General features: G+C 34.2%; 4 protein-coding genes, 6 long non-coding RNA genes and 2 other non-coding genes across 16 annotated transcripts; 10 read left to right on the top strand and 2 right to left on the bottom strand.

Annotated features, from left to right (window-relative positions):
• The first annotated feature begins 4395 nt into the window (after positions 1-4395).
• LOC128286928 (uncharacterized) lies at positions 4396-5204 on the top strand. The gene is made up of 2 exons (XR_008277617.1): positions 4396-4752; positions 4923-5204. It is a non-coding gene; the product is annotated as an uncharacterized LOC128286928 (long non-coding RNA).
• Positions 5205-6447: 1243 nt separating this feature from the next.
• Positions 6448-7326, top strand: LOC108462571 (uncharacterized). The gene is made up of 2 exons (XM_017762502.1): positions 6448-6779; positions 6936-7326. The coding sequence occupies exons 1-2, from the start codon at positions 6448-6450 to the stop codon at positions 7324-7326; spliced, it is 723 nt and encodes a 240-aa protein (XP_017617991.1).
• A 4659-nt stretch (positions 7327-11985) lies between these two features.
• On the bottom strand, positions 11986-12576 carry LOC128286632 (uncharacterized). Its single transcript, XR_008277251.1, has 3 exons — positions 12449-12576; positions 12270-12371; positions 11986-12109 (listed from the first exon to the last, which is right to left on the bottom strand). It is a non-coding gene; the product is annotated as an uncharacterized LOC128286632 (long non-coding RNA).
• A 27021-nt stretch (positions 12577-39597) lies between these two features.
• Positions 39598-123340, bottom strand: LOC128286906 (uncharacterized). The gene is made up of 3 exons (XR_008277595.1): positions 123233-123340; positions 122274-122315; positions 39598-39798 (listed from the first exon to the last, which is right to left on the bottom strand). It is a non-coding gene; the product is annotated as an uncharacterized LOC128286906 (long non-coding RNA).
• On the top strand, positions 51865-53239 carry LOC128286907 (uncharacterized). The gene is made up of 2 exons (XR_008277596.1): positions 51865-51989; positions 52907-53239. It is a non-coding gene; the product is annotated as an uncharacterized LOC128286907 (long non-coding RNA).
• LOC108461909 (probable protein phosphatase 2C 73) lies at positions 89748-92745 on the top strand. 4 transcript variants are annotated; one of them, XM_017761888.2, is made up of 6 exons: positions 89748-90013; positions 91045-91348; positions 91438-91746; positions 91835-91952; positions 92036-92259; positions 92341-92745. In XM_017761888.2, exons 2-6 carry the CDS (start codon positions 91103-91105, stop codon positions 92521-92523), a joined length of 1080 nt encoding a protein of 359 aa, XP_017617377.1. In that variant the 5' UTR covers positions 89748-90013; positions 91045-91102; the 3' UTR covers positions 92524-92745. The 4 variants fall into 4 exon arrangements, with proteins under 4 accessions (XP_017617377.1, XP_017617379.1, XP_017617378.1 ...); XM_017761890.2 differs by lacking the exon at positions 89748-90013 and adding an exon at positions 90040-90295; XM_017761889.2 differs by lacking the exon at positions 89748-90013 and adding an exon at positions 90345-90813.
• LOC108463479 (uncharacterized) lies at positions 94025-95309 on the top strand. The gene is made up of 2 exons (XR_008277594.1): positions 94025-94434; positions 95059-95309. It is a non-coding gene; the product is annotated as an uncharacterized LOC108463479 (long non-coding RNA).
• A 9852-nt stretch (positions 123341-133192) lies between the features above and the next one.
• On the top strand, positions 133193-134910 carry LOC108463319 (F-box protein PP2-B15-like). Of its 2 annotated transcripts, none has more exons than XM_017763272.2 (3): positions 133193-133506; positions 134071-134171; positions 134256-134910. In XM_017763272.2, the coding sequence occupies exons 1-3, from the start codon at positions 133252-133254 to the stop codon at positions 134746-134748; spliced, it is 849 nt and encodes a 282-aa protein (XP_017618761.1). In that variant the 5' UTR covers positions 133193-133251; the 3' UTR covers positions 134749-134910. The 2 variants fall into 2 exon arrangements, with proteins under 2 accessions (XP_017618761.1, XP_017618760.1); XM_017763271.2 differs by having other exon boundaries at positions 134053-134171.
• Positions 134911-136485: 1575 nt separating this feature from the next.
• LOC128287276 (small nucleolar RNA snoR69Y) lies at positions 136486-136583 on the top strand. Its single transcript, XR_008277973.1, has one exon. It is a non-coding gene; the product is annotated as a small nucleolar RNA snoR69Y (small nucleolar RNA).
• Positions 136584-136647: 64 nt separating this feature from the next.
• LOC128287284 (small nucleolar RNA snoR53Y) lies at positions 136648-136734 on the top strand. Its single transcript, XR_008277982.1, has one exon. It is a non-coding gene; the product is annotated as a small nucleolar RNA snoR53Y (small nucleolar RNA).
• Positions 136735-138108: 1374 nt separating this feature from the next.
• Positions 138109-139335, top strand: LOC128286441 (uncharacterized). Its single transcript, XR_008276999.1, has 2 exons — positions 138109-138706; positions 139055-139335. It is a non-coding gene; the product is annotated as an uncharacterized LOC128286441 (long non-coding RNA).
• Positions 139336-140595: 1260 nt separating this feature from the next.
• On the top strand, positions 140596-142646 carry LOC108463122 (putative pectinesterase/pectinesterase inhibitor 22). Its single transcript, XM_017763072.2, has 2 exons — positions 140596-141589; positions 141814-142646. The coding sequence occupies exons 1-2, from the start codon at positions 140659-140661 to the stop codon at positions 142482-142484; spliced, it is 1602 nt and encodes a 533-aa protein (XP_017618561.1). The 5' UTR covers positions 140596-140658; the 3' UTR covers positions 142485-142646.
• Positions 142647-144179: the final 1533 nt, after the last annotated feature.

Genomic DNA, 144179 nt, shown 5'->3' with positions numbered 1-144179 from the left:
TATTTTAACATTTTGTTTCTTAAAAAAAAATATTTTGTTTAGGGTAAATTACACCAACAATAACTCAACTTTGATGCAACTGATAGAACAGTCACTCTGATTTCAATTCAGTCACTCAACTTTTGAAAAATGACGAATCAGTAACTAACGTTATCGAAAAGTGACAAATCAGTCACCCATTAACATTTTCCGTTACAGATAACGGGACAGGTGCTTTGGCAAGTTAATGAGATGACGTGGCCAGTTAACTAGCCACGTTGGATATGTCCATGGTGGAAACCCACCCAATTCAAGAAGAAATTGAAAAAAAAACCCTAATAACAGAAGAAGAAAAAGAAGAAGAAGAAGAGAAGACCAACTTCAAAGATCACGGAAGCGATAATTGCACTGAGAATTACCATCGAAGTTGTGTTAGTAAGTGACACTAATGAATTCGCTGGCAATAATGGCCTCAAAACTGAATCAACAGTGAAAAAGCAACCAACAATGACGACATTGAAACCTGAAGATACATATAGAAAAAAGTAAATTAATTAAAGAGATTCATTTCCAAAAGAATTAGTCTAAAATTTCAAAAACGAACTAGATGAGATTCCAGCAACCAAAAGGGAGAGCTTGGTATGAGAATTTTTATCTAAAAGAGAATGGATTTCTTTAGCAATGGAGAAACCAATCTCGACGCTTGGACCTTCAGGTCCTAAGGAATTACCAGTCTCGAGCGTGACACAAGCCGCTAAAGCTTTCAAAATAGAACCCAACATAGTTTTGACATTATAACTAACTTTCGAAACGACGTCCCTAAGAGCGTTCAAGATGCTAACGATTAAAACCATCGCAAGTAGGCACAAAAATGACATGTACCCAAACGGAGTCGAGAGGCTCCTCTCGCAACCAGGAAGCACCTCTATAAGGAATCTTGTCCTAGAAAAAGTCATGAATCTTATGCACGCCGTTGTTGAACAAAATGATGATGATTCCCGTAAAAACACCACCCAAACAAGCCAAATGATGACCCCAAGATCATTGAAATCATCTTTGGAGATGACGATTTGTTCGTCAGCGAAGTCAGGTAGGAAGTAATGGCGAAAGAGGAACGTTGTTTTAAAATGGAAAAGGTGGAAGAGGAGAAATGATTGTTGTTGAAAGGAAAATGGGGATTTTTTTTTCTTTATTCTTCTTCTTCTACTACTGCAAGTTAACCGAGATGGTGTAAAGGCCGTCGTTTCCACGCGGGATGCCAACATGGCAAGTTAACAGGCCACCTCAGCTTTCTACTATGTCTGTAACGATAGTGACCAATTTGTCATTTTTTAAAAGTTGAGTGACGAAATTGAAATCAAAGTTATTATTTTATCAACTACATCAAAATTGAGTGGATGTTAGTGTATTTTACCATTTTGTTTATCATTCCATTTTTCTTGCGTGTAATATATAAATATATATGTATATTTCTAAAATATAATGTATCTTGAAAAGATGAGCAAATTACAAATTTTAATTAGTTTTGTTATATCACAACTTCAACTTAATTCCAATTGAATTCTCTACCCAAAATTCATCAAGTAGTATAATTAGTAATATATAAATACTCCAAGAGTCACTCAAAATTTCTAATACATTTATCTTAATAAGTGGTTGATGGTTCGATTTTCTATAGAATAATTTTAAAACTCGGTATCACTCCAATAAATACATTGTGAAAAAAAATTCTAATACATAAACCCTTCTACTACTTCTGCCTGAGTGCTCTAGGTTTTAAAGTGGATGAACTGGCTTTCTTTGACATTGTCCCCTTTTCTCTTTCTCCATCTCTGTTAATGTTGTGTATCCTTGCTTGGAAGAAGATTTTCTTAGAGCAGGAAGACGAGGGTGTTCCTAGCGAAATCTCTCTTGAAGGAAATGCAACATGGAAATATCGTCAGGTTGCAAGATGTAGTGCACAGTGAGAAGCGTTTATATTTGGTATTTGAATATGTAGACTTGGATTTAAAGCACATGTCCAGAATTTGGGAAAGGTCCACGAATGATAAAAACATTCCTTTATTAATTTCTCCCTAGGATTGCTTATTGTCATTCTCATAGGCTTCTTCACCAAGATCTGAAACCTCAAAATTTGCTGATAGATCGTCGTACCAATGCACTAAAGCTTGCTGATTTTGGTATTCCTGTCAGAACATTTACACCTGAGAAAAAAAAGAATAAAAAATAAAAAATGATGCGAAGTCATAATCAACATACGAAACAATTATTGTGTATTATTTACGGGCATTTGGCGCTAGTCCTAAATCTCCTCCGACGCTGGTGCCGACTAAGATATGGATGATCCAACAGTACAATTAACAATTGCCGGAATGCTTCCTTGCAAGCCAACATTGGTTGGAAAGGTAATATTTCTTTGACAAAATGATTAGACGTTTTTGATAAAATGGCAGTACGTGGTATTCCATTTTGTATAAAAAAGAGTGTTAGAAAATTGTGTTACTTTCAGCAAAATTGGGCATGGTGGAGTTGTTCAATTAAATGCCTGAAAGGGGTGTCGTCATTAGCCATTAAGGAATATTGTATCTGCTTTTGGGCTTCTTAGTTTGATGTCAAAACGAAATTGCAACCGTAGAGTGTATGAAATTATAATTCTACATTATTCTAATTTTCTTCCAATTAAAGAATGATTAATTAAATTTTAAATTCAATTAAAAATACTAAAAATTAGGATAAAAAATCTAATTTATCATTCTATTATTGTAAGGGGTGATGTGAAATCACAAATTGATACACCTTTTCTTCCATACCTATTTGAAGGATTGTGCAGAGCTAACCGACCTTATAAGGCAGTGCTTCTTCTCGGAAGCAATGGCTTATCGCCTAACCGCGTGAGTTATAATGTTTTAATTAATGAGTTGTGCAGAGAAGGCCATTTTAACATGGCTTACTCTTACGTCCCATTGAAATTTTAACTCCATAACGGCCTAAAATCCTCTCCGTTGTGAAAGTATGATTCAGGTCAGCAAAAAAATGGGTCTTCAATCTCATACAACTGAAAATGGTGGATTCAGGGCAGTCCCGTCTCAAAGAGCTTTGCTACAAACAGGAGGTCAAGCGTGATTTATTGGTGTTTTCAAATTTTGCGTTTTGGTTTTGCATCATATCAATGCTCACTGGTATCACCACTCTCGACAACAAAACCAATCTCTTTGGTTTGTAGTTGGTTTATAGCTGGTGGATTCACCATATTTATTGGGTTATCAATGGTGAATCTGTTCCTCTTACCCAACTTCTGGTGGGGCCTTTATCATTGGGGTGCTAGGCTTGTTGGCCGAAATTGGGCACCCTTTACCTCTTGGCTCATTAGCTGGTAATTGCGGGTTTATTATTATGTATCTCTAGTACACAGATGCTATTATTTGTATGCTAGATTCACATCGTGTAAGTCCAATTGTTGAGTTTTAACAGTAGAGAAGGAAAACAGAAGCAAGTAATCCGGATGAAATATGAAGCTCTGTCCGAAAATAAAGCAACAAGATAATAAATCCCGATGAAGAATGAAAGAAGTTTGAACTTCAAAGACTTGAGACTTGCAGAAAAAAACTACCAACAAAACAGAAATTTTTGAAAGAAATGAATTTTTCTTACTTTCTATTTCATCCGGCTAAAGTATATGTGATACAATAGAATAAAACAGTTGCCTAATGGCTAACCTACCACTAATACATGACTTAAGCTTAGCTAAAATTACACTCAAAAGAAGCTGACATATCAGCTATTACATCAAACATAAATGAACAAAAACAACTCTTACTAACTTGAAGTCACATTACAAAGAAACTAAATCAAGTTACAAATGAACAAAAAATTGTTGTTGCATTGGTTAGGCTTGGATGCTGGTTTCTTGTTGCATTGCAGGCCAAAAATTTAACACCAATCACCACAAGCATCTTTATAGTGCATAAGCAAATTTCTCATGCCGCTTTAACTTAACTTTTGGCCATTTACTTTCTTTTCTCTTTTTTACTCTACTTGAAAGTAATTGCTGCTACTAGTGATATTAAATTATAATCACTCTTTATCCAAATATTAGTTTCCAGACTCTTGGGCTAGTGAATACTTGTCATCAAGCAATGGGTATCTTTTCGATGCTACCTCTTGGGCATGCCACTTCCCGTTGTTATGATCCAAATATGGTGAATGAAATTTGTCGCTAATATGTGTTAACTAGTTGATAGACTTCCAGATGTACTTAGGAAAGTAATCAAATAAAACAGTATGATCCCAAATCTTTTTTATTTCTCCCCTTATTGTGCTATATTCTTTACTGCTGGGTTTGCTTTGCATATATTCAGTCTTTTCTTTTAGCTAACCATATTATACCTTTCTTAATTTGATATTTGAATACTTTCTTAAGCTTTATGAGTGTTGGGATTCGTTCTTTTGATAGAGAGTTATAATTGCTTGAGTTAACTTCAATTCTGTGGTTCTAATCATTGATACATTTCTTAATTGTTGTTGGCCAATGAGCAACTGCTGGTTTTTGTCCCTTGTTGAATTAACTAATGAAGCATGAACACAATGAGTGCTTGTTGATATGTATGCAGAATATAGGCCATTGATGAAGCTCGAGCGCTGTTTGATAATATGCCAAAGAAGGGTACTCGGGGGCACAAGCTTATTGCACCCAAATTTGAGCAAATTTGATTAGAGAGAAATTGTTCAATCTAATGCGGGTTCAAAAACTTGCAGCAAGGAACGCTATGGATTGTAAGTTGAATTTTTGTTCTGGTGTTTCTTATATCAAGAAAATGCTGATAAATAAGGTAGATTTTGATAATATAACTTTAAATACGTCGCTCCATGCTTCCTTTGAGATAATGACGTTGATTTTTGTAGAGAATTACGTTAATTTTGTTTCCTATTCCATGTTGCTGCAGGTTATAATGTCATATTCAGAACATAATTGCAATTATGGATGGGATTGAATTCTATCGCGGTTTGTTCCTTGATGGTTGGTATGGACACAGGCTACTCTGTCTTGTTATTCTTTCTCCATGAAGGAACCATTGTGTTATGCTAGTAATTGGGCAAGCTTGCACTAGACTGTAACTATAATTAAGTTACATGCATCTATCACGTCTCTTGACTTGTCTTTTTTCCCTTTGTTTTCATTGGTCATTTATTTTCTCCACAAAACTCAATCGGGTATTCTTAGTCAAGTTCTTTGATTGCAATAGTTGCATGCATTCAAAAGGCATATTATGTATGCCTGAAACGTGAAAAGTTTTATCTCTGACATTACCCCCAATGACTAAATTCATGAACTTTAACAAGTGCACCACTCAAGTATATACATTTTTATATTGTCGAGCCATGGGTAATAATTACCCGCTAAATCATAAAGTGAAATTTATACGAACTAACCACAAATTGAAACACTATCCACCAACGCATTATTAAGGGTACAAATGAATTTTAATAGCCTTGCAAGGCATCGAATATTTCCTAGACATCTGACCAATAAATTGTACCCTCCACCTTGCAAATGGTCTTGAGGCATGGTCGTTTTATGATCACTTTATAACTTACCTCTCGAATATCTCTACCTCACATTGGACTCAGTTGGGCCCTTCATTGGGCCGCTCATGACCCACTTAGTAGCATAATTGGGTAACAACTAACAACCCTTGCTTACCTATAAATACACCAAGGAGCAACATATATAGTAGAGTCATTTTCACTCAAAAACCCTAATACACTAAGCCTTCTATCACCTCTTGTTAGTATCTCAAGGCTGCAACTATTTTTAAAATAATAAGACTAAGTCTTAGGGGGATTTATTAGCTTGTTAGTAGGAGGAGGAGTTGTTAGCTTGTTAGTAGCAATTTGAATTTATTTCTTGTTGAGGTTGTTATTTGGGACTTGTATATAAGGGCTGCTTTGTTAATCAATTAAATCATCCCTTCATTCATATTTTGTTCTATACTTCAATTAGTTCTTTGCAAATGGTCTTGAGTGGTATTGAGAGCCATTTTTCTTGAGGGACTTGTGAGAAAAGTTTTGTGAGAGTTCTGAGAAAAAAAATTTGAGAGATACACTTGTGAGGTTTTATTTTTGAGAAAAATGGAATCGGGATCGAGTAACCTGTCCATCTTAGCCCCACCTATGTTTGATGGAGAGAATTATCAAGCATGGGTCGTGAAAATGCAAGCATACATGGAGGGTTGTGATTATTGGGAAGCTATCAAGGAAGACTATGAGGTGACTCCACTTTCTAATAATCCAACTATGAATCAGATCAAAACGCACAATGAGAGAACCACCAGGAAGGCTAAGGCAAGGTCTTGTCTTTATGCTTCGGTTTTGCCAGCCATATTTAATAGAATTATGGCTTTTGGATCAGCGAAGGAAATATGAGACTACCTCAAAGCTGAGTGTCAAGGAGATGAGAGGATCAAGAGCATGAAGGTGTTGAACTTGATCAGAGAATTCGAGAGGCTACAAATGAAGGAGTCTGAGTCAATCAAAGAATACTCAGACAAGCTGATAGATATTGCCAACAAGGTAAGAGTTCTTGGGGATGATCTCTCTGATTCTAGACTGGTGCAGAAGATACTTATCTCCGTGCCTGAGAAATATGAAGCAACTATTGCCTCTTTTGAGAACACTAAGGACTTGACTCAATTGAGAGTAGTGGAGTTGATCAGTGCTTTACAAGCACAAGAGCAGTGGAGGCTAATGAGGCAGGAAGGAAGCATAGAAAGAAGTATAGAAGGAGCATTGAAGGCTAAGATGTAGCTAGGCGAAAAAGAAGAGGAACGAAAGTGGAATGGGAAGAAGAGTGATTGTAATAGTGGTTCAAAAACTGTTGCAAAAGGTAATAGTACTGAAAATTATAATAAGTATTCTTCATGTAAGTATTGTGAAAAACAGAATCATCCCCATTTTAGGTGTTGGAGAAGGCCAGATGTGAAATGCAGAAGGTGTAACTTGAAGGGGCACATTGAGAGGTTTTGCAAGGAATCGAGAAATCAACAGCAGGGTGAAGTACATGCTGTAGTTGAAGAAGAAGAGGATCATTTGTTTGTCGTCTCTTGTTTCTCATCAAGCATTTTATGTGACAATTGGTTTGTTGATAGTGGTTGTACCAATCACATGACTTATGATGAGAAGCTGTTTAAAGACCTTGACAGGTCATTGAAGTCGAAAGTCAGGATAGGAAATGGAGAATACCTAGAAGTGAAGGGAAGGGGCACAGTAGCAATAGAGAGCTGTGCTGGAACTAAGTTGATTTCAGATGTTCTGTCAATTGGTAGAGAAGAGATTCAAGGTTATGTTTGAAGAGGGAATGTGTCTGATCCTTGACTCTAGTGGCAATGAATTGTTTAAGATCAAAATGGAGAAGAAGAGGTTCTCATTGAATCCATTTGAGGAGGAGCAAGTGGCATCCAAGTATCAAGAAGATAATCCTATCGTGCAAGAACAACTGCAAATCAAGTGTTTTGAGAATGAGGAGTTGCATCCAAAGGTAACTCTCTTGGAGTAGCAGGTGACATCTCTCTCTGATAAATTATCATTTTTTGCACATGAAATATATAAAGAACATGCTGAGGAGCCACGGAAAAAGAATCTATCTCAGGAGATCAAGAGTAATGTGCAACTTTTAGAAGAGAATAGTGGGTTATGTTTCCAAAATCAAAAGCCGACTGAAGAAGTTTCATATGCCAAAGAATTGACATCTATAGATGTTGTTGAGTTTAAGAATTTAGTTGGTAAGGTGATTAAGCTTTCAATGCAAAATACAAAATTGAAAAAGGAATTATTAGTTGCGAGAAGATTGGTTAATCAAACTATAAATCGTATTAATCGCAAGTATAGTGACAACACAAGATCTTGGAAGAAGGGAAAGCACTCTGGGCATTCTTATGACTTTTCTAGAGCAACTTGTGATGATTTTGAATTATGGAATTTTGATTTAGATGGCATTGCATGCTAGGAAACAATTAGAGGCAACTCTTGAAGCTACACTAGTCGAAAAGGAATTCATAGAAGGCGAATATTGAAGAAACTGGTTTTCAGAGATCAGATGACGGATATTTTACTACATTTTTCATGCTAGTCATTTTGAGTTTCTTAAGAATAAATTTGGTGTCTGCAGCACTTGAGTTAGGAGGAGAATGTTAGTATTTCAAGGCTGCAGCTATTTTTAAAATAATAAGACTAAGTCTTAGGGGGATTTGTTAGCTTGATAGTAGGAGAAGGAGTTGTTAGTTTGTTAGTAGCAATTTGAATTTATTTCTTGTTGAGGTTGTTACTTGGGACTTGTATACAAGGGCTGCTTTGTTAATCAATTAAATCATCCCTTCATTCATATTTTGTTCTATACTTCAATTAGTTCTTTGCTAAATCAACACCTCTGCCTAAGTCTTACTTTTTTTAACTTTCAACCTTAGAGTGGGTGAGCTGGCTTTCTTTGACACCGCCCCCTTTCCTCCTCCATCTTCGTTGATATTATGTATTAACAAATTTCATTTGATTTTTGCATAGATGGTACATCATTGATGAAATGGATTAACTGTTGAGACTTAAGAGCAACCTTATTTTTTAAATGTGAGGAAATTAATATTGTAAATCAAAATAATAGTAATTCTGCCTTATGTATCTTTTCTTTTTCTTTTTTAAGTTTCAATTTATATGGGAAAGTAATTTCCTGCAAATTATCTAGAGAATTGTTTTCAATTGTTTGTGAGAAAGTAATTCACAAAAGAATGTTACATTGTAAAAAAAAAAGTAAATATAAGTTTTTGTATACCAAACTTTGGAATCATATTAAATTCCTTAAAAGATTAAAATTTCAATTATAACAGACGTTTCGGTAGTATCATAACAAATATATATATATATATTGGATAACTTGCATTCTAAGAAAGCACAACAATCATCCAGTAACAAGTTGAAATTGTGGAATTGTTTGGAATAGATTATTATGTTAGTCTCAACTTGAGTGATATCTTCATGTCATCGTGATTTATCCAAATTTAAAAATGGAAGATGTGGAACTGAAAGTTTATCCTAGGTTGCAAGAGTATTCCGAGGAGAAATACCATCCTAGCACATGAGGGAACTTAGCATCCGACTTGGCTCCATCTTCCAATTATTTGAAACGTGAATGTGATAGAGAATATGTTGGACATGAGTATATCAAATGCTTACTAAGTTTCTTCATATGATCATATCTGATTCGGGTTGAATGCTCTTAAACAAGCACAGCTACCATGATATGATGATGATTGATACAATGGTTTAATTCTGCGTAAATACAGAAATATTGTTTTCTGTCAACTTGATTAAATGTTACTATCAAAGGAGCATTTGAGTTGACAATTTACCAGTGTGACTTCCACTTCTCTTGACCTTAGCTAGAAGGAAATTTTAATTCAGGTTTACTACATGCATGGTGAGAAATGAAGGATAGGAATTTGGTTGCATTGCCTAAGAATTTGATCGTCCCTTTGGCACTGTCCAATTGGGAGATTTGACTTGCATAGTGGGTAGTAGGGAAAAAATGTGTTTCCGCTGTGGACCATTGCCTTGATATTGGGCTGTAGACAAAGGCGATTTCATGGGTCGACTTACTGGTTGAATTATTACTAACAAAGATGGTTTTCATAGCTAAAACTAGTTAGTTGAATACGTATGATTGATTTCTACTGAATCATGGGTTGTGTAACTTGATTACTATCTTCTTAAAAAGCGGAAAGTAAAAGAAAAGAAGGAGATGATGAATTATGAGAATGTGGTCTTAGAAACAACCTTGATAATACTAAACAAGGGGCTTTGGAGTTATTAGTGGAGATTGTTGTACAAATTGGTCACCTTTTGTTGCCAACTAAAATAAATAAATAATATTTTATTGAATTAAGCAATAAAGAATTCATCTTTTTAAGTATTTGAATTTTGTTTTTTTTTTTATCTTAAAATACCACATCATTTCATTTTGAATTTAATTATACCTGATCTAACTACCAAATACTTTTATTTTTTTATTTATTTCCAAATGCCCTTAATTTGGTCCACACCTACCCATCAGGTAGAAAAAGGAGGAAATGAGTGGAATGTAAGGCCTAAGGTTTCCATGTCGCTATCCACACTGCACCGCCCCACATGTGATTGTTGAGAGGATTACGTGTCAGCTTAGGATTTGTAGACCGTTTGATCTTGTGGCCCCAATGCAATCTATGATCAAGTAGCCTTTTCAACAGCTTCATCACGCGATCTTACTACAGTGGAATCTCTCTTATGGATTTTTATTAATCATGAAAAATAATGGTTTATTCTACTTAGCATAATTATTAGAATGATTGTCTTCCGATTGCGATTGATTTTAATAGCTTAAAGTTAGATCTTAGAATGTGTTGTGTAAGGCTTTCAAAACAAGCTTTTCCACTATGTTTTTACCTCATTATATTTTCACTATCTGCACTACATTTTAATTGCATATTTATTATTTAATTATATTTTAGGCCCTAAAAAATATGTAACTTAGACATCTACATTACATAGTCAATCATTTTAGTCACTTACGTTGAAATTTTAAACACTAATCTTATGTGACATTTTGCTTTTAAATTTTAATTTTAATTTTGATTTTAATTTTAATTTTAATTTTCGTGTAATTAAAGTAAAATCGATGTCATTATTATTCATAAAAATAATTACCATTTTAGTTCCCAAATTTTTAATTTAATTTAATTTGAATCACTCAACCAACACCTAAACCAAAATGTCATCAACCGACCATCATCAACTCCTCAACCGGCCCCCTCCAATTGCCGTTACGAAAGTAATTAGTATTTTTGGCTAGTAATTATTCCAAAGACTATCAATTCTGCAACAAAACCACTCATGCCTGGTAATGCAAGAGAAGCCATGATAAGATACTGAACATCGTAAATATTTTGGGAATCGAAACGGCCATTCTGCCCATTTCGTCGAGATAAACAAGAGGCATTCTATCATAACTCGTTCATGCCAAAAAAAAAAGTGTAGCACCGATAAAGCCATGAGATATTATTTTTAAAATAGCTCCATTTCAGCTTTCTTCTAATTCTCACCTCCATTCACGCATACCGTCTCCGCCACACTATCCTACTACTTTAATTCATTCCACCATTTTTCACCACACTACAAGAAAATAGATTTTTAGCGGCGCTTTTTTTAGCCTTTAGCGGCGCTTTTGAAAACGCTGCAAAAAACGCAGCTATAGGTAACGCCGCAAAAATTGGTGGCGTTTATTTAAAAAAAACGCCGCTAAAAGTCATGACTTTTAGTGGCGTTTGAAAAAAAAGTGCCGCTAAAAGTAATGACTTTTTCCCACAAACGCCGCTAATTTTGGCAGATTTGCAATGCATTTTTTTCACCAATATCCAGCCTTCCTACATTAAAATCCAACCAAATACAACAAATATAGCATAAAATGCAGCCAAAAACAGCAAATTTAGCATAAAAAATACAACCAAAAACATTAATTCTAAATGATACTTCAAATTTAACAAATGATATATGATGTAATTAATAAATAAAGTATGATTTAAAACATTCTTACAATAATGTTAAACGTGACAAAGTTAAAAACATTTTTACAACGAGAAAACTAATATCTAAGATGGCGGCTTTTGCGACTACTGAAACATCTGCATCATCTGCTGAAGCTATAGCTGGAGGTCATCGTACTTTTTGCTCTGCTCTGCTGCCATCACTGCTGCCTCTGCCTCCTTCGCTGCTGCCACTGCCTCCCTCGCTCCGCTCTAAGTTGTTGCTGGAGTTCTTCATATTTTCGTTGAACCTTGGCAATTTGCTCAACCGTGTTCGCTTGCATCTGAGCTATCTAGTCTCTTAACCTCTAAACTTCAGCTTGAGCTTGACTTCTGGAAGGCATGTATTGTTGGGAGCCGGATCCAAAATATTGGGTTGGGGTAACACCAGATCCTTGAAATCGAACCTGACCGTACCTTTCAGGACCCAAAACTTCAATGATAATTCTATTATCAATGTTCTCAAGATTAACAGAACTATCAGTCGAAGCAATCGCTTCATATTCTGCCTTCTTCTCCTTTAGTTTCTCCTAAAAAATCAATTAAAGAGTTAGAAACGAAATATATAATAAAAAGGAATGCAACATAACTTAACATTATTTAAAACTACTAATGATGAATTGAATTAAACAATTATAATTAAACATTTTAAATATTTAGAATAAATCAAATATTATTAAGTAAATATACCATAATTTCTCCAGCTTCGGATGTCATAGGAGATCCATCTTTCTTCCTATGCGTAATCTCAAAAAGCTGAAGGTGTCCAACCTTTTGTCCAGATTTGACTTCCTACAATATAGTAGTAAAAATATTATTTAATAGTAGAAAGTTATTAATATTTGAAAAAATTAATAAATTCATAATACCTCGGCCTCAGCTACAGAAGCAAAACTTCTCGACCCTGCCGTGTGCGTGAATTTTTATTTTTGCCTGCTGCTTGTTCGAACTTGCTCACGATCCTACATAATGAAATTATTATTACGTATATAGTAAACACTATATATAAGAGTTTGGAAATACGTAATACCTCTCCTTTCTTTGAATTCCAAAATCTAACCGCATCTTCCCATTGGTACCTCAGCATTCCCGGCGGGACATTTCTCAATTTTTCCTCGAGGCTTATGTCTTTCTTAAAATATTGTTTTTTTGAAGTGCTTTTATTGTCTTTTCATTTTTTACGCAATGCCTTCTTGATATAATCATCGGAGACCTCTAAAGCAAGTCTCTCCTAAAAAAAACACAAGTTTAGAATGTAAATATAAATGAAACTTAAACCAAAGTATTATAAATTACATTCACATTTTGTTACCTTAATATTAGCGAGAGCCTGATTTTTGTTGCTATAGGCCTGTGAAACTATGATTCATAGTTGATGGGCAACATATTGGCATTTCGTGCTAAAATGTCCAAATAGCCTGCTAAAAGTTGAGCTTCAGATCCAACAGGCTGACCATGAGTATTTCTACTTACTTTGACACGCTCGACAAGATCTAAGTCGTATAAATCTCTAAGCAGCGTACGTCCTCGAACTCTGCGCGTCCCACCACTTTCAGCAGAAAAATGATATACTATATTATAATAAAACTGACAAATAAATCAATAATAAAAGTCAACACATGTAAAATGAACTTAACATTACTTTGAAATTCTTCAGGCTCATCAAGTGTCTCTGGCACATTCGAAGATCCAACAACTGTCTGCTGTTCACTATTTGCTTCTTCCGAGTTTGGAGTATTCTGGACAATACTTAAATCTCGTAATCTTCTTCTATGCATTTTTCCTGCAATACACATAAAATAGTTAAAATTTTAATAACAAATTACAACAATAATAGTACATATAAAATAGTTAAATTATATAACATGACCAAGATTAAAATTATAATATTACATATAATTAAAAAATCATAAAATCTTACTACATCATTATTCGTAAATATCTTCATCCACATCATGTCGAACCCATTGATGTTGTGTACTAGTACTAGGGATATTTTCATCTAAGTTTTGTTCTAGAAAAGGTAATGTTTCTGATCTTTCGACGATGTCATCTCTACTTCCATTACCCATGTCATACAAGTCTCTAGGGGTGTTCCGGAGTACAACATACCAACCCTCATCAGTTGGATCTTTCGAATAAAAAACTTATTTCACTTGAGAGGAAAATACATATGGCTCGTCCATCAATTGTTGTCCAGTGTGAATCAAGCGAGAGAAATTCACCATTGTAAAACCAAATTGATCTTTTTTAATTCTTCGAGCAGTATTAACATCAGCCCAATCACACCGAAATAAGACAACTTTCCATTTGCCATAGTAATCCAACTCAATAATGTCGGTAAGAAGTTCGTAATACTCCACATTACCCTTAACCGGATTACTGTCCCTAGCAGTAGCATAACTTGTAATTGAAGAATTAACAACAACTCCACAATTTTGAGTTCTCCTCATTCTCTCGCGATACTTTGTATGAAATCTGTATCCATTGATGAGGAAGGCACTATATCTTTTTAGTACTCTATTCGGACCTTGGGAAAGCCATTTAACTTCGTCATTGATGTCCTTCCCACTCCAAACCTATTGAATCGAAAGTAAATTTAATAATTATAAATGTATTATGTAAAAACATTCTTATTTGATTAACTAAATTTCACGATTATATGTAACTTTTTAACTTTAGTTACATACCGTTTGGCTTAACCATTCATGAAAAGATTCTGTGAATAACTTATTAATCTCTCGATGTTGTAATCTTCAAGAGCGTGTACGAGATCTTAAAATTTGTTTGTACTCACTATGTTAAAAACAAGTTTAATTAGTTAGAAGATAAACAAATCAAAACAACGAATATGTGAGGAAATTTTAGAACTTACTTGCGTAACGGTTCAACTAAATCGTGGTGAAAAAGTACATATTGATGTGCTTGTATCCACTATATATCATCTAATTCTACAATTTCAACTTTCCTGATTGGTTCTCCATAACTTTGGAATAAATAAGTTTCAGCCAAGTTATGATCATTGAGCCCAGCATTTCTAGTTGGTCTATTCAATCGTGTCTTAACAGCTTCTAAATATCTAGAACAGAAGGTCATGCACTCCTCTGCCAAGTAGCCTTCAGCAATTGATCGTTCTGGATAACGCTTATTGCGACAATAAGATTTCAATTTGCTTAGGAACCTAAACATGATATACAATATTTATCAAAAGTTGTAACTAAATGTATAGAGGCGAATGAATAAATACTTGACAAATAAACTAGCACCTTTCTATAGGATACATCCATCGATAAAAAACCGGTCCACCAAGTATTACTTCGTGAGGGAGATGGATTACCAAGTGCACCATAATAGTGAAGAAGGAAGGTGGAAAGATCTTCTCCAAATTGCATAAAGTCAAAGTAGCTCGATCCTATACTTTCTTAAGTTCTTCAACATCCAAAACTTTGCCACAAATAGCTTTCATTATATTGGATAGTTCAATTATACAGGACGTCACATTTTTTGACATGCAGCACCGTAAAGCAATTGGGAGTAAATCTTGCATCAAGATGTGGTAATCATGTGATTTTAATGAATATAATCTTCGATCTTTAAGACTCACACATCGAGATATATTTGACGCATCCGCATCTGGGACCTTTATATCCTTCAACACCATGCAAAACTCCTCTTTCTCTTTCTTTGACATTGAAAAAATAGAAGGCGGCAACCGATATTTCCCATTCGAAAGTACTTGAGGATGAAGATCACGTTGAATTCTCATGTCAACTAAATCAAGTCAACTCTGAAGATTGTCTTTTGATTTTCCATCGACATTTAAAATTGTCCCAATTATGTTCTCGCAGACATTCTTCTCAATATGCATGACATCAAGATTGTGGCGTAAAATGTTGTGCTCCCAATAAGGCAACTAAAAAAAAATACTCATTATTTCCACAAGTCCGCCTCATTAGGATCATCCTCTTCGTCAGATTCATCATCAAATTCATCCCTCTATCTTCTCCTTGTTTGCGTGATAGGTGGTTGATTCATCTTCTCGTAACTAAAGTTGATATCTTTTAACATAAACAAGATTTCAGATCCAACGGTCTGCTCAAGAGCTCCTCTGTACTTTTCAGTACCGTCAAATAGAGTCCTCTGAAATCTAAATTTATGAGTTCTATCTAACCACCGACGATGGCCCATGTAAGAGAAATTCTTCCCATTATACAACCACTTCGAACAAGTTTGCGCAGCACAACAAGGACAGGCATAACGTCCTTTAGTACTTCAACCCGATAAATTAGCATAAGTAGGGAAATCATTAATTGTCCACAATAAAGCTGCACGTAAATTAAAGTTCTCCTTTCCTAATACATCATATGTCTCAACACCCGGCCATAACTGTTTTAATTCTTCAATAAGTGGCTGCAAATAGATGTCAATATCATTTCCGGGACCTTTCTCTTCAGGGATAATCATTGATAAAATAAATGAAGATTGTTTCATGCAAATCCATGGAGGCAAACTGTAAGGAACAAGCACTACAGGCCAAGTACTGTACGAAGTACTCATGATTTTAAAAGGATTAAAGCCATCAGCTGCTAGCCCAAGCCTCACATTCCGAGGATCACTTGCAAAGCTTGGAAATTTACTGTCAAACGATTTCCAAGCTAAAGAATCAGCAGATGCCTTAATAATCCATTATCGGTTCGTTGATCATTATGCCACCTCATAGAATCGGCCGTCTTTGATGACATGAAAAGCCTTTGAAGTCTTGGTATTAGGGGAAAATATCACATAACCTTGACTGGCTTCTTTCTTAAATGTGCCCCACCTTCATCCCCATTCACATTTTCTGTATTCCCATTCATCCAACGAGACTTACCGCAAACATGACAAGACTATTGGTTCTTCTGATCACCCCAATACAACATACAGTCATTTGGGCAACTATGAATTTTATCGTACCCAAGGCCCAAATCTTTTATTAGTCTCTTCATATTTTGACAAGACTGGGGGATTTTTGCAAACGGAAACATCTCTCTCAGAAACTCTAGCAGTATTGTAAAAGAGTTTCTGGTCCACCCTCCCAAACATTTTAAGTGAAATAGACGAATACAGAAAGACAATTTTGAATATTTTAATCCCTCGTAAAGTTCTTCGTTCATTTCGTTAAGTAAATTGTAGAGCTTCGCCGCTTCTTCATTTGGCTCCTCATCAGGTGCACTTGTTCCCGTTTCATAAAAAACATTTCCACCAATATTACAATCGTCGGATGCAATAAAGTTAGGTGAAAACGATTGCTCACCATAATTGTGCATATTAAATGCATCCCGCAACATACCTTCCATGTCATCTTGTCTAACATACTGGTGGTAATCAGTATCAGGATAAGTCGGATTAATCGTTGAAGAAGTTCCACTAGATGTACACTCTCCATGGAAAATCCATTTTTTATACCCCCGAATAAAGCCATCAACAATTAGATGCTCGTAGACAACTTCACGAAAATGCCAATTGATGTTGTCACACTTACACGGGCAAAGAATCATATTCTCTTGGCTTGCATTTTGAAATGCAAAATTTAGAAAAGTTTGTACTCCATTTCGATAGGCATTGCTTACCCTTGACAATTTCATCCAACTCCTATCCATTTCGTAGTTGTTGAAATCTAAAGTTGACAATAAATTGCGTTTACTAAAATAGATAATATATATCAAGTATAAATTATCTAATAGGTGTAAACTAATTCAGGCAGGGGGATTTTAAAGTGTATATTTATGTATTACGTAAGTTAAGTAAGCTTTGTAAGTTATGTAAGTTATGTTATGATATACATTTATGTAAGGTATGTAAGTTATGTAACTTATGATATGATACATATTTATGATATATATTTATGTATTATGTGGGTTAAGTAATTTTATTGTTAATTTTATAAGTGATGAGTTTATATTAGAAAATAGTTTAGTAAATTAATAAATATGAGTAAAACATATAATTATGTTGTTTGATAAAAGTAAATATTGATTTTAAAATTAATTATTTTTAATTTTAATTTTATTAATATAACATTTTATATTATTTTGAATAATTTTGAATAAAAGATACATATGATAATTTGAATATCTTATTTTCAAAAAAAGAATAATTTATTTTAATGTTTTAATAAATAAAATCGATTTACTATGTTCTACATTAAATGATAAGTAATCAATATTTTTAAAATTTTGAATTAAATAAAATTTATTATAATTATCAAACTCATTTTAAAAAATTAAATATTGAACTTTTAATGAAATGAAAATTAATACTCGAATCAACAAACAATAATAATAATAATAATAATAATAATAATAGTTCGAATTGGATGTTTGGAATTTAACATGCATGATGTATATAAATTTCAATGGTTAGATTATTAAATTATTAATTATATAAATAGTTATAAAAGTGTACTAAATTATTTTAATTTTTATAAGGGTTTTTCCTATATATACTATCTAATTTTAGTGATTTTTTTAAAAATAAAGAGTATTTTTAAAGATTATAGGTAAGAATAAGTATTATATTAAAATAAATATCAAATAAAAACATTTTTATTATATCTTTAAATAAATTAAAGAAACTTAATTCATGTTAATTCCAAAAGGTAACAATTAAAATACATTTAACTTTGGCATTATATTTATTTTTCATGTAATTTGTGTAAAATGTTAACATAACGTATAAATATTACGAGCTAAATTTGTTAAATTATGACTAAATTGATAGAATATATAAATATTACGATTTAATTTGTTAAATCAAGATCAAATTGATAGAATATATAAACTTAAGATCTATTTGTTTTGTGTAAACTATTTATGGAAAATAATTTAGGAAAAATATATTGATTTTATGAAAAATATATTTGACCATATAGAGACATGTTAAAAGCAAAGGAATTCTAAAGTTAATAACACACATTGGATCGGCAGCAAAATTATTATCAACAATAACTACTTCAAAAAAAAAAAAAAAACAAAACAATCATAGTAAACCAAAAAAGACTAGTTTCCCAAATATCTTAAACAACGAACTAAGAACCTTCCAGACATCTCAACAACAGTTTTTCTTTCAATTTTCTAAATGAAATTCAAGAACGAGGAGTTGTTAATATAATAAATAAATAAATAAATAAAAGTGGTAATCCTCATATTAGTGTTCAACTTTTGACCTTTATTTGATATAACGAATGGGGTTTGGACTTCTAGCCCAAGTTCTAATGTATGAATAAAGAGATCACAAAGGGATTTGACAGATACCAAGAAACTAAATGTAAAGACATCATAAATTGATAAAAGGTAAGCATTTCATGGTAATGTCTACCAGAATTGCTTGAGACTGCTTTGAAGAGCTGGCTTTGGGCAACATTCATTAAAGTTCATTTCCTTTTACATTTCAACGTTTTCTTTAAATAATATCATTTTAAAGTATAAACTAGCTTTATTTTTTTAGCGTGCAATTTGCTGATAAAATTTTCAATATTTAATATAAGATAAATCTATTCTACTTAAAAGAGTTGAATGGACCTACTGTGCCATAAATAGCATGGTGGAATATATGCATGGATATGATGATAATATTTCTGCTACAATGGGGACAAGAGAAACAGTTTTGTAAATATACATACCTCTTAAAAATTGTAATTTGGATGGTAGAGTCGATTAAATTGAATGGCAATTTAAATTACACCTGCAAACAATGAACAGGTACAAAATTGAAAAATAATCTAAGGATAAACAAGAATAGTAATTTAAAAAATGAAAAAAAAAAGAAAATAAAAGATTAACTAACCTTTTCGCTATCTAGGCTTTCTGTGTATTGCTTTAGTGTATGAAAAGAGTAGCAAATGCAGGTCCTGATAATTTGATGCCAAACTACTAGAAAAGAGCCACTCAAATGGGTTTTCTATGCCTGCCCTTGAATCACCTACAACACTAAGGAAACAGAATTGTAAAAATTAGGGTTTGTTTAAACAAAAATGTGGGGTTAAAAAGATCCAAATAAATCAAGCTAGATAGACTATATATACAATCAGATAAGCAACAAGGATTCAAACCAAAAGGAAAATGAAGTAGATTTTTTAGGAGTAAAACTCAAATGAAGACCACCGGATTACTTTCTGACCAAAGTGTAAACTTATTAATATTTCAGTGACCATGAGTGCAATTCACCCAAATTATTATAAATAAAATTATTTACCACCGACATCAGATAATAGGTAAATACAAAACGAGTTGTAAAAGGAAAATCAAATAATTTGCTAGTTATTGACAGTGCAAATTTCATATAGGCGGTATTCAAGTTTTGTACATGTTCAGATTTTGCATGTATATTATAGTTTGAGTGAGCTTCCATTCGAAAACACTGTTGCAAATAGCAGGAAACTTAATGCAGCAATAATAAATTCAGCTAGGTCCCTCCTTTTTTGGAACTTATATATCAGAAAATTATTAACAACCCTTTACAATATCTAATAAAGATACATGCATATACGACATTACATGGAAAGATATAATGTCTTGTTCCAATGTGAACCGGTTTACTCTTCTGGTCAAGTATTGTGACAGAACGCGCAGTTATTGAAGCCTCGTAGAAGCTTACCGTAACAATGAAATTAGTTTAAAACAATAAACGCGAAGGGCCCAAATTGATTAAACTACTAAACCAACATCATCTATTATAAAATTTACAAGTGGAAGGAAGGTTGAGTGCTGAGCATTAACAATAGATATCTGCATTCCCTGGATTTCTATTAAAATAAACAACAGAAAGTGTCAAAAGAGGAGAGACATTTACCGATTGATTGTAATAATGGAGACCGACGACGACGCAGCAGAGGGTTAGCCGAGGGCGATGAAGCAGTGGTAGGGTCAGCTTCTTCACCAGCGGATCGGTTGGGATTTAGACTTAGGGAAAATTTAGGGATTTGGGGGGAATAGCCTGAATTGGGGAAATTTTGCTAAGGGAAAAAACAAGAAGTATCGGAGGAGTGAAATGGGGTAAAACGAATGAAACCAAAATGACACAGTTTTGGGTATCAAGAAAATGACATTTGCGGCGTTTATAAAGAAGCGCCAGTAATTCAGTTTTTTTGTGACTTTTCTAGGATAGCGCCACTAATTCCTAAACTGAGCCATATAAAACGACGTAGTTTTCATCCGGTTTCTCATATTCTTAGTGGTGTTTATACGATAGCGCCACTAATTCCTAAACTGCGCCACATAAAACGACGTAGTTTTCATTCGATTTCTCATATTTTTAGTGGCGTTTATAAGATAGCACCACTAAATCTACTACCCGCGGAATAAAACGACGACGTTTCAATACAATTTCTCATACTTTTAGCGGCATTTATGACCTAGCGCCACTAACTCCACTGTCCCTCTAAGTAGAACGACGCCATTTTCATTCTTTTAATCATATTTTTGTGGCATTTTTTAATAAGCGCCACTAACCGTGCCACTTAAAACGGCTGCATTTTTATTCAATTTCCCATATGTAAAACCAATACGGCGCCGCTTTGTTTAAATTTAAATGTTTTTTGTGGCGTTTTAGACTAAACGCCGCTAATGCCTTTGATTTAAACACAAATTTTAATAAGTATAATTAAGCCCAAAACCAATACACTAAACCCCAATACCCTAAACCCTATAGACTAAACCCTAAACAAAATACCCAATACCTTAAACCCTATAGATTAAACCCTAGACCCTAAACCCAATACCCTAAACCTTATAAACTAAATTCTAAACGCAATACCCTAAGCCTTGAACTTAAATTTTAAACCTTAACCCCTAATTCCATGCACCTTAAATTCGTAACCATAAACGTCAAGATTCTTATTGCTTGTTTAAACCTTAAAATCATTTGATTTTTTCTCATTTTTATCAATACTCCTAATTACCTTAAAACCATAATACTCTAATAGTCCCTAATAACTAAACCCACTAATAGTAAAAAAGAAAATCACTATTTTTCAACTTTTTGCTAACCATAATTTAAGTGAGATAATTATTAATTTCGAAAAAATAATTTTCATAAACATAAACATAATCTTCAAATATATGTTGGATTGATATTCCATTTGCCAAATGCATCATTTTGCCATTTCACTTTTTTTCCCTCTTTCATTGTTTGTGTTTTGTTTTTAATTTGCTTTTATATTAATATCTATATACACATTAATATTATATTAAAATTTATTTTTAAGATTTTAGGGTTTATGATTTAAGAGTTTAGGGTTTATAGTTTAAGGTTTGAGATTTAAGGCCTATAGTTTATGGGTTTAAGGGTTAAAGGTTAGGAGTCAGGGTTAATGGGTTAGAATTTATGGGTTAGGGTCTAGTGTTTAGAGTTTTAAGGGTTTAAAGGTTTAGTGATTTAAGGTTTTAGTGCATTAGGGTCTAGATAAAATCATAACATTGATTTTAACAAACTTGGTAACTTAAGTTATCAAATTGTAATTTTCATAATTAAGTAACTAAAATGAAATTAACTTTCCCATAACTAAGTGAACGATTGTAGTTAATTTATATTGTTAATTTATAAATTAGTCGGTTTTAGATATGATCAAATTAAATAAAAGCGAAATCAAAATAGAAATAAGACCTTATTTAATTTGTTATAATTTGGTCCTATCTAAAATAGGTAGTTACCTATTCTTATCAATCATTACTTTTTTTATTTATTTTTCAATAAACAATTAATTTGTTATATTTTAATATATTAAAATTAATATTATCTCTTTACAACTATATAAGAGATTATTTTGATATAAATTAAAAATACTAATTAATCTAAACCATAAATCCTTAACTATAATCTCCAAAACCCTAAATCATAAAATATAAACCATCAATCCTAAACCAAAACCATTAATCCCTAAAACTTAAAATAGTTATCGAGCTTTAGTGGCGTTTATCAAAAAGCGCCGCTAATACTCAATCTATTGCGGCTTTTTTTACAAAGCGCCGCTAATGCCACTATTAGCGGCGCTTTTTGAAAAACGCTGCTAATGCCACTAAATCTCAAAGTAAAATGACCTCGTTTGGCTTAATCTTTTAGCGGCGCTTAATCAAAAATGCCGCAAAAAGATTGAGTTTTAGCGGCACTTTTTGAAAAAAGCCACTAAAGATCAATCTTTTGCGGCGTTTCTGATTAAGCGCCACTAATGCTCAATCTAAACGACGTCGTTCGGATTAATATTTTAGCAGTATTTTTTCGTAAATGCCGCTAATACTCTATCTATTCGCTTTTTAGTGGCGTTTTCTACTAAAGCGCCGCTAAAAATACCGCTAAAAACTTGTTTCTTGTAGTGCCACCTCATCCAAACCCTCAATTCCACCACCCTCAACCACTTTTTCCTTTATCACAATAAACCTTACCCATTAATCGAACTAAACATTGACCTAAATCAATCATAGCCTCACCCCACACACCGACAACCATCAAACAACAAATCGAAAAGAGCAAATAAAAAATAAAAATGCCTCAAACCTAAACTTGCAACAGTCCCAGTATTTATTTCGGCATTGGAGCTCTGTTCAACAATCTAAATGGTGAAAGTAGAGAAGGGGTTGAATAGAACAAAATATTTCAGGCTTTCAATGATCCAATGGTGGATGCCAATCTAAATGGTGAAAGTAGAGAAGGGGTTGAATAGAACAAAATATTTCAGGCTTTCAATGATCCAATGGTGGATGCCTACGAATCAGGGTTATGACACATCACACCTATCTCGGTTGCCGAATCTGAATGCGTGATGTCACATTATGTTGCCAAAGCAACTAAAACTACTATAACACAAATACATTCAATTCAATCATCAAAATAATTCATATGCATGCATTTATTCACTCGAGGTTTTCAAATTCATCAATTTACGGGGTTACACAAGTTAATTTCAGAGTTAGGAGTCGAACCCAAACTCAAATGTCAAATTTTAAATTTATGTCTTAAGACAAGGGTCTCTATGTCTCGAGACAAGTCATAAATTAATTTGTGATTTTCAGCTTCAAAGTCAACATGTCTCAAGACACTACATGATGTGTCTCGAACCAGAGTCATTTATGTCTCAAGACTAGATTTATAGACCATCCTCCTCTGTTTTCCTAATTTTTTTTATGCTTGAATGTCTCGAGACTTGCAGCAGGGCAAAATCTATTTAGCTTTGATGCTCTTCTATCTCGAGACTAAGATGCAATTTTCTCGAGACTATCAAGTATGTCTTAAGACCACAGGCTTTTGAATGCAAAATTTAAGTGAAATTTGTTCTAACGATCTCGAGACATGTTCTTTCTGACTTGAGACTTGATGACCAAATGGTCAAAATCCTGCACTTTTAAGTATCCAATGCCTTAATCATATGAACCTAAACATACTTGATAGGAGCTAAAAGTAACATGTTTTAGTTTCATTCTTAATGCATTTTTGGGTGATTATTCAATGTTAATGGTGAATTTTATGCTCCTAATCCTTTAAATTCATGTTTTTATACTTAAAAGAGCATTTGGAAGCAAAAGGAGGAAAAAACAAGTGAAAACTGAAAATAGGAGCGAGTTACAAGAGCCACACGAGTTGGACCATTCCCTAAGACCTAGACACACGGCTGTGTAAGCCACACGATCATGTGGTAGGTCGTGTCAATTTTGCAAATTTGGACCCTAAACTACAGGAAAACATGATTTTTAGGTTTCTTGGGCATTCTAAAACCTATATATGGCAAAAATAAGAAGATAGGAGGGAGTCGTCATAGAATATTCAAGAAAACTACTTGAAAAACACCATTGAAGTCGATCCTGAAGCCGATTTCTGTCAACATTGAAGATTCCTTTTTGATCTCTTTGGAGATTATTATGAGTTTATTTGTTTCTTACAGTTATACTGTCTCTAGATATTTTCAAGTATGAACTAATTTTCTAAATACCTAAGGAGATGAACCCTATGATGAATTTTATTGTTTAATTTTTATTTTACACATTAAAGACTTAGATATTGTTCTCAATTTTGTGTGTTTAATTATTAGTTTGATATTTCTAAATTATTGATCCATGTTTGATGTGCTTAAATCAGAGGAGGAATAGACCCTGTTTAAAAGTAGATCTAGTGTAATTGAGTGGAGTTGCATGTAATCCTAGAAATAAGATGACAGATCTACCGGATTAGAGTCAACCCTAATAGGAGAATTCATAAATCGAGTTAATGAGATAATAAGGGTTTTAATTAGAAAGAAATATCAATTAATCAACCTAGAGTCAATTACTCTTATTCTTGAAGAGAGATATTAGCATAATTTAAGGATTTCTACGGATTAAGATACTAAGTGAAGAAATTGCATAATTTAGATTGATAGTGACAGATGAAGTCTAGGTGAATTCTTTCCTAAGTATTGTTTCACTTATTGGTTGCTTACTCAATTATTTTCCTGATTTGTTCTTTGTTGGGTTTGTAGTTAATTAATTTAATTAACTTTAGTTGTAATCAATCACTCGAATTTATCGGTTAAATAATAGAAAGACGGTAATTACTAGTACTTTTAGTCTTTATGAGAACGATATCTTTGCTCACCGTAGCTATACTATTAATTGATAGGTGCACTTACCTTAGTTGTATTTTTAGTTGGTTTTGTAGACATCAAAACCTAAAATGTATCACAAAACATATTCATCCAATTAACCTATCTAAACATATTCAAACATTACCAAATTATAACCTTCAATATATCATTACTAAACCAACCAAGTTGCACATTCAAACTCACATAATCAAGCATAATTAACTAGTAATCAAAAGATAAAATAAAACTAAGATAACATTATAAGTCACTTACCAATAGAGCCGAAACTAACTTAAGTTACAAGCCAACCAACCTAGGTACATGCCATATGATCTCAAAACATATAAATACAAAATAGAACTGTAATAACTTTCGAGCTGAGCTTGAGAGTTTGATGCTTGACCGCGAATTTTTTTAGCTTTATTTGGAACCTATACACACACAAAAAAAATTGTATGCTAAGTAATGGTTACTCAGTGGTGCTAACATAATTAAAATTCAATTATAATAACAAAACTAAATAAACATAAGTAACATGATAATTCAAGCTATCCAATTAACCATTTCACAATAATATCAAAGATATGTATATACTAATAGATTATTTTTCCTTTCATCTTATTAACATAAATGGTTTATTCTATCTTATCGATATAATTTCTTATGCACCCTTAAGGTATTCGCATCTAACTTAACATATAAAAATCATAAATCGAATTTGTTGGATCTGGTGTCCTAAGTGTAGTATTTTTGTCTAAGTGTACTTGTAATTTTTTCTAGCAAATTGGTTAATAATTATTCATGAATTACATTAATACTTTAAAAATTATCCTCATATGGTTTTTGCATGCAAAGCAAAATGGAAGCAAATATTGCTCACTAATTGTCTAATGTTTAACTAATATTAAGTGGTATTACGTGGTCAGATTACAATACAGAAAGACAACTTATATTAGTAAACAAACCTAAACATATCCTTAGTCTAATTGGAAATGATCAAACTGTAACACCTCGTACCCGAGACCATTTTCGGAGTCGAACACGAGGTGTTAACGGACTTAATTCATTACTTAAACAGCTCATACAATTCATTTTAAAATTTCCAGACAAGCTGGCTAACTGCATCACATTCGCTTTAAAAATCATATCTCGAGTTTCGAAACTCAAAATCCAATTCCGTAAATTTTTCATGAAACTAGACTCATATATCTATCTACTAATTTTTTTTCTAGAATTTTTTCTCAGGCCAATTAGTACAGTTTATTAGTTAAAATCTCCCCTATTTCAGGGTTCGACTACTCTGACCTCTGTGTATTACGAATCAGATATCTCCCTGTACTGATCTTCAATGACTATGCTGTTTGTCTCTAATAACACTAGAATCAATAAGGAATCTTTACATATAAATTATGAATTCTAATTATCTTTTTAAAATTTATGGTGAATTTCCAAAGTCAGAACAGGGGATCCAAAAATAGCTCTGGCCCTGTTTCACAAAAATTTAAACATCTCATAAAATATAGCTCATATACCTGTTTTGCTTCTTCCATATGAAAATAGACTCATCAAGCTTCGATTCCATAACTTATTCATTATTTAATTCCATTTCTACTATTTTTAGTGATTTTTCAAATTCACGTCACTACTGCTGCCTGAATCTATTTTATGGTAAATTTTACCTATTTCATGGTTTCCATGGATTAGCTAGCAATTTGACATACATAACACCAAATATGATCATGATTAGCCATTCCAATGGCTAATCATTACCAAGCATTTCCATACCACTCAATAACCATATCATAAGACCATATATACAAAATGATTATAATGCTATACATGCCATACTCAAAATATACAAGCCATTATGCCAAGATGGTATACGGATAGTGTGAGCGAGCCTCCGACCGTTCCCGATTTCCGAGCTGGCTTGTCAAAACTACAAGGAATGAAAATGAGGAAGTAAGCATAAATGCTTAGTAAGCTCACATGCAAATAGCAAGTAACACAACAATATAAGCAAACATAAAACATCATTTGCATAATCATCACCTAGACATTCATATCACATTTTCATTTATCATCTTACCATATTGTTGTTATATCGAGTTTTCAACCCGAGGGTTAAGTACATACCTGTTCAAAGTATTCATTTCACAACACTTACCAATATGTCCCTTTCATCTTGAGTATTCCTCCATTTGAGTAGAACTTTACCGTTGAACACATGAATATAATTCGGATACATGGAAAGTTTGCACATAAGTGCCACATATGTAGCCAAGCTACTATGTAACCCGCCCATAAGCGAACTCAGACTCAACTCAACGAGCTCGGGCGTTCGCATCCATGAGTGAACTCGGACTCAACTCAACGAGTTCGGATGCCTAGTTACATCTCACGAACTCGGACTCAACTCAACGAGTTCGGACATTTGCATCCATAAGTGAACTCGGACTCAACTCAACGAGTTCGGATGCCCAAATATCCTAGTGACATGTCACTTGTATCCTAATCTATTCCTAAGGTTCAAACGGGATTTTCCTCGAACACATCTCCATGCCATCTTCCGTAAAATACCGAAACCAATACTCGGTAGCACTTTATATTTAACAAATAATTCACATAATTTGCATTTTATTCGAAAATAACCACAAAGCATATATTTCATGATAAAAATCAGCATATCATATAATTAACATCAATAACTTAAAAATAACAATTATACTACATTATTTACACATGAACTTACCTCGTATGCGAAAATGGCTACTTTTACCATTTCGTCCACAACTTGGTATTTTCCCCATTTTAGCCCGAATTTTAGTTTTCCTTGCTCTATCATTTAAAATATAGTCTAATTAGGACTCACATTATTCAAATTGACCCAAACTCATATTTTGGAAAAATTACAGTTTTGCCCCTAAACTTTCACATATTTACACTTTTGCCCCAAAGCTCGTAAATTGAACTTCAGCCTATTTTCTTATGTTTTATGACATGATGATCATTTTTCCCTTCTATGGCAACATCAAATTCTCACTGTAACATGTACTTATGACTATTAGGTATTTTTACCGATTAAGCCCTTTTGCTCGTTTTCGCTTAAAACCGAGTAGTACAAGTTGTCTAACATAATTTAAAACCTCATATTATATCATAAAACACCAAAATACACAAATTTAACCTATGGGTATTTTTCCAAATATGAACCCTAGGTTGAATTATTGCTAGCATAAGCTTAATCGAGCTACGGGACTCCAAAAGCGTAAAATCATTAAAACGAGGCTAGAACGGACTTACAATCGAGCTTGGAAGCTTGAAAACCCTAGCCATGGTTTCTCCTTGCTATATTCGGCCATGGGGTTGAAGATAAGCAAAATTGGCTTTAATTTTGTATTTTAATTCATTTTACCCCTAAATGACCAAAATGCCCTAATTACTAAACTTTCCAAAATTCCATCCATGTCCAATTTTGTCCATAGACTTAGAAATTGGTAAAATTTCTATTTAAGACCTCCTAATTAATATTTCAAAACAATTTCATACTAGAAACTTCTAGAATGTAAGTTTTGCAAATTATTCGATTTAGTCCCTAATTTCAATTTAAGTACTTTATGCATAAAATTTCTTCACGAAATTTTCACACAATCATGCAATCATATCATAGACCTTAAAATAATCATAAAATAATTATTTCTATCTCAGATTTTGTGGTCACGAAACCACTATTCCGACTAGGCCCAAAATCAGGATATTACACAAACTGACTGAAAGACTAATATTTTGTCTATCAAGTCCAATTGGGAAGATGCTTTGTAACACCCCCTACCCATATCCATTGCCGGAATAGGTACGAGGCATTACCGGAGTTTATTAAACATTTTCAGATAATTCTGAGTCATTTATTATTCATATTTTGAAAATAATCATAACGTCTCTCTATTAGGCCCTTGAAGCCCCAAAAATACATTAAAAACCAACAGGAATTAAATCGGGATCATAAAAAATTTCATAAAATCTTAAATATTTTCATCTAAGTACTTACCATTTCAATGCTTCTTATAATTAAACATGTTACCATTCAATCAATAGCTTGACACTTGTATAAGCGTCAAACAACATCATTGTTAGTATACTTGCACATATTTCATATAAATTCAACATTGATATACTTATTTTCTCGACATGTCACGCTTGAGTTTAATAATTGTCTTTACTTACATAATTTCCTTGTATCAACATATCAAAGATAATCATATATGTACATGTCATGAAACATATAATTCTCTTACCGTTTCTTCATAAGTATATATCAATCATTTCATTATATCAATATTTCATGCTCCATCATTTCCATTTATTTTATGTATATTTAATTCGGTAAAGTTTATATCAAACTTAACATAAATTATATTCCATGTACTTATTCTTATTTCGTTTATCTATCTTCATAATTATTTCATACAACTATTTTGTACATACATTTCCATATGACCAGTTCTTGTAAACATTTCACACAACCATTTCATAACCATTCGTCATCTGATACATATTACCTGAATATCAATTATTCAATAGATGTCATCATGTCTCCCATCCACGGTCTTATTTATCTTTGACGAGATGCCATAGTGTTTTTCAACTATGGTCTTACTCATTTTCTGTCAGGTTGCCATGGTATCTTTCAACCATGGTCTTGTTCATTTCATGTTACATTGCCATGGTATCTTTCAACCATGGTCTTATTCATTCCCGTCATGTTGCCATGGTATCTTTCAACCATGGTCTTACACATTTTATATCCTGTTGCCATGGTATCTTTCAACTATGGTCTTACACATTTCATATCATGTTGCCATGGTATCTTTCAACCATGGTCTTACACATTTGATATCCTGTTGCCATGGTATCTTTCAACCATGGTCTTACACATTTGATATCATGTTGCCATGGTATCTTTCAACCATGGTCTTACACATTTTATATCCTGTTGCCATGGTATCTTTCAACCATGTTCTTGCACATTTCATATCATTTTTCCATGGTGTCTTTCAATCATGGTCTTACACATTTCATATCATGTTGTCATGGTGTCCTTCAACCATGGTCTTACACATTTCATATCATGTTGCCATGGTGTCTTTCAACCATGGTCTTACACATTTCTTATCACGTTGCCATGGTATCTTTCAACCATGGTCTTACACATTTCATTTCAGAAAGCACACTCCCACGAACCTCATCCTTACAGCGAGATTACCAGTCCAGGCTAAATCCCCTGTAATATAAACTCATAGAGTATTGTCGGGATTACCAGTCCAGGCTAAATCCCCTGCAACGACAATTACTCTAATGAGCTTGGATCTGAATTACCAGTCCAGGCTAAATTCAGACCCTAATTCGGATTACCCATCCGTGCTAAATCCATTTTACACGTATTCTTCGGGAGGGCTATATCAGAATAGGATCACCCGTCCGGGCCAGATCCTTTTTACCGTCAATTCCTTTTCCAATGATCCATCGAATTCCATTCCATTCAACCGGGATTTATTTTCAATTTATATCGAGTATTATCAATATTTCATCAATTATCATGAATTGAACATTCAAATCATATTTTCATCACATAACCACATATTTCAAGTATTTAAAAATATAATTCAAGTTACACAAACTTACCTCATTGCTTGTTGTGTTTATAATTTCATTAATCCGATATCTTTTCTTTTCCACGATCAAGTTTCGTATTTGAGTCTTCCGGATCTTTATAAATAAATTTGATCATCATTTTCATTCATTTCATATTCTAATGCATTTAATTAATGCTCTAGGCAAAATTACCATTTTGCCCCTAAACTTTTAATTAATGATGATTTCATCCTTAGGGTCAGGAAAATAAAATTCTTGCAATTTAATCCTTATTTCCAGCTATTATTCTCATACATATTGATAACAGCCCATGAATTCTATAAAATATCAGAATTTTCCATAATTTCAACTCTTTTCAATTTAATCCCTAAAACATGTTTTCCCCCAATCTTGAACTAAATTAATAATTTCATTTAATTTTATAATTTAAAATAATAAAATAATCCATTTCATGCAATTTGGTCATTTCTGACATTTTTACAAAATTACCCATAAAGTTTTACTTTTATTCAATTTAGTCCTTGAGCCTAAAATATGCAAATTAGCCATGCTAGATGAATATTCATACATATTTTTCCTCCTCCTCCTCTCCATTCCACATCCTTAATGTATATACACACTTGTAAGTAACATTATCTATAATTTTTATTATTTACTTTTATGAATATTCAAGCTGTCTATCTGCATCATAATCACTAAATTATTTATATCTGGAGATATAGAACTCCAAATTAAGATCTGATAATTTTCCCTGAAATTAGACTCATATATATTATTTCCATAAAATTTCCAGAATTTTTGGTTTAGCCAATAAGTACAGTTTATTCTTTAAAGTCACCCTTATTCTGCTGTCTGACAGTTGTGACCCTTCTTCACTAAAAATTAATTATCTCCTCATACAGAATTCGAATGATGTTTCCGTTTGTTTATATTGAAAATAGACTCATTCAGGATTCTAAATATATAAATTTAAGCCCATAATTATTTTATCCAATTTTTTATGATTTTACAAAGTCAGAACAGGGGAACCCGAAATCATTCTGACCTTGTCTCACAAAATTTATCATATCTCATGATTTACAATTCCATTGCTTACATCATTTATTATATAAGAAACTAGACTTAATAATATTTAATTTAATTTTTTATTCATCCTATAATTAGATTTTTACAATTTTTGATGATTTTTCAAAGTTAGACTACTGCTACTGTCCAAAACTGTTTTAGTGCAAGATATTAATTACCATGTTATAACACCCTTATTTTCTTTTTCTACACCTTTTCTCTTCACTAACATATCAAGAATATAGGACCTTATGTAAGAAAACTCTACTATTACATTATTTCCATGCTTTGTCAATAATAACAAACTTAAAAACATATTGAAATCTTGATGTACTTAACTTGTTCTATTGATACTAATCTTTAACTTGATTTTCTCTCTCCTCCAGCTTCAATTTCTTGAATCCAACTTGATATTCTAACTCCTCATGGTCTCCTTAACATTTTTCTCTCTTAGTAGCTATGGAAATTCTTTTGATTTCTAGGTGAAAATGGTGAATTTTTTGTGGAAGGACCAAATTATAAAGAAAGAAAACTTCTTTTCTTCTTCCTCTCTCTCACTTTGGTTTGCATGGGAAAGAAAAGATGATGATTCCTCATCTTTCTTTCTTTATATATCCTAAATAAAATAATAATAAAATAATAAAATATCATTTAAAAATCAATTTAAAGTATTAATAAACTAATATTTTTTATTTAATTTATCTAAAATATCTCCAACATCATCATTGTCTCTAGATTTCTCTCTCTTCAAATTGACCATTTGGCCCTTAGTGATCTTTTAAAATTCCATTCTTGAGTCATCACTTAATTTGGTAAAATTGCAATTTAGTCCCTCATAATTCTTCACCTATTCAATTTGGTCCTAGCTCATCAATTTTCATTGGTTTCTAGATCATTCCACCCTTAAAATATTTGCACTATTAGTCCTTCAACTTTTCATATTTATATTTTAATCCCTCAAATTTTGAGTATTTACTCTTGGGCCACAAAACTTTTCTCACTTTTACAATTTAGTCCTGTCTTAAATCAGTATATCATAATATACTTCCCAGTGACATAACTCAAATTTTCTTCTTCTTGTCACTTTATTTCCTTATTTTACTATATTAAGGATAATATCTTACTGTAGAAATTTTCAGGGTGTTACATGCTGTCTTGGGTATTGGAGGGAATTACTCCCAAAAGATAGAGACATAGATGTGACTGACTAGACTAACAGTATATCAAACTGGACCTATGAAAAATAGATCTTGAATTCATTTATAGATTTATTCACTTATGACATTCATAGTGTGACATACCTAAATCTTAAGTGAATGACAAACTATTTATGCGTGAGTCGTACATTTTTTTGTAAGTAAAAATCTGAGCTCGAATAGATAAGGAACCGAAAGCTGGGGCGTTGGGTGTATGACTTCTGTTGTACGTTGCGTCATTCACAACAGTGGAATTTATAGCCTGAGACATAGGTAAATGATATCCTTTCATTAGGATTACATGATTGATGAAAGTAAACGTGGTCACGGGTCATTCATTTATATGATGAATGACTTGATTACAATTTGATAGTAATTGACTTTTTATGAAGGAAGATGTAATGATTATCATGAGATAAAAGAGGATCATATTAGGAGGGCGAATATTATCCCAAAGAGATTAAGGATATCCTATGAGGGTAACATACGTATAACAAAGTCATTGGACGAGCACTTAGTGGATGCTTTCGTAATGGTAAGTCGTTAAAGATAACTCCATCACGATACTATAATGAAATGACTTCGTGACTAATTGAGTTTATAATTAACAGGATAAAAATCAGAACTTAATTATAAATCATTTGAGACCTAATTACATATCACCAATCGGTCCCTCTTCTAGCTCATTGAGACCGTAAATGAATTGCGTGTTTGAATCAAAATGAACAGAATGAATAGAAACAGAGAAATAGAAAACATTCAGAAATGATTATAATTTTCTCCGAAATAGAGAAATGAAATCATTTGGAAATGAATATGGGTTTCAAAAAAATGAAAATGAAAATGAGAAATGAGAAATGAGAAATGAGAAATGATCTATTTGCAAATATATATGGATTACTTAAAAATGATTGGAAGAATAAATTTATGTTTTTAAGCAGTTTTTAAGCCCGAAAATAAAAATAAATCATTTAGTCACAGTGAACAAGTTTAGTTGTGAAATATTGAATATATTTTCTTGGAAAATTTACCAATGGTAAAATCATCATAATTTTATTAGGGGTAAATTTGGGATGTGAAATTTATTTAATTGGAAAATTAATGTTTATTTTGGAAAATATAAAAATATGTATTGGGTTGGATTAAATTATAAAGTGTTGAGTTAAAAGTCCAGAAAGCACATATAATTGTGCCTAATACAATGAAAGGCCCAAATCTTCATCATAATACATATAAGGGGAAGCACACTCTATCAATTGTGCCCAATACAATGAGAGACCCGAATCCTCATCATAATACATATGAGAGGAATCACACCCTATTAGCCCTTCTCCCTCTCCTAATTGAACTAGCAAGTTTTTTTTCTATTTGAAATGAACTTCTACAATTTAATAAGGGTTTTACCTTCTTTCCCTATAAATAGATAGCACCGGTAGAGATATTTACAGAACTTGGAGAGATTGTTACTCTGCCAAAAAATAGAGAGAACTTATTCTTAACTATTAAATATATTTTTCTAAAATAACAATTCTACTTATTTCTATTAAAGAGAGAATTTTTGTTTTCACCCTAAAGATAAAAGAAAACTTTTTCTAGTTCTGTGTTTTGATTCAATTGGTTTGAGCCCACACTCGAAGCAGTTCGCTGTATGAGAATAGCGGATAAGATCGTTTGGTTGAAAGTTAGAACATGTCAAGGATCCACTTATCCAAAAAACACAAATATGATTTTGGTTCAAGGTTTAATGCTATAAATATCACAAATTGGGTCGGTTTTCAAAATTTTAGTTTTTCGCTGTGTAAGAAAATCGTTTTCAAAATGGATACAAGAATGGATACATGAATCAATCCACCAACACACCAAATACGCACCGAAGTGCTAATCAGACTTAAATGCACTGATCCCACCAACCACACCAAAATATGTATGTAACCCCAGGGTATTTGAGCTGGTGATAAGTTCTCAACCCATTGGGTATTAGAGAACTATCACAATATGTACACACATGGCGCTGAATCTCTCACCTATCAATATGGACCCTATGGCATGTCAACTATACTTGTGACTCTATCTGACTACGTTAATAGTACAAATTTCATAATTAATCATCGTTTAATATTAAGTCAGCACAAACATATACAAATCACATACCAATGACCACAATTACAAAAACATGTATATATGTAGCTTTCAAATATAACCATATCAATATATTACTATTTTTGATCATTTGAAAATTCAAGCATATATATTTAATTATTTAACGAACTCTAATTATAAGAGTACAAACCAAATTAGCTATTTGTTGGTTGTTTTGCCTTTCCTTTTACTTTTGACATGTCGGCGTCGTCTTTAGCTACGTACTATAAATTTGGATATATGAAATCCATTAATCACACAATTCAAATGCAAATCAATACATTATAAACATGAATGCATTTTAGTCAATTTAGTCTTTGTATACCCTAATATTTGAAACACTCATTTCTCACAATGTACTAGACTGAATTTAAACCGACTTAATAAATATAGTACATGGACCTCTTACAACCATTATTCATTTTCAACAAAGTTTTATTATTTACAAATAAGTCTTTAATTACACAAAATTTAACTATTTAACTATGCTTAATTCTAGCCTAATTCCATACTTTTCACTAAAATTTCATCATAAATAACAATAACCTTAACTACTATTAACATGCATGAATTGAATATTAAACTTCTAACTTCTTCAAGTTTTTCATTAATGGAATTTCATATTAAACTCACTAATTTAATAATTTAAGTAACAAGTCCTTAATACTATTATATTTTAACTAAAATTTAACCAAAATTTGATGATAAAATCACCCATTTTCCTTTATCTAGGTTCAACAATCGTAGAATAAAAGGAAGAAATGATTTTCTTCTTATTTGGTGGATGGTGGAAAAGATGAAGGAAGATGATGTTTTTCTTTTCAATAATTAGTAATTTAATTAATCTAATTAGTTGTTAATATAATACCTTAATGAACTAGTTTAAGCAATTCATGTCTCATATACCAAGTTTATACATTAATTCATTTGACAATTTCATATGAACATACCATGTCATACTTTCTAACAATAAGTTACATTCATTTCCATGTCATAATATGCCTGTCGAAACCATTTATTTTGAAAAAAAATGAGAATCGACTTTTAAAACCGAATGTGTGATTGGGTCACCTACTAAAACATTTTGTTCCATTTAAATCCATTTTTGGTCCACGTAAAAAGATGGGTTCGGGAGTCGGTTACGTATGAGGATGGGTTAACACCCTCATTATGCCCAAAAACTGATACCAGATTGATTAAGTGCTGCCTTTATGTCTAGATTTTAAAAAAAGAGTTTTTGAAATGTGGTTCTTATTCAAACACTTAAGTGGTTCAAGTTGGTCGTCAAAATTCTCTCGTTTCAAAAGAATGTAGCATCACATCCAGCACGATTGGGCGCGATTCTTCATACCTTTGAAAATATGATTGATATTTGACTTCCAAAACCTTTTAGGTTAAAAATTATAAAAGGATATTTAGATATTTAGTCCAACGAAAAATCGTACCCAGCACGGTAGGGCACGTTTTTCCGAATTTCTAAATATTGAATATTGCCTTGTTTTTAACAAAGAAGTTTAAATAAATGGTTGTAAATTATCTCAAAATGCATTTATTTAGTTCGCTTGGGATATAAAAGAACAAAACAATTAAAAATCGGGCCCAAATACGTGGGAGACAAAAACATGGTATCAAGCATAGCACAAATATATGTGAATTCAACATAACATTACACTATTGAATAACAAAGATAACAATGCGAAAATCCAATCTGACATATACAATAATGATATTCCATCTTTTCATATTGAAGCGATATTAGCAATCAAAGCCCGATGAACTTCTTTTTGAAAATATATATATTTTATAACATTTACATGGCAAATTAATAAAATGTAAAACAAATTTTGAAGGATAATAAAAAATTTAAAATAAATGAACAAAAGAAACTTTGAAACCAATACATGTATATAATTTTAAACTAAATTATATGTACAAAAATTTTAAAAATAGGCAACATATGAGAGAATTGAAATAAAGTTTGAAATCAATGAAATACAAAACAATTTGAATTAAAATTGATAACACAAATAAAATGCAAAACTTAATAGAATTAATATATATATATATATATATGTATAAAAATAATAGATGAAAGTGTTGAAAAATATATATATATATATAATAAAATAGGCTTTTTAAAAGAGCTAGTTTTTGTATAAATATATAAAAATATATGTATGTGAATAAATTCAAGAAGTGATATATACATAAAATAATATAAAATTAACAATATATAAATAATAATGTATAATATAAATTTTAAAATAATATATAATGTATAATGTATAAATTTTGAAAATAAAAATACATGTATAAAGAAAATTTTAAAATAGAAATTTTAAATAATAGAACAATTTAAAGAAACAATTATACAAATGAATGAAATAACAAATTAAAGCAATATTTGAAAAACTATGTTAAGATAATTTTAGAAAACAAATAATAAAATCTTAAATAAAAGCGAATAAAAACATAAATTAAAAAACTTGATTGAAATGAAAATAAGATTAAGAGGACAATCTATAAACAAATAAAATCAATAAAACCAAAGATTAGACTAAGATGAAACATGCACCAATGGTTAGGGATTTAAAATACAAATATCCCAAGCTTCGAAACGCGGCATTTAAACAAGGACCAAATCGCAGCAATGCGTAAATCACAGGGAAAATGTAAAAATAAGTAAATAGAATCAAGGCCGAAAAACAGATCAATGCAGGATAGGAGGGACTCGTCGCAAAAATTGACCTTTCAGGGTGAAAAGGCGCAAATCCGGGCCTCCAAACGGGTCAACGCACAGATCCTTGTTTTACCAAACGACGCCATTTTTGGACATATATATGAATAAAAACAAAAGCCCTAATAACCTCAGACCGATTATTCTTCTCAAAACAGTTTCCAAAACCCTTTTCTTTCAAAATTTTTGAACCTCTTCTCCCCCCTCTCAGTCGACCGAACCAAAAGGTTCTTTACCCTTCATCTCCATGTCGTCAAATCGGACCCCCCCGAATCCTCATCAAAGCTTCGATTTCAATGAAGTAAACAAGGATTCGAAGGCTTCTTCCATCAGATAAGTGCTTACGCCCTTATTTATTTTGTATTTCACACACAATAATGAAAATCAAAGAAAAAAAATAGAAACCAAAATCGAAAGAAAAAAGTAAACTCTAAAATCACCTCTTGAAAACTCTCTTTGAACTGATTTCTATTCTTTTCATATATGTGTGTATTCGACTATTATTCTCTTCGTAAAAAGAAGGGGAAAAAAAGATCCCTATACATTTCATTCTATCCAGTTTTAATAACCGAAAAATAAATAAAAATAAAAGGAAAAAGAAATAGATTTTGTTGCTGTAATTTGATGTAATCTGCTGTCAACTTGCTGCTTTCTCTTTTTGTTTGTTAATCTGTTGCAAGTGTGGAGGCCGTGGTGCTGCTGACATGGCGAGGCCGTTCGTGGGGTGTGACGCGAAGTCTTCCAGAAGCTTCACTGTTTGGGGCTACTGATGGTGTTTGCGGTGCATAAGAAAGGCGGCTTGGTGGCCTAAGGTTTCCAATTTCTGAAAATAGTTAATGGGCTAAGTTTTGGGTTAGGTTCTTGGGCTGTGTAATGGGTTAGGATTAGGTCTAATTTCATGGGTTTTGGTTTTATTAATTCGGGCTTATTTGGACTTGTTTAATGGACTGTAAATTTGGACTTTATTTATTATTTTTTGTTATTTTTATTCTGTTTTGGTTTTGATGTGGGCCCGGGCCAAATGGGCCTATTACAATGCCAATTATTCATTTCATATCTTATTTCTTTCTTGAATCTATTGATTCATTTCGTTTCCACATCGACCTTCGAGGCTCATATAAATCGATTCACATGATCTTTCAGATGCTGACATTTTCCACATTTTATATTAATATGGATACACGGCACAGACTCAAGAGGGATACATGAATCATCCAACTGTAACACCCCAAACCCGGCCTAGACGTTATGATCGGATCCGACATGCCACATCGAAGCGTTCAAAACATTTTATTTTGTTGATCCAGAAAAACTTACTTAGTGTTTTAAAAGATAATTTCATTATAGGTTAAAGTGAATGGAAGCTGTGCACTAGGTAGGAAATTGGAAAAGAGGTGGTGAGTCCATCGGACTGCTTAAGTACCAAGCTCCCTTCGGATCCAATCCTAGACATGCATACCGCCATTGCCACACCTTAACGTCATGGATATTTCTAGGAAACCGATTTGATTAAGTCAATTTTAGGAAAAGTGATTAATCTTGGAAAATACTTTCATTGCGGAAGCTTTACTTGTTGTCGTGTTATTTTGAAATCAATTGTTGTTTTTGAAAACACGCTCTAAAGCTATCCAATTTCAACAGTTAAATATAAGTAATACTTATCTTAGTAATACATATTAAAAACCATCAAAAATAAATAAGCGGCCTTATTACATTTAAAAGCCCAAAACCTCAAACGTAATTAAAAGGATGTCTAGTTCACCAGAAGAAAATCAAACTTTCAGAACGGGTGGCCACTCCGAATTCCCTCACAGCTCCAAGCCCACTATGGTTGGGGATTTCCTGTGTGGATGAAAATAAAAGGGGTGAGTTTGGGGAAACTCGTGTGTAAGGAAAACCCATTCAAAGCCCAAGTCAGCTCAAGCCTATTGGGCCTAAGCCCATTCAGATAATAAGTGGTCTGGACGAGCCCTTTTCAGATTACAATAAACTGGGCCTTAGCCCCTTATTCAGATAACAGTATGGCCCATAAGCCCATTTCAAAATACATGCAACATCAATAAACATATGCAAGCCCATTTGGGGAGACTACTCAACCCACCAACCACTACACTCCACCCGTACCAGCCATACACTCCATGTGGGAATAGCTCAACCCACCCAAATTTAACACTCCACATTTGCGGCCTTTCGCTCGATTATCGATAAATTGAGGCAAAGCCTCCAAGACGTGGACAAGCCACTTTCAGTACTTCCTCCGTCAATATCCCAATCCCATGCATCAGATAAGAACAACATGGCATGCAGTAAATAACAACAGTCAAACATGCATTTAGGTCAATTTAACCCTAGGGGTATTTCGGTAATTTTGTACCTAGGGGTATAACAGTAATTTTCCATACATAGGGGTATTATAGTAATTTAGCTGTTTTTAGGGTTTTTCATGCATATTCCTACTTTTCACGTACTAACAGACTCACGTACCGAGGGTTCTTACCGAATTGGGCCCGTTGGCCCATCATTCCAATTTTGGCCCATTAAGCCCAAAAATATCGAGGGCACAGAAATCATGCACTTTGCAGTCTAAATTTTGCAGCTTACCAAAAACATTAATCGATTTACCTCACGAGCATTCGCTTTTCTCGCAAATCTACAAAATACCGGTTTTCGGCATTTCGCTTTTCGACTTTTGCCGATCCAGACTAAGAAAGAGGGTGTTAGTTACACACATTTGCGACGATATCTTGCCGAGATCCACACACGAACGCCTACAATTGGATTACTAAGACGTTAATCTAACTATTCAAATACGAACTACGATTAACCCCTTACAATATTCGCCAACCACACCTACAGATCATAGTAAGCTTATAAGAAATCAATAAGCAACTCATTAACAAATTTTTGTCAATGTTTACCATATAATCATAATTTCACTGCAAGCTGTCTTCCTGAGCAACAGTCACTAAATCATTTATAACTGGAGCTACGAAACTCCAAATCAAGTGCCGTTAATTTTCCCTAAAAATAGACTCATATATCTTCTATCCATAAAATTTTCAGAATTTTTGGTATGGCCAATCAATACCAGATTTTTCTTAAAGTTTCCCATGTTTCACTGTTTGACTAATCTGACCACTCTTCATTACGAATCAAATTTCTCATTGTACAGAATTCAAAATATGTTCTCGTTTATTCCATTTGAAACTAGACTCATTAAGCTTTAATTACATAATTTATGCAGCTTCTAACTCATCTCCCACAATCTATGGTGATTTTCCAAAAATCACGTTACTACTGCTGCCCCAAGCAGATTTATTACCAAATCACTCTTTCACACCTAACTTGCATGCTTGTTATTTAAACATGTATATCACCAATCAATCATCACATATCTATGATTTTCCTTAAGTATAATCTCCATTTCATCATTTTAAAGCACAACATGTTAGCCGATTTTTCCCCTTAGCATCTAAGGCACATGCATGCTCATTTGTTTGGCTCAACTTCACCTATCTTCCATTTTTCATCAAAAGAACATGAAACAACAACCATTTCCTTCATTTTAATTCATGACTAAATGCTCACAACACAACTAAAACCAAAATATGCTTCAAGAGTTAAGGTAGAATCAAAAAGAACTCATGAACATCAAGATAGAAGCAAACTACCATGAACTTACCTTCAATTTTCTTCCCCAAGTGACCGAACATTCAAGAGCTTTCTCCTCTCCTTTCTCTTCTCTAACTTTAGGCTATGATGAACAAAGATGGACAAAACTTTGTTCTTTTCACCCCTTTTTCTTTTAATAAAATTTCATATTTCATCCATTTAATTCCTTAATACAAAAGACATGAAATGCCCATCATGGAACATTTACCTAAACCATTATCATGGAACATTTACCTAACCCATTATCATGGAATATTTACCTAATCCATTATCATGTAACATTTACCTAACCCATTATCAATTTGTACCATGAATTATGGATATCAAGTGCTCATATTGTCTACAACAACATGATGGCTGGCCACTTCATGTAAAATGGGAGGTTTGTCATGCAAATCCTCCTATTTTGCACTCCTATTTATTTGGTCACTTCAATTTAGCCTATAGCATTTTCAAACATTTTCATATAGGTTCTATTTTATAATTTCACCACTTTTTTCTTATGGAACAAAAATTAACTAAAATTGTCGGGTTTTATCTTAAGCTTGGGCCTTCTAGAGGCCCACTAACATAATTAAACCTATGCCAACATTCACAGAATTCCTGAAAATTGGGGCGTTACACCAACCATCACACCAATACGGCACATAGTACCTCATTAGAATGTTCAAAGTATTAATTGTGCTTCGCACCTCATCGGTATAGCCGAAGTAAAATGTACTCCGCACCTCATTGGACATTCGAAGGAAATATGCACTCTGCACCTCATAGGTAAAATCGAACCATAAACTCGTACACAAATATAATTCTACGGCATGTCGAATATATCCAACTTTGTCAAAATAGTTAATAGGGTAACCAATGTTCCAATTATACATCATTTACATATTCACATATCAAAGTTTCATACCATTTTTAGATCACATATCATATATCACAATTTCATTTTATGCTTGGATATGTTATGTTCATTTCAACTCAATTCATAACATTTCATCTTACTTCATATAAATCGACTCATGAGACAAATAGAACATTTACCACATATAAACCAATTCGTAACATCCATGTATGTATATGTGTATATATATTGAACTCGAATCATAAAAGTACAAACTGAATTTTTGTCTCTCGTCTTTCCTACAAACTAAATTTTTGTCTCTCGTCTTTCCCTTCTCTTAAGATGGACCAGTGTCGTATTTAGCTATGTCCCGACATCATCTTTAGCTACATTCGATAATTTAATTATAAAACAATGTCAGTTCACATCCAAATCACATTAAAATACACAACCAACATATTTTTCATTTTATTCATTTTAGTCTTTATAACTGAAATGCTCACATTCTTCTATATCTAACATCAGATCAAAATATGATTTCACATTATTTCATAAGGGACCTTATAATTTTCATTTATAGCTTAATTTATTGAAATTTTCAATTTATTCAATTTAGTCCCTAATATCACAAAGTTATCTAAAAAGCTTAATTTAATTTCTAACTTAATCCTTAACATAATCTAAGTTCACTATCTAACAATCTCTTCAATTTCAAGCTTAATTTCATCAATTATGCTTTAATGGCAACTTGATAAACTAATTGAAAGAATGACCACATGGGCTAGATCAAGCTCCCATGATTCATATTCTAGAAAATTTCCAAAGATTTAGCTTAATTACCTTAGAAAATTGAATGGTTGAAAGTTGAATAGATGAAATAGGTTTTTTATTTTCTTTCTTCAACTTGGACAACATAAATGAGAAAAGATGATAATGGCTTTAATTTTTCCACTATAACCTAATATATACTAGGATTAGTTAATTAATTAGGGTTAATGTAACACCCCTAACCCGTATCCATCGCCGGAATAGAGTTACGGAGCATTACTAGGAACTTTTAACTTAAAACATTCGATTACAACCATTTATAAAACACATTATATTCCATTCAAATGTATGCATAACATCCTTTTTTCGAGCCCTCGAGGCCTTAGAAACACTTTAGAAATGATTCGGGACTAAACTGAAAATATTTAGAACTTCATGGAAAAAGATAGAAAAATTCATGCTACAGGGGTTACACAGCCGTGTGACTTACACGGCTGAGACACATGCCTGTGTCTCAAGCTATGTGGGCATTCAAAGTAGGGACACACGGCTGTGTCCCAGCCCGTGTAACTTTCTGACTTAGGTCACACGGCCAAGTCACACGCCCGTGTGCCAGGCCGTGTAACTCTCGAAATAAAACCTTTAAAAACGTACAGGGGACACACGGTCGTGTCGCGTGGCTGTATGTCACACAAGGCTGAGACACATGCCCGTGTCTTAGGATGTGTGGACAAGAAATAGGCCAAATTCAAGCCATTTCTTTCACCCAATTCAAGCACACCCTTACAAGTCATTTGCACCTATATTCAAGCGTTCAAAATGTACCTAACATATGCATATTCAAGCTAGATCATCATAGTATTTGATCATACAACCAATATGACCAAAAGGCACCTCAATCACAACAATCAAACATGATTATACATTTGTTAAGTTTAACCACAAATCAACTAACCTTTATAACTAATTTTATGCCAAAATTTACCATGATATTCACATACCAATATCATACTCAAAAACATCAATTTGACTATTCAACACCTATCATCACTGCTTTAGAAAACTTGACCATATGTCAACACATCCAAGCACACCAAACTAGCCATTTATTAACTCAATGTTCACTATCAATTTCCATACCTCAATGATCACATTCAAGCATATCAAAATAACATTTCATAGCATGCATTTTATATATCATTCCAATGCCCAACCTTTAACTACCAACATGCCAAAATATCAACCATTATAAGACCACATATGCATGCCAACATAACAACTAATGCATCATCCAGAATACCATAATTACAAGCCAAACACAATGGCTATATCAACAAGCACAAAACACCTATACATGTGCATATTTAACCATTTTTCTGTTAACTTGTTTCCATATCGAACATATCAAAATGACCTTACCATTGGGACTACTTCTCACATGCATCAAAACCATTTAAATGTCACCATTCTAACCAATTTCAAATGGTTCCAATAACCAACATATATACATACCAAATTATGTCCAAATGGTCATAATTCAAACAAATAGACTTGACTAAATTTCATATCAAACATGCCCTAAATGATCACTTTGCAAACATGCCAACTCTTACCACTTTGGCCATAAAACAATACATCAGTTTAATCTTATAAAGACCAACCTTTAAACATCAAAATGCCAAAAGCACACCAATCATTAAGGCATCAAATATCATAAGTTTCACAAATTCAAAGCAACATTACATGTCGATATCATTAACTAAACATTAGACATACGCCCACCTATACATGCCATTATAACCACGACCAAAGCATCAAAATCTACCAATAAACTTGATGAATAGTATGATGGATCCCTGACTAGCTTCTAACCCAATCGAACTTTTGATAATCTACAAGGTAAAGGAAAATAACTATGTAAGCTATGTATGGTTAGTAAGCTTATATAAACTTTAAGCATAAAATTCCATTTCTATAATAAACTTATTAGAATAGACATAACGCTATTCCAATGCCAAAATTAATAAATCTATATGATCATCAACTCACAAATGAGCAAATTCATTAATGTCAAATATGTTTGTAATTCATAACATGAAAGAATTTTATGGGACATAATGTATAACCATCAATCTTTTTATAAGATTATACACTTTTCAATTTAGTTACTTTCCATTCCATTCCATTCCCAATGCTTATGATAAGCTTTAACAACATTATTAATTCTTAACTCAGTGAATTTTTCCATAATATTGGTAGATTCAACCATAGCATAAGCAGTTTACTCACATATAAGTACATCATTTATTAGATTAAAACCTTTTATAACATAATAATACATCTCAATTATGTACTTACCGTTTCATTCCCTTTTCTTACCTGTTTCATATGCATGGTACAAGCATAATCGTAAACATCAATCATATTCACAGACTTGGCATAAGCCTAAGTACATCAACAACACATGTTAGTTCATTTAGACATGATTCAGTTCATTTAGACATGATTCATATAAATTTGACATGAATAACCATTGTACTTGAGCATAATTCAATTGGATCTATCATCCATCTTAACATAACAACATATTTTCCATGTAATTCAACATTTCGAAGTCTTTCATACATACATGTCTTGGTTCATATAGAACACTTACCATATCCTTGTAAATTTATGCCCGTTGAACCAAATAGAATACCGTTGGATATGCGGGATAGCTCATACGAAGTGTGTGAATCATATAATCGTAGCCTATCCTTTCCTGTACATATATGCTCACACGAGCTGTGAAATGGGCTTGCTCACACGAGCTACGAAATGGGTCTGCTCACACGAGTTGTGGAGTATCCCCAACACATACCGAAACTCAGCCACCAGTAGGACATTTAAGACCAGAATCCTAAATATTTAAACCCTAATGACACGTCATTTGTATCCTATGTATTCTTAAGGTTCAAACGGGGCTCGATAGTCGTCGTACGTCGTTGGATTTACGTCATCTCACAACATGATAACTTGTATAATAACATATGTATATCGATTCATTTTCAATAAAATCATATATTAAAATTCAATTTAATCAACATTCTACATAATATAGTTCATACAAACTTACTTGGCAAAATTGCAGAAATGTCAAAGTACAAGGATATTTTGGTAATTTTCCATTCTCCTCGATTTTCCACCCAATCTTAATCTAAATTAAAAATTTCATTCAATCCATTAATTTAGATAGTTAAAAATGTATTTTATGCAATTTAGTCATTTTTGATATTTTTACAAAATTTCCCTTAAAGTTTTATTTTTATTCAATTTAGTCATTAAGCCTAAAACATGCAAATTAACCATTTTTACGCAAAATTGAGCCTAGCAAAATACTTATGGCATCCAATACAGCCCATTATTGCAACAATGTCACATCAAATCCTTGTACTTTTACTATTTCAATAATTTAGTCCCTAATCGATAAATTCATCAAAAATCACTTAATAAAATACTTTTAAATAACAACTAATATCTCAAATTCATCAATTAACATCTAAAATCACAAGGTTCATTAATGACAACATTCAAAATCTTTAACAGTTTCAAAATTGAAGTTACGGGCTAGCTAGACCTAGTTGCAACGATCTTAAAAATATAAAAATCATTAAAAACGAGGCTAAAATAACATGCCATGCTAGCTTGTCAAGTTGCCGAAATTCCAAGGTTAACAATGGATTCTTTCTCCATTTACAATCCGTGAAAAAGAAACTGTAAAAGATGAATAAAACATTTTGGTTTTATTTATTTTAATTTAATTTATCAAATTACCATTTTAGCCTTGGTTAATAAATAAATAAAACATCAATTTCATGCACATAATTGTCCACTAACTCCTTGAATGGTATAATTACCAATTAAGTCATTTTTCCTTTATTTAATTAACCATTTAATCACTCAAATTAAATAGTGATCAAATTTTACATCTATTACGATTTAGTCCTTTTTAATTAATTAAATATTGAACCATTAAAATTTTTCAACGAAACTTTAATACCGCCTTCATGAAACGAAGTCAATTTATAGAAACGAGGTCTCGATACCTCATTTCCTAAAACCACTTGACCTTAGGGTCTTGCCACTTAAACTTAATAAATCACTTAAATAACATAAATTACCCAATCAAAAACCTTTTTAAAATCACATTTGACTTAATATTTATGAACTTACTCGTCGAATTTGGTGGCTCCAAAATCACTGTTTCAGACACCACTGAAAAACGGTCTGTTGCACTTAATTAATCATTATTAATTTATTTAATTAAGACATAATTATACATTTTAATTATAATATTAAAACTAAGTGGGAAACACCATCATCTTCCACTATCTCATGATAAAAATGGTTAAATAATCATTTTAGTGCTTTGAATAATTGCAAATTAAGTCCTGAAGAATTTTTAAACTAAAATTCAATAGTAATTGGTATTTTACATTTTAGTCCCTAAGCTTTAATTAAAAAATTTCTTAGTTGAATTACTTAATCGATCTTTAATATATTTTCATATTAACTCCGTATATCATCCTGTTTTATCTTTACAAACTTGGTTTACAAAAATGAGGTTTCAAAATCATATTTTCCAACATTGCCTAAATTCGGGTCGTAACATGTTAAGTTTTTAGAAAAAAATAGTTCCGCCAGCGACCTCTAAGCGATGATTCAATAATTGGTACAATGGATCAATACCCATCGATGAGTACAAGAACATACCTTAGATCTAAGTTGATTTGATAATCAATGTTGGAGATTGGAGAAAAATATGTTTGAGTTTTGATCTGTAGATTCATGATGTCCACAGTTGTTTCATGAAAAAAAATGAACTATAAAAGAGAAGGGGTAAAAGAGCTTGCAATTGGTAAAGGTATTGTGAATGGAGAAAGTCATATGACATTAGTTTTAATAATCCAATGATTTAAATAAAAACTTTTGCATAGTTCAATGACCAAATTGTAACTTTTGAATAGCTTATATTTTATGTAATTTATCACATTGATTTAATTTTTTTTAAAATGTTCAAATTATATTTTTACAATGATGATGCTTAATATCTAATTTTATGATACATTTATGCATCAATGTCATTTGTTTTGCAATTATTTTCCATATTAGTTAATTATGGTAGCAAAATATTTCATTTGGAAATTGGTAAGGTGGTATGAGTTAGTAATATAAATTAAGTGGAGTGGGAATATTTATAGGGATTGAAAATGAAAGTTCCTATGAAGTTGGAGAACATTCTCTAACATCATACATTAAACACAGCTCCATTGCAGTTAACCTAAACCAACTGCTTTCAGGAAATTATAACTTAACATCAAGTGTTGGCCAAAGATTAGCTATTTTTGTTGCTGCATTGTGTTTGCCCCACCTGTGTCCACAACTCTTCCAACTTTTATCACACTAATTTGGTATAATTATACACATAAAATCCTAATAAATACAAAATAATATTTTATCAATAATTGTGTTAATAATTTACAATAATTAAATCAAATCAAAATTTCATATATAAAATTATATAAAATCAAAATTCATGTATACAATTGCACATTAAATCATAGTTCGTGTATGGTTATGGTATTTATCCCTTTTATTTTCATAATTAATCTTTCTAACATACTTACAACTTATAATAATACTCAATGTCAAATTTAGCTCTCAATGTTTACATCTTTTGTTAATTTGGTTCTTTTTTTTTTGTCAAATTTAACCCTCAACTTTTCAGAAAAAGAGTTAGATTGCTTTTTTTAACGGAAATGCTGGCTAAAATATTAATTTTTTAAATAATGTTGGTGTGGCAACTTGCATGACAATTCACATGTACTTTTATGTTGCCATGGTACTATTTCTCGTATAAGCCATTGTCAACAAATAATTTTTTTAAAATAAAATATTAAAATTCAAAAAAATTAAAATTTCATAAAATTAAAAATAAAATTAACATGAAATATAAGTGAATTGTCATTCGAGTTACTATGTTTAAAAATTAATATTTTAGTCAGTATTTTCGTTTAAAACAACAAATTAACTTTTGTTTTTGAAAAGTTGATAGTCAAATTCGACTTTTTTAAAAGATTGAGAACCAAATTTAACTAAAAAGGTAAAGATTAAATTGAAAAAAAAATAAACATTGAAGATTAAAATTGAAGATTGTACCTATACTCAATCAATCATTATAAATGTTGAATTAATAATTAATTCAATTGAAAATAAATTTAAATCAAATTGATATATAATAAAATTCAAAACTTCTAACGTCCCTTCTTTAAATCGAGGTTGCACTAGCAATAAGATTAGATGCTTATTATTTTTGTTAAAAGAAATACAGTAGTTTTAAATGTTAAGGTAAACTATAAAAATAGTCACTTTTGTTTGACACAGATTACATTTTAGTTACTTAAGTTTAAAATGTTATGTTTTAGTCACTTACATTATCGTTCTGTTATGAAATGGCCACTCTACCGTTAAGCTCTATTACCTCCATAACGGCGGTCCTACATGGCAGCCCAAATGGATTTTAAATGCCAACTTGGATGTCCTATGTGGTAGTCTAATGAGATCTACAGCATGAATCAAGAAAAGTGAAACTGATTAACTAAAGAAGATGAGTTATAGAGTACAAAGCACAACATTTATAACACAAAGTATTAACAGTTAACTAACTATAACTACTATAACTACCAAGCTCTAACTACTAACTACTATAATTGTTTCCATTCCTTAACATACCTCCATCTGCTTCACTTCTACTGAGTCAACAAATTTTCGTAACTACTTCTAGACACGATCTGAATTTTGTGAATAAGGGGATTGACAAGGGTTTGGTGAAGACATCTGCAACTTGTTCCTGTGCTGGAATATGCCCCACACTAAGCTTTTCAGTTGCAATCTTTTCTCAAACAAAGAAGATGTCTAACTCAATGTGGTTAAACTTTAAGTGCAACACCGAATTTGCAGAAACAGCAACGGCACTTAAGTTATCACACCACATTTTCGTTTTTCTTGAGGTTGAAACATGTAGTTCTAACAAAAGAGACTCAAGCCAAAATACTTTTGTAACTGTAAGGGCTAGTCTTCTATATTCAGCTTTTGTTGTTGCCCTGGAGACAATCTGTTGCTTTTTCAATCCTCAGGCTACAGGGTTGCCCCCAAGGAACACACAAAAACCTGTAATAGACCTTCAATCATCTATATCTGTTCCCCAATTTGCATCTGAGTAGCCAACCAAATCTATGTTGGCAGTTTTAGTAATGTGAAGACCATAGTTCATAGTATTTTGGAGATACTGAAGGATGCGTTTGTGTAACACCCGTTAAGCCCAACCCATCGCTAAAATAGGGTTACGAGGCATTATCGAAATTAGACGCTAATAACAAACAACACCGAGTCATAAATCTATATTTCAATTTAAAATTTTTCAAATTCTACCTTTAAGTCCCTAATATGGACCTACAAGGCAAAAAAAATACTTAGGAAGTGTTTTGGGATTAAATCGGGAACTTTGGAAACTTTTCCTTGAGAATAGGGGCACACGCCCGTGCGGCCTGGGACATGCCCGTATGGCCTGCCCGTGGGGCTCCCATGGCCATGGGGCCAGCCCATGGGCAGATCTGTCTTGCTCACACGGCAGTAGGACTAACCTGTGGGCAATTATGACTTTGCCACACGGCCTGGGCATACACCCATGTGACTTGGCCCTGTAAAAACATGATTTTTCACCATTTTTGAGCTACTTTCACATATTAAACACACCTAATTCATACCCAAAACATTGACTTATAAATCTTGATCAAATAACATTCATTTATTTATTTCAAATACTTCTTAAAAGTTACAAATTACCTTACACCCAAAACATAAAATATATTTAAGTGACTAAAACAAAACCTAATACATGCCACATTTCCAAAATACAGATTCATCACCAGAAACGAAGATGAGGTCGGGATTGACTTAGATGCTATACTGAACTTCAACTTTACCTAGCCTGCACACGGAAACAAACCGTACGCTGAGTATTGGAAATACTCAGTGGTATTACCATAATTCAAATTAAAGCAAATATAAAATATCATAAACATGCATAGATAATTAACAAATCATACATATAATGTAACGCCCCAATTTTCGGGAATTCTGTGAATGTTGGCATAGGTTTAATTATGTTAGTGGGCCTCTAGAAGGCCCAAGCTTAAGATAGAACCCGGCAATTTTAGTTAATTTTTGTTCCATAAGAAAAAGGGGGTGAAATTATGAAATAGGACCTATGTGAAAATGTTTGAAAATGCTATAGGCTAAATTGAAGTGGCCAAATAAATAGGAGTGCAAAATAGGAGGATTTGTATGACAAACCTCCCATTTTACATGTAGTGGCTGGTCATCATGTTGTTGTAGACAAAATGTGCACTTGATATCCATAATTTATGGTACAAATTGATACAAATTGATAATGGGTTAGGTAAATGTTCCATGATAATGGGTTAGGTAAATGTTTCATGATAATGGGTTAGGTAAATGTTCCATGATGGGAATTTCATGTCTTTTGTATTAAAGAATTAAATGGATGAAATATGAAATTTTATTAAAAAAAAAGGGGGGTGAAAAGAACAAAGTTTTGTCCATCTTTGTTCATCATAGCCTAAAGTTAGAGAAGAGAAAGGAGAGGAGAAAGCTCTTGAATGTTCGGTCACTTGGGGAAGAAAAATTGAAGGTAAGTTCATGGTAGTTTGCTTTTATTTTGAGGTTCATGAGTTCTTTTTAATTCTACCTTAACTCTTGAAGCATATTTTGGTTTTTAGTTGTGTTGTGAGCATTTAGTCATGAATTAAAATGAAGGAAATGGTTTTTGTTTCATGTTCTTTTGATGAAAAATGGAAGATAGGTGAAGTTGAGCCAAACAAATGAGCATGCATGTGCCTTAGATGCTAAGGGGAAAAATCGGCTAACATGGTGTGCTTTAAAATGATGAAATGGAGATTATACTTAAGTAAAATCATAGATATGTGATGATTGATTGGTGATATACATGTTTAAATAACATGCATGCAAGTTATGTGTGAATGAGTGAATTTGGTAATAAATCTGCTTGGGACAGCAGCAGTAACGTGACTTTGGAAAATCACCATAAATTGTGGGAGATGAATTAGAAGCTGAATAAATTATGTAATTAAATATTTTTGAGTCTAGTTTCAAATGAAATAAACGAGAACATATTTTGAATTCTGTACAATGAGAAATTTGATTCGTAATGAAGAGTGGTCAGATTAGTCAAACAGTGAAACATGCGAAACTTTGAGAAAAATCTGGTATTGATTGGCCAAACCAAAAATTCTGAAAATTTTATGGATATAATATATATGAGTCTATTTTTATGGAAAATTAACGGCACTTGATTTGGAGTTTCGTAGCTCGAGTTATAAATGATTTAGTGACTGTTGCTCAGGAAGACAGCTTGCAGTGAAATTATGATTATGTGGTAAACATTGACAAAAATTTGTTAATGAGTTGCTTATTGATTTCTTATAAGCTTACTATGATCTGTAGGTATGGTTGGCCGAATATTGTAAGGGGTTAATACGTAGTTTGTTTTTGAATAGTTAGATTAACGTGTTAGTAATCCAATTGTAGGTGGTTCGTGTGTGGATCTCGTCAGCATATCGTCGCAAACAGGTGTGTAACTAACACCCTCTTTCTTAATCTGGATCAGCAAAAGTCGAAAAGCCAAAATGCCGAAAACCGGTATTTTGTAGATTTGCGAGTGTGCGAATGCTCGTGAGGTAAATCGATTAATGTTTTTGGTAAGCTGCAAAATTTGGACTGCAAAGTGCATGATTTCTGTGCCCTCGATATGTTTGGGCTTAATGGGCCAAAATTGGAATGATAGGCCAACGGGCCCAATTCAGTAAGAACCCTTGGTACGTGATTCTGTTAGTACGTGAAAAGTAGGAATATGCATGAAAACCCTAAAATAGATAAATTACAGAAATACCTTTAAAAGTAGAAAATTTACAGTTTTACCCCTAGTAGATAAATTACCGAAATACCCCTAGGGTTAAATTGACCTAAATGCATGTTTGACTATTGTTATTTACTGCATGCTATGTTGTTATTATTGATGCATGGGATTGGGATATTGACGGAGGAAGTATTGAAAGTGGCTTGTCCATGTACTGGAGGCTTTGCCTCAATTTATGATAAGCGAGCAGCAAAGGTGCAAGCTGTGGAGTGTTAAATTTGGGTGGGTTGAGCTATTCCCCACATGGAGTGTAGGGTGAATACGGGTGGAGTGTAGTGGTTGGTGGGTTGAGTACTCTCCCAAATGGGCTTGCATATGTTATTAATATTGCATGTATTTTGAAATGGGCCTGTGAGCCATACTGTTATCTGAATAAGAGGTTAAGGCCCAGTTTATTGTAATCTGAAAAGGGCTCTGGTCTAGTACCACTGTTACCTGAATGGGCTTAGGCCAATAGGCTTGAGCTGACTTGGGCTTTGAATGGGTTTTCCTTACACACCGAGTTTCCCAAACTCACCCTTTTATTTTCATCCACGCAGAAATCCCCAACCATAGTGGGCTTAGAGTCGTGAGGGAATTGAGTGGCCACCCGCTTAAAGTTTGATTTTCTTCTGGTGAACTGGACATCCTTTTATTTACGTTTGAAGTTTTGGGTTTTTAAACGTAGTAAGGCTGCTTAATTATTTTTGATAGTTTTAATATGTATTACTAAGATAGGTATTACTTATTTTAACTGTTGAAATTGGATAGCTTTAGGGCACGTTTTTAAAAAAAAAAACAACAATTGATTTCAAAATAACACGACAACAAGCAAAGCTTCCGCAATGAAAGTATTTTCCAAAATTAATCACTTTTCCTAAAATGACTTAATCAAATCGGTTTCCTAGAAATATACATGATGTTAAGGTGTGGCAATGGCGGTGTGCATGTCTAGGATTGGATCCGAAGGAGCTTGGTATAGCGGTCAGATGGACTCACCACCTCTTTTCCGGTTTCCTACGGTGCATGACTTCCATTCACTTTATCCTATAATGAAATTATCTTTTAAAACACTAAGTAAGTTTTTCAGGATCAACAATATAAAATGTTTTGAACGCTTCGATGTGGCATGTCAGATCCGGTCACAACGTCTGGGCCGGGTTTGGGGTGTTACATATAATTCATACCAAGTTATCATATTTCCATTGTATCATTTTCATTATTTGATTCAATATTTCTTCAATAAGATTACCAACTATTCATGAACCTTTGGTTCATCTCTCAATCACATATAAATATCCAATTCACATTCAAATATGAATAATTCATGAACCTTGGTTTTATGCCTTCAATCTCATAGCACAAATTGCATTTCTCAATTCATCTTACAATATCACTTTCTCATTTCATTCAATAATTCAATTTATCAATTTCATTTGATTTTTCTCTTCACATATATTTCCCTTATTAACATAACTCGGACTTTGGAGGATACACGGATCCAACCAAACACACCAGAGTTGCGGCCAACGCCTCATCGGATAGTTCGAAGCAAATAAGTGACAACCAACTTCTCATTGGCTAAGTCGAAGCAAAGTGGCGACCAACGCCTCATCGAATCTATCTGAAGCAAATATGACACACCAAGTGTCTCATCGACTTAAGGTCGAAAAATCCCTGAACTCTTCCTATCCTATGGCATGCCAACTATATCCACCCTAGCCCGACTAGTTAATAGGGTATCGGAATCACATATTCATATCACTTTCACTTTCAGTTGATCATAATCATTCTAATTCAAATCCATCGCAATAACAATTCAATCACAATTTCAAATTCACCACAAATCATTATACAATTCAATTTCACACATGTATACATTCATCAATCAAATCCAATTCTCATTCAATTCAAATATCACTACTTACCTTAATTTCATTTTTCATGCACATATATTGAAATTAAACATTTAATAATAAATAACTTGAATTAAGGTAATACAAACTGATATTTTCTCGAGCTACTCCTCGATCACTTTTTCCTTTCCCTTCGCATTCAATGTCTCGGTTTCCTTGTTTGCTACGAAAATTAGCTTAATTACAATTAATTAATAACACACTTATTTTATAGAAAATAATAACTTTCCATGCAACTTTAACCTAAATCCCAAATTTGTCCTAACTATTTTCATCTTCTTCCTTTTTATAATTCATATTATTTCCTTATTCAATTTCCATCAAAACTTTAATCTAACCATCAAACTTTTGTCATTTTTCCATAATTTTGAATTTCTATCAATTTAGTCCGTACAACACAAAACTTATGACCTTGTTTACAATTCAATCCTTTAATCAATTTAAATCAAAATTTCTATCAATTAAACTCTTAATTTCATCATTAGTTCAACATAAACCCTACTTAAAAGTCTATCATCTTTCAATATTTTGACACAAATTCAAAAGTATTCAACTTTAGAACTTCAACAACATCAAAATCACTAAGAAAGGGACTTAATTGACTTACCAATTTAACTTCCAAGCTTTCAAACCCTAATTTCTCCTTTTTCTTTTCTTTTCTTCTTTCTTTCTTTCTATCTCGTTTCTTCTTTGTTTCTTTTTCTTGTTTTTCTTTCTTTTATTTATTCTTTATTTCATTTTATTTCTTTTATTTACTAAATTAATAATTAATTATAAAATATCTAATTAATACAAATAAAATACTACATGTGTATTCATACACACATGTACACATGTAATATTTCATCACCATACATTTTCATTATCTCAATTAATTGATAAAATATAATAATAATAATAATAATAATAATAATAATAATAATAATAATAAGTAAATATCTTTTACTTAATTTATAAGTAAATTTATATATTATATACACTTGTACTAATAATTTAAATACACATGTATTTATTTTCTAACTTACACATGTCACTAATTTAGTTTAATTACTAATTTAATCCTTTATCCTTTCTCTATTCTATGATTAAGCTTTTATGCTCTATTTAATTTAATCCTTTCTACTAATTACTTCTAATTAAAAATAAATTCACCTAATTAAAATCTAATTCAACTCACAACTAACTTCGTAAATATTTTTTTTATAAATATTTACGAACTCATTTTCCTAAGATGGAAGCCCTAAACTCACTTTTCCGGTGCCCGTGAAATATGGGTCGTTACAGTTTGACAGCCTTGAAATGTTGATCAACAGGTCGATGCATGAACTGACAGACTTTGTTCACAGCAAAAGTGATATCTGATCTAGTGATGACCAGTGAACCGTTAGAAACCGGGGTATAAATAACATACTATAGGGCTCCCACAATGCTTCGATACTCAAACTCGTTTTCAATCGCACAACCATTATGCTGAGACAAGTTGGAAGAAGTGACCATGGGTGTAAGAGAGCCATTTGTCTGATCCATTCGAGCTTTTCTTAGAAGATCAAGAACATATTTGCTCTGGCTCAAAAACAATCCATCAACAGTGGAAGTTACTTCAATACCAAGAAAGTAACTGAGAGGCCCCAAATCCTTCAAGGAAAACTGAGTATCCAAGGTTGAAACAAAGCTATCGATGTTGGCTTAATGATTTCCAGTGACAATTATGTCATCGACATATACTAGAACATACAAAAGTACCCCATTAGTCTTCCTAATAAAGAGAGAACCATCTGACTTAGCCAAAACAAAGTGTGAATAGAGCAAAAAATCACGCAGCTTGCAGAACCAGGCCTTGGGAACCTGTTTAAGACCATACAGTGCTTTCTTCAACCTGCACACCAACAATCGATCACCATGGTTCTGCTCAAAGCTAGGAGGTTGAACCATATAAATCTCCTCAGACAAGTCACCATTGAGGAATGCATTATTAATATCCACCTGCCTTAGTTGCCAGCCAAACTTGACAGCCAATGCCAAAACAACTCGAATTGTTGTTAGCTTTACAATTGGACTGAAAATGTCTTGAATATAACACCCTCTAACCCTTATCCGTCACCGTAACAGGGTTACGAAGCATTATCAGACTTTTTAGATTATCTATGAACATTATATAACCATTTAGCATACACATTATAATTTAATTATATTTTCCCTTTTTTGAGCCCTCGAGGCTTAAAATATGTGTTAAAAAAATCGGGACTAAATCAGGTACTTCGGGAATTTTTCGCTAAATTTTAAAAATTTTCCTAAGTGTAGGGGACACATTCCCGTGTGGCCATGGGACACACCCGTATCTCAGGCCGTGTCTAACCCCATGTAACTCTCTGACTTGGATCACACGACCAGTCACATGCCCGTGTGTTAGGTCGTGTGTCACACACAATTGAGACACACGCCTCTATCTCTGCCCGTGTGAAAATACCTGAGCATTCTGTTTCGAAATTCTAGGGTTGCAGGGAACACACGGCCAAATCACACGCTCGTGTGTTAGCCGTGTGTCTGACACGGTCCAGTAACACGGCCGTGTGTCTGGCCGTGTGGACTCAAAATGAACCTTAAACATCAAGTTTACCATACCCTATAGACTTGAACACTAAGCAACTCAAAAACCATTTATTCAACCAATCCAACATAATCAAATATGTTTAAAACATGTCAAAACAATCAACTTTGATACTTATCCACTATTTATATTATCAAAACATTCCAATAAGGTACCATTCAAGTCATTTCAAAATCATACCAAATTTTAAATCCAATTTGCTTATACCATATTCACTTATACCCTAACTTAACATATCATATCATAACTTCATCATAACACATATGTTCTTATACATACTCAACCAATATCAACTTATAAACCATTTGCAATCATTCCACAAAATTATAAACACTTAGACATCCTAAGTACATGCCGATACAAAAAGAAGTATACATCACCACGTTTTGAGTTCGGGATCGTTGTAGATGCTAAATCGACGTTCAACTTTTAAATACCTAACCTGCGCATAGAAAACAAACCGTACGCTGAGTATGAACTCAGTGGTATTTCTGTAATCTGAATGCTTAAAGGTAAAATATTTAATCATGTATATATATAATCATAAAATAACTATAGCCATTCAACTATTCAATTCATAAATAAACTAATTATAACAAATTCAAATCCCAAGATTTACAATCTCAACAACTGATCACAATATGATACACAAATCATATCATTCTCAATTCACATTTTTTGCTATATAATAGCTTTTACAATTTGATCCACAATCCAATCACTTATTCATTCCATACCCAAATCATGAGTACATAACTCATGTTTCACATTTCAGATTTTTCATACATTATCATTCAATATTAATCAAAGTACTTTTATTATTTAATTACCCCTATTAACACGACTCGGACTCTGACGGATACACGGATCCAACCAAACACACCAGTTTGGCACCCAGTACCTTATCAGATAATTCAAAGCAGTAAACTGACACCCAGTGTCTCATCGGCTTAACCGAAGTAAATTGGTACTCAATACCTCATCGACTCAAAGTCGAAGTAATCCCTAAACCCTTCCAACCTTATGGCATGTCGTTTATATCCGAATCAGCTCGATACAGTTAATAGGGTTTCAATTCATTTTTCAAGGACAACATATATTCAATATTCAATTTCCACATCAGTCACATATACATATAAATTTAATATCAAAATACTAATACTCACCTTAATTACTTACCATAAACATTTAATTTAAAATACAACAATTAATAATTACTAGATTCGGATTATAAAAATACAAACTAGGATTTTCGAGCTACTCCTCGTCGACTTTATATTTTCCTTTCTTAGCCAAGGTTTCCAATACAACATTAGCTATGGAATTGAAACAATTGAAATTCATCAATACAATACAATTTCACATTGAATATTTCAATTTTTATTCAACTTTTGCCCAAATTCCAATTTAGTCCCTAAACCGAGACTAACTTTATTTCTTTAAAACTAATTCTTTTCATTCAATTTCCACTGTAGCGACGTAAAAATTTAGCTTGGTCGCTAATTGTGGTGATTTCTTGCAAATTTGAAAACTGACTTTCGATTTTATAAAAAAAGGAGTCGCCACCGATCCCTTTTCTTTAGGTGTGATCAGACACCTAATAAATCATCTTTTTGAAAAGAAAATTTATTATCGAACAAAAATGAAGGCTAAATTTAGGTCTACATGAAAACCAAAGTAAAGTAGGGTTCGGGAGTCGATTACGCGCGAGGAAGGTATTAGCATCCTCGCAACGCCCAAAATTGGTATCTTGTAAAACATGCGTTGTCTTAATTCTCAAAAATATGAGTTCAATTTAAATCTTAATCATGATCCGACCAAAACACGAGAAACTTTTTATAATTTCGATTTCTTTTGAGAAGGACGTTCCTTTTTAACACGAGCCGATGATATCCACCCAACATAGCGATGAAATCAAGGACTTAATGTTAAATCGACACATTGCCTTATTTATTGAAATTAATTAAAAGAATGAATAAAAATCTTTAAAGTAATGAACAGCAAAATGATATAAAAGGGGCGAGAAACAAAAATAAAGAGTTATAAATACATCAAAGCAAATAATAAATATGACAATAACATTAAAACGAGAACAATGTATGCGATATTAAACAGGATAACAATAGTATTAAACACAAAATAGAGATGAGCGTATATACAAACATATGGTAACGAGCAAAGTGCCGTAAGCGTAATATTAAAAATACTAATAATGTTACCTACATACCTACGTATATATTTAAAATATGAATATAATAATAGTATTACAAATTATATACATAGTATAAAAACATATTCATAGTATAACGTTAAAAATACATACATAACATATAGTTATAAAAATAATATGTTAGAAAAAAATGATGTAGTAATGTATACACGATATATAAAACACAATATTAACAAGGTATATGTATACGTAATCTAGAAAATGCATATATAATATAATATTAAAATATTTACATAACATATACATAAATAATAATAATGTTGAAAACACATACTAATGTTAATAACAATATTAATATTACATAAAGATATACCTATATAATAAAGTATATGAATAATATGATGTTTTAAAAAATATATACATAATATATGAAAATATAATAAAATAATAATAATAATAATAATAATAATAATAATAATAATATACATAATATAAGAATGTTAAAATAATAAATAAAAATAATGAAGAAATGAGTAAAATGATATACATAATAATACAGAAGAAAATTATATATTTATAATAAGTACTTAAAAACATCTATGTATATACGCATAATAAAAATAATAGTGAAAATAATAAATATAATAATAAATATGATAATAGAAATGATAATACTATATACAAATTATATATATATACATACATAATAAAATATATGTACTAATATTAATAATGAACATAATAGGGATAGAAATAAATGAAATAATATATACATAGTATTAGTATTTAAATATGTATAATATAATATTTAAGGAAAAGCAGTATATAATATATGCGTACTTAATATAGCATTTAAAATATATATATGATAATATAAGAATATAACTAACAATATTTAAGAATATACACATAATATAGTATAAATACATATGTACGTAATATAGAATTTAAAAATACTTAATATAACTAAAGAATATACACATAATATAGAGTTAAGAAAAATAATAATAATAATAATAATAGATAAAAGAAAACTATTAATAATACTATATAATATATGTATATATGTAAGTATTAAGTGAAAATAATACTAATGCTAATAAATAATAAACATAATAATGATAGTAATAAAATATAATAGTATATAGTATTAAAATTAAAATAAAATAATGAGAAAAAGTAAAAAAAAAGAGAGGATAAAATTGAATTAAGAATGAAGTTTTTGAGGCGAATTCGAAATAAAAAGGAAAAGGAGGACCACAGTGGAACACGCCAAGAAAGTAGAGGGATCCCATGCGCAAATAGACCATTTGGTCAAAATGCGTGGATCCTCCACGGGCTCGGGTCGGGTCACTCGGGTTAGAGGTCCAAAACGACGTCGTTTTGGCCTCTGAGCCCTAATCATCTAAGCGACTCTGTTTTGCCTCTATTACCTAAACCAAAACCCTTTTTTTTCCACTTTCAGCCTCTGTTTTAGAGAAAAAATCAGAGAGCCACTCTGCTCTCCCTCCCTTCTCATTTCTCTCCTTGGTCTTCCCCATGGCCGACCCTTGGCTTTCCACCGCCCGTCGTACCACCTCTGTATCCGGCGACTGACGAAGCGCAAAGATGGGGTTTGTCGATCCCTTTTTGAGTGTGTCCAAAGGTGGAAGCCTCCAAATCCACGAAATTGAAAGGAGAAAGGCCCATTTTTACCCAGTTTTGGTCCGATTCTGGCCACGGGGAAGAAGCCTCTGACGATGAGATCGTGGAGCGTCGACGCGGTCACAAGGTAACTCTGGTAAACCCTCTCTTTTTTCTTTTTATTTTTGTATTTATAAAAAAATAAACAAAAAAAAAATAAACTAAAGATAATAAAAGATAAAATGAATAACACGAAAATCACCTTAAAGCTTATATCTTTTCATTTTTCTATCCTCCAAATTTCAGAAGTAAAAACCTTTTAAAATACAATCGGTTTTTCTTCTTTTTTGTAAAAAAAATCCCCTAAATCGGTTTTTGCTTGGCTTTTTAAAGCCACTTACATGATTTTTTTATTGTTTCTATTGTCTTTCCTCTGCCTTGCGTGTTTGCTTTGTTGTGCAAGTGGGGCAGTCCGGTGGCAGAGGGCAGGTGACTGGTGCTGGTTGCGGTTGGTGACCTTGGCAGAGGGGAGGGGGTTGACCTAGGTGCAGCGCACCTAGGTGATAGGGGGCTAGGGTTTCTGATTTTAGGGTTTTTTTAGTTTGTTTGTTTTTTTGGTGTTGGGCTAAATAGGTTTGGGGTTTAATGGCTGTTGGGTAGGTTTAGTTTGGTGGGTTGGTTTTTTGTAATTGGGTTTTGGTTATTAATATTTGGGGTTTGGGTTAGTATTTCGGAATGGGTTGGCAAAATTGGGTATGTACAGCTGCCACTCTTTGCTCATTGTCGTGTAATGAGAATAGAGCAAAGACTTTTAAGAAAAACCAATTTTGCCTGGCCTCGTTGAGTTTTGACCTCTTTGTGCTTCTCTTCTTCAAGTAAACTTGTTCCAATCCATCGCATCTTGTAGCTTTGGTTTAACCCACTACATTTTCTAACATATGCCTTGTAGCTTTAATCTACTCCAATGTAACTTCAAGGATATGAGATTTGTGGCTTTGATCCGCTTCACTGTAACTCCAGAAAGATAAGATCTACAACTTCAATCTGCTCTTCTACCGCTTCAGTGAGATAAGGTTTTGGTTTTCTCTTCTGCCCCTTTAGAAAGGCAAGATCTGATATTCTTGATTAGCTCCACTGCAACTTCAGGGAGACAAGTTCTGGTGTCTTCAATCAACTCTAATCTTTATTCTTTACTCGGCATGTGATCTTGAGCTCAACTCATTTCTCGCAATATGAATTGACTCTTTAAAAACAGATATTAAAAACAGAAATCAAAAATAGCTCAGCACGTGAGCCAAGGCTCAACTCACCTCTCGCAATATGAGTTAGTTTTTGAAACTTAATTTGAAAAGTAGATTTTGAAAATACCTCGACATGTGAACCCAAGGCTCAACTCACCTCTTGCAATATGAGTTGATTTTTTTTGAAAAATATAAATTGAAAAAACAGAAATTAAAAATACCTCAGCATATCCTGAGGTTCAACTCACCTCTCGCAATATGAGTTGATTTTTGACAAACAGAAATTGAAATTACCTCAGCGTGTCCTGAGGCCTAACTCACCTCTCGCAATGTAGGTTGATTTTTTCGAAAAGTAGAAATTGAAAATACCTCAGCGTGCCCTGAGGCTCAACTCACCTCTCACCATATGAGTTGATTTTGACAAGTAGAAATTGAGAATACCTCAGTGTGCCCTGAGGCTCAACTCACCTCTTGCAATATGAGTTGATTTTTGAAAAAATAGAGATAAAAACATCAGAATACCAAAACATGTCATCTAGTGGAACTCAGGTGTCTTTTCCTTTGATTCAGTACAGCTATCATCACATCCTCTTGCTCTACTGGAGTACCTGTATATGTCATGCATGATGTTGTCATGATATGCACATGTTGGTCTTAAATGCCTTTATGCCTATATGATTATGCTATGCGCCTCGGGCTTGTTTGTCATATACTCTTTTTTGTCACGATTTTTGGTGATGATCTGCATTCATTACTTCAGCTCTTGACTTTCTCTTTAGGCCCTATACCCGTCCTCAAGTTTCACAAGTAATCAACGTTTCTCAAATATCACTCTTTTGCCCCTGGTTGAACTTTGTCCTTACTTTGAGACTCTTGTACTTATCAAATTCTTATCCATGTAATGATCAACATTTCTTTTGTTTAGAGTATATCATTTCACCATTTATCATGTAAATGAACCACATAATGAGATGCCTGAAAATGGTTAGGTAGGGACAAAAGGATACCTCACATTTATTTATTTCAAATGTAGCAAACAAAGAAAGTTAATCAATGATAGTAAAAAAATGTCATAAAGAGAAAAGAGATCGCATTCAATGTATACAAATGCTCTAGATATTCAACACATGAACTCTTCCACGTTCTTCAATCAAGAATCTTTTCGATCATGGCTTCTTGCATAGAAGATTTCGAGCTTTCAGAAATGCTTCAAATACTGTAGTCTTGCTGTTTGACCCAAAACACCTTGCTTTTTTAAGCTGAGTATTTGCTTCATTAGAACGCCCTTTCGGGTTTTCATCCTAATCTTTTGTGTTAATCAAGACGCCCTTTTTGGGTTTTCACCTTGATCCTTTTTTTCAAGTGCCCTTTTTCGAGTTTTCATCTTGATTTTCTTTTTTTAAGCATAATATTTCTTCACAGTATCTGAATTCACTGGATTAGGTAACTCCTTCCCATCCATCTCAGTGAGAATCAAAGCTCCACCAGAGAAAGCCTTCTTTACGACGTATGGTCCTTCCCAATTTGGTGCCCATTTTCCTCGTAGGTCTTTTTGTATTGGGAGAATCTTTCTCAACACGAGTTCTCCTTCGTGGAATTCTCTTGGCCGTACTTTCTTTTCATGGCTGCGATCATTCTCTTTTGGTACATTTGTCCATGACAGATTGCCTTTAAGCATTTTTCTTCGATAAGATTTAGCTGGTCATATCGAGCTCGAACCTATTCTGCTTCCTCTAATTTCGACTCCATTAAGACTCGTAGAGAAGGGATCTCAACTTCGATAGGTAGCACAGCTTCCATTCCATAAACCAAAGAGAAAGGAGTTGCTCCCGTAGATGTCCTTACCGATGTGTGATATGCATACAAAGCAAATGGTAGCTTCTCGTGCCAGTCTTTATAGGTCTTGGTCATTTTCCCAATGATCTTCTTAATATTTTTGTTCACTACTTCAACAGCTCCGTTCATCTTTGGGCGATAGGGCGAGGAGTTATGATGCTTTATTTGGAATTGCTCACACACTTCTTTCATCATCTTGTTGTTCACATTCAAGGCGTTATCTGAAATGATTCTTTCAGGCAAATCATATCGACAAATGATTTCCTTTTTCAAAAACCTGCAAACTGCAGTCTCTGTCACATTGGCAAACGAAGCGGCTTCTATCCATTTTGTGAAGTAATCAATAACCATAAAAATGAACCGGTGTCCATTAAAAGCTTTTGGGGAAATTGGCCCTATAACATCCATGCCCCACATAGAAAAAGGCCACGGAGAAGTCATGACATGAAGGGGTGAAGGGACTGCATGAATTTTATTGCCGTAAATTTGGCATTTATGGCATTTTCTTGCAAAACTAACGCAGTCGCTTTCCATCGTCAACCAGTAATAACCGAGTCTCATATTATTCCTGGCCATAGTGAAACCATTGGCATGTGTCCCACAGATTCCCTCATGGACATCTTCAAGTATTTTTCTGGCTTCAACAGCATCCACGCATCTCAAGAGCACCTGATCTTTTCCTCTTTTGTACAGGATGTCCCCATCAAGAACAAATCCCGCTGCCATTCTTCTGATTGTTCTTTTGTCATTCTCACTGGCTTGTTCGGGATACCTTTGATTCTTGATATATTCTAAGACATCATGGAACCATGGTCGTCCATCTGGCTCTTTTTCAATGCTGAAACAATGTGCAGAGACTTCATATATGTTCATTTACAGAGACATTATTTCTGTTTCTCTGTTTGCTTTGAACATTGAAGCCAAAGTGGCCAGGGCATCAGCCAATTGGTTTTCTTCTCATGGGAAGTAATGAAAAGTTATTCCTTTGGATTCTTTGATCAATTCAGCCACTAGATCACTGTACTTAATTAATTTCGGATCCCTCACTTCTCAATCTCCACGGATTTTTTAAATCACCAACGCTGAGTCTCCATATATCTCTAAAGTTTTGACGTTTCGTTCCATAGCTGCACGAAGTCCCATGATACAGGCCTCATATTCTGCTATGTTATTAGTACAAAAGAAGTTTAATCTGGCAGTGAATGGATAATGGTTCCCCTCTGAAGACACTAAGACTGCTCTAATCCCATGCCCATCAAAGCTCATCTTCTATGACTTCTCTTCTGATGACTCGCCCTCTTTTTCTGTAATGCACATCAAGTCTTCATCTGGGAAATCAAATCTCAACAGCTCGTATTCATCGGTTGTTTGAGTCGCTAAGAAATCAGCTATTGAGCTCCCTTTTATCGACTTCTGACTTACATAGGCAATGTTGTATTCCGATAAAAGGATCTGCCATCGTACCATTCTTCTTGAGAGTGCCGGTGATTCCATCATGTATTTTATTAGGTCCAGCTTTGAAATTTGCCATGTCTATGATACAACATATATTGCCTGAGTCTCCAAGCTACCCAAACCAAAGCGCAATAGTATTTTTCAATGGACGAATACCTTGCCTCAAATTCAATGAACTTTTTGCTGAGGTAGTAAATCGCCTTTTCTCTTTTCTCTGACTCGTCATGTTGCCCCAATACGCAACCCATTGACTTTTCGAACACAGTCAAATACAAAATCAATGGTCTTCCTGGAGTTGGCGATACTAGCACTGGAGGACTAGACAAATATTGCTTTATTTTATCAAAAGCCACCTGGCATTCCTCATTCCATTCTCCCGGGTTATGCTTTCGAAGAAGCCAAAATATTGGGTCGCATTGGTTGGTAAGTTGAGCGATGAATCGGGAGATGTAGTTTAACCTCCCTCAAAATCCTCTGACTTCCTTTTGTGTGCGCGGAGGTGGTAGTTCTTGTATGGCTTTTCTCTTACCTGGATCAACTTCAATGCCTCTCTTGCTGACAATGAAGCCTAGCAATTTTCCTGAGGTAGCCCCAAACGTACATTTAGCCGGATTGAGCTTTAGCTGGAACTTTCTCAGTCTGTCGAACAACTTCTTCAGGTTCACTACATGCTCTTCTTCCCCTCGAGATTTAGCAATCATATCGTCGACGTAGACCTCTATTTCTTTATGCATCATGTCATGGAATAATGTCACCATAGCCCACTGACATGTTGCCCCGGCATTCTTCAATCCGAACGGCATTACCTTGTAGCAGAATGTTCCCCACATAATTATGAAAGTAGTTTTCTCCATATCCTCAAGGGCCATCTTGGTTTGATTATAACCCGAGAATCCATCCATGAACGAAAACAATGAATGCCTGGCTGTATTATCCACCAATGTATCGATGTGTGGCAAAGGAAAATTATCTTTAGGACTTGCTCGATTCAGGTCACGATAATCCACACACATTCGTACTTTACTGTCTTTCTTTGGTACCGGGACTATGTTAGCCACCCACTCTGGATATTTGGATGCTTGTAAGAAGCCAGCATCAAATTGCTTCTTGACTTCCTCTTTTATTTTCAACAACATCTCAGGTCTCATCCGTCTTAGCTTTTGTTGAATGGGTTTGCATTCTGGCTTCAATGGGAGCTTATAGACCACTACATCTTCATCCAATCCTGGCATGTCCTGATATGACCATGCGAATACATCTTTGTACTCACGGATCAAAGCAATCAAATTATGCCTGGTGCCCCCTGAAATAGAGGTGCCAATCTTCACTTCTTGCTTCCTTTCTTCAGTTCCCAAATTTATTGTTTCAACAGATTCTTGATGAGGCAAAATCTGTTTATCCTCTTGTTCCATCATTCTTAGTAAGTCAGGAGACGAGGCATAGTCTTCAGCATTTTCTTCGGCTTCGAATTCTCCTAAACAAACAGCCTTCTCAAAATCGATTTCAAGATTTGTAACGGGTTTGTTCATATCGTTGACATCTGAGCACCTGAAAGTTGAATGGAAAAGAAAACTATAGAGGAGTATCAAAGTATTGGGACCAACAAGCATAATGGCATGATGTGGGATATATGCAATGAGAGGTTGTGAGAAGAAGGAAAAAATTATGAAATTAATGAGAATGAAAAGATCATGACAAACTGCATCTCTATTAATGTTCATTTAAATGATAAAGAGCAAATCATAAGCTCTTACAAAAGAATCCCTACTTGTTACTTAGGGGCACACAAAAAGAAAAGTGTTGACATTGCGCATTACTCTGGAGAAGACTTAGAAACTACAAAGAGATCCACAGCAGTCCAATTATTCCAAACGAATCCAGGAGGACAAGGGCATATCGTTGAGACATCCTTAATTGCATCACTTCCTTTGTCAATGACATTTATACTGACATTCTGAAGACCCCTTTCAATCAATAACAGCGTACTTCGTGGATTATCTTGTAACGCCCCGTACCCGAGTCCGCTGTCGGAATCGGACACGAGGAGTTAACGGCTTAAACCATTCACTTCCACAGTCCATTTTAAAAATTTTCCAGGCAGTTGGCTACTGCATCACTGTCACTTTAAAAATCATATCTTGAGTTCCAAAACTCGAAAACCAGTTTTGTAATTTTTCCCTGAAACTAGACTCATATATGCATCTACAAATTTTTTTCTAGAATTATTAGTCAGGCCAATTAGTACAGTTTATTAGTTAAAGTCTCCCCTGTTGCAGGGATCGACTACACTGACCTTTGTGCGTTACAAATTGGATATCTCCCTGTACAGGGCTTCAATACTGATGCCGTTTGTTTCTATAGAAACTAGACTCAAAGAGGAATCTATACATATATGGCATGACTCCTAATTATCTCTGTTTAATTTACAATGAATTTCCAAAGTCGGAACAGGGAATCCAGAAACCGCTCTGGCCCTGTCTCACGAAAACTTAAATATCTCTTAACATACTGTTTGTATGATCGTTTTGTTACTTTCTTATGAAAATAGATTCATCAAGGTTCGACTACATAATTTATTCACTATTTAATTCCCTTTCTACTATTTTTAGTGATTTTTCACATTCACATCACTGCTGCTACCAGCATCTATTTTTAAGGTAAACTTTACCTATTTCATGATCCTCCATGGATCAATAGAGTTTGTCATACATATACCAAAAGTGATCATGAATGACCATTCCCATGGCTAACCGTTACCAACATTTCCATACCTCTTGACAAACAACATACAACGATTATAATGCTATGATCAAAGTATATCTAAGCCATTTTCGCATGGCTATCCAAATTTACACAAAACCGAAGGGTACATGACCTACAACAAAAGGGTAGTCCTATACATTAACCAAGATATCCTCTCACTACTAGTCTATTCTATACATGCCATAAGATATTCCAAAACATAGCAGTACCAAACAGTGGGTAGCGATAGTGTGACTAGTTGCTGACGATCCCCGAGCCTGTAGCTTCCAAATGAGATCTATAAAACAGAGGAAACAAAGTACACGGAGTAAGCATTACAATGCTTAGTAAGTTTCAAGCAGTGTCAGCAGATAACAATCAAGTTATAACATAGTTGTTCGTATTTTATTTTACTCTTCCTTGGGCATACCACCCCTTTATCCAAATATGCACATCTCATCATAATCATAGGAATAGTCTCATAGATTGCTCTCGTATACATCACATAACTACCTTATGGTTTAGTTTGAATCAAGCTCACATATAAACTTGGAGTACATACCTGTTTAACCTTTCACATTGCGTATTTTTATAAGCAATTCTTATAAAAGAAGTCTTACCGGACATAATCTCCACACGTAGTCATCGGGTCTTACCGGTCATAATCTCCACACGTAGTCATCGGGTCTTACCGGTCATAATCTCCACACGTAGTCATCGGGTCTCACCCGGAACATATTCCAAGTTTCATGTACATTTAATCACATGTTACAACATTCACATTAGCCATTCGGCTTTACCACATATGCATATCACACATAAATTTTGCATTAGCCATTAGGCCTTATCACATATACATACACTTTCACATTCACCACATCGGCCATTAGGCCTTATCACATATACATACACTTTCACATTCACCACATCGGCCATTAGGCCTTATCACATATACATACACTTTCACATTCACCACATCGGCCATTAGGCCTTATCACATATACATACACTTTCACATTCATCACATCGGCCATTCGGCCTTATCACACATATATGTATATCATACATATTTCATATTTTTTTCTTGTACATCAATTTCAGCAATAGCTTATAAGCAACTCAAATAGTTTCATCAAAGTTTACAACAAAATCACATATTCACTACAAGCAGTTTTTTTTCTGACCAATAGTCACTAAGTTGTTTATAACTGGAGCTACAAAACTCAAACTCAATTGTCGTTAATTTTCCCCGAATGTAGACTCATGTATCTTTCACCCATAAAATTTTCAGAATTTTAGGTTTGGCCAATCAATACCAGATTTTTCTTAAAGTTTCCCCTGTTTCACTGTTTGACTAATCTGACCACTCTTAACTACGAATCGAATTTTTCATTGCACAGAATTCATAATGTGTTCTATTTGATTCCATTTGAAACTAGACTCATGAAGGAGTCTAAGCATATAAATCTTATCTTATAACCATTTTTGTACAAATTATAATGATTTTCCAAAAACAGAACAGGGGATTTCGGAGTCATTCCGACACTGTCCCGCACAACTTTAAATATCTCTTTATAGGAAATTTCTTTGCTTCCACGGTCTCTTTTATAAGAAACTAGACCAACTAAGCTTTGATTACATATTTTATTCAGCCTATAATTCCACACCAACAATTTATAGTGATTTTCTAAAATCACATTACTGCTGCTGTCCAAGCAGTTTATTACAATTTACTCTTAACTTTCCAAGTCCAAACACTTATGAACTTACCATTTGGGTTTAAGACATATCATGGCCACATCATATCTTATCAAATCAACTCATTATGTCCTATTATGATTGAATTTACTCAACGGTTAATCGCTTAAAACTTACCTCGGAAGTTGCCGAACGATTACGACGGCTATTCATCACCTCTTTCTTTCCCTTATCCAACTTTGATCCTCTAGGCTCTTGAGCTAGATCAAACAATTTACTTCCCAAATTAAACATAGTCATACGACATCCATATACATTTTATACTAGCCGAAATGTACCATCAAGATATACTTTACTCAAATAATTTACATTAGCCGATCATGTATAATGTTTTGTAACTTAATAAACTTATCATACATTATGTATTCATAATATTTGTGCAGCCAATTATCCATGGTCATACACACACCATCAAAATGAATACCAATTTTTCATATCCTCTAGGCCCTAAGCCGAATACACTTGTCATGTTCACCTACATTTTTCAAGTACAACATTCTCATTTTCGGCATTAGTATCAAGCATAATAGCTAATTCTTCCCACCACTTCATCAATGCAATCATACCATCACAAATCAACTTAAAATAACCATATCTAATAATCAAATACCTATAGCATTGCACATTTCTCACATAGCAAGTACAACTAAATTTATTATTAATATATATATATATATATATATCTAAACACTTAACTACAAGATTTAATCACCATTATCAAATCATAAAACAGCTTATAACCATCATTATCTTTAAAACACTTAGCATTTTACCCATTTAATCAAGCCAACTCTCAAGACCATTCCATCACACAAATTATACCATAAATCATACTTACAATTTCGGTTAATGCATGACCGAAACTCACCATCATTAACATCATTATCAAACCAAAACCAAAACACATCTATGGGATGAGTAGAGTTTGAACTAATCATCTCAAACATGCATAGATTTTCAAGAATCATTCAATACATACCTCATTCTAGCCATCTTCTAAGCCAAAAATCAAAGCAACCAAACTTTCCTCTCCCTCCCTTTAGGCTACGGCAATGGAGGACAAAGATCAACCAATTTTGATTCAATTTTTCTATGACCCAATGCACATACCTTGGATTTTAGCTTGCTATCTTGCTGAAATTCTCAAAGCATACTTCTTCTTTCTTTCTCCAACATTCGGCCAAGGATGTTCAAGAATGAACATTTTTTTCACTTTTTTTTTGTTTTCTTTCCTCCCACTCACGGCAAAAGGGGGGACAAACACACACTTTGCCCATGCTCTTTATTTTATTATCCTTTACATAATGCATTGTCCCAACATGTTTATGGCATGTTTTAGCCATAACACTTTGTCCACCCATGCTCATGGCCGCCACTACATTTTAGGGGAAAATTGACATGCAAGTCCTCCCTTTTGACTACATGCACTATTAGATCCTTGTAGATTAGCCTATCACATTTCAAAAGTGTCACACAAGTCCTTTTGACTAAATTCACATGCAATTTACTAAATCGAAGCTTAAAATTTTCGTACATTCATATTCACATATTTTAGACCATAAATATCACATCCAAATAATTTGGTGACTCGGTTTAGCGGTCCCGAAACTGCTTTCCGACTAGGGTCACTTTAGGGCTGTCACATATCTTGCCCGGGGTATATCATTCCTGCAGATGTAAATATTTTTGACAAAGGAGGGTACGTTATGGGCTCCCATTCTATTTCTCGGCCTAAGGTTCTTGCGATCTTTCTTTCCTGATCTTTCTTCCATTGTTTTCTTCTTTGACGCATGTCTGGCTGGAATCCCAAACCGTATCGGGCCTTATGGTGTACTGGCTTTAAAGCCCTGACTGTTCCTTGCATATATCTCCCTAAACCTCTTCTCGCTCGAGCTCCCCTTCCTACAGTCAACTTGACACCCATTCTGGTATTTCTCGACAGTTTTGGCACTAGAATTCTGTTTCCCTCAGCGACAAAAGTGGTATTGACAAATTCAAGGGATTGGAAGGAACATTCTATAGCATCTTTACTCACTTCAATGTATGGTGCGTCGATAGAAATAGATGCTACAATGTCTTCTTCTCCCTCGACAATGACCAAACAGCCATTCATGAAAAATTTCACCTTTTGATGGAGGGATGATGGGATCGCTCTAGCGGAATGGATCCAGGGTCTTCCCAAAAAGAATTTATATAATGGTGTAATGTCCATGACTTGGAACTCAACATCATATATGTAGGGACCCACTTCTAGAGGGATCTTAATTTTTCCCATGACTTCTCATCTTTTTCCATCGAATGCCCTTACTGTGGAATGGCAAGGCCTTAGATAGGACAAATCCATCGGAATCCTGGAAAGTGTGGCCAAAGGCATGATGTTGAGTGCCGATCCATTGTCAATGAGCACGTTCGGTATTATATAACCCTTGCAGTGGGTTGTGATATGCAATGCTTTCACGGAGCCTCTACCATTGGGTGGTATTTCATCATCACTAAAATAAATGAAATTATCCGCGTTTATGTTATTCACCCATCTGTCAAGCTTCTCAATGGATATATTGTTTGCCACATAAGCTTGATTCAACACCTTTAACAAGGAGTTCCGGTGTGGCTCTGAATTTAACAGTAGAGATAATACTGAGATCCGTGCTGGCTGCTTACTCAATTGTTCCACCACGTTGTACTCACTGTGCTTGATAAATTTTAAGAATTCCTGTGCTTCCTTCTCGTCCACAGGTTTTTTAACTTCTTGTTCAGGCACAGTTTCATGCTCATCTTCGATCACATGCATTGGTGCTTCAAGTCACTATTCTTCTTTGCCGGCTCGACTTCGTTAGAATAGCACCGCCCACTGCGAGTAAAATGGCCTACCTCCCCAACATCTCCAGTTGTGGCTTCGGACTTTTCAACTTCAAGTGTGACGATGTTGACGTCATCTTTCCACGGTACTACCTTGTCGTCCTTGTAAGGGAAAGGAGATGGTACTTTGATTATCACTTTCGGTTTCACCGACTCCTTCTTCGCGTTGTAATAAATTACTAACGACCGATTAGCGCTACAAGGGAGACCTGATGATTGGCTGTCAGAGGCGCATACTTCTCTTTCGTTGGCCTCTTCCCTTTTGTTAAGGACCTTAATCTCCTTATTATCCATCCGGTCTTGAAGCAACCTTTTAAATTCCTCACACGATTGAATGTCGTGTCCTACAATTCCATGAAAATTGTAAAAACTTTGACCTTCTTCTCCGAAAATTCTATCGGGGTGACAGAGCAATCCTTTCTTAATCAGTACCTCCTAGATTTTCTGCAGAGGCGTCCTTATTTTTGAAACATATCTTTTGACTTGCCATTCGTCCTCTTTCCCCACTGCGCTCACATTCCCTTCGGTATGGTTAGGGAACGGGTTCCCAGTTGCATTACTGGCACTATCGAATCGTAGGATGCCTGCATCAATGAGTCCTTGAACTCTCCTCTTAAAGGCTAGGCAATTCTCCATGGAATGCCCCTGGTTCCCAGCATGGTATGCACAACTAACGTTTGGATCGTTGCATTTCGGGTATGGAGGTTTAAGGGGTGCCATGTAATGGGGAGATATTAGTTGTTTCTCCAAAATTTTTGGGTATAATTCCCCATACGACACAGGGATAGGAGTAAATTGCGGTCTCTCAGGATTGGACCTTGCGGGTCTTGGTTCGTTTCTGGGTTGGCTTTGAGCGGGTACAGTGTTTTGTGGGAATGTGGTGACGGGTCTTTGGTTGTTCGTGGCGTATACGGGGTAGGAAGAAAGTGGTGCTTGGTAATAAGGGGTTTGAAGGGGATAATAGAAATTCGGAGGTGGATAATTTCGAGGTCGGGGTGGGTTTGGATATGGATTAGGGGTATAACGGCTTCCCATTCCCACCATATGGGCTTCTGGTTCTTTCTTATTCATGGGCGCTACCCTTCTTGAACTTTCTTGACCTTCCATTCTACAGCTCTTGACGGCATTCTCTATAAGCTCACCGGATATTACAATATCTGCAAAGTCCTTCGTGGCAATTCCCACTAGTTTGTCATAAAATGGCACATTTAAAGTGTTGATAAAGAGAACGATTATCTCTGTTTTTGTTAGTGGGGGTTTCACTTGGGCCGAGACGTCCCTCCATCTCTGTGCATACTGTCTAAAAGTTTCCGATAGCTTTTTCTCCATCATTTGCAAAGTCATTCGGTCTAGCACCATATCCGATACATGCTTGTACTGCTCACAGAATGCTGATGCCAAGTCCTTCCAAGATCGGATCTTTTCCCTACTAAGCTGGTTGTACCACCGAAGAGCCGATCCTACTAGACTATCTTGAAAAAAATATATGAGTAGCTTATTTTCGTTCACATAGTTGGTTATCTTCCGGCAGAACATGATGAGATACGCTTTTGGGCATATTGTCCCATCGTACTTTTTAAAATCAGGCACTTTGAACTTCGGAGGCAGAATTAGATCGGGCACCAAACTGAGTTCTTTAGCACCTAGTGCGGAGAAGACTTCAGTGCCTTCTATCGCTTTGAGTCTTTCCTCTAGGCTCTTATATTTCTCATTTGTATCGTGATTATCCAATTTCAACCTGGCTATCTCTACTAGATCGTCCAAATCTGGAACGAGTGGATCAGCAGGACTAGCCCTCGGGTTTGATACGAACATTCCTTGCCCTAGATTAGCAGGTGGCGCAGGTCGTTGCTCCAGGCCTGTAGGTTCCCATTGAGCGTACCCTCTTTGTGTTGCGTGGACGTGCGGTGGAGTAATCCTGGCGGATGGGGCGGATTCTGATCGCGATTAACCCTTGACTGTGGTTCCATAACGTCAGGGTTCATAGGTCCTTTTCCTTTTACTAGAGCTGACATCATTTCCATCATCTTGGCCATTTTGTCCCTTTGTTCTAGCGATTTTTCTCGAGATCTCACCATTAAGTCTCTTGTCTCTTGTTGTGACTTGGCCAACTGCTCTTGTAATTCCCTTTAAATTCTTTCCATCCTTTCAATCCTTTCATTGAATTCGGCCTCTATTACTCTAGCTTGTCGGCGCATTCTATACGAATGACGTGGTTCCAGTCTTGTGGTATTGCAACTGCGAGTTATATGTTTTAACTTCAGCGAATGATTATGGGATATGCAATGAATGAATGAATGAATGAATGCATAAATGTCAAATGAATTTTAGTTATGCATGAAAATGCAAGGATTTAGTGTTGATTTCAAGACGGCCCCTATTTAGGCATTTCATTTATCAAAAAAGTCCATTACAAAATATTTTACCATTTTCGATTCAGCCATTACACAAACTTCCTAGCTATATCGCCATATTTCTTTACTCGTGCTAAGAATTCTAATATGTTTGATCTTCGACTTGGAGGGAATTGGCAAATGAGAATTTTAACTTCTTCCGATAATTGTACCACGTGCAAGGTTACCCCACGAACTTTATTGATCAAATAGCTAAGTTGCATTTCTTTTTCTTGGAGGCCCTCTTCATAGGCATGAATGTCTCTATCGTACTGATTATTCTTTTCTTCCAAAGCCTTCAAGAGAGTATCTAGCTGTTGTTGACGATCTTGCAGCATGTCTTCTAAATCTCGTATCCTCTCTTTTAGTTCTTGACATTTAGATCGACTAGTCATTACCTTGGCAGATACAGCTTCATATTCGGCGTTCTTCTTCCTTAGCTCCATCATAGCCCGCGCAGTTTTTTCTTCTTCTTTCTTCGCTTTTCCTTTCCAGAATTCCATCCCGCCTTTGATGTTGCTTAATTCTTCTTTCTATTCCACTGATGATTTGCCCAGCCCGCTATTCTTTATAGTGCTTCTTAATTTTTTATTTTCCAGATGGAGGTCCCTTAAGTCATTTCTTATGACTTCAGCTTCCTTTTGCGCTTTCTCGGTTCTGGATCTTTCAATCTGAACGTCGATCTTCAGTTGGTAGTTTTCCTCTTGAAGAGCACTACGGTCCCGAGACATCTTGGCCTTTTCTCGTTCAAATTCTTGTCTTGCTATTTCTAGCTCAGATGACACTTCTTCCGAGAAAGGATTCTGGACGGTGTAGTTTGTTGACGAGATTTGTTGACAGTTCACCCGTTGCTTCCTCCATATGTCGTAATCTTGGGTGAGAGTGTCAGCGTATAGAGCTAATTCCATGAGATGAATTCTCTTCCAAGACTTTGCGATATCTCGAACCCTCTTCATATATCCCTCACCTGTAAAAGCAAACTCGGACTGTGCTAATCCTCCAGTGGCGGGTACGAATTGTCGCGAAGAAAATTGCCTTTGGACTAATAGCGGGGCATATCCAACTCCTCCCCATAATCCAAGTAGTGGCACCCAATCTTGATCTCCGACTTTGTATAGCAGAACCGAAGGGCGTATCCACGGTGCTCTCCACGTTATATCCTCAGCGCGAAGGTTCTGAAAAACTGAGACCCAATGTTGTTCAGTGACTTCTTTTGGCCATTCTTTCTTGAGATAAGCTTCCAATGGGGCAAATGTTTTTGAAAACATATGGAACGGTATGCGCTCTACTTTCCAGAAGTGGCTCAAGATTCAAACATTGAGCAACTGCGCGCATCCAATAAATTGTCCTTCCCCTTTCCTCTGAAAACTACTCTAGGATCTGAAGGTCTCGGCTAGGGTAGTCAGGACAGGGTTGATTCTTTGTTTTAATCTTTTGAAGAAATCCACCACCGCAACTTTTATGTGTCCAAGGACTTTCAGGAAGATGATCAAACCGTAAATAGCCAAAACGAATAGATTTACCCTTTTCAACATGTCAGGATGGTTCAGAACCAAATTTCGTAGGGAAGACCATGGAATGCAAATGGTTTCATTCTTCTTCTTTATCTGTTTTTCGGCCCACGCGTCAGTCATGTCTGTCAATCTCATTAACTTTTTCTTGAAGGTCATCGGCTTAGGCTCCTTCACATATACTTTATAGAATTGTGCACTTTCAACACGAAGTAAAGCAACGTACTCCTCTATAGTCGGAGTCATATCTTCTCGATTGAAGGTAAAACATTGGTAAGCCGGATCCCAAAATCTGACCATGGCTTGGATCAATCGTTCATCTACGTTGACAGCAATCAAATTGGCTATGTCCCAATATCTTTCAGTGAAGATACCCCTAGTGTCCCAGTCCCACTGATTCCAAACCCGAACCAAATCTTCAAGGTTATTCTGGCGAACATTCACAGTTACGTGCTCGGGTAGATTGGCAATACATCTCTCCACTAGACTATCCCCTTTTTCTTTCTAAGTTTTTAGAGACGAGTCCCGAACCACGGCATTTTTCTCGGTTGTTTGTATAATTGACTCTTCCATTAGAAACCCATTTTTTGGCAACCGATCTCTAGTCAACACCTTCCTAATATAATGCCTATAATGCATGATAAAAGAAATAAGGCAAAGACAAACAACCTTGATTAGTAATTAAATACAGGCAGAAAAACATGGAAAATTTAACAAATCAAACTACCTAAATCTAGTTTATTAAACAGAGCTAATCTTCTCGTATAGAAAGTGAAAGTACAAAAGGTAAGAGGCGTTTCTCCCGTGTACTTATTTTGGTGACTACTAAACGGACGGAGGTTTGGCATGGCTCTAATTAGGTGGCTCGTACGGTTCACTATATGCGGTTTCGGTTCTAGACAGGTACTCGAATTGTTCTCACTATCGTCTTCTAAGACTAGTACGAAGCCTCGGTCGTAGCCCATTACAGGCTCATGAGTTCAATTTGAGGGATCACATTTACTTATGCCTATGCGGAGGGACAAGTTAACTCACGAAAGCATAAGTCATATGTAACCCGAAAGTATTCACTAGCCTGTGCGGAGGGACAAGTTAACTCACGAAGGCATAGCGTTTACTTTCACTTAAACGGACGGAGCCCGGGTAGAGAGCTCATGTTATGCAAAATGCAAGTGCGCGGTGTGTGGGGAGAAACTCACAAACCTTTACGTTTTATTTAAAAACTAAACCAAAACTAAAAAAACTGGGAGCTGAAAATCAACAAGATAAAACAACTTAGAAGAATATTTACAGCATGATGCAAATGCATGAATTTTTTGAAAACACAATTTTGGGATCACAACTAAATATTAATTTGAACAATGAATTTTGAAAATTTTGACAACACGCGTTTAATTCGACTCGACTCTCAAAAATGGGTCCCCAGTGGAGTTGCCAGCTGTAGCGACGTAAAAATTTAGCTTGGTCGCTAATTGTGGCGATTTCTTGCAAATTTGAAAACTGACTTTCGATTTTATAAAAAAAGGAGTTGCCACCGATCCCTTTTCTTTAGGTGTGATCGGACACCTAATAAATCATCTTTTTGAAAAGAAAATTTATTCTTGAACAAAAATGAAGGCTAAATTTAGGTCTACGTGAAAATCAGAGTAAAGTAGGGTTCGGGAGTCAGTTACGCGCGAGGAAGGTATTAGCACCCTCGCAACGCCCAAAATTGGTATCTTGTAAAACACGTGTTGTCTTAATTCTCAAAAATATGAGTTCAATTTAAATCTTAATCATGATCCGACCAAAACATGAGAAACTTTTTATAATTTCGATTTCCTTTGAGAAGAACATTCCTTTTTAACACGAGCCAATGATATTCACCCAACATAGTGATGAAATCAACGACTTAATGTTAAATCCCCACGTTGCCTTATTTATTGAAATTAATTAAAAGCATGAATAAAAATCTTTAAAGTAATGAACAGCAAAATGATATAAAAGGGGCGGGAAACAAAAATAAAAGAGTTATAAATACATCGAAGCAAATAATAAATATGACAATAACATTAAAACGAGAACAATGTATGCGATATTAAACAGGATAAAAATAGTATTAAACACAAAATAGAGGTGAACGTATATACAAACATATGATAACGAGCGAAGTGCCGTAAGCGTAATATTAAAAATACTAATAATGTTACCTACATACTTACGTATATATTTAAAATATGAATATAATAATAGTATTACAAATTATATACATAGTACAAAAACATATTCATAGTATAATGCTAAAATACATACATAACATATAGTTATAAAAATAATATGTAAGAAAAAATGATGTAGTAATGTATACACGATATATAAAACACAATATTAACAAGGTATATGTAACGACCGAACTTTAAGGTTATCGAAAAATGTATTTTCGGTCTCCGTTTTAAAAAAATTAATTAGTAAATATTTAAATATATATATTTATGAAGTTAGTAGAGTGGTTAATTAGAGTTTAATTAAGTGAATTTAGCTTAATTAAGAGTAATTAAGAAAATGACTAAATTGAATAAAGGATAAAAGTTGAATTGTAGATTAAAAGAAAATAAAAGGATTAAAAAGGCAATTATACAAAAGTATAATTGAGGAGATTTATCGTGAAGAAAATCTAAGATTTTTTTAGTATATTATTATATTATTATTTTATTATATAATAAAGATACTTTATGTTTTAATTATATTATATTATATTATATTATATATATAAACTAAAGAAGCAAATGAAAGAAAATAGAAACAGAATGAAACGAAACAGAGAGCAGGGGAGAAAAGAAAGAAAGAAGGGAGAAAAGGAAAATTGAAGGTTTAAAGCTTTAAGCTTTAATAGGTAAGTCAATCAAGCCCTTTTACTTAATTTTGATGTTTTAGAAGTTTTAGAACAAAGTTTTGATGAAATTAAGTTGATATTTTGATAGTTATTAGATTTCTAGATATTGTCCATGTTAAATAAAATGATGAATTAAGGGCTAAATTGATAGAAATTCATGTTAAAAATGATACAAGGATTGAATTGTACAATGATTCATAAGTTTTATGCTTTAAGGACTAAATTGAAAGAATTTTGAAATTATGGTTTTATGATGAAAAATAGATAATTATGTCTAAGTTTGGTTAAAATTGAGTAGAAATAAAGTATGAATTAAGATAGAAAAGTAAGTGAATTTAGTTAGAATTAAATTGAAATTAAAGTAAATCAACATTTTGTACTAAGACTATTTTGGACAGCAGCAGTAGTCTAAGTTTGAAAAATCACCAAAAATTGTATAAATTGAATTAGAGGATGAATAAAATATGGAATTAAACATTATTGAGTCTAGTTTCTTATAGAAGAAACGATATAAGCAATTGAATTGTAAATTATGAGATATAATGAATTTTGTGAGACAAGGTCAGAATGAATTTGGGTTCCCCTGTTCTGACTTTGGAAAATCACCAAAAATTGAATAAAAATAATTAGAGGCTTAAAGTATATTTTTAGAATCCCTAATGAGTTTATTTTCATGAAAAATCAACGGGAATATTATCCGAGTTCTGTACTATGAGATAATTAATTTTTAGTGAAGAAGGGATGAAACTGTCAGACAGCAGAATAGGGGTGAATTTAAAGAATAAACTGTACTTAATGGCTAAACTAAAAATTTTGAAAAATTTTATTGTAAGAAGATTTGTGAGTCTAGTTTCAGGAAAAATTAGCGGATCTTAATTTTGAATTCTGTAACTCAAGATATGAATTAGTAATGTATTAATGATTATGAATTGTATTAATTTCATAGTCAATGTGGTACCTAAATCTCGGCTAAGAAAGGACAAGACAAAGTCAACGGAGTTAGCTCAAAATTACGGTTTGTATTTCTATAATCCGAACTTAGTTATTATTTGTTATATTTATATACATATGGCAATTGTTAGTGTTAGAATTATGATGTTTTACAATTGGAATGGATTGATTTTGGTATGCGATGAATTTATTGAATTTATATTGATTGAAATTATTTTGATTGAATTTATATTGATTGAATTATATAATATACATGATTTATGTAGAAATTTGAATATTGAATGAATGTTATATTGAAAAATATATTGATTGGAAATATGAGGAAATTGATATGAATATATGAGATTGTGATATTTGAATATTTGATATTGAAAAGTGAATTGAATTGCATTGAATTATGAATTAATGTGAATAATTGAAATATATTGTTGAATTGAATGAAATTGTATGAATTGTGAAAATGGGTGAATATATGTGATTATCGAATGGTATATTGATGAAAGAATTATTAAATTGAGAAAGTGAATGAAATACCCTATTAACTAGTCGGGTGAATCGGATATAATTGGCATGCCATAGGATCCGGAAATGTACGGATTTGCGGCTTTATCGATCGAGCACTTTATGTGTCGTATTTCAGGCACCTCGTGTGTCTTATCAGGCACCTCGTGTGTCGTTTTAGGCACTTTATGTGTCGTATACTGATCAGGTACTATGTATCGTTTTAGGCACAATGTGTCGTACTGGTGTGTTTGGGTTGGAATCCGTGTATCCGTCAAAGTCCGGGTTTGTTAATAGGGTAAATAAGTGAAAGATAAATCGAATAAATTTGATTGATCAAGCTATTGAAATGAAACGAGAAATTGAATTGAGAATTGAAAATTTAGATATGAATTGAAAATATGAACCAAAGGTTCATGAAATGATTGAGTTCGAATTTATGATATATGATGCCACTTGATGAATTGAAATGTGATTTGAGATATATGAATCGTATGTATATCTTGAAAGCTATCGAGGATAGTAAGTTGATATGATATAAATGAAATTGATGTTATTGAAATGAATTAAAATGGAATATGATTGATAAGTGTATAGTTGAATATAGTTTAATGATATTGAATTGTGAGTAAATTAAGGAAAGCTATACCGAGTAGTAAGTGAAAGAAAGGAGTAAATAATAATGGATTTAGTTAAGAATTGAACAATTATGTTATTGTGTTTATTATGTGATTTGTATAAAATTTATATGGTAAGTAGTTAAAATTTATCTATGAATAAATAATTGAATAATTGTAATTGTTATTATGATCTTAAGTATTTGTTATATTATTAATTGTTCGGATTATAGAAATACCACTGAGTATACCATACTCAGCGTACGGTTTGTTTCCGTGTGCAGGTTAAGTAAAGATAGTACGTTGAATCAGCATCACAAGATGATCCCGAATTCATTAAGGTAAAGTATGTTGAGTATTAATAATGGCATGTACCCAGGATGTTTAATGAGAGTCATTTAGGTTGTAAAAGTATTGATGAAATGAGTAAATTATGGTTGGCAACGGTATGTAGTATCAATTTTTAAATTTACTAAAAATTCGTAGTGATTCTAAATTAGTCCCGAATTAAATTTACTATTCATATTGGACCGCGAGGGCCCATTAAAGGGACGACATCTTAAAACTAGGATGTGTGTGAATATTTATTTTAATTAATGACCGAAATTGGACTGTACTGACTGGTAATGTCTCGTAACCCTGTTCCGGTGACGGTATAGGGTTAGGGGACGTTACAGTATATGTATACGTAATCTAGAAAAATGCATATATAATATAATGTTAAAATATTTACATAACATATACATAAATAATAATAATGTTGAAAACACATACTAATGTTAATAACAATATTAATATTACATAAAGATATACCTATATAATAAAGTATATGAATAATATGATGTTTTAAAAATATATACATAATATATGAAAATATAATAAAAAAATAATAATAATAATATACATAATATAAGAATGTTAAAATAATAAATAAAAATAATGAAGAAATGAGTAAAATGATATACATAATAATACAAGAAGAAAATTATATATTTATAATAAGTACTTAAAAACATCTATGTATATACGCATAATAAAAATAATAGTGAAAATAATAAATATAATAATAAATATGATAATAGAAATGATAATACTATATACAAATTATATATATACATACATAATAAAATAATGTACTAATATTAATAATGAACATAATAGGGATAAAAATAAATGAAATAATATATACATAGTATTAGTATTTAAATACGTATAATATAATATTTAAGGAAAAGCCATATATAATATATGTACTTAATATAGCATTTAAAATATATATATATGATAATATAAGAATATAACTAACAATATTTAAGAATATACACATAATATAGTATAAATACATATGTACGTAATATAGAATTTAAAAATACTTAATATATCTAAAGAATATATACATAATATAGAGTTAAGAATAATAATAATAATAATAATAATAGATAAAAGAAAACTATTAATAATACTATATAATATATGTATATATGTAAGTATTAAGTGAAAATAATACTAATGCTAATAAATAATAAACATAATAATGATAGTAATAAAATATAATAGTATATAGTATTAAAATTAAAATAAAATAATGAGAAAAAGTAAAAAAAAAGGATAAAATTGAATTAAGAATGAAGTTTTTTAGGCGAATTCGAAATAAAAAGGAAAGGGAGGACCACAGTGGAACACGCCAAGAAAGTAGAGGGATCCCATGCGCAAATAGACCATTCGGTCAAAATGCGCGGATCCTCCACGGGCGCGGGTCGGGTCACGTGGATCAGAGGTCCAAAACGACGTCGTTTTGGCCTCTGAACCCTAATCATCCAAGCGACGCCGTTTTGCCTCTATTACCTAAACCAAAACCCTTTTTTTTTCACTTTCAGCCCCTGTTTTAGAGAAAAAATCAGAGAGCCACTCTGCTCTCCCTCCCTTCTCATTTCTCTCCTTAGTCTTCCCCATGGCCAACCCTTGGCTTTCCACCGCCCGTCGTACCACCTCCGTATCCGACGACTGACGAAGCGCAAAGATGGGGTTTGTCGATCCCTTTTTGAGTGGGCCCAAAGGTGGAAGCCTCCAAATCCGCAAAATCGAAAGAAGAAAGGCCCCTTTTTACCCTGTTTTGGTACAATTCCGACCACGAGGAAGAAGCCTCCGACGATGAGATCATGGAGCGTCGACGCGGTCGCAAGGTAACTCTGGTAAACCCTCTCATTTTTCTTTTCATTTTCGTATTTATAAAAAAATAAACAAAAAAATAAACTAAAGATAATAAAAGATAAAATGAATAACACGAAAATCACCTTAAAGCTTATATCTTTTCGTTTTTCTATCCTCCAAATTTCAGAAGTAAAAACCTTTTAAAATACAATCAGTTTTTCTTCTTTTTTGTTAAAAAAATCCCCTAAGTCGGTTTTTGCTTGGCTTTTTAAAGCCATTTACATGATTTTTTTATTGTTTTTACTGTCTTTCTTCTACCTTGCGTGTTTGCTTTGTTGTGCAAAGGGGTCCCCAAGGAGAGAAGGTGTGACCAGGTCTTGGTTGCAATTGGTGGCCTTGGCAGAAAGGAGGGTGGTTGACTTAGGTGCGGCGCACCTAGGTGTTAGGGGGCTAGGGTTTCTGATTTTAGGGTTTTTTAGTTTGTTTGTTTTTTTGGTGTTGGGCTAAATGGGTTTTGGGTTTAATGGCTGTTGGGTAGGTTTAGTTTGGTGGGTTGGTTTTTTGTAATTGGGTTTTGGTTATTAATATTTGGGGTTTGGGTTAGTATTTAGGAATGGCTTGGCAAAATTGGGTATGTACATCCACTTTAGACTAATTTCAACTCTCTAATTTCACTTAAATCCCTAAATTTTAAAATTTTCTCAATTTAATCCCTATTACTCAAAACTTATAATTTATTTTACAATTCAATCCCTTTGTCAATTCTAACTTAAAATCCTATCAATTTAGTCCCTATTACTTAAATTATTCAACATGGACAACATCTAAAAATTCAATATTTTCCAAAATTTCAACATAGGTTAGGTAGTATTTAATACTAGGATTCTAAAAACATAAAAATTACAAGAAAATGGACTAAATTGACTTACCAATTAAGCTTTGAACTTAAAACCCTAATTTTCTCCTTTCTTTCTTTCCCTATTTCTTTTCTTCCTTTTCTCCCTATTTCATTTTCAATTATGTTCTTTCTTTTTCTTTTGGTTTCTTTTATTATTATTTTTAATTATAATAATATAATATAATATAATAATATTAATATATTTACTTAAATAATTAGTAAGTTTAATTTATTATTAAATATATGTATATTATTTACACATATGGAATTATTTTCACCATACACTTGTTATATAAGGATTAATTGCTTATTTAATCCTTCACTTTTATTTAATTAATAATTAAACTTTCACCCTTTATTCAATTTAATCCTTACAACTAATTATCCTTAATTCAAACTAATTCACCTAGCCAAAACCTACTTAACCACACAACTAACTTCGTAAATATTTTTAATAATATTTACGAATCCATTTTACGAAAGCGGATACCTAAAAATACACTTTTCGATTACCCGTAACTTTAGGGTTGTTACATTGAAAGTCAATGCCTGCCTCCTAAAGATAGCCCTTAACAACCAGGTGACCCTTGTAGCGAGCAATAGTGTCATGTCGTTTCAGTTTGAACACCCACTTACAACCCACAGCTTTTTGATTTACAGGTAAATGAACCAAATCCCATGTGTTATTTTTCAACTGAGCATCATACTCTTGCTGAGCTGTTAGTGTCCATTCTTTGCTAGCAAAAGCTTTTCCAATTATGACAGGTTCAATCTGACTTAATGCAGCAGAGAAAACCTTGGGCTTAAAAATGCCATTTTTGGACCTGGTTTGTATAGGATGAAGGTTGACAGGTAAGGATGAGGAAGGATCCTGATTGGAAGGCACTGAAGGAAAAACATCAGGAGGAGATGAATTTGAAGGATGAGTGGAATGACTATTGGAAGTTTCATGCCTTGCTGAGAAGCTGGCATTTGGCCTTACCTCGAAGGCAGGAGACTCTAAAAGAAGAAGATCAGTGGGTGAAATAGCAGATCCTGACACAAGTCCTGGAATTTGCTAGTCTAAAATGATAGACAAATTTGGAGCATCAAATCGAGGTTGATCCACAAGGGGCACCACAACTAGAATATGAGACTGCTGATGTTGGAACTTAGGTTGAGTGCAAGAAGGGACAGAATCACCTCTAGAGTCGGCAGAACTGGCAAAAAGAAAGCAGGTTTCATCAAACACCACATACCTAGAGATAAAAATCCTACTGGTAGCATCGAGACATTTATATCCTTTATGAATAGGGCTGTAGCTAAAGAACACACAAGGCCTGGAAAGATATTAGAGTTTATGAGAATTAAAAGGTCTAGGATAAGGATAGCACCTGCAGCCAAATACTTTTAAATGCATGTAGCTAGACATAGTCTTATGTAACACCTCATAGGGTGATCTGCCAGTGAGAAATGATGTGGGAAGTCTGTTAATAAGGTATACAACACTGATGAAAGCATGAGCCCAAAGATGCATAGGCATATTAGCCTGAGCCAACAAAGTTAGACCAATATTGATTATATGCTTATGTTTCCTCTCTACCAAGCCATTTTGTTCAGAAGTATGAGGATAAGAGAGTTGGTGATGAATCCCCAACTGAGATAGGACCTTTGGAAAAGAACAAAATTCTCCTCCTCAATTAGTTTGAAGAATCTTTATTTTACATCCAAACTGAACTTCAATAAATTTCTGTAGATTAAGAAAACTGTCCAATGCCTTAGACTTGCATTTGATAAGATACATCCAAGTGTACCTAGAATAGGCATCAACAAATGAGACATAATAAAAGTGACCGTCAGATGCCACAGGAGTAGGACCCAAGAGATCGGATACAATAAGTTCAAAAGGAGCTGTATAAACAGTAGTTGAGGGAGAAAATGAAAGCTTATGAAACTTTCTAAGTTGACATGCTGAACAAACTGAATTCAACCTATAATCTTTGAAACAATATTACACTTTTAAAGAACTGTCATAACAGTTTTATTACAAGGATGACCAAGGCGTTTGTGCCACAAATAAAATATTGAACTAATAGAAACAGGAGATCCCAGATGAGTGGTGTGAGCAATACCTGAAGGATTTGAAGCAGTGTTAAATCTCTGAGTGCCTAACAAATCGAACTGGTACAGGCCATCATGAATGCGGCCCACCAACAATATGGTCCCTGTCTTGATATCCTTCAAAAAGCAATAGAAAAGGTGAAATTCAAAATGAACCTGATTATTATTAGCAAATTGGGCAATAGACAATAAGTTTTTGCAAATTTTTGGAACATGCAACACATGTTTCAAATGAAAAATTCTGTTTGAACTTGTAAAAGAGGAGGAGCCAATGTGAGCCACTAGTACAGACACACCATTTCCCATGAAAAGCCTGTTGTTACTTGTATATTGTGTTGCCTCATGGAAATTATCCAAGTCATTTGTAACATGGTTGGACGCTCCCGAGTTTGGATACCAGACTTTTGTGTTCAAGAAGCCTGTGGGAAACTGTTCTTTGGTGGAGGCAGCATTAACTTGCAAGCCAGGATGTTGTACAATGGGCCTTTGAGAACAACAATGAGAACCTCCATATTGTGAATTAGAAGAATCCTGAAACTGATGACAATGTACTTGCATTGGCTGATTAGACACACCTTCAAATGATTCATCAAATCAGTAGTAACATTTTTAAACTATGTGTCCAATTCGACCACACAACTGGCATTGAGGTTTGTTATGAGCAAACCTCCTCCCTTGGCCTCTGCCTCGAAACGTCCTAGAGCCACTGCCTTTTTAAGGTGGTCTAGAGCCTCTGTCAAACAGCCCAGCATTTCTATCAATAGTACCACTGTGCTAAGCAACATTAGCCTGTAAGGGCATACTCGAAACAAAGTCTTGTTGTCGAGCTTCACAATCAGTCAGCATTTCAACAAGAAGATCAAGAGGAACACTCATTGCTGAAGCCACAATACGAATTGACTCATATTCCACTGACAGACCAGCAAGAATGATGCTAATCTGTTCCTGCTCAGAAATAACACTGCCTGCAATCATCAAGGTGTCACACAAACCTTTGATCTTGGCCAAGTACTCTTTAACAGTTAACTGTCTTTTCTTGTGGGAATACAAAGAATGCCTTAGAGTGGAAACTGTCATAGTGGACTTGGTAGCAAATCGCCGAACAACTGTTTGCCATACATCAAAGCTCAATTAAGCACTAGTAAGATACACCAAGATATCATCACAGATAGTGGACAATAACCATGAGGCTAACAGCTTATCTTGTTGCTTATGAAACAAGAAGTCAGGGTTAGCAACAAGGTTGCCATTTCTTTCAACAATAGATTGTGGAGGAACATTAATAGTTCTAAGAACAAAATCATGCAACCCATACCCCTCAAGAATTAACAGAACCTGTTGTTTCCATAAAAGAAAGTTATGCTCACTTAGTTTCATCGTATCATGTTTGGAAAACTGTTGAATCTTTCTCAAAGAATTACAACCAGGATCGGGAGAAGAGCCAGCTATAGGTGTAGCCATGTTGATTGAGTGGCGATTGTCTTCATCATTGCTAGAAACTGCTTTTTTCGCCATGGTAGAAGCACAAAGAAGAAATGCAGAGAAGGCGAAAAAAAATTTAAGGCTCAGATGCCATAATGAGATCTATAGAATCAAATCAAGAAAAGTGAAAATGATTAACAAAAGAACATGAATTACAGAATACAAAGCACAGCATTTATAACACAAAGTATTAACAGTTAACTAACTATAACTACATAACTACTAAGCTCTAACTACTAACTACTATAATTGTTTCCATTCCTTAACACAGTCCAAATTAAATTTATTTAATTAAAAACTTATTTTCATCCCAACAACTAGACATCCAAGTTGGCATTTAAAACTCTTTTGGACTGCCATGTAGGATCGTCATTAGGGAGGTAACAGAGTTTAATAATAGTGTGACCACTTCGTAACAAAACGATAACGTAAATGACTAAAACGTAACATTTCAAACATAAATAACTAAAATATAATATGAGACAAATAAAAGTTACTATTTTTATAATTTATCCTAATCATATTTATGCTACTGAAATTAGTACATTAATTGATACAAGATATGATTAATGTTGTACAGAGCAACACTAAAATTCAAAATTTGTCGTTCTCATTTTTCCTCCTATTTTTATAATATATATGTAAAAAAAGTATTATTGAACTCCACATGAATCTACAATTAAATTCTAGTAATCTTTTTATTCAAGAATTAATGCTAAATTATAAAACACACCAAATCATGAGCTGTATCTAAATAAACCAAATTCAACCCTTATATTATAAAAAGGGAAACGAAAAGAAAGCTAAAGGAGCTTATAAAAGGTTTAACGAAAATGGGCAGGGCAAAAAGAAAAATGTTGTTGGATAACGAAGGCAAAAAAGGAAGTCTGGGTTTTTAAGTTTAACGTTCTTAGAACAGAAAAATGGAAGTGCTTGTGCTTGCAATTTTGCATGTACAAAGCTTACTGCTTCTTTTGTTTCTTTATTCTTCTTCACTGATAAGAATTGGAGCTTAAAAACCCAGAACCAAACGAAGGAATTTTTCTTTCTTTTTAAGTATGCCTATCTTTTCACATCCTTCTCCATCTTCTATCTCTCAGTTTCTTAGCTTTTCTCGTGAAGATCAAGTCATCACATTCTGGTTGCTTGCATTAGCTTCCCAGTCTAATTACAGCTTCTCTTTTCCATTTTTCTGGGTTTGATCTTGGTGCATTTTTTCTGTCTGGTTGGACTGGCTTGATTGATTGCTGAGAAAGTGAAAGAAAAGCCTGGTTTCTGGATTTGTGTGAGAGAGAAGGAAAATATGATCAAATCTTAGTACTCGAGATTAATTTATAGGTATCATCAGAGAAAAACTAGTACTGAGATTTAATGTGCAAATTTTAAAGTCGTGTTACTCCAGCAACTTTGCACGTTAAATTTTATTTTTCTTTGATTTTCTGGAAAATCGAATAAAAGGGTAGGGAGTAAAGGAATAATATATCATATTATCTAAGGAAAAACAGAAAGCTCTTCCTTTTAGTTTTTGCCTTTACCATAAAGGGAAATTTCAACTAAGTTGAAGTTCTAGTGAACTCTAGATTTCCCCTCTTTTTTTTTTTTTTTTATTTACTTTTCAAGTAGCCACTCACCTGTCCTTGAACATACTAAAACTTTGCAATTTCTAGTTTGCCCTTTTGTTCCCATTATCCTTTCTCAGCAACCAAACAGACCTGTTGATGGGGTATAGCCAGCTAAGCCTCAAGTGTTGAGTTTATCTATTTACTAGCCGGCACTTGTTTAGCCTCTTTCAAATTTCTATTAGAGTTCCATGTCATGATGAATATTCTCTGTAAAGTGTTTCACATTAACAACAGGTTCTAATTTTTTTACTGTTATTAAATTGTTAGATTCCTAGCTTTCTGAGTCGGATTATGTCTTTTCTTGGCTAACTGTATTACTCAAGTTCAATGTTCTTTTAACCTTCTACCTACCATGTCTGGAGCAAGGATTTAAACAAAACAAAAACTAGAAAAAGGAAGTATTCCCAAGGCTTCTTTTACTTGTCTGTAACTTTATGTGACTATTTATTTGTTTTCTGTGGGCAGACTCTGGATCTACAATGAGGAAAGCAGGCTCTCTTTTTTTTTTGGTGGTGGGTATTGAATGGTAGAGACAATGAGGCAATTTTCTTCCATGTTCTATGGGTTAGCAAGGTCAATAAGTGGGAAAATTTCAGGGAATGGTGATGGAAGAGAAGCTGCTGAGGCAATGGCAAAGAATGCAAAGAAAAATTACCTGATTTTGAGGTCTTCCGGTTCTGTAAATGTCGATGGTTCCAACAATTTGGCCTCAGTTTTCTCCAAGAGAGGCAGGAAAGGAGTGAACCAGGATTGTGCCATTGTATGGGAGGTATAAAACATTGAGTATGTACTTTGTATACCTTGTAAATTGACTCCCTTTTATGATTCATAAATGTGGCTTTTGTTTACTCGGAATAGGAATTTGGATGTCAAGCAGACATGTTGTTTTGCGGGATATTTGATGGGCATGGTCCATGGGGTCATTTTGTAGCCAAAAAGGTTCGAGAATCAATGCCTTCATCGTTGCTTTGCAATTGGCAAGAAACTCTAGCTCAGGCATCCCTTGACCCGGAGATCGATTTAGAGTCTGATAAAAAGCATCAGAGGTTTCATATATGGAAGCATTCTTATCTGAGGACTTGTGCAGCAGTTGATCACGAGCTCGAGCAACATAGGAAGATCGATTCCTTTTACAGTGGAACAACTGCCTTAACAATTGTCAGACAGGTAAACTAAGCTCTTATTATGGAATACTCTGGGTATTTGCTTCAACTATTATGATATTTGAGAATAATTTGACATTTATATTGGACAGGGTGACCTCATATATGTAGCCAACATTGGTGATTCACGGGCTGTTCTGGCTACTACATCAGATGATGGAAACTTGGTTCCCGTTCAGCTTACCATCGATTTCAAGCCAAATTTACCTCGTGAGTTCTCGCCACACTCTCTAAAACTGTTGGAAAGAGAAGCCATTAAGAATCCTTATGTTTTTGGTTGATGTTGCTTGCAGAGGAGGCCGAGCGAATAGTTCAGTGCAAAGGTCGAGTTTTCTGCCTGCATGATGAGCCAGGGGTGCACAGGGTTTGGCTACCTGATGAGGAGTCACCAGGGCTGGCGATGTCGAGAGCTTTCGGGGACTACTGCATAAAAGATTACGGTCTTATTTCGGTTCCAGAAGTCACACAAAGACATATAACCAGCAGAGACCAATTCGTGGTGCTGGCTACCGACGGGGTATGCATATATAACTAAGGGTTTGATCAAAGTTGATAAAATGACAATGCTGTTGATCGTGACTAAAGCTTTGTTCTGCAGGTATGGGATGTTGTATCCAATCAGGAAGCAGTTCAAATAGTATCTTCGACACCGGACAAGCAGAAGGCAGCTAAGCGGCTAGTGGAGTATGCAGTCCGGGCTTGGAAAAAGAAGAGGAAGGATATTGCAATGGATGATATTTCAGCCATCTGCCTCTTCTTCCACTCTTCTCCCTTATCTTAGCATGAAGTTAATATTGTTACAACTTCAAAATGCTGTCATGTATTGTATTAATTTCCAAGTTCAATGTAGTTTATCATGTCCATATCTTGTTCTGCTCATGCCATTTTTCTCCCTACTCTAATAACAATATCTCTATCCACTATGATTGTGAATACGAGATAGAACTACTAAGTTAGAATCAGGATTTGATATTCAGTTATATAAGTTGAATAGGAAAAACAATCCAAATTTCTGATTATTATAAGAAGTGGTGGTGGACTGCCAACCTGCTGTGCGCCAGAAGAAAAGAAAACAAGGATGTGTAAGATGGTAATGGAAAACTATGCTCTCCCACTGCTTACTCCAAATATATTTATGTTTTACATTTGTATTTAATAAATATTTCTATTTTTTTAAAAAAAATTAAAAACAGCTTTTGGAAAATAATTTTTGAAAGATGAATTAATTTTCTGAAAATTTTGATATTTTTTGGTGTTTGAAAGATTTTGGATAAAATATTTTTCATTGTTTAGCATATTTTCCTAAAATCATGATCTAAAAATTGTTCTTAGTGAAACAAGTTTAGACATATTTATAGGTCGGGCCGAACCAATGCTCAAAATTTTTTTTTAAAAAAAATTCATACTCAACTTGCCCATATTGCTATTTAAAAAATGATAAAATTGTAAAAATATATTATGTGAAATTAATATTTATATACTATAACTAAATTTAAAATAAAAACATTTAATTTTAAATTGGGGTGGACCAATCTGAGGGCATAAAATTTTTGCCCAAATTCGCTCAAGTTAAACTAGGCCAACCACCCGACTCATGGATAGATGTAAAATAAGTACCACATAAATATATTTGTTAGAAAATATTATAGAAACACCTCTTTTGACAATGAAAATTTATTTTATAATAAATAGAAACTAATCAAAACTTAATTTAAATTATATATATTAGATATATGAGAGTGGATTGTGACACATTAGTATTTGAAGGAATAAATGAAGCTACACATGATTTAAACATGCACTTATATTTATATAATTAAAATTATATTGATATTTTATATATAAAATATTTATTATTAAATATTTATAAATTATAATATATTTTTGTTATTAAAATATTAATATAAATAGTTTTCAATAATATATTATAATATTATTTAAATTTTAAAATTATTATTGTTAAAATCTATTATTAAAATAAAATTGTAATATTAAATAATTTATTAATATTTATATTATTAAATATAACTAATTAAGTATGAATTTTTAAAATATTGAACATTATAATATTTTATATTAATATTTTAGTATTTTTAAAATAAAAATAAAAATTTATTATTAATATAATAATATTATACTTGATTCAATTGAATTTTTATATAAAAATAAAATTTCTAAGTAGAGAATTATTTTTCGAAAATGAGAAATCAATTTACAGTAAAATGAAATTATTTTCGTTAATCAATAAATTATTTTCTATTGAACACAAAAAAATTGGTAAAACAATCTAACTTAAATGTGACAGCCACTTGTATGCAAAGACTTAGATCATGTTGACTGTGTCAAGTCTTCCATCAAATGAAGGCGTTGCTTTTCAGTCATCAAAGCAGTGTTATCCGCATTTAACCATCTCTAACTAGCAACCACATAGTATTGAACTAGTTTGGCTAAGAAGAAGAAGAAGAAGAAGAAGAAGAAGAAGAAGAAGAAGAAGAAAGAATGGAGAGAAATTGGTTGTTGTCTTATTTGGCAATTATCATAGTTATGGCTGCTGCGTCTACTTCCATTTCTGGTATTCATCTCAACTTGTATCAGATACATTAGATGGTGTGATGTTTTAGTTTTGTCTTAATGTTCTGATGCAGATAGTGGCTCCGCTTCTCTCGCTTCTACAACCAGCCATCTGCTTCAGGTAAAGAAAGGTCTTCCTTTCTACTTTTAACCTTTTCTTTCTATCCCAACAATTTAATATTTGGATTTTTTTCATTTAAGCAAAGGAATATCCTTTACTTTCTACAAAAATTGGAAAAAAGAAAGTGATGTTTCTGTAAAATACTCAAGTTATGCTACTAATCTTTTACAAATACAATTATTACATATAATCATTCTCTTCACCAAACAAAACTTTCCTTTATTAATTTCAAACTATCTACACAAAATAAAATCTTCCTTTTACCTTTCTTTTCCTTTACAATGATATACCCGAACATAATGTTAAATTCTTAGATTTGATTCGCTCATGTTTTGGAAGATCATTTAACATGATTTATTGTATTTTAGGGATAAATATTATAACTGTACATGAATTTTTACGAACATTGATTTTGAACATGAAATTTTATTTAATTCAATTTTCACAAATTATTAATGACGTTATCAAATTAATATTATTTTATATTGATATATTACATACATAAACAATTATGTTAATATGATATGAAAATAAATATTTTCATTTCTTTAAATGAGTACAATTGTATATATATTAGATTACATCTCGTGTAAATTTGATATTTATTTATTTAATCTTGTGCAGCTTGATCTATTAAGTTTGAATTCCTGAATTATAATACCCAGCAAATCGTTGCTGTTGTGCAACGTTCAAGAAATTCGCATGCCCTTATGCAAAACAGATCAATGATTTTAGAACCGATTGTGCTTCCACCATGTTCAGCTACATCAACCTTTACGGCAAATATCCGCCTGGTCTGTTCGCTGCGGAGTGCCGAGAAGGGAAGCAAGGTCTCAAATGCCCTAAATCTGCCCCCACCCGCTAAAAAGCTCCACTTATTTATTTACCAAAATGCTGGCGCTACCTATCAAAGATAATAAGACCTTGTGGTGTTTGCTGCTAGTTGGACTCCCAGTATTACTAAAACAATGGGCAGAGTCATACTGTTAAAGTGTAACTTTTAGTTAATATTAAATCTTAAGTCGGATCTTTGGATACCCTGCCTTTTTATAAATGATGAGAAGAGGGGATACTATTTGTTTGTAGTAAAGCATAAAGCATTTTCTGTTTTCCATTAGTCTAATCTTACTTTACGCAATGCAATTAGGTTGAACTTTATTATTTCCATCCATGGAAATGTATGAATCCCATTTTTAGGATTTCAAAATTCATATAACTTTCAAAGAAAAATGAAAACTTTGATCAACAGAAATTAAAAAATAAATAACATTAAACATATAGCATAACCTTTGTCAAACTATTTGACTAATATCATCGAGTAGTTCCAACACTAGAAGGAGGTTTGTACAAATCCAAACACCCAAAGGAGAGAGTCCTTGACGCCAAACTATCGAGATTGCCCTCCTATAAATATGTTCAACTTTAATTGGACAATATGAGCCAACTCCTTTCCTTCTTGATGCGTAACATTTTACTACTGAAAATTTATCAATCTCCAAAACCACTTTTTCAATCCTGACGTCCCAAGCTTGTCCAAGCCCCTCAAAAGCACCCCAATGCCATCCTCCAAAACCTTGTATCCATCCTACTTGATCATCTCCAAGGAATATAGTTTTGTCTTGGGAGTTATTTTCCTAAAAAAAAATGAAAAATGGTTACTTTGATAATTGGTGCGAAAATTACTTTTCCTCTAGATGAGAAATAAAAAGAAAATATTTACACAATTAACCTTTATTTTCTTTATGCTTAGGGTACTAATTAATTTATCCAACATAAAAAGAAAAAAAGGTAGTTGTCTCTTATTCATCTATACAACTTCAATTCATTATTTCAAAGTTTTTAAAAGTAAATATTTATATTTTATTATGTTATAAGTACATTATGTTTTCTAGCATAAAAAACTTTAAGACATGTAGAATTAAGTATTTGTGTGCACACCAAGCCTATTCGCAGATGATATCTCGTTACTCCAACAATAATATTGGTATCACCTAATCTCAAATTCAAATCTTAAATTAGTTTATTGCCTAATTTTCTCATCAAGAAAGATATATGACATGTGACCCTAACAAAACTTACATGATAATTCCTTTGTGTTAAAAATTGAAAATCTAATGGCTATTGAAAAAATGTCATACATCAAAATCAAACTACCAGTTTAAAAGAATTAGTATCAAAATAGTTTCAAGCTATATACTTGAATTTATACCTTGAATGTAATACAAGAAAAAATTGTTAGTCGTACATATTCACAATCTTGAGTTAATATGCAAGTTTTTTTTAATGTATTCATATAATGGATTCGATCAAAATATGAAAAAATCATATCTTGTAGATTAATTTAAATATTTGTTAATAGTAAATATTATTAAATATTTTATTCAAATATTATTAATAATAAAATGTTAAAATACATTAATATTATTTTTTACTTAATAAGGGTAATTTTGTAAAGTAACCTTACATTCTCAAGGATGTGTTAGATGTACTAAACATGTTAATGTAACTTTCCTAGGATTTTAATTAATACTTTCTAGTGTATACTAAACCTTGTAAAATAACTTTCCTAGTAAGAATATTCTCATCAATCACATTTCAATGAATCACATTCCATTAGAACCATTAAAATATTAACATTGAAAAGCACAAAATCCATTAGTTCATAAAAAAGGCATACAGTTCACTGTCAGACCCCTTCTTTCTCTACAAAATTCTAGTAAAAAGTACACTGACATCTACATTTCCACAGTCCCCAACAACAAAATCCAAATTGGGTTCTCCAAGCAATAATCTAGCCTCTTTAGGTTCCTAAAAGCACAACTTATGATACCCCAGCTAAGAAATTCATTTAATTTCTCATGCTTAACTAACTTAGACCAAATGCTAGAGGCATACAAACATGTTCTAAGACTTGATCAATATCTTCAACACAATTGTAACAAAAAAAGGGCAATTCATATTATCATTGAGTTTTCTTCTACACCTCTCAAAATTCGTGAGGATTTTACCTTTACAAACAATTCATAAGGAAGCTTTAACTCACAGAGATCCTAAATATTTTCAATTAATACCATCGTGGATCCTTATTTGGTAAATTAAAGATCTGTAAGCAAACTTTAATGTGGAACTTCTCTTTTCATCCCAACACCAGCTTGGTGTATCATCAATCTCATATTCTATTAGGGCCAAGGTAGTAGCAATTTTCAAAACAACATCCTTGAGAACTAAGTATCCAAATTTACTCTAGTCCTATGAACAATCATCTACTATCATAGACATAACTGATGTAAATGAACTAGACAAGTTCTCTACCTGCTGAACATAATGAAAAATGGGTACTCAACTTCTATCCATTTTGATATGGTTGAAATGGATGGATGAGTGTGTGGAACCGGATCGTAAAGTTTGTCCAAGTTGCAGATTTAACTTAGGGCTCTAGACGTTCAGAAAAAAAACTTGGATTTGACACAACCTGAAACGTAACTGAATCCAAGTCAGATAAAACAATTAAAATAAATAACTAAGATAAATAAAGTAGAACAATAAATCAAAGATTAGAACAATAAAGATGAAAGTAAAGAAGATAGATGGAAAAGATAGAACGTGGCGTGTAGAAGTCCTAAGAGCCTTGGAAATAGAAGAATCCACAACCTCCTTCAAGCGACTCTAATTTCCCTTCAAAGAAAGAAAATTTAGCAAGAAAAAATTTGAAGATGATCCCCATGGAAAAGATTTTTAAAACTTTTCTAAAAAAAACTCAAGAAAAATTCTTGAAAAAAAAAACTCAAAATAGAAGTTGTTAAATAATAATAAATTGATTCCTTTGTGTACAATGCAAAGTCCTTTATATAGGCTAGCTAAATAAATATAAATAAAACTCTTAAGTATACTAGAACTCTAATTAACCAAAACAAGAAGTAGTTTTAAACTAAACTTTCTTGTTGGCATAAAACTCTAAATAACTTAAAATACTTAATAATTATAAAAAATTTGTAATAAAAATAATAAAATAATAAGAGCTGATAAATAAAATATTAGACTCATATGTAATAAAAATTAAGCCTAAAACTTGAACCCAATATGATTTCAACTCAAATAAAAAGCTTGAAACTTGTAATTCCTATCATAATCCCGTCCAGAAATTCTGTTCACATGGTCTTCACTAAAACGGTCATAACTTGAGTTTTCAAACTTAAAATGAAGTGATTCAAAGTGCGTTTCGAATCTAAGAGATAGATTTTCAAACGCTATGAAGACATTTTAATCCAGAAATGCCTAGATCCCATCCAAAAATTTGTCAAAAGTTGAGTAATCTTTTCAGGTTGAAAATTGACAGCTTGGTTGAATTGACTTTAATACATTTCACCCATTCCGTGCATGTATGATTCTTGGTTTCCTTGAAAAGATTAATCCTCACATACTGGCTTTGGTGGAATCTTGGTTTGATTTGCTTGGCATTTAACCTTATTGTTGGGCCTTGAGGTAGTGTAAGCCCATCACATCTATGAGCCTAAAATTGGCATTGAGACTCATGTCACATTTATCCCTCTAAAAGTCAATGGTTTTCCCATTCCTAAATTCCAAATTATGCCATCTTAAACTGCTCCACAAATTGTAGAGATACCTTTCCATAATCTAGAGAAACTATTCAAATATCGACAAAACATAATGTTTTCCTTCCACTTATAAGTTGACTTTAAAACTCGAAAAGCATTATATTAATTTTAGATCAATTGGAATCCGAATTTAATAAGAAAATACTTGTTAATAAAATATATTGTGTGCAAACCAATCCTAAGACTTAGCATCCCACTGGATTAAATTAATGCATCGTTTAGCATCATAATGACTCAAAATAAAATTTCTAATAATTTTATCTGTAGGACCCAAATTTTGCTCAGACCCAAAATATTTACAGTTCAATTACAAGACCCAACACCTAACCTAAACCATCAGCCCAATTAAGACCCAAAACACAACCCAAAATCCTGAGCCCAACATCACAAGGCCCGATTGGCCCAAAATATTTGAAATTTTCAGGAAACCCTAAGGTTCCCATCCACTCCAGCGCCGCAGCCTTGGTTGCCCCGCACCCCACGTGCCTCCGTCAGCGTACCCTCCGCCCGATGGTTGTTTCCTCGCACCAAAATGGCATGTTTTCGCCCTCGTTGACCCTTTAAGCCTACAAAAACAGAAACAAAAAGAAAGCAAAAAACAGAAACGAAGCAAAACAGTAGCAAGGAATAGACTAAAGCATTTTTGTATTCGGCTATATAGCCACAAACACGAAATATTGTAAAGGACACGATTTAAGCAATCAAAAAATAAAAAGGTTGAACTTCATTCTCTCGTCTTTTTATCTCTGTTTCTTTATTTTTTTTTATCCTTTATTTTTTATTCTTTTTTCTTAAGTCAGTTTTGAAACACAAAAAAAACAAAGAGAATCTAATACAAAAAATCAATCAAAAACCAAAACTTTAGAAGGTGATTCCTCTTTTATTTCATTTTTGCTCTTAAATATCTGTAGCTTTTGTTTTCTTTTATATTTTTTTGGAATAAAAAAAAATAAAATGAAAGAGTAGAAAAGGGAGGGTACTCATCTCCGTTGGCCTCCTCGGAGCCGAAAAAATCCCATTCGCGCAACGCCGGCCACTGGCCCACAACGGCGGCGCAATGGACACCGGGAAACCCTATCGCCAGACATGGGAATGAAGGGAGAGCAATGAGAACTCTTTATTTTTTTTTTTAGATGTTGCTGAAATTAAAAAAAAACAAAACAAAAATGGGCTTTAATAGCAGAGTAAAACGACAGCGTTTTACTACCCTCCCCACACGCCTCAAAACGAGGTCGTTTTGGGGAGGGAACCCGCGACCCGACCCGATTAATGGGGCGATCCGCGTGTTTTTAAAGCTCAAATGGGATATTTGCGCTGTGGGTCCTTCTTTTTGCCTTTTGTTTTCAATTTGCCCCCTTTTATTCTTTCTTTTGCGTTTTTTTTTTATTTTGATCCCGTGTTCTTTGCTCTCATCTCAATTTTGTCCCGTTTGAAACACTGCGCATGGAGGGCGGGAATATTTTCCCAATCAGTCCCTCGTTCTTTATGCGCGTTTCACTTCGGTCCTTAGTGGCCTATTTTTTTACAATTTGCATCTTAAATTTTAATTAAATTTCAGCTTAGCCCTAATCTATTTAATTTGTTCATTTATTTATTATTTCAACTTTTTAGGAGCTGTTTTATTGTTAGTTATTTTAAGTTTGTTTATCTTACATTATTTATATTAGACCATTTTATTATTAGTTATCGTAATCCTTTTTACGTCTTATGTATTGTAAATTGTTATAGATTTTAAATATTTTTACATATATTATTTGTTTTAACTACTATACATATTAGTTATTTTAAATATTTTTATCGTTATTTGTTTTAAACGGTTGTATATGTATTATCCATTTTAAGTTTCCTTTCATACTTTATTCGTTTACACTACTCTAATCGTTTAAAATTCATTTTTTATTTCTCACGTATTATTTATTTTAATATATTCTTTACTTTAGATTATTTTATATATGTTCTATTCTAAATTTTCATGTATAATATTTAATTTAAATTGTTTTATATGTTATTTACTTAAAAAAATTATATATTATTTATTTTAAATTTCTTTTTACATATTATTATTTTGAGCCTCTTAATATTTATTTTAAATCTCTTTATATATTATTTTAAACTTGTCTTATATTTATTTAAAATTGTCTTATACAACTTATTTTAAAATCTCTTATTTGTTTTAAATTGTATTATTGTTCATTTTAGTTTTTTTAAGTATTTATTATATATATTTATATATATATTACCTATTTTAATATTATATATAGACATATCCTCTATTTTAAATTGTTTTGTATATTTGTCGATTTTAAATCTCATTTTTTCACATTATTTTAATCTCATCTATTATCATTTTAAAATTGCTTTACATCTTATTCATTTTTATTTGCTTTATACCTTTTAAATTATTATTAAATTCATTTGTCTTTAATTGTTAGTGTTAATATTTAAATAATGTACCTTGTGTGATTATTGCCATAAAGTGAATTTTGATTCGTTTATTTCGTAAGTTTGCATTATTGTTATTCATTTGTATAATGTTGTGTCCATGTGTATTTGTCTCATATTCATTACTATATTTTTTCATATCATCGCCTCATGAATTAAACCCCAATACATTTATCCAATAAAACGTTTTATTTTAACCTAAACAAATAATATACGTCGTTTAAATACCGTATTCACTACTATTCAAAAAATGAAATTTCAAAATGAGGCAATGTTTCGCGTTTTGGAATATCGAAGAATTGTGCCCTAACTTACGGGGTTTCAGTTCTCTTGTTGATTCTAAATAGCTAAATATCCTTTTGAGTTTTAAAATACACGGGGTTCCAATTTAAATTAAAGACGACCTTACGCTCGGGAATTCATGGTATTGTGTCCTAACTTACGGGATGTGATTCTCCGATATCTCGAGATAAGGAAATCTTTATCAATCGTTTTGAGCTAATTCAAGAATTTTAAAATCGATGTTAATAAAAAAGGATCGTATTACAAATCTATTCCTGATTTTCAATTTTCGACATTAAGACACTAATTAATCAGTTCGGTACCAATTTTTGGGCGTGTCGAGGGTGCTAATCCTTCCTCGCACGTAACTGACTCCCAAACTTGTTCTCTTGAATTTCGTAGACCAAAATGTTGTTTTAGTAAACTAAAATTGTTTTTTTTTAAATAAAGGTGATCCGATCACACCAAATAAAGATCAGTGGCGACTCCTGTTTTAATCTTCACTTTCGAACAAAGTCGATACCCGTTTTCAAAAAAATGGTTCGACAGCTGGCGACTCTGCTGAAGGTCGAGCCATAAATTGATTAGTTTTTGTCCTTTGTCAAAAATTAAAAATTCGTTTTAAACTTGCGATCATTTCATGGCATTTCCCCTTTGTGGTTTTTGTTTTTTTTATGATTGGCTTTCTGTTTAACTCTTTTAAGTATACTTATGCGCATCATACTGCATAATCAGTCAATTTTACCCCTTAAGTGGAAGTGAGAAACTACTCCTTCGTGAGGTCTTCACCTCCGTATAGGATAGTGGATCGCTTTCTGGATACATCCGTACTTGCGTCTTCGTGAGATTTTCATCTCCGTATAGCCGTAGGGAAATGTATTCCTCTAAATCGAACTCGGTCCATATGAGCCTATAATGGATGAGGATCGAGGAATCTGCTGGTTCAGGTACCTTTACTTTAGAACCGAACCACATGTAGTGAGCACCAAACCCTAGTGGTTACCTGATTAGATGCTTAATTATTTCCTGTTTGCTTTGAGTTTTATTCTTTGTTTTAATATTGACTTGTTGTATTTTGCTATTATTGCATGGCATCTCATCATAAAAAGGTGTTGATTCACATTCGGTTACTAGATAGAAAAGTTTAGCATGGAAAAAAGATTTCTTGATAGAGTGGAGGATAATGCGGCCGTCCAAGTGTGGTTTGAGAGAACGCAACAAGAGAAAGGAGTTAGTTTGACTGGCGGATATGAATCGGAGTTGTGGGATTTCACTCGTATCAGTGTGACTTAGAACGACCTGCAAGAATTAAAGGATATATAGAATAGTTGGAATAATGAGGTCAAGCAACTCTTTTACTGTAATTACGGTGACCTACCCTATCTGCTCGATGTAAAGGTGGACAAATACTTGTTTCGAGCCCTCGTGCAGTTCTGGAATCCCGCCTACAGTTGCTTCACCTTTGGAGGAGTCGATTTAGTACCTATTGTAAAAGAATACACGGCGTTACTTAATTGCCCGAAGATTCAGGCCGACAGGGCCTATTCAAGACCTGTTAATGTCCCGAATTTTTTGAAGAAATTGATGAATACCACGGGGATGAGCGAACAATGGGTTGCAGCTCGGATCAAGCAAAAAAGGGATAGTATTGGAGGAATTTGAGGGATTTAATCTTAGTACATCCGGATATGAAAAAGAGGGTTGACGTTTTCGCCTTAAGCCTTTACGGTTTGATTATCTTTCCTAAGGCATTAGGACATGTAGAGGAAGTCGTTTCGAATTTATTCGATCGCCTTGATAAAGGGACCACACCTATCCCGGTAATCCTAGCAGAAACTTTCAGATCCTTGAATGCATGTCGGAGAGCAGGCGAAGGAAGATTTATTGGTTGTGCACAGCTTCTATTGGCTTGGTTCCATAGCCATTTTTGGAAGGTAGAAAAAGTCTCTTATCAGGTTTTCTCCAAGGACTATTCCCCATTAAGAGAGTTAGTGGCTACATCGAGGCGAGACAACATCTTAGAAAGGAAATGGATAACTATTCTCCAGAATTTACGAGTCGAAGATGTTGAATGGAGGGCTCCATGGTTGATCTCCGACGGGATCTTATATCGGTGCGGTGATTTTGACTGGGTCCCTCTGGCTAGAATATAGGGAGCCGTTGGATACGCTCCATTACTCGTGTTACGGTAATATCGATCAAGACAGTTTAGACCAACGATACAAGGGTTGGCACAATGTGAGTTCTCCTATAAAGACAACAATTATAAGAAGAAGGTTCGTGAGATATCAGATGCTTGGAACCAAACACGAAGAATGAAAGGATTCACGGCAGTTCCAATGATGACCTCTGAGTATGATCGGTGGTGGGGTAAAAGAGTCAACAACAACATCCCAATGCTAAGTCATGAAAATGCCCGACCAATAGAAGAGTATTTACAAGTAGTCCCATCCGAGCTAGAAATCATCAAACAAGACTTTGAGAAAAAGAGCTCAGAATTGGGAAAGAAGATAGAGCAATTAGAGGAGGAAAAGATGCGGCTAGGATTAGATGTCGACATCCACAAGCTAGAGGCTGAGAAGCTAAGGAAAGGGAAAAATAAAGCTGAAGAGGACTTGGATAGTCTGAAGACTGATTATAAGAAGCTGCGTACGTCAATAAGAACTGCCGGTTTGGGTAAGACGTCGGATCAGTGGCGTCAAGAAATTGAAAAAGAAAAGGCTAGAGGTGATCACTGGGAGAAGAAGTTTCAAGATGTTCAAATGCGGGAAGATGTTTTGAAAAAGAGTTCGTCAGAAAGCCAAAGCGAAAAATAGAAATTACAAGCTCGAATAGTCGAATTGGAAAAATCGCTACATATGCATCGTAACCGTAACTCCATAATAGAGTTAAAGACCAACTTAAGCAAAATCGAGGAGTTGAAAGGATGGATAGAGGAACTCGAGGCGGCATTACAAGATAGTAAAAGTCGAGTGGAATTCCTTGTGGCAAACAATGAACATTGCAAAGAACAACTTCACCACTCTCAAGATCAAATCAGAAATAGAGATTATGTCATGGGCGAAGCTGTGGCTCAAGTTCGAGAGATAGCCTATCATTTGCAAACCTTAGCAGTTCAGGCTGATGTATTAAGCCTAAAATATGAGTCAGAATCAAATCGAGGCCGAAACTTAGCTTGGCTTCTTAGGAAGGTTAAGGCTTTGGGCATTAGGGCAAAGTCGTATATGTAATCATCCGTTCTATGTAAAGAAATTTTTCTTCTAGTAAAGTTGTTCTAATGAAATTGAATTAGAATCAACGCCTCTTTTTGCATTCATTCATTTGCATTACATTTCATCATATGCATTAAATTTCATGAAAAGACCCTAATTAATTAAAATGTTTCAGTAATCTGGAAACTGACGAAAATCTCCCAAATACACATCCCTACGGTACAAGAAGAAAAACTAAAGCAATGGATAAAAAACTAGAGAGACTAGAGCAAATGCAGAAAGAGATGCAGGAGTAGATGCAAGCACAAGTGCAAGAATAGTTAGCAAAAATCCAGCAGGAAATGAAAGACCAGATGCTGGAATCCCAAAGAAATATGATGGAAGAGCTAACCCGACTACTGACTAGTAGGCCGGACAAAAGAAATGGCCCTATGGCCGATATGGGAAATAACAATGGAGATTCCCCTACCCCCCTGGTTTTACCCCGGCAAATGCCCAAACACAGCATGAGACACGCACGCAGAGGCCATCCATTACTGAAGATCCCCTCTACCTCCTGGTTTCACCCCGATGAATGCTCAAACGTAACCCGAGCTACACATGCAAAGACCATCCGTTACGATCAGGCCTCAGCAATTTCAGGCCGATACCTCGATGCCAATCAATTATCAAACGGGCTCAGGCTCTAATCTCGGGGATAACCCTGTTAATCCTATAATCTCTGATCTGGATAACATGGTAGAAGAAGAAAGAGTGAGTACGGGGCTCTCAAAAGATTTGGAAGACTGATGCAAGTGGTTAGAGGAAAAGTTCAGAGTGATGGAAAGTGCTGACTATCATTGTGGGATCGATGGTAAAGATTTGAGCTTGGTCCCAGACCTAGTCCTCCCTCCTAAGTTCAAAATCCTAGACTTTGAAAAATACAATGGAACTAGTTATCCAGAGGCCCACATCACCATGTTTTGTCGAAGAATGGCAGGGTATGTTCATAATGATCAATTATTGATCCACTCCTTCCAAGACAGTTTGGTCGGGTCTGTGGCCAAATGGTACAACAAACTAAGTCGCGCGCAAATCCACTCATGGAAAGACTTGGCACAAGCTTTCATGAAGCAATATGGCTACGTGGCAGACATAGCACTCGATCGAATCACGTTATAAAACTTGGAGAAGAAACAAAATGAGAGCTTCAGGCAGAACGCCCAAAGATGGAGAGAGGTGGCGACGCAAGTCCAACCACCTCTTCTGGAGAAAGAAACGACTATACTCTTTATCCACACTCTGAAAGCTCCATTTATCAACCACATGTTGGGAAGCGCTACTAAGAGTTTCTCAGACATAGTAATGTCAGGAGAGATGATAGAAAACGCGATAAGATGCAGAAAGATCGAAACAGGGGAAAATGCCAAAAGATCAGCTTCGAAAAGGAAAGAAAATGAGGTGAACAACGCGAGCATATACAATAAGAGTTATTCCAAGCCAGTCACTGTGAGCCAACCAAAGACAGTGACTACCAGCCATCAAGGATCTACAAGACAAGATTCAAACCCGAGGCCTAACACAGAAAGAGTCTAGTTTACGCCTATCCCAATGTCATACAGGGAGTTGTATCACAGTTTATTCGATGCCCATATGGTGTCACCTTACTACTTGAAACCCCTGCAACCTCCATTCCCTAAGTGGTATGATGCAAACGCTCAATGAGAATACCATGCTGGAATCTCAAGACATACGATTGAGAATTACACTGCCTTCAAAAAGGTAGTCGAAAGGCTCATAGGAATGGGCGTTGTGAAATTCGATGAGCCCACAGGACCTAATATGGCAGGGAATCTGCTACCTAGTCATTCAGACAAAGGGGTAAACGCGAAATTGAAAAGGGAAGGAGGAAAACCAAGATAGATGTATCAAAGGTAAAAATCCCGTTGAAATGGGTTTGGAAGATGATGGTGGAAAGAGGTTTAGTCACACAAGATTCAAGGCTCAAAGAAGCAAGAAGATACTGTGAGGTTCATGATGATGAAGGCCATGACATCCAAGAGTGCAATAAGTTCAGGTCTATAGTGCAAAATCTAATGGACAATAAGGATATGGAATTTTACGAAGAAATCGAAGGACCAGAAGAATGAGAGGTTTTGCCTCAGAGAAAATAACAACAAAATAGGTTTAAAGAGATAATCATCCTGTGGTGATAATTTTGCGACCAAAGAACAATGAAGCAGAAGTACAAATGGCGCCGAGAGTCATAATCCAGAAGCCGGTATCCTTCCCTTACAAGGATAGTAAAAGGGTTCCCTGGAATTATGACTGCAACGTGACGATCCCGGGTAGGGAGAACCCGGCTAACGCTTCAAGGGAGAACCAAGATGTAGGTTTCTATACACGCAGCAGGAGACGTTATGATCCCGCGAGTACAGGAACTGAAACTGTTAAAGGAAAGACCCTAGTGGTCGAACAAAGGAAGGAAAAGACGGTCAGGCTCGAATCGCCAATCAACGAGCCAATAACCGAGAATGAAGCTAGAGAATTCCTAAAGTTCTTTAAGCATAGTGAGTACAGCGTGGTTGAACAGTTACATAAGCAATCGGCTCGCATCTCGGTGCTAGCTTTGCTCTTGAGTTCAGAGACATATCGGAGCACGTTAATGAAGGTACTAAACGAAACTTACGTCACAGATGATATCTATGTTAACAAGCTCAACTCGTCAATAATATAAGCACCGATAATTTCATATTTTTCAATAATGATGAAATACCGCTAGGGGGAATGGGGTCAACAAAGGCGCTACACATCACCACCCGCTGTAAAAGACATACACTACCAGGAGTATTGATTGACAATGGGTCTACACTAAATGTCTTACCCCTATCCACACTGAATAGGTTGCCAGTAGATAGTTCTCATATCAAGACATGCCAAAATATAGTAAGGGTGTTTGATGTCACCGAGAGAAAAGTAATGGGAAGGATTGAAATACCCCTTTTGATCGGTCCAAGCACGTATGAGGTGGATTTCTTAGTAATGGACATCAAACCTTCTTACAATTGCTTATTGGGGAGGCCCTAGATTCACTCAGCGGGGGCAGTGCCATCATCTTTACATCAAAAGCTCAAATTTATAACGGAAGGCCGACTGGTGACTGTAAACGCGGAAGAGGATATCATTACCTCCGTTACCAGTGAGGCACCATATGTGGGGACAGATGTGAAGTAATAGAATGTTCTTTTTGATCACTAGAATTTGTGAATGCAACCTTCGTCGTCGAAGGGAACAAGGTCCCGGTGCCCAAAAATCTCCAAAACTACCAGGATGGGCTTACAACTGACGATTAGGAAAGGAGCTTTACCCGAAAAGGGGCTTGGAAGAAGCTTACAAGGAAGGATCAAGGCACCTATGCTTACGGACAAACGAGACCTTTTTGGCTTAGGGTACAAACTAGATGCAAGGTAAAAGAAAAAGGAAATAGAGAAAAGGCAAGAGAGAAGAAGAGTGCGTTTAAACGGAGAGGAGGTCAAATGGGAGCCCATGATCTTTCCTCATATATCTAGAACATTTGTGTCGGGAGGGACCATTTACTCTGAAGGAAAATCGACAGGGAAAGGGGCTGCTTTGAGCATTAACGCCATATCCGAGGAAGAAACGAGAGAAGAGAATCAAGTAGGCATTTGCCCATATACGCCTGGGAGCATCTTAAACAATTGGACCGCGGAGGAGATCCCTGTAACTTTTAAAATTAATTCAGAGTAATGTCCAAAACAAGCTTATTGCTCTAAGCCTAGGGGCAATAAGAATCCTTTTGTAAAATAGGCTCTTATCCAATATCGTTATTTTAATAAGAATGCATCTTTGCGTATTATCTTGAGCAAATATTCTTTTATTCTTTCCATTTCATTCATAATCATACCACCAATAAATATTCTTAGATTCTTTCGTTCTTTGGACTTTTTTTCATCTCTATAACAGGTCTCCAGATATCAACGATATGAGTAATACTGCTACTGACTCAAAGTCTCCTTTTGAGTAAGATATGTGTACAGAAGATTCTCAAGATTTTGAAGATGACCAAAACTATAACTTATCTCTGGATTTGTTAAGAATGGTAGAACAAGATGAGAAACAAATTTTACCTCACAATGAGTCAGTGGAAATTGTGAGCTTAGGAGAGGGAAGAGAGGTGAAGATTGGAATTTATCACCGTAGAAACAAGGTGAGACCTCGTTGAGTTACTACAAGAATTTAAGGATGTCTTCGCATAGTCATATCAAGACATGACCGGGTTGAATACCGATATCGTGGTACATCGACTTCCCATAAAGGAAGGGTGCAAGCCAGTCTAACAGAAACTCCGAAGAATGAGACCTAATGTTTTGTTAAAGATAAAGAAGGAGGTCAAGAAACAATTCGACGCCGGTTTCTTATAAGTGGTTAAATACTCAGAATGGGTAGCCAATATAGTCCCAGTTCCTAAGGAAGATAGAAAAGTACGGATGTGCGTGGACTATCGAGATCTGAGCAAAGCCAACCCAAAAGACAATTTTTCGTTACCTCACATTGATACATTAGTGGATAACACGGCAGATTACTCACTTTTCTCCTTCATGGATGGATTCTCGGGATACAACCAGATAAAGATGCATTCTGCAAACATGGAAAAGATCACATTCATGACCATGTGGGGAACGTTCTATTATAAGGTGATGCCACTGGGACTAAAGAACGGAGGAGCAACATATCAGAGAGCCATGGTAACTCTGTTCCATGACATGATGCATAAGGAAATCGAAGTTTACGTCGATGATATGATTGCGAAATCCAAAACAGAAAAGGAGCACGTACAAGTCTTGAAGAAACTATTTTTAAGATTAAGAAAGTTCCAGTTAAAGCTCAATCCTACGAAATGTACCTTTGGCGCCAAGTCAGGAAAGCTATTAGGATTCGTAGTCAGTGAAAAGGGGATCGAAATCAACCTAGATAAAGTCAAAGCCATACAAGAATTACCTCCGCCAAGCACTCAAAAAGAAGTTCGAGGTTTCCTAAGAAGGCTGAATTACATTGCCCGGTTCATTTCACAACTAACAGAGAAATGTGACCCGATATTCTGCCTCCTTAGGAAACACAACCCAGGTGTATGGGATGAAGAGTGCCAAAGAACTTTTGATAAAGTCAAGCATTACTTGTCTAATGCCCCGGTGCTGATGCCACCTTGCCTAGATAAACTACTGATACTATATTTGGCAGTGTTCAAGAACTCCATGGGATGCGTGTTAGGCCCACATGATGAGTCAGGAAGAAAAGAAAAGGTGATATACTATCTTAGCAAGAAGTTCACTGAATGCGAGACAAGATATTTGCCGATCGAGAAATTGTGTTGTGTTTTGATCTGGACAACCCGAAGACAGAGACAGTACATGTTGTACCATAAACTTGGATTATCTCAAAACTAGACCCTCTGAAGTACATGATTTAGTCAAATGCTTTGAACAGAAGAATGGCTCATTGGAAAATTTTGCTTTCTGAATTCGACATAGTCTATGTGAACCAGAAGGCTATAAAAGGGAGTGTGATAGCAGATTTTTTTACCAATAGGGCTCTAGAAGATTATGAGCCTTTGAGTTTTGATTTCCTAAATGAAGACTTAATGTACTTTGCGACCACGGAAGAAGACTCTAAAGAAGATCATCCTTGGAGACTGAATTTTGACGGAGCCTCAAATGCTATGGGTAATGGAATCGGGGCAGTTCTGGTATCCTCAAATGGAGATCATTATCCCTTTACTAGTAAATTGGATTTTGATTACACAAATAACATGGCAGAATACGAGGCATGCCTTCATGGGAATCTGTGTGGCCATTGAACGTAAAATCAATATGTTAGAAGTATACGGGGATTCGGCATTAGTGATCTATTAGCTCAAAGGTGAATGGGAGACAAGAGACCCTAAGTTGATCAATTATCGAAGGTTGGTTCTAGATTTAATTGAGGGGTTTGACGATATCACTTTCTGTTACCTCCCACGAGATGAAAACTAGATGGCTGATGCATTGGCAACTTTAGCTTCAATGATCGAAGTAAATAAACAGGAGGATGTGAAGCCTATCCAAATGAGTATCTATGAGGCTCTGGCTCATTATTACAACATCGAAGAAGAAGAAGAAAAGGACGATCACCCTTGGTATCAGGATATATTACGATACGTGAGGAATCGTGAATACCCAGACTAAGCGACAGAAACTGATAAAAGGACATTGAGAAGGCTAGCCAGTGACTATGTCTTGGACGGAGAGATCCTATATAAAAGAAGGAAGGATCAGGTACTCTTAAGATATGTGGACGCTGTCGAAGCTAAGCAGATATTAGAAGAGGTCCATGAGGGTGTCTACGTAACACACGCTAATGGTTTTACAATGGCCATACAAATCATGAGATTCGGATGTTATTGGTCCACTATAGAAGGGGATTGCATCAACTATGAAAAAAAGTGTCATAAGTGCCAAATCTACGGAGATAAGATTCATGTACCTCTTTCACCTCTTCATGTCATGACTTCTCCATGGCCTTTTTTCATGTGGAGCATGGACGTCATTGCACCAATCTTGCCAAAAGTGTCTAACGGGTATCGATTCATCTTTGTGGTCATCGATTACTTCACCAAGTGGGTAGAGGCCACTTCTTATGCCAACGTCACGAAATCGGTAGTCAACAAGTTCTTAAAAAAGGAGATTATATGTCGATATGGGATGCCTGAGAGGATCATATCCGACAATGCACTGAACTTGAACAACAGCATGATAGCAGAGGTCTGTAGCCAATTCAGGATCAAACACCATAACTCGTTACCGTATTGCTCAAAGATGAATGGTGCGGTGGAAGCAGCCAATAAGAATATCAAGAAAATCGTGGGAAAAATGACTGAGACTTATAAAGATTGGCACGAGAAATTACCATTCGCCCTTTACGCCTACTAAACGTCAGTCAGAACCTCCACCGGGGCAACACCTTTCTTTTTGGTTTATGGAATGGAGGCGGTCTTGCCTATTGAGGTTGAAATTCATTCTCTATGAGTCCTGTCAGAACTAAAGTTAGATGAAGAAGAATGAATCCAATCGCGGTACGACCAGTTGAACTTAATTGAAGAAAAGAGGTTGAAAGCTATTCGTCATGGTCAAATGTACCAAAAGTGAATGATGCTGGCTTATAACAAGAAGGTTATCCCTAGAGAATTCTGTGAAGGAGACCTTGTTCTAAAAAAGATTCTCCCCATACAAAAGGACTTCAGAGGAAAATGGATGCCAAATTGGGAGGGACCTTATATGGTGAAGAAAGCTTTCTCTAGAGGAGTTCTGATCTTGACTGAGATGGATGGCAAAAGCTTGCCTAACCCCGTGAATTTAGATTCATTCAAGAGGTACTTTACCTAAAAAAAAGGAAAGGCTAAGGCGAAAACCAGCAAAAAGGGCACTTTGAGACCAAAAGGTTTTTGAGTTAAAAACCCAGGAATGGGCAATTCAAGTTTTGATCGAAATGGGGCATACAGTAATTTTGTCTTCTCTAAATTAACAAGAAGGAGGGATGCTACATCTTGGGGCATGAACAAAGTACTCTTGGTCTTCTAAACACATATCAAATTTAAAGGGTCCTCAAGAAGTTTTGGGCAGAGAAGCTCATGTTACGATATCCGAGGCACCTATTTTTTTTATTTTTTATTTAGTTTGTATCTTAGCGAATTTGCTATCTTGATTATATTATTCATTTCCAGCTCTTTCTCAATAAAATTTCATCTTGTCCATTGCGATAATCTTTTTCAAGCACTTTTCATTGAAATAACGATTAATGGACTAATGACATCCAAAATGAGTTCTGCATATTACTCTGAAATGATTTTAAATAAAATAAGGACTTGAAACGGGACTAATTAATTTGAATTACCCAAATTCAAGGAGACATTGGAAAAGAATAGCCCAAATTGTGATTATTCTTAAAAAGATACCAGCTAAAGAAAAAGGGGAGAGTAATACGTCAGTAATAAAACCTCGATGAACAGCAAGTAATATCAAATTAAGCATTAAAAGAAAATAACATTTTTGCATTCATTCAAACATCACCCATACACATCTGGTTGGGGAATTTGATTCATTCATGACATCCTAATCATTTGGCATAAGCATAGGCTCAAGAAATTAATTTTACGAGTCATATCCCTCAGAGGACAACGTAACAAGATCGATTGAAGCTACGAAAATGGAAAATCTTATCTTCCTGAAGTTGCAGTGAAGCAGATCGAGGCCACTAACCTTATCTTCCTAAAGATGTAGCGGAGTAGGTTGAAGTTACAAGTCTTATCTCCCTAAAGTCGCAGTGGAGCAGACTGGAGATAGCAAATCTTATTTCCCTGAAGTTGTAGTAGAGTAGATCAAAACAAGTCTTATCTCTATGAAGTTGCAGTGGAATAGATTGAAGTCATAAATTACAGATCTTATCTCTCTGAACTTGCAGTAGAACAAATCAAAACAAACCTTGTCTTCCTGAAGTTGTAGCGGAGCATGTTGAAGTTACAAATCTTACCCCCCTGAAGTTGCAGTGGAGTACATCGAAGCTATAGATCACAAACCTTTGCCTCTCTGATGTTGCAGTGGAACAGATTGAAGCCATAAATTACAGATCTTATCTCTCTGAAGTTGCAGTAGAACAAATCAAAACAAACCTTGTCTCCCTGAAGTTGCAGTGGAGCAGGTTGAAGTTACAAATCTTACCCCCCTGAAGTTGCAGTGGAGTAAATCGAAGCTATGGATCACAAACCTTTGCCTCCCTAAAGCTGCAGTGAAACAGGTTGAAATAACAAGTCTTATCTCCCTGGAGTTGCAGTAGAGCTGATTGGAGTAGGGCATATTGAAGCCACTCGAAGAAAAAAAAGCGCCACCCAGTGGGTTCAGGAAAAATTGGCCCTCTTATAGTCTTTGCTCCATTCCCATTACACGACAATGAGCAAAGAGAGGCAGCTGTAGGACCCAAATTTTGCCCGGGCCCAAAATATTTATAGATCAATTAAAAGACCCAACACCTAACCTAAACCATCAGCCCAATTAAGACCCAAAACACAACCCAAAATCCTGAGCCCAACATCACAAGGCCCGATTGGCCCAAAATATTTGAAATTTTCAGGAAACCCTAGGGTTCCCATCCACTCCAGCGCCGCAGCCTTGGTTGCCCCGCACCCCACGTGCCTCTGTCAGCGTACCCTCCTCTCAATGGCTGCTTCCTCGCATCAAAATGGCATGTTTTCACCCTTGTTGACCTTCTAAGTCTGCAAAAACAGAAACAAAAAGAAAGCAAAAAGTAGAAACGAAGCAAAACAGTAGCAATGAATATACTAAAGCATTTTTGTATTCGGCTATATAGCCACAAACACGAAATATTGTAAAAGACACGATTTAAGCAATCAAAAAACAAAAAGGTTGAACTTCATTCTCTCGTCTTTTTATCTCCGTTTCTTTATTTTTTTTATCCTTTATTTTTTATTCTTTTTTCTTAAATCAGTTTTGAAACACAAAAAAAAAAAAACAAAGAGAATCTAATACAAAAAATCAATAAAAACCAAAACTTTAGAAGGTGATTCCTCTTTTATTTCATTTTTGCTCTTAAATATCTGTTGCTTTTGTTTTTTTTTTATATTTTTTTGGAATAAAAAAATAAAACGAAAGAGTAGAAAAGGGAGGGTACTCACCTCCGTTGGCCTCCTCGGAGCTGAAAAAATCCCATTCGCGCAACGCCGACCATTGGCCCACAATGGCAGCGCAATGGACACCAGGAAACCCTATCGCTGGACATAGGAGTGAAGGGAGAGCAATGAGAACTCTTTATTAATTCTTTTTTTAGATGTTGCTGAAATTAAAAAAAAAAACAAAAATGGGCTTTAATAGCAGAGTAAAACGACAGCGTTTTACTACCTTCCCCACACGCCTCAAAACGGGGCCATTTTGGAGAGGAAACTCGCGACCCGACCCGATTAATGGGGCGATCCGCGTGTTTTTAAAGCTCAAATGGGATATTTGCGCTGTGGGTCCTTCTGTTTTGCCTCTTGTTTTCAATTTGCCCCATTTTATTCTTTCTTTTGCATTTTTTTTAATTTTGATCCCGTGTTCTTTGCTCTCATCTCAATTTGGTCCCGTTTGAAACACTGCGCATGGAGGGCGGGAATATTTTCCCAATCAGTCCCTCGTTCTTTATGCACATTTCACTTCGATTCTTAGTGGCCTATTTTTTTACAATTTGCATCTTAAATTTTAATTAAATTTCAGCTTAGTCCTAATCTATTTAATTTGTTCATTTATTTATTATTTCAACTTTTTAGGAGTTATTTTATTGTTAGTTATTTTAAGTTTGTTTATCTTACATTATTTATATTAGACCATTTTATTATTAGTTATCGTAATCCTTTTTACGTCTTATGTATTGTAAATTGTTATAGATTTTAAATATTTTTACATATATTATTTGTTTTAACTACTATACATATCACTTATTTTTAAATATTTTTTATCGTTATTTGTTTTAAACGGTTGTATATGTATTATCCATTTTAAGTTTCCTTTCATACTTTATTCGTTTACACTACTCTAATCGTTTAAAATTCATTTTTTATTTCTCACGTATTATTTATTTTAACATATTCTTTACTTTAGATTATTTTATATATGTTCTATTCTAAATTTTCATGTATAATATTTAATTTAAATTGTTTTATATGTTATTTACTTAAAAAATTTTATATATTATTTATTTTAAATTTCTTTTTACATATTATTATTTTGAGCCTCTTAATATTTATTTTAAACTCTCTTATTTGTTTTAAATTGTATTATTGTTCATTTTAGTTTTTTTAAGTATTTATTATATATATATTTATATATATATATTACCTATTTTAATATTATATATATACATATCCTCTATTTTAAATTGTTTTGTATATTGTCGATTTTAAATCTCTTTTTTTTCACATTATTTTAATCTCATCTATTATCATTTTAAAATTGCTTTACATCTTATTCATTTTTATTTGCTTTATACCTTTTAAATTATTATTAAATTCATTTGTCTTTAATTGTTAGTGTTAATATTTAAATAATGTACATTGTGTGATTATTACCATAATGTGAATTTTGATTCGTTTATTTCGTAAGTTTGCATTATTGTTATCATTTGTATAATGTTGTGTCCATGTGTATTTGTCTTACATTCATTACTATATTTTTTCATATCATCGCCTCATGAATTAAACCCCAATACATTTATCCAATAAAACGCTTTATTTTAACCTGAACAAATAACATACGTCGTTTAAATACCGTATTCACTACTATTCAAAAAATGAAATTTCAAAATGAGGCAATGTTTCGCGTTTTGGAATATCGAAGAATTGTGCCCTAACATACGGGGTTTCGGTTCTCTTGTTGATTCTAAATAGCTAAATATCCTTTTGAGTTTTAAAATACACGGGGTTCCAATTTAATTTAAAGACGACCTTACGCTCGGGAATTCATGGTATTGTGTCCTAACTTACGAGATGTGATTCTCCGATATCTCGAGATAAGGAAATCTTTAACAATCGTTTTGAGCTAATTCAAGAATTTTAAAATCGATGTTAATAAAAAAGGATCGTATTACAAATCTATTCCCGATTTTTAATTTTTGACATTAAGACACTAATTAATCAGTTCGGTACCAATTTTTGGGCATGTCGAGGGTACTAATCCTTCCTCGTACATAACCGACTCCCGAACTTGTTCTCTTGAATTTCGTAGACCAAAATGCCGTTTTAGTAAACTAAAATTGTTTTTTTTAAAGCAAAGGTGATCCGATCACACCAAATAAAGATCGGTGGCGACTCCCGTTTTAATCTTCTCTTACGAACAAAGTCGATGCCCGTTTTCAAAAAAATGGTTTCGACACTATCAATATCCACACACATGCCTTTTGAAATTCATTGTCCGCATGGTATAAAATGGAATGGCAGCAAAAACTAACTTCGCAAGCATATTCCTTCCTATTAGCTAAAGTGTACGTGATTTTCATCCAGCTAGCTTATCCTTCACCTAACTGATAATATAACCATACGCATCCTTCGTGACCCAACGATGCAACAAAGGAACATCTATGTACTTTCCTTATCATCAACTTTGGAAAATCCAAGTGTTGGAAACTTCCATTTCTTGTTCAAACGACAGATATAACAACATTTATGGTGTAGTCAAAATTCTTTGGTTGGCATGTTTAACTATTTCATGAGTCTTGATTGCATATAGTTAAACTAGCAAATGAGGAGAATTCCATGCTAGAATATGAATTAATTATCCTCATCCATTCGACTAACATGAAAAAAAAGGTTAAGGTTTGATTTGCTGAAGATTCTTATCCATATCATTATCCTTATCTTGATTAGAGTATTTGAAGTTATAATGACACTTGTTTATGACATATTTTGTAGGATAATTACTCAAGATAATTACCAACACTTGGTAATTGATCTTCTTATAACTGAAATTGTTCATGGAGGAGACTGAACTCCACGCTCTTAATTGCCACATCCATCACTCTCCTTCACGGTGTTGGAACGCCCTTACCCCTGGCGCTGCCTTTTACAATCCTAGCCGCTCCAAGGCATCAGCTCTCCCTCTATCTCTGAGGTACTTACAGGCTATTTTAGCTCACACGTTGACAGGAAGGCGAGAGAGCACTGGCGTCGTCAACACTCACGACGCCTACTTTCTATGGTGTATGTCACACGGGCATGTCATAGACCTTGCTTATTTCATTACCCCCGTCATTCAACATTAGATGGAGCGGCATAGGAAGGGGGTCATCTCCATTGGGCCCTATGTGACGCAGTTGGCTCGGCACTTCGGGCTTCTCAACATAGCAACCCAATCATCCTCCCTCACTCTCATGGGCCAAATGTACCCACAGGGCATCTCGAGCATGCAAAGTATGAGGATGATCGAGAAGCGACATGGCACCTTCCCTCTTCAGTACTGTCTCGCCCAATCCACCGAGGAGGAGGACCTCGAGGACATTACCGATGATGTCCCTCAATGTCATGAGGACCCACTGTTTTAGCCACCACCACCCTCTCGTTCAGTTCATGCGGCGGCTTCATACGCTGACATCTCTTAGCGCCTAACTCGATTCGAGCAGCAGTATTTTCAGCACTTCCATCACATTGATGCTACACTACACCAGATTTTTCAGCACTTCCACATCTCATCGCCACTCCCACCTCGTGAACCATCTAGCGATGAAGATGTTTAAAAACTTTTATATATTATTTTATGTTTTTACTTTTATTCTACTTTAAGAATACTTTTTGTTTTTCTTTAAGCTTATTTTTATTAGGTTTTATAATTTTTATTTAACAATTTTGAATTTTGGCTATTTCCTATCGAGTAATTATTCTTCCTTATATATTTTCTAAAAGAGTTCCTAATTCTATCACAGTTATAAAGAGCTCCTCAGCTCATCATCACATAGTAACTAAAAACTCCACCGGGAAAGGTTCTCCACGACTGCCATGTCCTGCTCGACCACGACCATAGCTACCACCATATATAATATTCTTTGGTGCAGAACTTATAGACTAATGAACCTCTACCACCACTGGAGTATCCTCCTCCACCCTCACGCCGATTATTTTCCAAAACTTCAGCTCAAAGAATTCATTCATCACTCAGGAAGTTTCACTTCTCTCCCTATCTTATGTTTATATTCTTTTCTATATATCTATCTTTGTACATTAAGGACAATGTACATCTTAAGTGTGGGGGGTTTAATTTCCAAGTTAAGAAATCTTGATCAAATAAATATGAGGCGAAGCGCAGAAAACCTGACAATGGATGTTCCTAAAAAAATCATGGCATCAATGAGGAAGAAGATACGGTTGTGGACGATAAAGAAAAATAACACTCCATGACGTGCGTAATAAGTTTTATATTTATGATTGATCGTACTTGAAAACTAACTATTATCACGATAAAGGCAAGAACACCTATCGAACAATAGTATAGCTTATAGTAAGACCAGAATGTCGAACCCACAGGAACTAAAAGTACTAGTATTAACCTTTTTTTATTCTCTAGCCTAAAAATAAGGGGATTTGTGTAATACCCCAAACCCGGCCCAGACGTTATGGCCGGATCCGACATGCCACATCGAAGCGTTCAAAACATTTTATATTGTTGATCCAGAAAAACCTACTTAGTGTTTTAAAAGATAATTTCATTATAGGTTAAAGTGAATGGAAGCTGTGCACCAGGTAGGAAATCGAAAAAGAGGAGGTGAGTCTATCGGACTACTTAAGTACCAAGCTCCTTTTGGATCCAATCCTAAACATGCACACCGCCATTGCCACACCTTAACTTCATGTATATTTCTAGGAAACCGATTTGATTAAGTCATTTTTAGGAAAAGTGATTACTTTTGGAAAATACTTTCATTGCGGAAGCTTTGCTTGTTGTCGTGTTATTTTGAAATCGATTGTTGTTTTTTTTTTTGAAAACGCGCCCTAAAGCTATCCAATTTCAACAGTTAAAATAAGTAATACCTATCTTAGTAATACATATTAAAACCATCAAAAATAATTAAGCGGCCTTATTACATTTAAAAACCCAAACCTCTGCATCATATTCAGCAACGGTCTTACCACCCTGGGTCAGGTTCAGGAATTCCTTCCTTCACAAGATCCACATAGCTAGCTCGACATACTTCGCCTTGAAAGACCGCTTAAACAACTCCCAAGTTACCCTCTCATTTGGGTACCTCTCTCACAATGATCCACCACCGACACGCCTCATCCGTAGTAAGGATCTCGCTCCTTTTAACTTTTTCTCCATCGGCAGTCCAAGTCATCCATAATCCACTCCGTGGCTTCGGTCGAAGCTTACCACATTTGGGGCTACTCCAGATACACCCCTAAAAACTTCCGTTCCGTTAGCCCGGAGTCGCTCAAAAATAGAGCCCCTATTCATAGGCCCGATATTAGCTCCGGCCACCCATTCCAAAACTCTTAACATGGCCTGGGACAGAGCGTCATCCCCCGCAGCCAGATCATACAGCCGATTCTCATCCACCAGTGGTGGTTGTACTACTCCAGCGGGTATGTGTTCAGAAGACGAAGATCCAGCTTCAGTACTACCTCGGCCTCGACTACGGCCTGGACCACGGCCTCTTCCCCGAGTAGCTCACGTATTCATATCGATTTATTTGATTACAAATTTTATGCAGTTAGTTTACTGTTTCTACTGTTTATTATAGAATATCCTATGAACAGATAAGGTTTCAGAGTTGTTCTCGCGTAACCACAGTTTAGCTACTGTCTCAGTTTCCAAGGGCTTAGTTTACCCTATAGTCTCAGTTTTGTAGCCTTTACGCTACATTATCTATAATACTATCTCTAAGGTTTAGTACTAACTACAGTACAATTCAGTATATAAAACAGAATAGTATTTACAACCTTAGTGCCGGGGATTCAGTGTGCCACCTCATCAGTTTTCAGATAAACTCAAAAGATTTAGGCTTGTTGAAATCCAGTTTCCAAACATTTGTGTAAAAAAAAAAACAAGTTCGGAGATTATCTCCTTTAAACAGGAAATTTTCAAAAGTTAGGTTTTTTTTTTAAAAAAATACCCTCTCTCTTTTTTTTTGGCATAAAGTTTTTAAAACCCTTTTTTTTACCTGATCCACAGTCGAGTTGTTACAACCTAGGCTCTGATACCACTAAATGTAACAACCCAAACCCGGCCCAAACGTTATGGCCGGATCCGACATGCCACATCGAAGCGTTCAAAATATTTTATATTGTTGATCCAGAAAAACCTACTTAGTGTTTTAAAAGATAATTTCATTATAGGTTAATGTGAATAGAAGCTGTGTACCAGGTAGGAAATCGAGAAAGAGGAGGTGAGTCTATCGGACTACTTAAGTACCAAGCTCCCTTCGGATCCAATCCTAGACATGCACACCGCCATTGCCACACCTTAACGTCATGTATATTTCTAGGAAACCGATTTGATTAAGTCATTTTTAGGAAAAGTGATTAATTTTGGAAAATACTTTCATTGCGGATGCTTTGCTTGTTGTCGTGTTATTTTGAAATAAATTGTTGTTTTTTTTTTTGAAAACGCGCCCTAAAACTATCCAATTTCAACAGTTAAAATAAGTAATATCTATCTTAGTAATACATATTAAAACCATCAAAAATAATTAAGCGGCCTTATTACATTTAAAAACCCAAACCTCAATGTAAATAATAGGATGTCCAGTTCACCAAATGAAAACCAAACTTTCAGAACGGGTGGCCACTCCGAATTTCCTCACAGCTCCAAGCCCACTATGGTTGGGGATTTCCTGCGTGGATGAAAATAAAAGGGGTGAGTTTGGGGAAACTCAGTGTGTAAGGAAAACCCATTCAAAGCTCAAGTCAGCTCAAGCCTATTGGGCCTAAGCCCATTCACGTAACAGTGGTACTAGACCAGAGCCCTTTTCAGATTACAATAAACTGGGCATTAGCCCCTTATTCAGATAACTGTATGGCCCATAGGCCCATTTCAAAATACATGCAACATCAATAACATATGCAAGCCCATTTGGGGAGACTACTCAACCCACCAACCACTACACTCGCCTGTACCAGCTCTACACTCCATGTGGGAATAGCTCAACCCACCCAATTTAACACTCCACGATTCTTGACCTTTGTCTGCTCGGTTAACGATAAATTGAGGCAAAGCCTCCAAGATCGTGGACAAGCCACTTTCAGATACTTCCTCGTCAATATCCCAATCCCATGCATCAGATAATAACAACATGGCATGCAATAAATAACAACAGTCAAACATGCATTTAGGTCAATTTAACCCTAGGGATATTTCGGTAATTTATCTACTACGGGTAAAACTATAAATTTTTCACTTTTAAAGGTATTTCAGTAATTTATCTATTTTAGGGTTTTTCATGCATATTCCTACTTTTCACGTACTAACAGAATCACGTACCGAGGGTTCTTACCGAATTGGGCCCGTTGGCCCATCATGCCAATTTTGGCCCATTAAGCCTAAAAATATCGAGGGCACAGAAATCATGCACTTTGCAGTCCAAATTTTACAGCTTACCAAAAACATTAATCGATTTACCTCACGAGCATTCGCACACTTGTAAATCTACAAAATACCGGTTTTCAGTATTTCGGCTTTTCAACTTTTGCCGATCCAGACTAAGAAAGAGGGTGTTAGTTACACACCTATTTGCGACGATATGCTGACCAGATCCACACACGAACCGCCTACAATTGGATTACTAACACGTTAATCTAACTATTCAAATACAAACTACGTATTAACCCCTTATAATATTTAGCCAACCACACCTACAGATCATAGTAAGCTTATAAGAAATCAATAAGCAACTCATTAACAAATTTTTGTCAATGTTTACCACATAATCATAATTTCACTGCAAGCTGTCTTCCTGAGCAACAGTCACTAAATCATTTATAACTGGAGCTACGAAACTCCAAATCAAGTGCCGTTAATTTTCCTTGAAAATAGACTCATATATCTTATATCCATAAAATTTTCAGAATTTTTGGTTTGTCCAATCAATACCAGATTTTTCTCAAAGTTTCGCATGTTTCACTGTTTGACTAATCTGACCACTCTTCATTACGAATCAAATTTATTATTGTACATAATTCAAAATATGTTTTCGTTTATTTCATTTGAAACTAGACTCAACAAGCTTTAATTACATAATTTATTCAGCTTCTAATTCATCTCCCACAATTTATGGTGATTTTCCAAAATTAAGTTACTACTGCTGTCCCAAGCAGATTTATTACCAAATTCACTCTTTCACACATAACTTGCATGCATGTTATTTAAACATGTATATCACCAATCAATCATCACATATCTATGATTTTACTTAAGTATAATCTCCATTTCATCATTTTAAAGCACAACATATTAGCCGATTTTTCCCTTTAGCATCTAAGGCACATGCATGTTCATTCGTTTGGCTCAACTTCACCTATCTTCCATTTTTCATCAAAAGAACATGAAACAACAACCATTTCCTTCATTTTAATTCATGACCAAATGCTCACAATACAACCAAAAACCAAAATATGCTTCAAGAGTTAAGGTAGAATCAAAAAGAACTCATGAACATCAAGATAGAAGCAAACTACCATGAACTTACCTTCAATTTTCTTCCCCAAGTGACCAAACATTCAAGAGCTTTCTCCTCTCCTTTCTCTTCTTTAACTTTCAGCTATGATGAACAAAGATGGACAAAACTTTGTTCTTTTCACCCCTTTTTCTCTTAATAAAATTTCATATTTCATCCATTTAATTCTTTAATACAAAAGACATGAAATGCCCATCATGGAATATTTACCTAAGCCATTATCATGGAACATTTACCTAACCCATTATCATGGAATATTTGCCTAATCCATTATCATGGAACATTTACCTAACCCATTATCAATTTTTACCATGAATTATGGATATTAAGTGCTCATATTGTCTACAACAACATGATGGCTGGCCACTTCATGTAAAATGGGAGGTTTGTCATGCAAATCCTCCTATTTTGCACTACTAGTTATTTGGCCACTTCAATTTAGCTTATAGCATTTTCAAACATTTTCACATAGGTCATATTTCATAATTTCACTTTTCTTATGAAACAAAAATTAACTAAAATTGTTGGGTTCTATCTTAAGCTTGGGCCTTCTAGAGGCCCACTAACATAATTAAACCTATGCCAACATTCACAGAATTCCCGAAAATTGGGGCGTTACAACTCTATCCCCCTTAAAGAAATTTTAGCCTCGAAATTTACCTGATCCAAATAGTTGAGGGTATTGTTGACGCATAGTCTCTTCTGATTCCCAAGTAGCTTCTTCCCTTCCATGATTACGCCACAGTACTTTTACCAACGGAACCAACTTCCTTCTTAGAACTTTAACCTCTCAATCTAAAATTTGTATGGGTTCTTCCTCAAAGGTCAAATCAGTCCTTACTTCAATCTCCTCCACTGGCACAACATGTGAGGGATCCGATCGATATCGTCTTAACATAGACACATGAAAGACATAATGGATTCTGTCTAACTCTGGTGGTAACTCTAACTGATACGCTACTGGCCCTACCCTCTTAAGAACCCGATAAGGCCCTATAAACTGCGGACTCAATTTGCCTTTTTTGCCGAATCTTAAGATCTTCTTCCAAGGTGAAACCTTTAAGAAAACCATATCCCTAACCGCGAACTCTATCTCTTTGCGCTTTGGATCCGCATACGACTTTTGTCTATCAGATGCCTCCTTTAATCGATCTCTTATCAACTTAACCTTACTTTCAGTATCTGGCACCAACTCCGGTCTAAGCACTTGTCGTTCACCCAACTCTGTCCAACACGTAGGCGTACGACATCTCTGCCCATAAAGTGCCTCATATGGAGCCATCTGAATACTTGCTTGGTAGCTATTATTGTATGCAAACTCTGCCAATGGTAAGTAATCCTCCCAACTCCCACTAAAATCGATGATACAACCCCTTAACATATCCTCCAAAATGAATAACCCTCTCGATTTGTCCATCATGCGTGGGTGAAAGGCGATACTAAAATCCAAACGTGTACCCAATGCCTCCTGCAACTTCTTCCAGAACCGAGATGTAAACCTAGGGTCTCAGTCGGAAATAATCGACACTGGCACTTTATGTAGTCGCACTATCTCTGCCACATACAACCTAGCCAACTTTTGCGGGGAGTAATCAATCTAACCGGTATGAAATGGGCGATTTTGGTAACCTATCCACCACTACCCACAGAATCTTTCTTGGTGGGTGTCAAAGGTAGCCCACTCACAAAGTCCATAGTGACTCTCTCCCACTTCCACAATGGAATTTTCACGGTTGTAGTAATCCGTATGAAATTGATGTTCACTTTCACTTGCGGCATGTCGACATTTCCCACGAACTCCATTACTTCTTGTTTAAGCCCGTGCCACTAGTGCAGTTCTCGCAAGTCGTGATACAACTTATTCCCTCCGGGATGCATGGCACAAAGTCCCCATGAGCTTCCTTCAATATTGGTATCTCAAGTCGAGTCCTTGAAACATAAATTCTTCCTCGGAAGTATAAAACTCCTTCAGTATTCAGTCCAAAATCCTCATTCTCACCCTTTTCAACTTACTGAAACCGAAGAACCAACGAGTTATCCTTCAAATATTTTTCTTTAATCTGCTCAGTCCAAATAGGTCTCACTTGCAATTCTGCTAACAAACTTCCATCATCAAATAGACTCAAACGTACAAACAAGGCTCTCAAATCAGAAACAAGCCTTCGACTCAACACATCAGCCACCACGTTAGCCTTACCTGAGTGGTACTCAATCGAACAGTCGTAATCCTTAAGCAACTCTACCCATCTTCGTTGCCTAAGGTTTAACTCCTTTTGAGTTAACAGATACTTTAGGCTCTTATGGTCCATGTATATGATACACTTTTCTCCATATAAGTAATGTCTCTAGATTTTCAACGCAAAGATCACTGCTGCTAGCTCTAAGTCGTGCATAAGGTAGTTCGCTTCATGAGGCTTAAGCTGTCGCGAAGCATAAGTGACCACCTTACCCTCTTGCATCAGTACACATCCTAACCCCACATGCGACGCATCGGCAGACACAAGAAAGTCCTTCCAGACTCGGTTGAATCAACACCTGGTGCTTCAGTCAATACCTTTTTCAAATGGTCAAAAGCTTTTTGCTGACTCTCAGTCTAGACAAATGCTACTCCTTTCCTTAACAGTTTCATCAATGGTGCAGCAATCAGAGAAAATCCTTCTACGAACCTTCGGTAATAGCCTGCTAAACCCAGAAAACTCTGAATTTCCGATATTGATTTTGGTGGCTTCCATCCCAGAACTGCCTCAACTTTTTGAGGATCCACTCTAATTCCTTCAGCAGAAACCACATGACCTAGAAAAGCCACTTCTCGCAACCAAAATTCACACTTACTAAACTTTGCATACAGTTTCTTCTCTCTCAGCATTTGCAGCACAATACGTTGATGCTCCTCATATTTCTCCTCGATTTCCGAGTATACCAGAATATCATCGATGAAAACTACCACTAATCGGTCCAAGTAAGGTTGGAACACTCGATTCATCAGATTCCTGAAAGCGGCAGGTGCGTTCGTCAACCCAAACGGCATAACCAGGAACTCGTAATGATCATATCAAGTCCTGAATGTTGTCTTATGAATATCCACTTCCTTTACCCTTAATTGATGGTATCCAGATTGAAGGTCAATCTTGAAAAATACCGAAGCTCCTCTAAGTTGGTCAAATAAATCATCAATCCTTGGCAGTGGGTATTTGTTCTTTATCGTCAGTTTGTTCAACTGGCGGTAATCGATGCACATGCACATTGTCCCATCTTTTTTCTTCACAAACAGAACCGGTGCTCCCCATGGAGACACACTAGGTCTAATGAAGCCTCTATCTAACAACTCTTGGATTTGAGCTTTCAGTTCCACTAACTCATTTGGTGCCATTCTATAGGGTGCAATGGATACTGGAGCTGTTCCAAGTAACAAATCGATTCCAAACTCTACTTCCCGATTCGGAGGCAATCCAGGAAACTCCTCTGGGAAAACATCTCGGAATTCCCTAACAGTCCTGACGGTATCCACAGTCAGATCCCCAGTTTCAACTTGATTTACAAAAGCCAAGTTCGCCTCGCATCTCTTACGCATCAGTTTCTCAGCCCTTAAAGCTGATACCACATTGGACAAGTAATCTCTTCGTTTCCCAATAATCATTACCTCCTTATCCTCAATAGTCCTTAACACCATCCTCTTAGTTGCACAACCAGCGTTGCCCTATGCTTGGTCAGCCAATCCATCCCTAAGATCAAATCGAATTCTCAGAATGATAACTCCATTAAATCTCCACAGAAAATCCTACCTTGAGTTTTTAAATGCACCTCCCTAAAGAGTTTCTCTAATTTAACTGAGTGACCTAACGGACTTATCACAGTTACCCCACACACAGTTTCCTCAAAGTGAACGCCCAATGCCCCAGAAATATCACATGCAACATATGAATGAGTTAACCCCACATCTATCAGAGCAGTATAGGGTACGTCAGAGATAAAAAACGTACCAGTTATGACATCAGGTGAGTCACCCTCCTCGCGGCGACGAGCAGCATATACCACAGCTGGCTGACTAGCCTCAGTGTTAACAATACCCCTTCCAAGTGCCCCACGTCCATGGCCATTGCCACCGCGACCTTGGCCACGACCTCTCGACGGCGACGGTCCACCTTGCGCTGGTTGCACGGGTTGCACAGCCCTTTGTTCAACCACTTGAGCCAGAGCTGGCCTCTTAGGACAATCTCTAATCTTATGTTCCTTTGATCCACAACGAAGACAAGCCCCAGAACGTTTCCAACATTCCCCCAGATGCATTCTACCACAATCTCCACAAGCTTGTGGTCTAACAGTGTTTACCGGAACCTCTCGAACTGGTTCCTCCATCCTAGCTCTCTTAACATTCCGGTTTGCAGCACCAGTTGGTCCAGTATCTCTCCTGAACTGGTTTCGATCCCTGTCACGGTTCCTTCGTGCAGCTTGCTTCACCTCTTCGGCTATCTTAGCCTCTTCTACCAGTGCAGTAAAATCACGCTCTCTCTGCGGAGCTATGAGCACCCTTAGCTCATCCCTGAGGCCATCTTCAAAGCGAACATTGAGCTCGTATTCTGTAGAGACAATACCATTAGCATACCGGCTCAATCGCAGAAACTCTGCCTCATATTCAGCAACGGTCTTACCACCCTGGGTTAGGTTCAGGAATTCCTTCCTTCGCGCATCCACATAACTATCTCCGACACACTTCGCTTTGAAAGACTGCTTAAACAACTCCCAAGTTACCCTCTCAGCTGGGGTACCCTCTCTCACAGTGATCCACCACTGATACACCTCATCCCGTAGTAAGGATACTGCTCCTTTTAACTTTTGCTCCACTGAGCAGTCCAAGTCATCCATAATCCACTCCGTGGCTTCCAGTCAGTACTCAGCCACATTTGGGGCTACTCCAGATACACCCCTAAAAACTTCCGCTCCGTTGGCCTGGAGTCGCTCAGAAATAGACCCCCTATTCATAGGCCCGATATTAGCTCCGGCCACCCTTTCCAAAACTCTTAACATCGTCTGGGACAGAGCGTCATCCCTCGTGGCTAGATCATACAGCCGATTCTCATCCACCAGTGGTGGTTGTGCTACTCCAGCAGGTATGTGTTCAGAAGACGAAGATCCAGCTTCAGTACTACCTCGGCCTCGACCACAGCCTCGACCACGGCCTCTTCCCCGAGTAGCTCACGTACTCATATCGATTTATTTGATTACAAATTTTATGCAGTTAGTTTACTGTTTCTACTGTTTATTATAGAATATCTTATGAACAGATAAGGTTTCAGAGTTGTTCTCGCATAACCACAGTTTAGCTACTATCTCAGTTTCCAAGGGCTTAGCTTACCCTATAGTCTCAGTTTTATAGCCTTTACGCTACATTATCTATAATACTATCTCTAAGGTTTAGTACTAACTACTGATGCAGATTCAAGTATATAAAATGAATAGTACTTTGACCTTGGTGTGGGGATTGATGTGCCACCTCATCAGTTTTCAGATAAACTTAAAAGATTTAGGCTTTTTGAAATCCATTTTCCAAATATTTGTGTAAAAAAAAAACAAGTTCGGAGATTATCTCCTTTAAACAGGAAATTTATTTTCAAAAGTCAGGTTTTTTTTTTAAAAAATACCCTCTCTCTTTTTTTTTGGCATAAAGTTTTGAAAACCTTTTTTTTACCCGATCCACAGCCGAGTTGTTGCAACCTAGGCTCTGATACCACTAAATGTAACACCTCAAACCTGGCCCAGACGTTGTGGCCAGATCCGACATGCCACATCGAAGCGTTCAAAACATTTTATATTGTTGATCCAGAAAAACCTACTTAGTGTTTTAAAAGATAATTTCATTATAGGTTAAAGTGAATGGAAGCTGTGCACCAGGTAGGAAACCAGAAAAGAGAAGGTGAGTCTATCGGTCTACTTAAGTACCAAGCTCCCTTCGGATCCAATGCTAGACATGCACACCGCCATTGCCACACCTTAACGTCATGTCTATTTCTAGGAAACCGATTTGATTAAGTCATTTTTAGGAAAAGTGATTAATTTTGGAAAATACTTTCATTGCGGATGCTTTGCTTGTTGTCGTGTTATTTTAAAATCAATTGTTGTTTTTTTTTTTTGAAAACGCGCCCTAAAGCTATCCAATTTCAACAGTTAAAATAAGTAATATCTATCTTAGTAATACATATTAAAACCATCAAAAATAATTAAGCGGCCTTATTACATTTAAAAACCCAAACCTCAACGTAAATAATAGGATGTCCAGTTCACCAAAAGAAAACCAAACTTTCAGAACGGGTGGCCACTCCGAATTCCCTCACAGCTCCAAGCCCACTATGGTTGGGGATTTCCTACGTGGATGAAAATAAAAGGGGTGAGTTTGAGGAAACTCGATGTGTAAGGAAAACACATTCAAAGCCCAAGCCGGCTCAAGCCTATTGGCCTAAGCCCATTCAGTAATGTGATGGTCTTGGACGAGCCCTTTTGATTATAATAAACCGGGCCTTAGCCCTTATTCAGATAATGATGATGGCCCATAGGCCCATTTCAAAATACATGCAACATCAATAATATATGCAAGCCCATTTAGGGAGACTATTCAACCCACCAACCACTACACTCCACCCGTACCACCCTACACTCCATGTGGGAATAGCTCAACCCACCCACCCAACACTCCACGATTTTGACCTTCTTGCTCGATTAACGATAAATTGAGGCAAAGCCTCCAAGATCGTGGACAAGCCACTTTCAATACTTCCTCGTCAATATCCCAATCCCATGCATCGAGATAATAACAACATGGCATGCGATAAATAACAACGATCAAACATGCATTTAGGTCAATTTAACCCTAGGGATATTTTGGTAATTTATCTACTAGGGGTAAAGCGTAAATTTTCCACTTTTAAAGGTATTTCAGTAATTTATCTATTTTAGGGTTTTTCATACATATTCCTACTTTTCACATACTAACAGAATCATGTACCGAGGGTTCTTACTGAATTGGCCTCGTTGGCTCATCATTCCAATTTTGGCCCATTAAGCCCAAAAATATCGAGGGCACAAAAGTCATGCACTTTGCAGTCCAAATTTTGCAGCTTACCAAAAACATTAATCGATTTACCTCACGAGCATTCGCTTTTTCAAATCTACAAAATACCGATTTTCAGATTTTGGCTTTTCAACTTTTGCCGATCTAGACTAAGAAAGAGGGTGTTAGTTATACACTGTTTGTGACGATATCTTGTGAGATCCACACACGAACCGCCTACAATTGGATTACTAACACGTTAATCTAACTATTGAAATACAAACTACGTATTAACCCCTTATAATATTGACCAACCACACCTACGGATCATAGTAAGCTTATAAGAAATCAATAAGCAACTCATTAACAAATTTTTGTCAATGTTTACTACATAATCATAATTTCACCGCAAGTCGTCTTCCGAATAATGATCACTAAATCATATTTTAATTTTTTGGAATTTTCTATATATATTTTTTATTTTTCAAAATTTTTTTGAGATTTTATGACTTTTTTATTTTTGGATTTTTGTGTTTCTTTTCTATTTTATATATTTTAAAATAAAATATATTTTTAAAATTTTGGAACATTTTTAATAGTTTTCTTTTTTTTTAAAATTTGAGATTTTTTCTTATTATTTTTTTATTTTCTAATTTATTCAAAATAAAAATATAAACTGAGTGACGTGCCATATCATTTTTTAACAGCGTTAGCAGTTAGGATAAAGTGATACATAATTAAAAATGTAAATATCAAAAAAATTATAGATACCAAAATAATAATTGAGTGCAAGCCACAAATATTAATTAACCAAGTTTAAAATACAAGCTAAGATGATATTGTATAAGTTTAAATGTCACATGTACCACCGTGGACTTATACTTAGCAATGGTTTTTAAGAGCTTTATTCAATTCATTTTGAGAACATTTTTAGGGTAGTTTAATTTTTGATATCTTAAGCTTTAGTGGAGAGTTTTCATTCACTTGTAAGTTATCTAGGTAAAGTTGGTGCAAGCAATTGTATATTAGTGAGGCTATTTTTGTATTCGTGTTATAAGTAGAGGTGTTCATAGGTCGGGTTCAATTAAAATTTTAGACTTATTTGTTAGGTTCGGGTTTGGTTTGGTCCAAAAAATGGGTCTAAAATACTAAAACCTGGGCTCGACTTCGGTCATATTAATTTTTTATATAATTTTTAAAAATATAATACATCAAAATACTAAAAACATTAAAATAAATGTTTCCCAACAAATTAAAAAATAATATGTATACTTAAATAACACTAAAATAGGTGCAACTTAATAAGCAAATACCTCTAAAATAGTAACAAAATTAACAATAAAATAAGAGTAATACAATATCTAAATAATAACAACAAAATAATAGCAACATAATAGTAAAATAGTAGCAAAATAGTAGAAAAAAAAACAATAAAAAAACAACAAGAAAGCAGTAAAAAAGAACATCAATTTTTTTTGCATATTAGAGCCAGGCCAAAAACGCCTTGCTGGAGGCTTGATCTGTATTCTAAACGGGCCTTATTGTTTTCCCAATCTCATTTTTCGGGCCTATATTTTTACCCAAACACTCTCACTTTTCGGGAGAACTTTTAGACCGAGCCGAATGGTCCGACCCATGGACAGGTCTAGTTTTGAGCAAGTTAGGGCCAAAGGTGGATTCTCTTGAAGGTCTTGGTATACAAAATTTTGATTTCTTTTTTTGAAATTTTTTAAAAATTTTAATTTTCATTAATCTTACAAAAAAATTCAATTAAATCCCTTATTTTTTTTTAAGAAAAAATTCTCATTAAAATCTTAAGATTTTTAAAAGTTTTATTAGTCTCCCGAAACTTAGCATCAAAATTTGCCACTAACTAAGGCTTTAATCATTAGTTGTATTTAAAAAAAAAAATTAATAGATTCATTCTTAAAGTTAAAACTTTGAAGTGATAAAATTACTTTTCAAACTGCTTAAATAATCTTAATCCCATTTTACACTTTAATTCTTTTATTATAATATTTTGCTTCAAAGTTCCGTTGTAACACTTATTACAACATATTAATTTCTACGTGAAAGTCCAACAAATTGCAAACCAATGTGTTATTACACATTGAAATGGTTTATTCATAATTAAACTTAAATTATTTAGAATGGATTTGAATGAATGGTAGAGTATAGTGTGATGTGTTTAATTTATTTTTTATTTTACGTTATAATGTTGTTACAATATGTAATATTATTACTACCATTATATTTATACTAACTACAAATAAACACATTATTTATTTAAACTTACCTTTAATACTAGTCCCCACATATTTGTGGAAGAAGTTTGGGTTGAGTTCTTCCCAAAGATTACCCTCAAATTCACTTTTCACACGCATTTTTGGAGATGGAGACAATGAACTATCTTAGAATTAAAGAAAGATATTGGGATAGGAGTAAATTTTTGGTCTCTCCACTCGGATGTCAATGACAGAAATTTTGATTGAACAACAATTGGATGTATCTAGAAAAGGACCAGACCAATATCCTACCATTCATATCGATTTGGACAATATCTTTAATAATTCCAACCAAAATTAATTTATACTTTTATTTTATTTTGAATATTAAGTCAAGATTTTATATGTTCCAACTTTTTCTCCAATTTTGATGGTGTCGACTAAATGTGATGAAATGGTTCCAAAGAGCAGAATTCTTGGCAGCTCAACTTTGACATAAAAAACTACCCCACAATTTGATGAATTTGACTGTATATGTTAAAACCCAAATTGGGATCATTTCAAATTTCAATATTAGACGGCCGATATCCTACAATATTGTATTACATGATGTGCTCATATGTTGTGGTCATGTCGTCATGTAAAGCAAACTCCAACAAAGAATATGTTGTCATATTAACGATGCATTTCAGTCCTTCACTATATCGCATATATACAAACATCCATCCCCTCAAACCTCATACCTTTCTTCTTGCTTTTGAATCATGAATTTAGATCTTTTACCTGATGATTGCTTTGCACATATTCTTTCCCTCACATCTCCCATTGATGCCTGTCGAATCTCGCTTGTTTCTTCCTCCATTCGGATTTCAGCTAATTCCGACAGTGTTTGGGAAAAATTCCTGCCACCAGATTATCAACAAATTCTCACCAGGCTATGCCATCCTTTAATTTTCTCCTCCAAAAAACACTTGTTCTTCAGGTTATGTAACCCACATCTAATTGATGGAGGCCTTAAGGTAAAGCAATTTTAATTTCAGGGTTTTTTTTTTTTTTTCAAAACTAACAAGTTAATGCGACATTATTCATTAGTTTACTAAAGTAGTTATTTTATTAAGAATTTTTTTTTTAAAACTATTTACCACCTTCTGAAAAAGTATATGAAGGCTTACTATATGTCTGCTCCCACCATTCATTCATGTATCAATGGAGAGCTATCATTGATCCATAGAAAGCAGGTGCCAGCAAATGCAAATATGCAATCTGCTTTTTAATTCATAAATTCTGAGTTCGGAGGAATTAATGCAAAAAACAAAACAAAAACAGTTTGACCAAGGTTGTTTTTCTGTTGACAGGTGGTGGATCAAATATGAGTTCTTTAATGTAAAAATTCATATTTGTTCCACCCGCCTGTGGATGCAAAACATGACCCTGGTAAACTGCCCCCCTTCCAATAGCCAGGTCAAATAAGAGATCCATGATTTCTCAACTTGGATGGCTATTGTTCAATAACACCATGAAAACTTGGCAACCCATGAGAGAGATAATTTTGCAATATTTGACAGACGTTTTCATTAGAGAAGACAACAGGTAAAAAACAATATATGTTGAGTGCAAGGGAGTTGAACATAGCATGGGCCGACAACCCTCTCTTCTGGTCCTGGAAACCTTTCCCAGCATCAAGGTCTCTCACATTTATTCAATTTCTTTTATCTTAAACCTCTCCCTTTCATTGTCCCAACCGTTTAAACTACTTTTTCATTCCCAGGTTTGTTGTAGCAGTAGAACTTCGAACCATATGGTGGTTGGAAATCCAAGGCAAGATCAATTCTGGTATGCTGTCTCCAAAAACAACCTACGAGTGTTATGTTATTGTGAAATTTGTGGATCGTGCATATGGGTTAGATTTTTTGCCATCAAAAGTTACAGTGGAAATTGGAAATGCGAAATCAGAAGGGAATGTTTATCTACGGCAATACGAAAGTAAGAAACAATGTTTAGAAACACTCTGGTATTCGAACCGGATGGAATTAGTTCTAAGATCAATGGCCTTTAGAGGGATAATGGAAGAAAGGGTTGCTTGCAAACGTGAAGATGGATGGATTGAGATTGAATTGGGAAGTTTTTATAATAATGGAGGTGATGATTTAGAAGTAAAGATGTCACTAAAGGAAGTCACAGGAACGCACCTTAAAGGAGGGCTAGTTGTGGAGGGGATTGAGCTTAGGCCAAAGCAACAGACAACCACCAATCATATGTGACAGCAATAACGTCGAGGAATGCTGTTCATAAGGAGTCTTTCTTTCTTTCTTTCTAGTCAACTTGTGCGTTATTCATGCAATATATCATCCATTTTAGTTGATTACAGTTTGTTTCAGTTACAATACTGATTTATCATTAAAAGAAAATTTAGTTTCATGGAACATGTTTTTGCTACAATCAACATGCCGCAGGATGTTTTTAGGGGAAGAGGTGGGTGATATTCGCAGCCCTCGTGCCCATGGAAATCCAGGATTCGGGTTTTCTGCTGTTTCAGGCTTGAAAATGGATGGGTTTGATTTGCCATATGACTCCTCTGCCTCAACTTTGATTGTTGATGATGGTTCTGGCCCTAATTTTAACTAATGCTGTTTCAGACCACATTTAATTAGTTTCTTTATGGTAAAATATTAAAAGGAATCTCAAACAGTTTATCTCAATGTTTTTCGTTTCAATCTTTTAATTTTAATTTTTATTTATAAATTAAAATCTATATAAACAGTCTTTTAAACAAATTACAAATAATTATATTTTGTATATTAAATTTAAGTAGTTTTATACTTTATTTAAATAAAAATTTTAAAATATTAATATTAATATTTATTTAAAACTTTATTTATAAAAATTACAAAAATGATATTAAAAATATTTATAAATTAACCAATCAACTATTAAAAATTAATCTCATTAACTTAGTATGAATATTAAAAATAATATTAAAAATTAGTATTACAAATCCAGTCGGTCCAGGTCGAGCCCAAAAAAAAAAATTTGTAACCGAGGTCCAACCCATTTTAAAAACGAGTCTCATTTTTTTCCTAAACTCATCTTTTGAACTTAAACTTTTGTCTGAACTCTCTCACTTTTTTAACGAACTTTTAGATCGGATTGAATGACCCGACCCATGATCAAATCTATCATTTATAAACTCTATGTACCATAAAACAGAATATAGATCCGGGCTATTGGACCCCTTTATTTACTCAAAAATCATTCTAGCCTTTGGGAATCCAATACTTGGCTACAACCATCATTAAAATAAAAAGATTTAACTTTTTAGAATTTCGATTTTATTATTTTTGAACTAAATTTAACTGTTTTTCTTTCACAAAAGTTAAACTAATTTTTAATAAAATTTTAATTAAAAATTTTAACGATATTAGTGTGACAATATATGTGTAATATATTAACATAATATTATTTTTTATATATACATCATAAATTTAAGAAAAATATTAAGTACACGTGAATCTAATTGTCATATTTAAAATTTAACACTAGTCAACATTTTCATTAAAAACATTTAAACTTTTTTAAAAATTGATAGTAAAATTTAACTTTTTTTTTAAGAAATTGAGAATAAAATTCAATAAAAATAAATACCAAATTAATAAAAATATAAAAATTAAAAGTTAAATTTGTCATTGCACCTAATATTAAACCCTATACCTTCTCATTTCTTCCCCTTTAAATATCTGGCTATCTTAACCGTTGGCCGCCGCCTACCATTGATAGAAGATGTAAAAGGTTAAATTTGTCATAATACCTAAAATTAAACCCTATACCTTCTCATTTCTTCCCCTTTAAATAGCTGGCTCTCTCAACCGATAGACGCCGCCTTCTCTTGTTCATCTCTTCTATCTATTTTTCTGGTTTTATGAATTTTCTTCAAAGAGGAAAAAAGAATTGTTTTGATTGTTTATTTCGCCTTTTGTTTACCCGGTTTTTTTTTATCTATATGTCGTCGATGATGATGAATGTCTAATCCCAGCTCTATGAGACCTTTTGAAAAGGTCTGGGAATTGAATCATAATCCAACATTTATCTGAGCCCTCTTTTTTTAGTTTGAAATTTTCCTCTATTTTTCATTTTTAATATTTATGTGTGTTGGTGTTAAAAATGTTCCCTATGATAGCTTTTAAACCATGCTAATGCTGATAATCCAGTGATTAAAATATCTTTTGGATTCATTCTGATCTGAGGGAACTAAAATTTCTCTCTTCTTTTTAGAAGTTTTCTGTTCAGGTGGGGGGGGGTTATTTATTTGCAAGCTTATTAACTGTTGCCATGGCTTTCTTTATCTATTTTGAAACAAACCAAGTTTTCTGGTGTCAAATTTTAGTTCTTCCCTTGAGCATCTGAATTGTGTTTTATATATGGTTTTATTTTTAAACATTTGAAGAAAGGCGTCCATGTAGTAGAAAAATCACAGATAGATTCAAATGATGATGAAATAATCTTTTAATTGCTTAATTTTCTAGGAGTATAATGCTTAAATATTTAATATGTTATTTGATAATAAATTATTTTTATAAAATTACACAGAATTTTGTTAAGATTTTGTAGTTGGTAAAGGTTGAGACTTTTGAACAATTTTTTGCACTATCTTTTTATACTAGTGAAGCTAAAAAAGGAATAATTGATCGAGATTTTCTAATTGGGGTTTCCAAAAGTTGTAGTTCGGTTCTTGAAAATCTAAGATTTCGGAGATAACGGGGAGGTTTTGGGGTGGCAAACTGAGGTGGTGGCTTTGGGCTGCGATTAGGGTTATATTTTAGTAAGATAAAGACTAGAAAAAATTATAAAGAATTAAGGAAAGAATTGAAGCATCAAAAGAAAGCAAATGAAAAATCTTGGTAATTTTAATTTATTCGATTTTTAAAGAAGGAAAAAAATTGAAAAATATCAAAATGATATACTTGTCATATGTTATATTCAGCAAAAACGGGTTTATGAAAGTAGTGGCACCTAGGGCTGCATTACATTAAGATATGTCAACTTTTCAGATAAGTAAAGCATGTAACAAACCAATAGAGGCATCCCCTCACAACTAGATTTGGAGAACTTACAATCAGCCCAAAACCCCAACTACACCTATACTTTCAACCCAAACCTTTTGATTCCTTATTAATGTTACATTTCTCTTTACTTTCAATCAATCAACTGTTGAAGAGATGGAAGTGGCAATAACATAACCTGTATCCGAACTAAAACTCGTAATACAATTATAGTAATTTAGATTATAAAAGAGTATAGTTTGAGTCAATTTTTTCTATTTTAGTATATACATTTAGATTATCTATCTAAATTTGAAAGCTTTAGTCTTTGCAAAAATATTATGCCCAAATTAAACCTGATTAAAATATGAGCCAAGTTTAAATTTAAACATTCAAAGCCTGGGCTTAATTCAATCCATTTTGAAATTTGTAATTTTTATATTAGTTATTTTTATATATTATTTAATTTATACTACAAAATTAAATCTATATAATATAAACTTTTAAACAATTGTTAAAACAATTATATATAAAATTTTAATAAATAAAAATATAATTATTAAATAATATAAATAGTTTAAAATATGAGTTAACCATTGAATTAATTATTATAAATATGGACAGGGTTAAACAAAATTTTAAACGGTCAAATTTTAAATTCGAGTTAGCTCATTCTAAATCGTTTTTAGTGGAATACTCTTTTGTACGTATAATATGAATTTATTTTGCGTAATGTCATTAGAATTTTCCTACTTAACTTGTTGTATGATATATTCATATAAATTTGTGGATTGTTTCATGATGGTTTATCAATTTTATGCATTCAAATTCACCTATTTCTCTCGTGAGGAAGTAGGTGAATGATTTGGTCCTATGGCTTCTTCTAACTGCAGATTTTTCTTTTCTTTTTAAGTATTTTAACTTGGAACGCAACATGAGTGATATGTAGATAAAGTAAGAGGACTGGTGAGCAAAAAAAGTAGGAATTGTATATGGTGTTAAAAAGTAAAAACAAATTCAGATTGATGTGTTGTTTAATTGGTATTGCACTTAATAACTTGTCCTTCTTCCTGTAAGATGGCATTTACTGGAGGCAATGATTGGGAGAGGTGTGGTGAGACTACAGTCAAGGCATCAGATGAGACTGAATCTGATCGAAACCTTTGGAACACGTCATAGCCATGTTGAGTTCATTTCTTGAAATTTCTAGTTCCCGAGACCTATATCACTCCATTATTTCCTTTTGGTTTGGGAGATAGAAATCTGAAAATTGATGTGCTTGCATCCAAGATTGCTTTTGCATGATGTGGGACAAATTATTTATTGCTCTGTCTTTATTGCATACCTCTCTGGATAGTTTCTAACTTGTAGCAAAAAAGGTTATGAATTGCGGGAAACAGGAAATCATCCTTACCTCTTCACTTTCTTGATATTTTATGACAGGGGCTGGGAAATACTAGAATATTATTAACTTGCCAAGGCTTTGACTCACAGGCAAGTTATGATCTCTATTTCTTTTATTGTTTTACAGGCAAGTTACCTTTCTTTGCCAAGTGATCATCTTGATGATGGTGGTGGTGAATCAACAAATTCAAGTGGTTTTGAAATGGAATTAATAAGATATGTTATAGCTTCTAGTTTAATGAATTCATTTTAAATTGTAAATGTTAATGTAAAATTTTGATGATGTATTTGGTATATAAATATTACCCATCTTTGAAACTTTAATTCAAATGCATGTAATAGGTCTATGTTTTCTCTGTTATGTTAATATTTGATATTAGTTATATATTCAAATTAAAATAATACAAATGTGTTAAAATTATTAATTAAAATTTTAAAAAATATTTTTTAAAGTAATACAATTATATTAATATTTAATTAAAATTTATAAATAATTAATATTAATTACTTAAAAATATTTAAAATTGTTACTTCATATATTACAATATTAACAATAAATCATAATAAATAATTTTTATATTCTTAGTAAGATATCATAATATTAACTAATTTGAATAGTATTTAAATGTATATTTATTACTTTATAATTCTATGTTTAAAATGAATATTTTATTTCTCAAAAGTATTTTTTGACAGCAATACTAAACACTTAAATTTTAAATCAAAATTTTTAAAAGTAATTTTAAAAAGTACTTTTTAAAAGTATTTTTTAAATATAATGCTAAATTAGTGTTTAATACTGAGGAGTGTGTACTAATCTTAGTAGGGTTTCTTTGTTTCATTTAATTTGCTTCTAGATTTTTCTTTATTTGTTGTTTTTGGGTCTTAGGATGTCTGCTATTCGTCAGCCGCTCTTTTAAGTTTTGTTGGTTTTTAGTATTTTCCTTTGTTCTGTTTCTGGAACCTGCGCTTGGGTTTTCTATTTGGCTTGATTTATAAAACCCGAGTCTGATGAATTTTTCAAAAAATAAAAATAAAAATTGTTATTGATTACATTGTTAGTCAAATTTCGTGTAATAATTTTAAATGCATGATTTAAAGTAAAAATAAATTTATAAATGAAACTCTAAATAAATTTATAAAAAAAGTATTTTAATTTTTTTAAAAATTGTAAACAAATTACGTATAAATTAAAAATAGGACTATCTTTTTTATTTGTTAAAATTAAATTTATGATATTTTATAAATATTTATGTACATTGTATTTTAGACAATAAAAAAAAGAGAGCAGATCCATAATATATTAAGTCATCAAAATATAATTCTAAGAATTTGATAGTAGATAATTCAAAAATTATAATAAAACATGAGAGGGTGTTGAATGTGCATGCTAATCCATTAAAATAATTCAAGGTGAAATCATGAACACATTATTTTTGTATATATTGTAATCAAATTACATTTTCTCTCCTCACCGCCGCCCCCCCCCCGCCTTTCCTCACCCAACGTCCCACCGCAACAGCACAAGACAAAATATAAAGATAGAATCTTAAAAGAAAGCATAACTTGGTGAGGGGAAAAGCATAAACCTAGTTGTTTTCATAACTCAAACCTCATTTCCTTTCTTTCAAAGCAAACAATACCTTAGTTCTTTGCATTATAAAAATATTTACGTTCTCTGTAAAAACAAAACCCACATTTCCCTTCCTCTCTCCTTCAACTCCTTAGACAATGGCCTTTCCCAATTTTTTTCTTATTATTCTCTTACTCTTACCTTCATCTCAAGTTTTATCTGATGTCCAACACAACTTAAACACTCAACCATTGCTCATGCAGGCTTGCGAAGGCATTGATGACCGTGATTTATGCCTCTCAAATATTCAAACTCACCTTCAAAACTTGGAGCCTCACGCCCCATCTTCTGTTTTGCATTCTGCACTAAGGACCACGCTGAATGAAGCCAGACAGGCCATTGAAACGATGACAAGGTTCACTGGTTTGTCTGTCAGTTATCGTGAACAAATTGCCATTGAAGATTGCAAGGAACTCCTTGATTTCTCTGTATCCGAGTTGGCCTGGTCTTTAACTGAGATGAGAAAGATTCGTGATGGTGATACAAGTGCTGAATATGAAGGCAACCTCAAAGCTTGGTTAAGTGCTGCGTTGAGTAACCAAGATACCTGCCTCGAAGGCTTCGAAGGTACCGACCGACACCTTGAGAGCTTCATCAGAGGCAGCCTGAAACAAGTTACGCAACTCATCGGCAATGTTTTAGCTATGTACACTCAATTGCATACCTTGCCTTTTCGACCACCCCGCAATAGCACTTCCACGTATACGAGCTCGAAATTTCCGGAATGGATAACCGATGGTGATCAAGAGCTTCTACGAAATCATTCAAGTCGCATGCATGCAGATGCCGTTGTGTCGTTAGATGGTAGTGGACGTTATCAGACGATAACCGATGCCATTAATGAAGCTCCAAGTTATAATAATAGGAGGTACGTCATTTATGTGAAGAAGGGAGTTTACAAGGAGAACATTGACATGAAGAAGAAGAAAACCAATATTATGCTTGTCGGTGATGGAATTGGACAAACTGTAGTCACAGCGGACCGGAATTTCATGCAAGGATGGACAACATTTCGAACTGCCACTGTTGGTAAATATTATCAATTCTGATTAAATTTTCATGGAACTTAAGCATTCAATTAGCCTAATTATATGAATGACTGAATGAAGTATTACTTTTGTAAAGTGAAATTCCATTTATGATTGCACACGCTTCATCAAGCTTTTTTCTGGAATATAAAAGTTTCCAAGTTTTGTAATATTCCTTGCGCTTTTGATCTTTTCATACAATTCTCTGAAACTTGATTCTTGCAGCTGTTTCTGGAAAGGGATTTATAGCAAGAGACATAACGTTCCGAAACACGGCCGGACCAGAGAACCACCAGGCGGTGGCTCTCCGAGTGGATTCCGATCAATCGGCTTTCTTTCGTTGCAGTATCGAAGGGTATCAGGATACCCTCTACGTTCACTCCCTCCGCCAATTTTATCGAGAATGCAACATTTATGGCACCATAGACTTCATTTTTGGCAATGGTGCAGCTGTTCTCCAGAACTGCAAGATATTCACTCGAGTTCCTTTGCCACTTCAGAAGGTGACGGTTACCGCTCAGGGGCGGAAAAGCCCGAATCAGAACACTGGCTTTTCGATTCAGAATAGCTATATTCTAGCCACCCAACCGACTTACTTAGGGAGGCCATGGAAGCCATATTCGAGGACAGTTTTTATGAATACTTACATGGGTGGTATGGTGCACCCTAGAGGGTGGCTTGAGTGGTATGGCGACTTCGCCTTGAACACACTTTGGTATGGTGAGTATAGGAACTATGGCCCTGGTTCTTCATTATCTGGACGGGTTAAATGGCCTGGTTACCACATTATCCGAGATGCTGCCACTGCTAATTCCTTCACTGTTGGTAGGTTCCTTAACGGACGTTCATGGTTGCCGGCAACCGGCGTCAAGTTCACTGAAGGCCTGACCAATTAGATTGTGTTCTATACATTTTCTTTTCTATTTTTATATATGGTCTTTTTGCTAATTTTCCAGTGGTTGTAATGTTATACGTGTTTGTGAAGATCCGATGTCTGGCTGCTTCATTATGTATCTGTACAATTGATTGCTAGTAGTTCTTTGATATTTGATTTTAAACCTTGTAGAGAGCTTCATAATGTATGTGTTCATGTCATATTATTATTATTATTATTATTATGATCATCATATTGATGGTATTTTTATTATATTTTAATTTTTAAATTATATTGTGTCATATAAAAAAAAAGGTTTGTGGGCCCCAAAAGAGAAAAGTATACTTCTAATATGAATTGATATGATTAAGTTCAAAATACCTTTAAAATTAATTTTATATAACTATTGTAGACAAAAGGGTAAAAGTATACTTTTTGAACTTATATAAAATTAGGGGTTTAGCTTGGGTTTTATATTATTTAGATAAATAAATTATTTTTGGTTGGTTGTGTGACATATGGTAAAAGTGTGTCTTGTTGGGAACATTTCTGTCGACGTGGCGTCCTGCAAGGTAAAAGTGCACCTTGTAAGTAACTTTTTTTTAGGGAAAGCGTGTTCTATAGGACATGCTTTTTCCCTGTAGGACGCCATGTTGATAGTCCCATAAACTTTTGAAATTCAGCCTTTAGATGAAAAAAATACAACCGTTGAATTGAAATATGAAACAAAAAGAAGCAAAAGATAAATTTAATGATTTTATTCCCAAGAATCTCGGATATCTTCTCTATCAAACATTTTTAAATTCTGCCTTTCCATGTAAGAAATCAAATAGTAGATCGCCTTCCTATAAAATGGAAGTCGAGAATCCCAAACATAAAAAAGAAGCATTTTTTTGATTTGTGTAGTCATGCTCAATCTTTTTCAACATTTTGAAATATGTTTCATATATGGTGGTAGAGTCTTCCTATAAAATAGAGAGGTTTTTCAAAGTTAAGATACATATCGAGGGGAAAATTTGCATGCTGAGGAGAAAGAGTGTTGTTTAAAATTTGAAATTGTTATATTCATTTGCTTGAACAAAGTTCGAAGTTGCTGCAGCATAATTTGGAAACTCACCCTAATAGACTAATTTAGTTCAAATAAGTAAATAATTATTTGTCGTTGTCACTTTATTTATAAAATTTGGTTCAAAATTTTTAAACTACATATTTATGTGTTAGTAATTTATATTGTAACAAGATATCAAAATAATAATAAATATTTATTTTTGTACAATATTATCGTGTATATTTTTTCTGTTGTGTGTTAAATAGGTTTTTTTTCCAAAGATGAGTAAAAGAATTAGAGAAATTATTTATTACGACGATCAAATTCGTGATACCAAAATTGGGGTCATTTTTGTATATACTCGACCTATGGATTTGGCTTTCAATAAGAGCGTCAAATTGAACTAAATTCTGTCAAGAATTAGAAGAAAAGTCTCAAGTACGAGTGGAGGAGAATTTCAAGCTTGAAATATAGATATCTAACATCAATAAACCCTGTAAAATATGATACATTTGAGCTAAATGACGACGCATATGTCAAGTTAATAATTGATGTGTACTGCTCAACTGTGAATATTATAGTAGAGTTTTATGCCCAATTTGACAGTAGCCAAAGGTGGTCCAAGTTTATCAGCATCTCTAGTTAATATAGTTCTTGCTTTTGGTCAAG

This window comes from Gossypium arboreum, chromosome 13 (assembly GCF_025698485.1).
Source record: "Gossypium arboreum isolate Shixiya-1 chromosome 13, ASM2569848v2, whole genome shotgun sequence".
NCBI lineage: Eukaryota > Viridiplantae > Streptophyta > Magnoliopsida > Malvales > Malvaceae > Gossypium > Gossypium arboreum.
The sequence above is the reverse complement of the archived record's forward strand: the minus strand, read 5'-3'. Positions and strand labels throughout refer to the sequence as shown.

Coding starts and splice junctions, on each gene's coding strand:
- LOC108462571 (XM_017762502.1), top strand. CDS start 6,448: ATGAAGGTGTTGAACTTGATCAGAGAATTCGAGAGGCTACAAATGAAG. Junction 6,780..6,935: donor GGAGCATTGAAGGCTAAGAT/GTAGCTAGGCGA, acceptor TCCCCATTTTAG/GTGTTGGAGAAGGCCAGATG.
- LOC108461909 (XM_017761888.2), top strand. CDS start 91,103: ATGGTAGAGACAATGAGGCAATTTTCTTCCATGTTCTATGGGTTAGCA. Junction 91,747..91,834: donor CCTTAACAATTGTCAGACAG/GTAAACTAAGCT, acceptor TATATTGGACAG/GGTGACCTCATATATGTAGC. Junction 92,260..92,340: donor TGGTGCTGGCTACCGACGGG/GTATGCATATAT, acceptor TTTGTTCTGCAG/GTATGGGATGTTGTATCCAA.
- LOC108463319 (XM_017763271.2), top strand. CDS start 133,252: ATGAATTTAGATCTTTTACCTGATGATTGCTTTGCACATATTCTTTCC. Junction 133,507..134,052: donor TAATTGATGGAGGCCTTAAG/GTAAAGCAATTT, acceptor AATATTTGACAG/ACGTTTTCATTAGAGAAGAC. Junction 134,172..134,255: donor AAACCTTTCCCAGCATCAAG/GTCTCTCACATT, acceptor TTTCATTCCCAG/GTTTGTTGTAGCAGTAGAAC.
- LOC108463122 (XM_017763072.2), top strand. CDS start 140,659: ATGGCCTTTCCCAATTTTTTTCTTATTATTCTCTTACTCTTACCTTCA. Junction 141,590..141,813: donor ATTTCGAACTGCCACTGTTG/GTAAATATTATC, acceptor TGATTCTTGCAG/CTGTTTCTGGAAAGGGATTT.